This window comes from Pipra filicauda, unplaced genomic scaffold (assembly GCF_003945595.2).
Source record: "Pipra filicauda isolate LSUMZ 115617 unplaced genomic scaffold, ASM394559v2 scaffold99_size2403431_pilon, whole genome shotgun sequence".
NCBI lineage: Eukaryota > Metazoa > Chordata > Aves > Passeriformes > Pipridae > Pipra > Pipra filicauda.
The window spans coordinates 1,394,607-1,538,785 of record NW_024105197.1 but is presented as its reverse complement, the minus strand read 5'-3'; positions in this window follow the sequence as shown (position 1 = coordinate 1,538,785).

Genomic DNA, 144,179 nt, shown 5'->3' with positions numbered 1-144,179 from the left:
GAATAAAAACTACCGAACAAATAAACAAACAAAAAAACCTCCAACCAGATATATAAATCTTTAGACCAGTGAAGTGTATGATTTCCATTTTTCCAGGTAGAAGTAGACTTTGTACTGACACTGGAATTTGGAGGTACTTTTGTAACAATATGAATTTCAGATACAGAAACTAACTCTGTCCAAGTGTGTTTGACATAAAATAGTTCATCATTGAAATACCTGTGTATTAGTTTTAATTGCACGTAATTCATTATTTAGAATACTTGCATTATAAAGTTTTTGGTGCTAACATTATCCTGTTTGCTGCTGTCAAATCTTAACTTCTCTCCCCCAAATTTTACAAATTTTGCTACTACACAACTTGCTGTTGAATTTCTTTATTCTATATGCAGATCTGGCAGCTGTAAGGACTTAAAGACCACAGTTCCCTGTCTCAAAACACTGCCAAGTCCACAGAAGGAACTTCAGATAAGCACAGAAGGGTGAAATTACAACAGGAAGGTGCTAATTACAGGCCTGGCAGATGTAAGGTCTGGTTAGCACATCTTGGTTGGTGCATCCAGACAAAAAAAATCCCACTGTGACAAACTGTGGGAAAGGAAGCAACTGCTCATGCACATACCACCCCAAGTTATGGGAACATCTGTGACCACCCTGTGGATACCTGGAACTTGGATCGTATAAAGGTGGTACACCCAGAAGAATGACTCCAGGACGCCTCCCATCAAGAAGCCCAGGGTGAAGAAGGACCAATGGGGCACCGCTGGATGCATGGGTGATGACTATCTTCTGCTTGATCTCTCTCTCTCTTTCTCTCTCTCTCTCCCTCTCTCTCTCTTTCTCTTCCTTCCCTCCCTCCCATTTTTTCTATTTCTTTCTATCTCTCTTCCTCACATTTACTACTAAATAAAATCCATATTATTGACTTCAGCATATGGTTTCATTTGCACCTGAATTTGGGCAGAGGCATCTCTCACTAATCAGAACATAGCAGTGGCAGAGACCCAAACTGTCAAATATCTCCCTGGTCTTCAGGATGCCAGGCAGCGTGAGAACATCAAATTTGCTGATGACATCAAATTGGGAGGGAGTGTCGACCTGCTGGAAGGCAGGAGGGCTCTGCAGAGGGATCTGGATAGACTTGAGAGATGGGCTGATTCCAATGGGATGAAGTTCAATAAAGCCAAGTGCCGGGTCCTGCACTTTGGCCACAACAACCCCCTGCAGCGCTACAGGCTGGGCACAGAGTGGCTGGAAAGCAGCCAGGCAGAAAGGGACCTGGGGGTACTAATTGACAGGAAGCTCAACATGAGCCAACAGTGTGCCCAGGTGGCCAAGAAGGCCAATGGGATCTTGTCCTGTATCAAAAATAGCGTGGCCAGCAGGAGCAGTGAAGTGATCCTTCCCCTGTACTCTGCGTTGGTGAGGCCACACCTTGAGTATTGTGTTCAGTTCTGGGCCCCTCAGTTCAGAAAGGATATTGAGGTGCTGGAGCGGGTCCAGAGAAGAGCAACAAGGCTGGTGAAGGGACTGGAGCATAAGTCCTATGGGGAGAGGCTGAGGGAGCTGGGGTTGTTTAGCCTGGCGAAGAGGAGGCTCAGAGGTGACCTCATCACCGTCTATAACTACCTGAAGGGAAGTTCTAGCCAGGTGGGGGTTGGTCTCTTCTCTCCAGGCACTCAGCAATAGGACAAGGGGGCACGGGCTTAAGCTCCGCCAGGGGAAATTTAAGTTGGATATCAGGAGAAAATTCTTTACAGAGAGAGTAATCAGGCATTGGAATGGGCTGCCCAGAGAGGTGGTGGATTCACCATCCCTGGAGATTTTTAAACGCAGATTGGACGTGGCACTGAGTGCCATGATCTAGTAAATGGACTGGATTTGGACCAAGGGTTGGACTCGATGATCTTGGAGGTCTTTTCCAACCCAATCGATTCTATAACATCATGAGTGGCAATATCTGACAAAAGAGAGGAATGGATAGTAGGAACTAGCTGCCACATCAGAAATGTGTGTATTTGGCATTGGTTTTGAGGTAGGTTGTTCATTGTTTTGAAGGACATTTTGGTTTGCAAAAACTTAAAGGGGGGGGCAGGGAGGGTGAGAGCAATAGGGAGGAGGAGATGTCTTGATCCAGAGAAATTACTGAAATTTTAACAGTTTATAGATGACTCTAAGAGTTTGAAGGCTGGTCAGTCATTCTTATCTAGGACAGTCGTTTACAACCACAAAGTGCAGAAAGTTATTCAAAAAGAAAATGAGTGCATGAATTAAAGAAGAAACAGTTGTTAAAAGCTTTTCTGTGATTTAAGAGGTGGAAGAATGTGTTTAAAAGTCTTTTGTAAGTAAAAGGGATATAGAAGTCATCATCTATTTCTAAACAACCAAAATTGTAGAGACTATTAAAACCACTGAATTCCTTAGTAAAATAGAAGGCAACAGAGTAAAGAGGAGTGTGGAACAGCTAGGGCGGTTATAAAGTGGGATTATTGTGAGAGTGTTGTGGGACCAGTCAGTGAAATAGAGCAAGAATAAAAAAATTAACATTTTTGCAGAAGAGACTGCGAAAGAGCAGGAAAGACATCTGCACCAGCAGTTTTGTCCACTAGGAGCAGTAGAAGCAGCAGTAGAACTCTAAAAATTAGCTATTATTCAGGAATTGAATCTTAGCCTTCTAATATTCTTCATTGTTTATTTGTTTTACTAATAGTTGTTTGTAAGTAGGGAGAATTATCTCAATGAGTACAACAAAGTTCAGATTAAGTTCACCATTATGTGGAGGGTCTAATCTACGTTTTATTAGTGACTCCTTTAATTTTACCCGACCTATATTCCCAAAAAACAGAAGTCCTTGCTCAAAGTTTGTATATAAATATGTATACGATGATATAGATTTCTTCCAGGTTCTCTTGTTGAAAAATATGGTAGCTCATCATAAAGTATAACAAAAGGAAAATAACTTTCATATTTGTGTGATATTGAACATAGTAAAGCTATTCTTGCATCCCCAAATCATTCATTACATTCTGGATGCAAATGCATGCATGTAGCTCTTTTCAATTTCACTGGAGCCTGACTCATTTAAGAAATGAGTATTATCCTGTGTACCAAATTTAGAGGCATTGGTGCAATGAACTGAATACTAAACAAGCATTGAATCCTGTGAATTTCTTCATGCAAAGTGCCTGTAAAAATATTTTTGTATATCTGAATAATGAAGACAAACTTTTAAAAGAAGAAAATTATCTCCTGTCTAAAAATCTTAATCTAATAAAGGGATTTGTAGAATATCTCAAATAATACAGTAAATCAGATATTAATCTTGGTATTTATACCCATAAAAACCTCTGTATGTTTTTTAATCTGGATAGTCTGAGCTGCTTCCATTTCCCTATTTTCCTGCACTGTCATTAACACATTCTCTGATATTCCAGACTTCTGGCCTGCATCCGTTATCCTATTCATATTCCCCTTTGTAATGAACTACTTTCAGAGGCCAGCATTGCTCACATTCAGTCTGCACAGCACTTTGGCTCACCATTGGCTGCAGAATAGATCCTGTGTGGCTGTTCATCATTCTAGAAAAATATAGTTGCTTCCCATTCAGTTGTAGATAGCAAATGTCTGACTTTACTGAAGATTTGTACATTTTCTGTGTAGCTTTTCTGGTTTTGGTTAGTTGTTTTTTGGGAGGATATTTTCCTCAGAGGTTTTACTCAAAGCCTACCAGAGGTTTTGGATTTTTTATGAGCTCACAAAAATAGTTTTGTTGTTCTGAGTTAGCACTTGGGTTTTCCTAATTTCACTTCAACCTGAATGTTCTATGTTTGTCCAAATTATCCACCCTTAGGAATTATAGCAGCCCAGTTGGGTAATTTTTAGTGGTGATGCAAATTATAGCTATTCATTTTTATGTAAAGACAGGAAAAGACAGGTTTATAAGCTTAGTGTAATTATTTAACACCCAAATTTTATTAATGAATTAGTTTCTTTTTAATATGTTTTCATCTGCTTCTTTGAGGCACCTGTGTGTAAATGCCCATTACTCGTGCTCACATTCACAGTTTTTCCTCTCTAGGACATTACATAAATCTGCATTCTGATCAGTAGTTTTTAATTTCTATTACAATTTTTTTTTTTTTTGCTTATGAACTTTGGATTAATTCAGTTTTTGAGAGGTCACATCAGTAATTTTGAAGTAATAAACGCCAAAGGATGAAAACACAGGACAGTTGAACTTCAATACATTATGCCATTAAAAGAATGTGGTTTAGTGAGGCTTTCTTTGGCAATGGAGGTGGTTTAAACATCAAGAAAGCTCTGTATTTCCTTCTGCCACCTTGCCTACAGTTCTCAGTTCCGAACACAGAAAAGTTTCTGCAGATATTTCTACAGAAATAGGAATTATTACCATCAGCATTTTTGAGAACATCACTACCTGAAGGACAGCGAAGTTTCTGTGTGAGAAACAGGTCCCTCTTCACACATTCAGCAATGACCTAGTCCAAAAGTACTTGATGTCAGAACTGACGGACCATCTCAAAGCAAGTGGAAAACAGAGGATTTAAAAGGAAGGAAAGGAAATTAATCCCCCTGTCTTCTCACTTCTAAAATGCTTGAGATGTTCAGCTGCCAGTACCATGTAAATATGGCTTATATTATATGACTAATATGATTATCAAAATCATTTTGATATTTAAAAATTCTCATCAACTGCAGTGTGAAATATATGCAATAGGTCCAACATTGCATTTCTAGCACCACAAATGTCCATATTTATTAATTTACTTTTTAAACACAGTTGAAGTTTTGATTCTTGTCTTCCACCAAGATTCAATGGAACATGAAACAAGTGCAAGGTGTAAGATGATTTAAAAATTATGGGTATATGCAATCCTCTACATCTATTATATCCAATTCAATATCAAATTGATTGAATAACAGGCCAACAGTGCATATTTCAAATGTGTAGTCTCTTCTGTTCCTAGATTTAGGATTAAGTAGATGACTTGTTGCATTCTTTTGTCCAATCTTATTGTAGAATTACAATGAAATAAACAAGCAGTATTAACAAGAGTTAATCCCAAAATTTGAGCTCTGCAAAGCCAAGTTTTTGTCTAGCAGCTTAGTAATCATACATTTTCTGTCCTTTATAACTACAGCAATTGAATTGCAGTTAGAGAGAATCAATCCATGGTTTTAGGAAGAAAACCTATTAGGGAAACAAAAGAGTATGGAAATTGAAGAGTAGGGTGTGTGCAATGAAACAATACCATCTAACAAGTTTGAATCATTATATTCATTGCATTCTGCAGAGAATCTCTATGAAACCCACAGTGAAAACTAATTCCTTTAAATTCTACCAGCAAAGATCAGAATATCAAAGCTCATGGCTGTTCCTGAAATATTTAGACTAACATGATGAACTTTAATTTTGGACTCATCTATGTGATAATAAGAGTGATCTAATAGTAGACCATTTTTTTCCACATTTAATTGTTGGTCATTATTCATTTCCTTGTTCTTTGCATTTCTAAAATACCAAGCATGGCAAGCCTGATAATCTTCCTGTACCTTTTTACCACAGAATGTTAAATTCCAAAATACGTGACAATACAAATTCAATACATGACAATACAGATTCCTTTCAAAATTTATATGGATGCCAAAGCTCTTTGCAATTTTTTAGCCTCCTTTACTGCCTCAGTAAAGAAAGAGTAGAGGCACTCCAGAATTCAGAAGAGGTTTCTTGTCTGATTTATTGTTGTAATTATGAACATGGAAAAATACATTTCTGTCAATTATACTTACTTGAAAATCATGAAACATTCCTAAAACAGAACTTCACCTCACATTTTTCCCCACTTCAAAATAAAATAAAAAATAATCACTGCAATAATTAATGTTCTAAGAGACACTGGCATTAAAAAGAAGTAACCCTGATGCTGCAACCAGCTTCATTGGTCTTGGTAGAATAGCTATATTTACACCAGTTTAAACTGCAACTGAATCTGACTGTATGTTCATTGTTCATAAAACCTCCTTTTATGAAGATAAAACTATCCCATGCATAAATATATGAAATAGTGCTGAAATGTATTTTCAAATTGGGCCTGCCTTTCAGTGTATATCCATTTTATATTCAGATATGATTGGTTTAAAAAAAGTACACAATACTAAGGAATGAAAGAATGGTTGTGCTTCATTGAAGAAAAGGTTTTTGGTAAATGCCAAAACCTTTCTAGTAATACTGGGTAACATTAATATCTCCTAATGAAAATTGATTTTGTTTATGTACAGTCATAATGGATGTGGCCACATAATTACTATGTGTTGACTGCTACTTATTAATTAATTATTATATTTTCTTCTATAATTTATTTTCCAGAAAAAAAAATCAAATCTGAAGCAGCATCTGCTTTCCAGTGAAGTCTTGCTTTGACTTAATTTTACAGCTGAGCAGGAAGGCGAACAAAGAGCTTGAGTAACTTGCCCAAGGTCACTGAGACTGCAATCAGCCTTGATTACAGCCAAGAGCAAATTATTTTTCATTCTTGTGTTCTAGTCACTGAAGCTGATGTGGTTTCAGTTTTCAACAGCTGTTGCTGAAGTCACCAAGAGAGGACACAATCTTTGATTACATTGACCACTTTCTATGCATGGCAGTAAGGCAGGCACAATTTCTTCCCTGATAATTTTAGTGTAAAAGAAGAGCAGTTTGAATGTATGGAGAAAAAGAGAAAAGGAACTCCACATTTTCACAGGCACTTTTTTCCCCCCTGTGTATACAGATGTTTGGGATAACAGCAATGCATGTAACTGAGTTGCCATGATAGACTAAAATCCATCAGGTGCTTGCAGTTTAGTATTGGTACCATTCATCCTGTTTCTGAGATGCATGTCCTTGCTATTTAGGCGGACATAGCTTCTGTACTACTGGATCAGTTTCTGCAGCAGCATAGTTTTTAGCCAGGCATATTAAAATAAAATAATTTGGTCTGCCACGATGTGTCAAGCTGATCACCCAGGTTTATCAAGCTATCCATTAGCTAATCAAGTGTCCTACATATGTACCTTAATCTGGAAGATTGCTTGTGTGGTTCAAGTGGATCTTGAAGACACCTCCTGACTCATCTTTCTAAACAGACATTTGCCAGATTCTTTATGTGCAAAATACGCTCCAAGTGCCGCTTGTATTTGCCTGTGGAAGTTGGAGTGCATGGATCCCTCTGTTCCTCTACACTCTATCTGTAAAGGGCCAGGTATGATGGCTGCACAGGTTCCAATGGGATAGATTGTGCAGACATCATTTGAGTACACTATTTTAAACCCAGACTTCCCTTCCAGCCTAGTCTTTCCTTTGATCCTGTTATCCCTCCTTCATCCGTCGTTCTGAAGACTGCCAGTATGCAAAAAAAAAACAACCAAAAAAAAAAAACCAAAAAACCCCTCAAACAAACAAACAAACAAAAAACCAACAAAAACCACCCACCACCACCAACAAAAAAAACCCACAAAAAAACAGAGGATTCTTGGGATCAAATAATCATGAAATAATCTGTCTCTCTAGCCCTGTGAGACAGTAATATCATTACAAAGGGAAGATGGCTTTTGCAACCCAAAATGTGCGTGAAATCCTCAACTAAATTATGAGTCTGTAGAGTGACATGATTGAGAGTGAATGGTCAGACCTTTTCTCAATGATTTAAATTTTATATGTCTACCTAAGCAGGGATTTCTATTGTGGCTTTACTTCAAGGCACAGTATATTTATGTAATAAAGAACACCGTGACATGATACCTGTATTATCTCTTCCTACCTGTTTGCCGAATAGAGATTTTCTTTTTTCTCTTACTGATAAAGGAAAACATATTGTAGCACATGCTTTCTGGCTGCTAAAAGAGCAGTGTGTCTCTTCCTTCCTTTGAAGTACTGGAAAGCTACAGCTGATGTCACTTCTACTATTTGTTTTTATAGTCTTTTTCATAGCACTAGGCAATCATGTAGGTAATGATTTGGATTCCGTTATGAATGCTCATATTTACAGGGTACTTTATTAAAGACAATTTAAAAAATGCAAAATGTTGCAAAACAAGTAGATTCTTAAATAACTTCAAGACACCATAATGACCCACTGAAAAAGACCTCAATCTAAAATTAATCTTAGAACCATTTATAGTTACAGAAATTTATTTGGGATATACGGATAATATGCATACCTTGAAGAGATAATTGCAAAGATTTTTGATTTGGAAAACTTAGCCTATTAAAAAAAATTAAATGTATGTTTACAGCAGTACTAAGGTAATAGATATTAGGAGTGTGCCTCAAAATGTAGTGAAAGAGACCAATAAAAGTGGGCAGTATCAGGAATTATAGTAAACAGACATTTTATGTGGGTTCATGAGGCTCGAAATTCTCTAAAAACCAACTGAGAATAATTTTAAAACCTATTTTCCTCTATAGAAGGAAGACAACCACAGTAACAATGGGAGTATGACTGGAGTGCTCCCTGGGAGTATGACTGCATAAACAAAACAAAACATTTTTCTTTTTAGGATGATGACTCCAGCTTCCAGCTAAAGCTGCCACAGGGTAATAACTGAAGTGTTACTTGAAAAGTTCATGTACTGCTGTGCCTAAGACTACTTCATATGGGAGGAAAGCTAAAAGATATTTCTGAGCAAGCAAAAGCATCGTACTTCCAGAGGAATCAGGATTAAGTTCCATTTTATTTAACATATTTCTTGAGCATTTTGATGATAAAAGATTTGGCACAAAAGTAAGTTTCATAATACTAAAACAGGGCAGTCCCATATACTGGCTATGATGAAAAAATAATGCAAATATAAAGACAGAAAATAGAAGTTAAAATAGAAATTCATGGTATCACAGTGGCTGAAATGACAGGGATTGGAACCACTAGTCAAGGAACTGAAAGATGTTCCTATGAACAACCTGAGCTGAAATTCGATTGACCATTTAATTACACAAAGAGGTAAAGGTAGTTAACTTTCACTTTTTTTTTTTAAGCACCTGCTTCAAAACATCAACAACCTCCCATATGGGAGGCCTGAAATATATTTGAATACAGACAGACCTTGGAAAATACTAATGGCCAAAAAGTCCCTGCTGAAAGAGTATATGTAAAAGTAAAAATATGATTTTTTTGTATGATATGGGATAAAAAAGTAATCTAGTCTTCATAAGTATCACGTACTCTATAAAAATCATTAAACATAAAAAAAATCATTAAAAGAGCACCTAGGCTTTGTACAAGCTGATATAGCCCAATGAGAAATAATATAACAGGCACCACATTTTCCTAAATCTGTCAGAATATTCAAGCCAGTCAAAAAAAAATTAAAATACTATTAGAGAGTTGGGCGAGTGGCTTATGTTGGAACATTCTGCAAGAGGATTGCATGTGTATGTAATAGCTGAAAGAAAGCATAACATATTGGCCTCAACAAAGTGTTAACTCCAAGTAATAAGAAATATTATTTGGTGTAAGATCTAGAGAAAGAGGTAAGTGTGGTAAAATTAAGTCAGATAATGAGGAAATATAAGATGCTGTGAGAAAAAATTGTCTCAGCAGTGGGATTTTCTGAGTAGTTTCCAAAGGCATGGAGTGTAGCTTTCAAATAAAAGAACTTAGAACTACTAAAAAAACATACTTTTGAGAATCATATATACTTTTGCAGCAATTATTTATCTAAAAAATTTTCCAGTCATAACCCATCATACAGGTTCATACAGGTGTACTGGCACAAATCAGGAGCAACAGGAAAACCATAGTAATAAATCCTTTCTGACAACTATCGCATTCCATTATTTACATTTGCCACTTAAATAAATTCATGAGGGTCAGACTGTTTGTCTCTTGTTGGTGAAGGGTGAGGAAAAGATTTTGTGAAAAAGTAGGTGGAGCTTTTTTAGACTGAGATTTTACAGCTTTCTTCCTCTGCAATCTGGTCCTTCAGTTACTGGACTTCCATTCTCGGAATGTAGGAGGATACATTTAAAGGGCCTCAATAAAATAACTAAATTAACTTCCCAAGATTGCAGGATAGCTTTAAGGTCCATCATCTAAACCCCACGGAATTTATCCAAATATTGAATTGTGGACTCCAGGCAACAGTTTTTCCAGATTTCATGTTTAAAGTTGTCCTCCTAAATACGTATTTAAGGATCAAGAGTAAGTTGCACTTTTTTCTCACCAAAACTTAAGAAAAAAAAATCCAATATTTTGATCCAAAGACAAATGCTGTACTTCTGATATTCTTACTGTTACTTACGTAGTAGCCTGATGTCAGGAATGTGCAGCCCCATCCACAGCTAACAGCTGTGGTGCAATGTTGCTGTACTTACTAGAGCTGGGCCTCTGTTCCCTACTACTGAAATATGTTTCTTGGCAGCTCATCATTAGTATAAAACTTGGGGATACTTTTGTTTGGGTTTTTTTTTCTTCTTCTTCTGATGGCAAAACTGTCACTGAATGAATGCTAAACAAAGCAAGCCCCAGAGCTAAAGCAATTTATTTTTCCTTTAACTTGTTTGGTTACAGAGTTTAGTATCCAAGGGTTGAATCACTTAACCTGTTGGGTAGATGCATAGAAGGGACATGCAGTCCAATATCTGAATTGTTTTTAAGCTGCTACTGCCAAGCAGATTATCATTTAAATCCAAGCAGTCATCTGCTGCTACCAACTACTGTCATTAATACCATGGCTTTGAGCACTGTTTCACTGTTGCAAATGTTTCTTAAACTGGCTTTTCTTCCTTCTGCTATGTTCCTTTAAAAACATCAACAGTGGGTCTTATTGGGAGTTTTGAAAGCAACTGGCCTCCATGGCATTTATTAGTGGCAGGAAGCAACAGACTTCTGTGGGCTCCCACAGAGAAGATAAATAGCTTCAAACATTTTCTATCAGCTTAAAGCAGTGTGCTTGATGGTGCAAGCACACTTTGCTTCCTTTGCCTTACAATCGCCCTGGGACATCCCTTCTGAAAGCAGATTTGAATGAACTTGAAAATTCAAGATAGGCTTGATTGCCAATCTGTCAACAGACTCTAAAAATAATAATTAAAAAAAATTAAAAAAAAATCAAGTGACAACTCTGAAAAGCAAACTGCCTGGCATACTCCATGCCCTGCTCTGTGTCTTCTGACTTGTTAACTATCAATATTTACGTTCAGCAGGTAAAACCTGGCCAAATTAAAGGATGTAAGAGGGCACAGCTGAAATCATAACTGTCACAACTCACAGTTGGGCTTGACTTTTGTTTCATTAAAAATTTAATTGGAACCAAACTGTGCAGTCACAAAGTTCATCAGTGTGTGCTCAACAATGCTTCCTGTTCACAATGCTAAAGAATCAGATGTTCAAACACAGCAAATTAGTGAAGAGCATGTTTACACTCTGCTCCCTTATTACTGAAAATGATTATTTGATAAACAAAGAGGCACAGCCAGGAAGAAACGCCAGCATTTGATGACAGATTTAGCATGCCTTGATGACTGCACCTTATACCTCTGGGTGGATCAAGAATGGTGCTTCAATAAGTACTCTTGAAGAACTGATAAATAAAAGAGAGCAGCCAGCTGCCTCTGCGGTCTAAATTAACCTCAGGGCAAAAATGGCACGGGATGACTCCATGCAGTCCTGGCAGTGCTGCTGGAAACCAGTGAGTTTACGTATGTGCATAAAAGGGAAGCTCATCTGCAACACGCAGAAGGAGCTCAAAGGACAACACACCTTTGTAGACAGGATCTTTACTATGTTCAGGGTATGTGATTTCTCACACTGTGAATCACTCACAGGTAGACAACACAAGTTCTGCTCTCGTGTTGGTGGAAGCTAATGAAACCACTGTACTGTTGTAGTGGGTTTACTTGGCTGGATGCGAGGCACCCACCAAGTCTGCTCTATCTCTCCTCTCTGCAAATGAGACGGGAGAAAAAGTATAACGAAGGTTCATGAGTCAAGGACACAAAGAGATCACTCACTGAATAACATCACAGGCAAAATAGACTCAACTTGGGGATATTATTGGATTTATTACCAACTGTGGGATGATGGATAAGGGTTAAATTTAGAGGAGATTCTGAATTCTAGGGTATAAAGCAGCTGCAACTCCCTAGATGGACTGAGGTCAACATGCTCCCCAATATGATGATAAACATCTGTTCAGAGAAACAGAATGGAGTGTGGAACAAAGTGGAGACTACATGGCCCCCCTCCATTCAAATCCCAGCAGAATTGGAGAACATTGTGGTACTAAGACTGTACATATCTGTCTGCCAAGGGAGAATCCAGATGTTCTGCTGCTGAAGCAGAACATCTCTCCTCAGCTGCCAAGCCATGACCACTACCACTCCCCATTAAGTACAGTGAGATAACTTTACACCAATCAGAAAAAAAGGTATTTTTCTGGTAAACTCCACCTAAACATAAAGAAAATAGTACAAAAGTAAGTTGTGGTTAGGGGGAAAGTGGGAGAAGACCTCCAGTAAAACTGCTGGGACCAGTCAATAGGCTGAGTCCACCTTCTCCTCCCCAGAGGGACACCTTGGGTGAGAAATACACTCTACGTGTGTAAAATGCTGCTTTTAGGACTAGAGCTTGTGTTCGTGCTTATCCCACAGCATATTAGTAAATTCCTCTGTATCAGAGCTTCTGTTTGCCTAATATATGTATCAGTAGATTGCTTTAAAACATAATTTTGCAGTAGGCACTATCACCGACAACCATCAAGACTTATTAACCTGTCACAATTTGTATTAATAAAAGTGTTAGTTTGTAACCTGTTTAAGTGAGTCCTTGCAGTTGCCAGCAGCGGATGACACCTTGGCAGGACCCACTGAGGGGTCTTTGCTCTATTGAGCACCCCTCAGTGGGTGGTCAAAGTACCCTTCAACCTTGTGAATTTGTTGGTGAAGGGTCTCATTACAAGACACTGACAGACTGACAGACACCAGGGTCTCAACTTTCCCTGGGGGGGTACTGACAGGCAAAAATCTAAACTCGCACCTTTCACATGACACCAATCAAAAGCTGAACAAGGTAATGGGAAGTAAAATAAATCTTAAAAACACCTTTCCCCCACCCCTCCCGCCTTCCCGAGCCCTACCTCCTCTCCCCCAGTGGCACAGGTAAACAGGGAGTGGGGGTTACACTCAGTTCATCACAGGTCATTTCTACAGCTACTCAGGGAGAAGTGTCTTTCCCCTGCTTCAGCGTGGGGTCTCTCCCACAGGAGACACTCCTTCACAAACTTCTAAAATATGAGTCCATCCCACAGGCAACAGTTCTCCATGAACTGCTGCAATGTGGGTCACTCTTCCATGAGGTGCAGTCCTTCGGGCACAGGCTGCTTCAGCATGGGTACCCCACAGGGTCACAAGCCTTACCAGGAAACCTGCTTCAGCATGGGCTCCTCTTCCCATGGGCCCACAGATCCCTGTCAGGAGCCTGCTCACGTTTTCCATGAGTTCACAGCCCTCTTTTCAGCATCCACCTGCTCTGGTATGGGTCTCCTCCATGGGCTACAGGTGGATCTCTGCACCTCTCTTGGCTTCCATGGGCTGCAGGATGACAGCTTGGCTCACCATGGTGTGCACTATGGACTGCAAGGGATTCTCTGCTCTGGTGTGCGGAGCACCATCTTCCCCTGCTTCTCCACTGACCTTGGTGTCTGCAGAGCTGTTCCACTCACATATTCTCACTCCTCTCTTCTCAGAGTGTCATGGGTTTACTTGTTCTAAAATACCAAAGGGGAATTTTCTTTCCCTTGCTGTAATGTGGGGGAGAGATGTTGAATGGGGAGGACAGTTTTCTGCCTTGGGTGATTGACTTACACAAAGGAGCTGGCTGGTAGAACTATGTTGCAGGCTAATAGCCCTCTCTAAGGCTGGGGGCAGGGGTGAGGAGTTTTTCTCCTCTTCTCTCCTTGGATAGGGCACTTCACTTTTTGCCTTAACGGGGGTAAGGTGTGTGTTGGAAAAGCTCTGAGGCTGTTTTGCTCTCGACCTGGTCATCTGGCTGTTCTCCGGCCTCGGCTTGCCTACGGTCTGCTCTGTCGCCAGCCAGACCTGCTCAGATTTCATCGGAGAGTTTGTGCTCGTTGGGGGGGGAAGGGGAAGTCCCGACCACAGCCAGCTGCAGACAGGGTGAGTTTTGTGGGAAAGAAACAGCCCTTCTTTCCCCCTTTCCCTCTTCCCCTCCTTGGTGGGAGGGGGGGAAATCTCCATTGTCGGCTTCTCCCGCGCACCGGGGCCTCGCGTGGTGACTGCCAGAGCCCAACAGCGCCCCCTGCTGAGTAACAGAGGGTACTGCAGGCTCTGCTCCTCCAGTGATCCAACAGCGCCCCCTGCTGGCTGCGATTAGAATCACGCTAGAGGACAGAGAAGTATCAAACTGTTCCCTTTTTGAAGGGGACTTTTGGGTACAGGATTATTGTTTAGTTGTTTCTGTGTTCTTTTGCTGTGTTTGTCAATATACATATATCTTTTAATAAAGGGTTGTTATTTTTTCCTTTTTTTCCATACTTCGTTGATTGGAACCTCTTCATTTCAGATTTACAATTGCTGCGAGAGAGGAGTTTTGGTCTACTTCATAACTCATCCTCCTTAGCTAAACATTTCAATCTCCTTAAACTGAGACACAGAGCAATTAGATCTGCCGAATTTTTTTTTTCCTTCTTAACTATGTTATGGCAGATGTATTACCACCATTTCTGATTAGTTCTGCCTTGGCCAGTGGCAAATCCATCTTGGAGCCAGTTGGCATAGAGTCTATCAGATACAGGGGAAGCTTCTAGCAGGATTGTCACAGGAACCACCCCTTTAACCCCTCCACTACCAAAACCTGGCCACACAAACCCAATACAATTGATAAAACTGTAACCTTCCCATTCCAAAGCTTACCCAGTCCAGCCATTCTGTGTGGCTATCCAGTGAAAATTAAACTGAGAAAAACAGTTTTCTTCTTTCTGAGGCTTTAGAGGGTCAGGATTTGCCTCAGGAATAAAGGTATTGCTGTGAGTCAGAACATGGTTTAATTTTAAACAGCTTGCAGATGGAAGACAGAATAATAAAAATCTCTTATAAAGGTAACAAATACCAACAGTTCAAGAACAACAGAACAAATTTACCTTTCTGTAAAATAGCTTCTTAGCTGAGATTAGGACCTATACATGAAATTGCAACAGGCAAAACTTAAACATGCACAGCTAAATAAAGAGAAGAATAACAGAAAAGTTACAGTTGTCTGTGGAATTACTAACTGGGAATTAATTATGTATTTTTAATAGGAAAATGTTAATTTAGGGATTAAAATTAATTACTGGCCCTCCCAGTTTTGTTACCAGTGGGATTGCTATGAAATTCTTGTACACTAAAAATTATTATACTTAAAGGTACTTGGGAAGTCTTCTGTATTTAATTGAGAAGTCCTTAAATCTGCTTAATAGAGTCTGCTGAATCACACAGGGAATAGATTTAAACCTAGAGATAGTGTGAACAATTGCAATTTTTGTGGCTATTTCCTCTTAAATGGGATTCAAATTATTTTAATAATCCCTGCCTGCAAGTTGCATGTTGACTACCCCTGCATTAGAGCACCCACAGACCACTGGATGGGAAGCCTAGTCGGAGCCACAGGTGTGTCCTCCTGGCTACTTGGCATAGATGTCGTCATACTGAAGTGTTTCCAGTCTTCAGCTCTGTCCCCTTACCCTCACTGCTTGGTCCAACTTGGACTGGATACTCTTCAGCTCTCCTTTATCACTCTGAAAGTCTCTGGAACATCATACTACTAACCTGTGATTTTTTTTTTAAATAAGTTATTCAAGTAAAGTTATTAAAACATTCCATTGAGTCAACTCACACTTAGTCAGCCAGCTTTTAACAATTTTACAGCTTTTATATTTTCCTGTTTTAGGAATCAGTATTTTTATTGTCATTTAATTACTGATGACTTCAATAACACCTGCATTCACAAGATTACTTTGTTACTCAATGCGTGGCCTAAAATATTTACTTTTCTTTTTCTTTAGAGATTCCAGACAGAAGTGACCTGAGACTGGTCATGCAGAGTACTTCTCTATTAAAATAAACCAGAGGGACTGGACCTGCCTTTATCCTGATGCAAATAGGAGGCGACTACATTGGAGAAGTATCATGTCTGCTTTCTCACCATGAACCAGCTTCAGTTTTAACCCCTTAATGTACTTCCCAGCCTATCATGATTGTGTGTGTGTGAAATATATTCTAAAAGATGGTTTAGAAGCACATCTACATTTCATTGCACAATGTACAGTAATCTAGATTTAGCCTTTGAATCCACAAAAAATTCTTGCATTCACAGAACAAAAACGAAGGTCTGTACAACTAAAGCATTATGCAACCAGGTTATTTCCCAAAATGCTAATTACATGTTTCACACTCAGCTCATCTGTATATATGTGTGATGTTACTGCTGCTGGAGCTAGAGCGAACAAAACTGAATTACAATTTTGAAAAGCAAATATGGCCCTGTAACACCTTTATATTCTACTTCATCAACAAATTACAGTTGTGTGCATTGGGGCACAGGTGTCCTGGTGGTGGCGGCAGCACTGGGGGTTGTGCCAGGATGTTCCTGTGTGGGGTGGCCGGGGCTGCCTCACCCAGATACCGCCGGTTCCAGTGGCTCCAGTGCAGGGCAGGGCTGAGCCCCTCAGCCACAGGCGGGCAGGCGAGAGCCCCAGGGAAAGCCTGGGCAAGGGAGGGCAAAACTCTGCCAGGGCTGATGGAGGGGAACTGGGTGAGAAACAGCCCTACAAGCCCCGAGGGTAGAGCAGGAGGAGGGCAGGAGGGGAGGGGAGACCCTGGCAGGGATGGCCCTGTGGCCTGGGAGAGACCTCAATGGGGCAGGTGTCTCCCTGAGGCCAGTGGGAAGGCCCGACGCTGGAACAGGATTATCCTGAAGGACTATAGTCTTTGGGAAGGCCACAGGCTGGAGCATGGAAAATTGTGAGAATGAAAGAGCAGCAGAGAGGAGCTGGACTGCCACAACCCCTCATTTTCCCATCCCCCTGAGCCACCCAGTGGAGAAAGTGTTTTAGTATTTTACTTTTTTTTTCTCACCATCCAACTCTACTTTAATTGGCAATAAATTAAATTAAAACTCTCCAAGTTGACTCTGTTTAGCCCATGATGGTAATTGGTAAAGGATCTCCCTGTCTTTACCTCAACCCATGAGCTTTTCCATGTTATTTTCTCCTTGTGACCTGTTGAGGAGAAAGACCAGGAGGGCAGCTGGATGGATGTGTAGCAGCCAGTCAAGGTCCACCCACGATTTCAACTTTAGAAAATTAATTCTCCATTTTTCTTTTACACTACTTACTTAAAAAAAAAAGCAACAAAAAAAAACCAAACCAAAACAAACAAACAAACAAAAAAAACCCCCAAAAAACCAAAACAAACAAACAAACAAAAAAAACCCCCAAAAAACCCACATCATACTACATCTTATTATTGTGGGTATGACAAATCTTGAGGTGGTGTCAGTTTGTGTAGATCCACATCTGTCAAAAAAGTGATAAAATTATCTGGAGAGTCTAAGGAACCAAACTTAAGCAGTGTTTTTATCAAACAAGAGAAAAATATATGAAATATATACCAGTGAATATTAGAGAAACTGAATCCTGATTTCATATGTTGCTACTGGTGTGGTAAATGGCTGCAGAACTGATCAGTCTGTAACCAAACCAAACTAATGTGCAGTATGGTTTTATGCAGAGTAAATTCCCTGATCTATCACCTCATAAGGATGCCTACTACCAGCAGCTCAAAACACCATTCATTACAGAATTTCCCAGCAGAAGTTGATGTGGCCCCTTGCTGTCTCTCTCATGGAGAATGGAGATGAAGAATGCAGATGAAATTAAAGTGAAATAGTGATAATTATTCTCCTTCTTCCCCTCTTTCAAGATGCTATGTCTACAGAAAAAGGGAGAGAGGAAGCCAAATTCAGTATTTGCAAAAATGGTAATTTTTTGTTTAATTTCTTAATAAGTGGCACATTATTTTCTTTGAAATCATTCTTCTTTGAAGAACTGATTCCTTCCTTCGGTCTTCTCAAGTCTCTTTAAACAGAAGAAGTAAATGGTCCTTACTCTACTGAGGATATAATCCAAGTCTTATAAATGAAGGATTCCAAAGCCATAATGTATAATGAGCTTAGCCTAACTAGAATTTGGATGTCTTAAAGGACAGTATATTCACTATTATAAATGAAAACTCTAAATTATTTTCTCACTGTCTTTATTCACTTAGGTGAGCTATCATCAGCTGAGAACTCAACATTTTTCAAAAACAGTATGGTGCTTAAGTTGTAAAGTTATGATTTGAAAATTTTTTAACTTTCCATTCAGAAAATTGCATTAAGTCCAGGTTTACAGGGTTTGTTTATTTCCACACAGTTTTATAATGATCGCACTCCTTGAATAACGGATGTTTTATTGCCATTTCAAATGAAAAGGGAATTGTTCCTTGTTTTAGTTAATTACATTGCTATAGCAGAAACCTGGTTTACTATTCTTTTACTCCAATCAGCTTAATAGAATATTAAATAGTTATTGACTTTGGAAGAGGTGAACCATCATGATTTATTGAGCTGAGAGGTAAATATTCATCAAGCAACTACAATTAAGCTTCTGCTCATGCTCTTCATTTGCAGAAAGTGTAGGTGGTAAAAAGAGTTTTGTGAAATGTGAAAATAACTATATCATTAAAGCCCAATTACAAGCTGATCTGAAGAGGATTTGAAGAACTATAGCTTATAATTCAAGACAACAAAACTGGCTTTTAACAAAAATAATTACAAAAAACAAAAAATATTTTTCCGCCTTTGTATCTCTGATCACATACTTGTAATTCCTGCCAGGTCTAAGGATTATAAGGAAAATGGTGAAAAGATTAATAAAGTTTCCTCATAAAACATTAAGCTACTGTTTAACGCTGTTCAGTGGAAACAATGAATTATTGCAAAGTTGACATCTTAAACTTACTAGTTTTGTTGTCTGGCATTTTTCTATCACCCCTAATTCATTAAATGAGAATCTGCCAACATCTGTTTCTGTTTTACAAGTCCATAAATGTACAGAAATAATATATTTCACTGTATTTTCCTCCTCCCTGTGTATATATTCAGAAATGTACAGTGCTGTTGAAGAGTTTGGAGGCAAGAGAGATAACTCTCTTCCTTAGGAGAGACTGTTAAAAAAATATACTAATTTAGATTTAAACTAAAAGTGAAACATTATTGCAACCACTACCATTTCTGATGACATCTGTCAACACATCTACAGAGCTAATGGTAAGAGTGATTTGAACTGAAAAAGATTGATTTAAGTCTTGCTGGAAGTCCTTTACATAATTATCAGCCTAATGAAAAAATGAGTGTAAAGGAAACAACATTTACAAGAAATTTGGGACTTATTTTCCTGCTTATTGTATTGTTACAACATGCAGAAAGTAATTTCATGTATACTAAAAAAAAAACCAAACAACCAAAACTAATAAATGAAACTGGTGGGAGAATGACTTTGGCTATGCTAGAGGGTATTATATGTATCAGTATGCCCTAATCTATGTCCTGATCCCCCAAAAATGTGAAATGTACTGGACTACACAATAGCTTCCTCCCTGCCTCTGCATAATTTTTCATCCTAAGGTTGGGAGCTGCACTGACTTAGCCCAATTCCAGCATTTAGCTGAAAAAAATCCAGGCACTAGGAGGTACTCTTGAGTCCTATTCTGAAGCAACCAGTGCTTTCTCAGGTTAGGATGTTCTGTTACCTCACAAAAGAGTGGCAACAACTGTTTCTTCTGTAGTAAAAATTATTACTCCCATGGACAACCTTTACCACTGAGCAAAGTGGCAAAGGTTTTGAGCTTCAAATCAGGTAAATCACCTGCTGGTTTTCTTGCTGCTGAAATTCCGTTGAATCACAACTTTGAATATATTAGGCAGAAGCACACAACAAGCATGAATTCATTATTGTATTTCCTCTGTTGCTTCATTTTAATTATCTGATTCTGCATGTTTCATTGAATGTGTAGAAATGTTGTTGATATTCCTATGGCAGTAATGACTTTATGGCACATTAATGCTAGACTGTAATACAATTCCTGATACAGAAAATATATATGTCAAACACTTATATACTAAAATGATTTCATTTTGGGGGTAATAACCATACATTTTTAATATAATTAGAATGGACAGATTCATAATGTAAAAATTTTATAGCCCTTGTGTGAATGCTCCCTACCATGTTTAGAGATTCATGCAGAGTATGTGAAAAATCTTGCTTTAATGAGAACAAATATTTGTAGAATTTTTTGAGCTAGATAGATAAGAAGGTGTACACCCTGTCCAAAGACCAGGTTGTTTTCTTTCTTCTATTTAGAGAGAGCCAGAAAAGAAGTCAGATTTTTAGAGTATTTTCTTTGAAGATGTAGTTAAACTACTAAACCTTTCCTAAAGTTGTCCTTTTTCACTTCAAGGAATGTTTTCCACTTCTGGTTGTATACAAAGTTCTAGGCCAGTGTGTAATTTTTTTGTCTTAGACATACAGGGCTGGAGGCGGTGGTGGTGAGGGGAGAAGAAAAAAAAAAACCAAAAAACCCACAAACAAACAAACAAACAAAAAAAGAAAACCAAAACCAAAACAACCAAAACCAAACCTCCCTTAGTGGTGAATATTGATATTTTGTTGTACTCTGGCCACTGTACTCACATAAGTCTCCTGTTAGTGCCAGTGGGAGTTACTCACACATGACATACATTAAAAAGCTTTCTGAGAAAAAAACCTCAGACATTATTAACTACAGCTGCTTGAATACTCCACAGGAGTAATTCAATTTTAGTACCAGCCAATTCTACCTTCCCTGAACTCGACATTTTCAGCAACTGTAGAAGAAATGAATTTATTTAGATAAATAAGGAGGATATTATTTAGATAAATGCAAGAGAAAATAACTCCTCTTGTACTCCTTTGCTGCAGTGTTTATGCTGCTGTCAACGATTAAGATTAATTAAGTGTCCCTTTGTGACATCTGTATACTCAGGCTTTATTGAAAGAAATCTGGAAGTGTAGTAAGGCAATTCTTCTGCTGATCCATTGCAACAGTCTTAAGATATGATAGGCACCTCTCCACTGCTAGTTGGTTCTATGGGCTGTGAAGGGACATCCATACATTTAATACTTGCGATTTCCACATGATTAAATAAATAGCACCTCTAGGTCAACTACAAAGCACCATTAAATAGTGGAACTGAACAGTAAGCCTTTCAATGGAATTCCACTAAATTTATTACAGTGTAAAGGAAATTGTCTTTACTCCCCCTCGAGTCACAAAGAACAGAACCATTTGCATAGAAATTTCTCTGCTACAGCTTTTGCATAATGAAAAAAATGCACCCATTCAAGGCTTGTTCAAAATATACAGTGCAGATGCCTAAAGAAGCAGACTCTGTATTTAATTATATATACCAGATATGGCATTTTATCTTGGGTAGTATGAAACAGAAAATTGTATATCCCTAAATTTACTATGATTTTTTGTGACCTATGACTCATAGGTTTGTATCCCCCCCCTTCTTTTTTTTGAATTAAGATAGAGCCTTTTGTTACAGTCTAAGCACGGTAGTCTCTTTTCCATCTTCTGAATGATAAGAAATTCTTCACTAACCCTCACGCATTTAAAAATCAATATTGTTTTTTGATGTGCCCTGATTTATGGTGATTCAAAATATGATATTAATAAATTGTAGGACTTAAAAAATTAAAACCACAAAACAGTCTTAGCTGCTCTAAGAAATCCATTGTAGACTTTGTGAGAAATTTACTAGAATACAAATTGAACAGAACAAATGTTGATGGAAACTACATGATAAATGAAAAAAAAACATCTTTTTTTGTTCTATTTACCTTGGATCAGACTGTTTTCAGGACTTTTTTCCCCTGAAAATTATTATGAATTGTAAATTATTGTATTCATATTTTGCTACATTTTTTCCTTTTGTTGTTCTTACAAATAACATATGGGAGAAGTACTTGTGGCTATATATCTTTATCAATATTACAGTGACAGACAAAATCAAGTACCTTAATAGGCATAATAATACATAACTATTAAATATGCACATATTAAATATTAAATAAATATATTTATTGAGATTTTCAATTTCCCTGCACTACTTCAAAATTGAGTGGGCACATTTTTCTGAAGACATCATTACTATGCTTTAATAGACAGGATATTTTAGGGACAAGTCCTTAATAAGGTTATAAGAATTGGCAGGTGTTAAGCTTTCCATGGAAATCTGTTGTAACTCATGTTACTCTTTTAATTGTATCTGTACATGTTCCTACATACAGAACAGATATTGCTTTTTTTTTTGCTTATCTCTTCTTTTGATGGCCAAAGCTGGAAATTAGCTGGGGAAAAAAAAAAAAAGGAAACAGAATTTATTAGAATTTGTGATGGTGTCACATGTTCTGCTTGGTTGGCGTACTTCTCTGCCTTTGGTACTACAAGTACCAAAATTCTTTATTACAGCTACTGTGTCAGAATCCTGTCTGCTCTATAAGCACAGGTATAAACAATGGCAAATTCTGATCACTGCATCTTCCAGCATCCTGCAAGCATTTTCTTTCAAAACTTTATTTTTTAAGATTCTGTGTTGATTCTTTAGTTTTACATATGTCAAAATCCTTTTTGTTTGTTTTTTTTTTGTTTTGTTTTGTTTTGTTTTGTTATATCTGAGAAGTCATAGAACCATACAGAACCCCCTCTCATCAGGCCTTGAACACTTTCAGGGATGGGGCATCCACAGGTTCCCTGGGTAACTTGTTCCAGTGCCTCATCAGATCTCCATAGTAAAGAATTTCTTCCTAATACCTAATCTACACCTGCTTGTTTTCAGTTTGCAATCATTTCCCCTTGGCCTATCACTATATGTCCTTGTAAAAAGTCTCTCCAACTTTCCCGTAGGCTCCCTTTAGGTACTAGAAAGCTGCAATGAGGTCTCCCTGGAGCCTTCTCTTCTCCAGGCTGAACAACTCCAGTTGTCTCAGCCTCTCTTCATAGGAGAGGTGCTCTAGCCCTCTCGTCATCTTCTGGGCTCTCCTTCCTCCTGCATTACATTTCTTGTATAATCTCAAATACTTACTCTCATTTCTACCGTACAGTTTTCCAGTTTGCTTCCTAAGCCTTATTGCTGAGAATTTTTTACAGCTATTGTAAATTCTGGAGCTTTTCTGGGGTGCTGTTCAAAATTAAGCTGTCATCTGAAAGCCTTCCTTTTTGTTCACACTTGCTACCAACAGGTACAGGTGCTTCTGTCTCAGAACCTGAGCAGTTTCATTATATGTTTTTAGACAGCTTCAGCTCCAGTGGTGCTTTCAGCTGTCCAGTTCTTCAATACAAGGTATTTTTCTCTTTTTTCTTCCTTGTACATGTGTTCATTCCATCTGAAGCCGAGTCTGCCACTAGTCTGTTTTATTTAGTGTTCAAATTCCTATAGTGTAAGATCAGTCTTTTCCTTTTACCACTGCTTTCAAACAGCTTATGACAAAATATTTCATGTGTTAGGGAATTGTTGTCATTAATACCCGCCTTTGTAACTTTCATATTTTCCTCTTTTCCCTTAAAAAAAGTCTAAAGACCTATGCTTCCTCTGTCCTCACATAGTTCAACCACTTACTAGTGTCCTCTGAATGGACGGAAAATTTTTTTCAGTATTCGGTCTTGGTCCTTCTTCAGATCTGCTTTTTTTTATTACCCAGCCTAGCAGTAGTACTCTGGTTCCAAGACTCAGAGCCTCACTGCTATTGTGGAAGGATGAGTAGCTGCATCTCCTTGGTGCAGATTGTGCTTCTGATGGCATGTTTTGTATTTAAGAGTTCAGTTAAGTGAATAAGTGCTAAATAGTCAGATAGATCCTGAGGCAGTGTTTGGTGAGAAAACCTGTTGCTTTTTAAAAGCAGTTGAAAACCTAAGGGATGTAGATACTCTAATTAAAGCTCAGGAGAATTTTGAAGTCAGGAAGACACAGCACAGCAATAAAAGGCTACTGAAGTTTGTGGTCATAAAGTCTAACATTAACTATATCATGCTGAAGTGGAGCATAAAATGAGAAATGTCAATGTCTGATTTTAACAATGTCTGATTCTCAGGAGAGAAGTGAAGCAGCAGACATTGAGGCATCTAAGAAATCTTTCTTGTATAGCAGACTGTTCATTTTTGTTAGTTCTACTAATAAATTACAAAGTTTAAGCTTTGTAACTCTTCGAAGAACTTCAGTTTAACTGCTTAAAAGAGATGCTAAATCAATTTGTGAAACAGTTTTTTAAGTAACATAGTGGCAAGAATAAGCACATAAATCAATTGCTCTGAAGCAGTATTCGCATACCCATGGGTCGAGTGAAAGAGCCCAGAAGGAGGCATTATTGATGGATCAGATATGCAAGATAGTTTTATTAACTCATGGTCCAAATTCAGATTTCTGGCACACTGCTTTTTACAGGTGTAGCTCTAGGGGAGTTTAAGAATGGCTGGTAGGGTGCCATGTGTAAAGCAGCTAACAAATACTTGCTCTACAACACTGTATGATGAGCTAATAGGTTGTGAAAGTCATCATATTCACCTCTAAACAGCCTTTAAGAAAAGACCCTCAAACTAGTATTCTCATTACAGAAGAAACTGAAGTAGGGATGTCTGAAGTACATTGGCATAGACTAGATAATCTCTATTTTCCTGTGATCATTTAGTGAAATAATAGTGACGTGTTAACTGTCCAACAGTGGTAAATAGATATCATCTATGGTTTCTTATGTCAATGTACCTATCAGGTTGTTCTACGTTATTGTTACATACATCACAGGAGATTTTTTCGTCTGAATGAAAATAGCTGCTAGCCCTCATGTTTCTTCTCATTTTATTTAATATTTCTTTTATACAATCTTATGTTAAATTATAAGTATACTATTTCTCAAAATCTCCCATGTTTCCAGTTGATTGTAACATGCTAATGAGACTGTCATTCATTCAAAATCAGCTTTTTACATTAAATAGCAAGAGTCATACTGAGATGCTAAAATGAATATATTATAATAATTGAGCTTTCAATTTACTTGGAGCAAACAGCATGAGTGTGGGCCACCAACTAGATCATCAGAAGTTTTCTCTTGATGCCTTATGTATTTGATAATTTTTTTCACAGCTTTGGCACAATTTTCTCTACTCTGAACTGATTGACTTATTGACTTCTGTGGTCTCCTTCCTCTATGCTCAATCTTTTTCCCGTAGCTACACGCCTGCATTTTTTGTGCTCTGTATTTTTCTTCTTCTAACCTGCTTTATCCCATTGAAGTCTTTTAGGTTCATGGCAATGTTTCTGAAAACAATATCATGAAGTCACAAGCAAACAACTGCCTAAATGTGTATGCAATCAGGTACATGTCTATGACAAGCTTTTTCAGAAGGTGACAAAATATTCTGGAAGCTGAAATTGTGAGCTCACTGACAGCTTGGTGTTTTAAACTCATGTTCGGGATTTCTTTTCCCTCATCTTCTTTCTAATCTCCTGCATCGAGATGTCAGATCATTAAGGGAAAGTAATAATAAAGAAGATAAAGATAAATTTGACTCTAAAGGTTCACTAGAGTGAAACTTTACCAAAGGAAAAAAATAAATTTAGGCACCTGTGCGTGAAAGCATTATGTGTAATGATCAATATCTAATTATACCATAATTATGCTTTCAAATGAATATAGATAAACCTAAAATACAATTAGAGAACTAGATGTGGAGATGTTTTTAGCATGTCCCAGTATAGCCATTACTTTAGTATTATTTTTCCTGTAAATGGGCCTGGCTTTGTGCCCCAGTTACATGATAGATATATGGTTCTAATATTATAGTAGTAAATGTTAAATTGCAGCTAGAGGTAGTATTTTAATCTATTTGCTTTTGCATACTCAAACTATTGCCTCCACATCTGTGATCATTATATGTTTGCATCCTATTATTTCAAAAGCAGTGAACTGTGGTCTGGTGGCAATATGGACAATTTGTGTTAAAGAGAGAAATGTACAACATAGGCTGCTTTCTCTATTCCCTTAATTAGACTGTAAGTACTATGTTATTGATAATCTGTGACGAGGGATGTCAAACGATTTTCTACATTATTTGTGCTTCCTGATCCAGAATATTCATTAGAAATTCTAAGGGAATTTCAAACGTGATTTTCTTAGAGTTTTTATTACCATGCTGTAGCTTTAGCATTTAGCATAATTACAGCTGAAGTTAGGCACTTCAGGAACTGCGTAGGTTGGACAGCAACTGGATGTAGCTTCTCCTCCTTCTGCAATAAAAAGACACAGAAATAGAAGACAAAGGTCACTGAAAAGCAGATCAATAATTACACATGTAAACATACAGAATGGAATTTTTCTTTACCACATGAATATTCACATGCTTGCATATTCCAGTTCTTTCAGGTTATTTCTCCCTAAGGGTTTTTTATTTGCTGTTAAGAGGCACAGGAAAAGGCCTATGCATTGTCACCTAAACCTTTTACATTTTACACCAAGGATAAATGTGGAATTTTCCAATTTCAACACCTTTTGAATCTCACTGTATAGCTAGGTGGGGAAACTTGAATAACATATGAACAGGAAGGCAATTATTCTGTAGTTGTATACACCCATACATATCTGACTTCTGGATTGGGAGCAAAATGCTGAGCGCTTCTTTTCTGGAGGAATAGAATTGCATTGGTCTGTTCACACAGTAACATTAGGAAAAATACCATCACATACATTAAAACAACATTTGTGTGAAAAAGCACAAGACACTAGCTTCCTAAATACTGGGTTTATTTTGCTCTGATACAGTGAAGCTGTTTAAGACCAGCTGGTACTCTGATCCTTTGAAGTATTCTTTCTCTCTACTGCTTGATTCACTTCTTACAGAAGAAAGAAACCCAAGAGAGCATCCATTTAAAACAAACTGCAGAAACAAATAAAACAAATGGAGGAGGGAACTCAAGTTTGTTTGCTGCCAAATGCTCTCTGCTTCTATATATCAATTAGTAATAGACGAAACTGGTAATGTACCTCTATGACTAAAGGTCTTATACCACAGGCAGATGACACTAAAAGCTCCACAGTGAAAAAGGGCTTAGATAAATAAAAAATAATTTTCAAAGCATTGAATAGCACTTGGCAGTATTTTCATAATACTTTGATAAACCTTCTTATTCAAGTCAGCTCATTGTTTTCCAAAGGTAAACATTCATCTTTTCAGAAGTAGCTTCACAAATCAAGAAGAAAAATTACAGTTGACAAGGATAGCTTGCAGTGTCCAGAAATGGTATACCATGCATTACCAGAGGCAAGAAAGCCACTATTCCTTCCTTGCTTAATTCAAGTATTGCTTGTTAATACAGTTAACCATTCCTTCTATACAGTAAAACTGTTGAATTCAGCAGGATATTTAACTCTTGTCCCTTGGAAAGATTAACTTCTTCATATTTATTTTGCTATCCCTAGAGAAATTAGATGACTATGGGGTTTTTTTCTGAATTATTGCTGCTATTCTTTTTTTTTTTTATAAGATCCTGTGAAATAGGACTTGTATAAAACTCTCTTGACTCTGATGGAACTTGAACAAAACCCCAAAATAAATTCTAGCTGCTGCCTGACAGTATCGACATAATAAACAGAATTTTTCTTAGCACACAAACAAATATTCGGTATTGTAAGTATTTATTTACTGCATGTCTGCTTCTATTCTAGGTTTTAAGCACAGACAGTAGCACTAGCCTATGAATCTGTATAACAATCTGGAGATTACTCTCCTCTATCTTGTTTCATTCATGATTCTCTGTTCTTGAGACAGGCATCCCACCTGTGCAGATACTCACAAGGGAGGGTGTTATTCTGAAAACTGTCAGAGGGATGTGATCATCTACATGGAGCAAGGCAAATTGCACTGGGGAGATGAACTTTGCATTCTTACTCCCCGATAAAGTGCCTGCAAGACTTCTTCTGATGTTGCTGTTTGATGGAGTTGTTAAAAATAGTAGGGAAGCACGATGTGACAAAGCGGCAGCATTTTTGCTCACAGTTATTATGTTTGTTGACTGCTTTCTTGTGCTGGACAAGTATGCTATTTGAGATTTCCAAGAATCTGAAAACATACAGGACTTCATAGAGTTTGCTGTTAGAGTATTTGTAAACTTCCAGAGTGTTTACATTCATATGAAAATAGCCTAATCTGGAAACTCACAGTACTTTCTTGTATTTTTATAGATTTTGACAGAGAAGATGAAAGTGACTGGAAATGTTCAGATTATCATATTTTTATTTTTTTTTACTGTCAAACCTGTTGTTGTGCCAACCTTGTATCAATGACCTAGTTTGTTAACATCAGCATAAAATTACTGCTGTACTGCCTCTATGGTAGTTTGTGTGAGGAGAAAGCACAAAGACAAGAAGCATTCAGTTTAAGATAAGAAGTGAAAGCAAAGGCAAGTTCATCCCATGAACAGTTAGTCTGTAAGTCCCTGCACTGTCCCCCAAAACAGAAAACATGGAGTGGAGGGCAGAGGCGCTTAAACTGATTTTACACAGACCCATTCTTACCCTGTATTTCTCCATGTTTTAAACAGCACTCAAGACTTAAGTCAAATACTCCACAAAATTATGTTATTTCAGGCTAACAAGAGCCCTCAAAATCCAGAGCACAGTGTAAATACAACCAAATTAGGGCAAGAAATGGCAGTCATCACTCTGCCCAGATTTTTCTGTTATCCGTAGTAGGCTAACCCTCATGATATCATATCAGAGATTGTTGAATTCTTTAAAACTGCAGAAGTCAAACTGGAAAGTTAGGTTCATATCAAACTTAAGCAACCTATTGGACTGAATGAAAACAATGGAAGTGATATATTGTGCTTCCATTTCTTTGACAGTAGCTCTGAGACCCACAACTCTCCGTTACAGGCTAGTACCACCACTTGGCCTGTAGCATGCAGGAATATAGTTTCGAAAAAAAGGATTAGTCTGAGGCTAGTTTTCTGATACAGCAGAGAAGAAAAGGAGGAACAGCAACTCGTATCCTAGTGATGGTTTGCTGGGTCATTTCTACTAATGAGAAAGTCTTGATAAGAAATAGGAAACTGAAAATCTGTAAATGTGAAGCTTTAGGCATAGATGACTTGTCCAAAATCTTTCACAGTGTATAGTCCATCATCAGCATAGATGTTATTTTATCCATGCCTTTAGTTTGGCTGTGACACTATTCTTAACTCTCTCTGTAACTTTTTTTGCCAATTAAACATGTTGATTTGGTGAGTTACTGACTTAATAAAATTGATTAAAGAAACTTAATGAAATACACACCTGGAAATCTTTAATTTATCTGAAAGTACTTATAAGTAATTAGGACCAAATCAACACACTTAGCTAAAAATAGCCAACAATAAAGAGCAGGCACTGGAATTTCTCTTCCAGTATGAGGCAGTGAAGCAGGCAAAGTGACCACCAGAACAATGTTGTTGATTTCATGAAAGTGTTGGGAGAGCAGATGATGAAAAATTGCAGGTACAAAAAGCTGTTACGGTGTGCAATTCTTGCACCACTGTGTCTGGATTTTGTGCCTTAGACTGAAGCCTTAGATGGAATTACAAAATCATATGTTCTAAATACTGCTTATCATTTCAACAGACCCTTCTGAAAGGGAACAAATGATGGCAGCAACACCTTTCCTTGACCTTCCTTGACCTTCCCTCCTTCTTTTTTATGCCATTTTTTTGCATTTCCTCAGTATTGACACATGTTTTGCGCTTGGCATTCCATAAATATCCCCTTTCCTGTAATCTTATGTCTTCTGGTCTCTCGACCTTCCTCATTATTACTTTTATCCCTTCCAGTTTTGACCTTAGTTATGTCCTTTTCCTTCTCTCTGGTTCCTTTCCCTCAATCTCCTTTGGCCTTTTTCTCATCAGGCAGTTTTTCCTCATTTTGAAACAAAGAAAAATCCAGTGCAAGTTTCATTATCTTATGTTTTAACAAGAGCTTCATCCTGCAGAGTTGAAAAAGCCATCTTGTCCCATCCAAGTAACTTGACAGTACTTTTGCAGAGCTGATGTTCATATGCTCTCTTCTAGGTTATGTCACTTTTCTTCTTTATCCCTCTTCAGGGATTCACCAGTTCATCGAGCCTACATGATAGCCCTTTACATCAGCTCTCCTGAATAGAGTTTTATACAATAGTAAGTCCCTGTCCCAAAACTCATAAGGACACAGAAAATTTCCGTGTGGATATCACATGTGAAAATGGAGTAGATAAGCAGGAAAAGTCCTTTTTTTCTGTGCGTGCATATATGGTTCTCCCATCTCAACTTAGGCATATTTATAAAATCTTTGGAGCTATGTAAAATACAGGTTCATGACCCCAGTCCACTTGCAGACCGTGTGAAAATTTAATTTTTGAGTTTTGAGAATTTAATCTTTGAGTTAAAGAGGAATAATTTCATTTCTTCTGTCATGTTCTTTTAATGGGATCTCTCTCCTGCATAGGTGTCATGATCAACACAGTAAACTAAATGAAGTTTCACACTAGTGAGTAGAAATAAAGCATTTTGAAAAGACGAAACTTTAAAAATTGAATCAGAGATAACAAAAATCTCCTGAGATCTGAAATTACATGATGTAATTTGAAGATAAACTGATTTAGCAGTGTAGATTAAACATATTAGATTTTATCTGGCAATTTATGCTCACAGCTAGGGACTTATAAAGCAAAATATTCTAATTTGATTACATACCTCAATCGAGTTTAATCCTTTGGCAGTCTTCATAAAAACTCGTGTGAAGGTTTTATAGAACTATGATTTTTGTGGTTAATTGTGCCAAAAATTTTTTAAATTAACTACGCCCTGACTGTGTACAGTTCAGAGAAACTCCCTATTCTTTCTTCAAAAAGCTAAAACTTGAGACACATGTCAGTGACTTTACCTCAGTGAATAAAACCTGTTTCATTGCATAGTACTGAATAGTTAGTGTTACAAAGGAACAATAGGGAAATAAAAATAAGGAAATAAAGAGGAAGGAGAAAAAGAAATGTGCAAAAAGGTGAAACATATTTTCATATATCAGGGCACAGTCAGCATTTTACTAAGGTAAATTAGAAGGGCTCTAGAATTTGGTTTAACTTTTCACAGAAGTAAGGATTAAGAGATTACTGTTTTCATAGAAAGTTTGACAATATAGTAAAAACATGTAAAGGCAATTGCATTAACCAGAATAGTGACAGGATGCTTTCTGAAGTGCCTGGAGATTTGTTTAATTTGAAGACTATACTGAGCTTCCGGTTTGCTAGAAGCAACACTGAGACTTCCCAGTTTTACATGAGATTTCCTACCTAGTGCAATAATGTGATATCTCAGCAAAAGTGAATTAATTTTTGCTACTTATATTTGTAATCTCAGCAGCCTGTAAGTGCTGACAGTTCCTCAGTTTGTGAGAACGTGGGAGGACTCCCTGGAGAACAGCTTTTATGTGTAAGACACTGATATTTGCACTTTCTTCTGTAGGTTCAGGTTTCATGATAGGAACACTTAGCACAGGGTTGTTCCATGTGATTGTAGTGATATGAGATGTTCAGCACTGATACTAGAGTATAGATCTGAGGAAAATCTTTGCAGCAATGAACATGAAGCATGAGAGAAACTCTCATCAGGAAAGGGACTCTGTCACTTCAGAAATGAGTTGCAATTGGGATGTGGGAAGCTCCAACTTTACAGTCCCACAGGTACCTGTCTAACAAATTAAGTATTTGCAAGTGAGTGAAAAGAGGTGCAGGAATCAACTTTGAGACAAGTTTTGATGCTGTTTATTCAAATTAGATGCTTCTGATTAGAGACTTGTGTGAAGTCAGAAAATTTGTCTCTCATGAACTCCTAAGTTCAACCCAGGGAGACAGTCAGCTTACATTATTTTCTTGATCTTTCTTCAAAGCAAGAGTTGGTGCAACAGCAGTGCATTGTTACCATTGAATAGTGCCATGCAACTAAAGTGAAGTCTCCTGTCTGAACAAGATATGTTCTTATTCTTTTTGTTATTTTATGACCTACTCTCAGTGCTCTGACTTATAGAAAAAAAATGTAAAATTAAAGCAGCTCACAGAACAAATTGTAAATGCTGCACTGTCAGGATTGACAGGTAGAGTAGGACAGAAAGTATCTACACTTAGACGTCAATAACTAATTCCATCCATATTATCACAGCAGATTTCCCCTGATAAATGCCAGTAGGTAGAGGCATTTCCACTTCCTCGGTAGAAACCAAAGAAATTCATCTGCCTTTTGCTTCTGTCAGAATCCCAAGTGGGTTGCCCCCCACCAGTCTCACTTGGTGTTGGGATGCCTGGGCTAAGGGCCATATTGCAGCTCTCCACCCTTGAGACATCTCAGCAGGGGCCTCCCTGGCACTCAGGAGCCTCCTCAGAGCCCTGACCATTAACCTTTTCCCTTCCCCAGCTACAGACATCACTCCCTTGATACACTACTCCAAACAAGTGGCCTGCTGTGCTAAAAAGGTTTGTGGTGGCATGTTAAGAAAATCTAAAGTGTTACAGAACACAGTTCTGTGCTGAGTTTGTCAACCTCAAAACTAAGTGTGAAGAGATTGCCTACTGAAGGCATATTAAGCTTAGATGTAATATGTAACTCAGAAAGTTCACTGATTTTTGAAAGCTGCAGGAGTATATTGAGAAAAAAATTTACAATGTTTGACCTGTTATTATACCTATAAAATGGGATGGATCTTACAGTTTGACCCAGTATCGGCATTTCTGTCTACCCCCTTTATGTGTGACATTTTAAAAACAGGATGCTTAAAGAAAGGTATAATAACAGGTCAAACATTGTATTGTTTATATTTGTACATACACCTCTTGTTTAAAATCATAAACAGTGAATGATGGCTGATTTTGTAAACCTGTGTTGGCTCAGTATTCTTTATTTCATGTTTATTTTGATTCAGGAAGGTAAGAATTTCAGATGCAAACAGTGACCTCAGAACTCCTCTCCCACAAGTCATTATGAAGAAGAGAAAGTGAGAAAAGAAATGCCTTGTTAGCAAAATTTCTGATAAAATCAACATGTATAAATCTTTCCCAGAATTAAATAATGTATCAGAATGTTCTCTGCAAAAAAATGGCCTCATTCTAAGGCAAATTTGCATCCTTTTTGCATGAGGACTTTTTGTAATGCACTGACTGACTGATATTGTATTCCTTTATACTCAAAGAATAGAAAGGTTTTGTATGCTGTAAGGATTGGTTTTGAAACTTTTTTCTCTCTAAGAATGTCATTGTTATGATAAATTTATTCTCTTCCTTATCCTTGTCTTGTTTCACAGGTAGCAAAGGTGGGAAAGAAACCCCACAAAAGTAAATTGTGATCTCAGGCTTAGACCTACACCAACAAAATGCAATGTTTCCGAAAGAAAGAATTTTGTTAACATCAGACGTGAGGTATGACTCATACTTCTTATGCAGTTTTATTCATAAGAACAGTGCTAGAGACATAATTCATTATGGTAGTTATTCATTCTGCTTCAATACCATTGTTTATTTTTTTTGCCAGATTAGCAACATGTAAAAGAACATACAGATTTATAACACAATTTCATATTGTGACACTGCCTGACCTCCGTCAGTTCTAGTACTGTTTTCTGTCCTGCAGTTTGGGCCTGTACTTCCACACCTTTATCTCAGGGTTCTCTTTGTCTCTCCCTCACCTCCTTTACCTTTAGTTTCTAAAGCTGAAATACCAATCATTTTTAGTCAGAAATTCTTGAACATTTTATTATAACATTTCAGTGGGACATCTGTACTAGCCAGATATTGGTCTACAGACACAGAGTTTATATTCTTCTCCCCAAGCCATACTCTCTGTCATACATGTCAGCATAACCAAAATATGAGGTAATTCTTCATTCTTTATCAGGTCAGGTTGAAATGACATATTTTAGAGCTCTTTGGCTAAACAAAGTTTGGTATCATAGAAACAGGTTGGTGAAGAAAGGGTTAAATGAAAGAGAGTTGCACACCAAACAAAAGCTTCCACTACATGGAAGGTAGCTGAAAAATGAGTGTCTGGAAAAGCTGGACAAAGCAAGAGGATTATCAAAATTTATGATTTACACAAGTAAGCTTTTAAAACATCCTCACTACAATCTGCCTTTATAGAATAAAAACTAACAAACAAAAAAGAAAACAGAATTCTCTTAGTGTGAACAAGCACACACTGTTTCAAAGTAAGGAAGCATAAGATTTAAGACTTCTTTTTCAAAAAAATGTGTAAAGCTGGGCTAAGAGTCAGGTTAAAACTGAAGGTAAATTTTTAGTTGTGACATGCTTTAAGTGACACATGGCTCTACATCTTGTTTTCAGGACCAATTTCGGCATATTCTAATGTGCTTATGTCAGATTACAATGAATGAGATTTAGACTTCTTCCGCATTAAACACCCATAGAGGACTGCCAGGAACTCATTAAGCAATCTACTTGGCTAGCACTCTGGCCATGTCTGTGTGTAGTATAGATTATTTCAACTTGCTAGTTCCTGCTCTCAGTAGCTGTGCAACTCAAACATTCTGTGAACAAAGATGATAGGCCAATGCGAGCACTAGATAAAAATAAAAGACAAAGATTTGTGCAAAACATAAACCATCATCTTTGTAAATGTGAGAAAACTTGTGCATTCTGGAGATAATTCCAAATGCTTTTCATTCAGTCTATGAGATTCATGCTGCTTTCCTCAGTGGTCTTGAAGCAAAGCCAAACTATTTGTCTTGAGGTAACCTAGGATCTGACTTCTTCTTCAACATATGAACATATTAATTATGACATTTGTTTTTGGCAATCCAGGATTATAATGCATAAACTTCTGTGATTAGTTACACTGTTAATTTTTTTTTTTTTTCAGTAACAACTCACCTGTCTCATTTCATGTCTCAGTGGCAGTACTCTGGCGTGGACACAGGACTGTAACATGATGAATAAAGGAGCATTTTAGATGGTAAAATTCTGCAAGAACCCTTTGATTCCTACCCACAAAATACAATACTTGAAACCATTATATAACCATTATATTAGCCATTTAATTTAATAGTTGACACTATTAAATATCATCTGTTTTAACTCTTATCTGGAGTCAATATTATTTTAATTTTTAAAGGTGTGCAAGCAGTTAAACCATTTCAAAATGACTGTGTTATTTTTTTGAAACGAAGTTTTATTTTCCAGTTTGCTGCAATAACCTTTCTAAGACAATCAGAAGGAACACTGACTTATCAAAAAGAAAATACCTGAATTGATTCAACCCAAAATTATAAGACAAAAATTGTCGTGGGAGTTTTGCTTTGATTCAGAAAAATATTTTCTTATAATGGACATATGAACTCAACTGGAAAACTGTAACTGTCCCAATGATGTCTTCCATTGTTATTTTAGTGGTAAATTATTTCATTAGGATGAGACAAATACCTAAGTTCCCTGCTTGAGCAAGGTGTTGGACCAGATGATCTAGAGAGGTTTCTTTTAACCTCAACTAGTAGTTTTAACAAATGGTTTATGGCCTCATGTCTGGTACTGTGTACAAACTCCCATTAAAATTAATCCCATTGTCCAAAAAGTGGGCGTTATTAGATGCAAAATCTTGTGATTTCGTAGGGCAGACAACCTGCTTCTGGTAATGTGCATCAACATTTCCTAGCTATTTAGTTTTATCTTATTTGATCTATAGTCTAAGCTCAGAGATTGCAGCTGGTCAATCAGCTTTTATCAATATCTGCTCAGCAGGAGACTTCTGGTAGATTCTTTTTTTGAGAAGTAAGACAGATGCTTCACTTTTTTTCCCATGGTTATGATTGGTGGTGATAAAATGCATGTGTTCATTGGCAAACTCAGAGAATAATGAGGAATATGGAATCTTCTGCAAATGTGGAAGACACCGTATTTTTAGGACCTTAATGTCTGCTGGGCAAAACTTTCTTTCAATTCATATTTGAACCAATGCCCATTACTTGAATTATTTTTTCTTAGAACTATAACTTTGTCAAACCTCTCAAAATCTTGATTGCAGCAGGTTTAGTACTAATTCTACCTTCAGAGGTGTCTGGAATCTAAACAGAGTTTTATATAGTGTCAGAGATATCATTCTGCAGAGATTGCATTCAGTTCTACCACAGCAGAGTGATATTCATACTCCAGCAGGCTTGCAGTTTATAGGTGCATGTATATGTGAATCTCTCAGGTAGCAGAGTCATAGAATCACAGAACATCCTGAGTTGAAAGGAATCCACAATGATCATTGAAGTCCAACTCTTAGCCCTGCACAGGACTAACCTAAGAGTCACATAATGTGCCTGAAAGCGGTGTCCAAGCGCTCCTTGAACTCTGTCAGGCCTGGAGCTGTGACCACCTCCCTGGGGAGCCTGTTCCAGTGCCCAGCCACTCTCTAGGTGAATGAAGAACCTTTCACTAATATCCGGTTTAATGGCCCCTGACACAGCTTAATGCTCTTCCCTCCTGTCACTGGTCACCACTGAGAAGAGATCAGTGCCTGTCCCTCCTTTTTCTCTCACAAGGAAGTTGAAGACTGCAATGAGGTCTCCCCTCAGTCTCCTCCATGCTGAACAGAGCAAGTGACCTCAGCCACTCCTCATGCAGCTTCCCCTCAAGGCCCTTCACCATCTTTGTGGCCCACCTTTGGAAGATCTCTAATAGCTTCATATCTTTCTTATATTGTGGCATCCAAATCTTCACACAGCACTCAAGGTGAGGCTGCCCCAGCGCAGAATTGGACAATCACAAGTGAGGATCTACAAGGTCACCTCTTCAAAGTTACTGTCTGTTCTCTTGCTCTTAGTAATGAAAACCTTTTTGTTATGCAATGTTAGCTTGCATTTCTATTTATCTATGCTATTGTGCATCTTTACTTGTTTGTTTTTTAATCTCCCCTGCAGGCATTTTCTTTTGCCTCTAGGTGTTTCCTGGATAAGTCCATTTTACCACTCTGGTGGCATATCTGATCTTTTGCATCCTCAAATTCTTGACACGTGAGTTTGGAAGTGTCAATCATTTTGTACATTTTCATGGGTGTATTCAGCATCTGAGAGTCCTCATCTTCCCCTGCTTTTGCCTTCTTACACACACACCAAAAAAAAAAAAAAAAGGAAGTAGAAATAAGAATCATTTCCACTATCTCATTTGATGGTTCACAGTGATCTTCATATTAAACACATTTTCAGTGGTCAATAAGATGTTTTAGGGCAACCTTAAGTTATGAACACACTTTTCTTTTTTAGGTCATATGAGAGTCATGTAGAAGTTGGGCCCAAGGGAAGGAACTACTCACAGATTTTCATTAAAACTAGTGAATGAATATTCTTGTTTAAAGTTTTCCTTTTTTTGAGGACATATTTTTCTCATTAAAAGGCTGTCCTTTCCATACAAAACAAATGAAAAAACTTAAGAGTAATAAAATTCCTCTCTTTATTCACTTTACTCATGGGAGCCATGCCATAATTTTCAGTTTATCCTACTACAGTAAATTGTTTGCACTAAACATAAAGCAGAAATACAGGTCTTCTTAAGCAAGGTTCCTTAAGCAAAAATGTTTTTGTAGGAAGACATTTGTACTAAAAAGGGTCCCTAAGCAAAAATTAAACAGATAATCTTCAGATATAATTTAAGTGATCCTCTGTTCATCCACTATTATAATGTATCTTCATGTTCCTTAGCATAAGCACAGTTCTACTATATGTAAAGTTTACTTAACCCATTAAGCTGTTTAGATGGATGTTTATTAGCAGATTGTGAAGAGTGCTTCTATGGTATTCTGTCCTAGCCTCCAGCAATCTGCAACTCAAGGTCAAGCTGAACCAGAGGTAGTATTTGAATTTAATAATCTTTGTCAGATTATTTCTTTAAAAGATTTCCCAATCATTCTTATTTTGAAAAATAGTTCCCTGGTTTTGTATCTTTGTATGTTCTTATTTTTTTCTGTTTAGATGTTTAAAAATTAATGATTAAAAAACCAAGCAACCCCTCTGAGATGTATAAATTTAAGAACAAAAAACTGTGATGTCAGTTTTTTAAACATTTAAATACTATATTCTTTTTACCTTTTTTACCCTGTTCTTCCTTCAGTAAAATTATAAGTAGCAGAAAGGCTGCTATGTTTGCCAAGTCCTAGCAAATAACTACTCATGTAGATGAAGCTTAACAGCAATTAAATAGCATAGTTGCATTTGTAACTACAGGTGCTCAAATTACATCTGTCCTGGAAAATACAAGGCAAATCAACGTACTTTAATATGCAATGTGTGCCTTCATTATGGACTTAGCTAATCCATCACCCTCTCTACTTGTATTTCTATCCTTTTTCTTGGTATCAAGAGCTTTATATACTTGGGTTTGGTTTTACTTTAAACTACAGTTCAGAGGTCAGCTTTCACTTCAGGTGAAACAGGTCATCTGTTTATTTTTCAACTAGAGATTACCAAACATAGGTACCTTCACGTATTAGGTGCAGATAACACAGATAACCAAGAGAAGCAGCAGTTTGTGAGGCACTTCACACAGAAGGGTGCACAGATGGGCCTGCAGCTTCACAGAACAGCACATACATCGTCAGCAAAGTGGCCCGGGGCACAGTCCCATAATTCAAGTCACTTTTCCTGTAACATCAGAGGCCTTGACCAATAGTGAGCTCCTAAAGGATGATGCAGCCCTGAAGTTCTTGGGCTATAAGTGTGCCTGGCACCTCCTACTGATGTTATGACAGAAGGAGATATCTCCTATCCTGAATAAGAGATATAGGTTGAGGTTGTGTCAGCGGCTGAAGGAAATGGGAAGGAGGTCAGCAAACTGTGCGGCATCAGAGCTGATAAGAGCTTCACTGGATTTCCTCAGAGATCGTGTGGTTTCAAGAGACCAAATTCCCAACTAGAGAAGCAGGCAGGGTCAGTACATATTAATTTGGAAAATGGGGATTCCTGTGGTAGCAAAAGGCTGGAAATTTTTACTTTTTGGCACCAGCAGGAGGACTCCTGCCCCATCTGAAGATTTGCAGGTGCGGAAGAGTTTCAGTGCTCTTCCAGGAGATGAGTTATTGAGAGTTGCATCGATTGAATCATTCAAGCTGAGCCTGACTCATGCATGAGAATCAGGAGGAAGCAGTGAGTGATAGCAGATGAAGATTGTACTCCTGAGTGCAGAGGCTTCCACCTGTCAATCTGTCATCTGGAGATGATGCTGCTTACTTGAGGGCCTGGTGTAGGATGCTGTTGAAAGATTGCCAAGGCAATGTTTTACAGATGTCTATTACAGATTGATCAGGAAGGAGTTGTTAGTGCCTTCTTCAGACAACCAGAAGCACCATGTTCATAGGCCCTGGTCCCTATGGGTTTATATTCTACAAGAAAGGCCAGTTGGGAAGAAAACTGTACATATGGAAAGGATTAAAAGTTTGCTCTTGTATATATCAACTTACAAATTTTGATCATGCCAAAAAGGAAGTAAAATGCAGAGTGCTTCTCTTGCTAAGACCATTCCAAGTTGTCACAGCACCAAACCTGCAAGAATTCAAGAAGTGTTTGGACAACTCCCTCAGGCACATAGTGTGATTCTTGGGGTGTCCCATGCAGGGCCAGGATTTGAACTCAATGATCCTGGTGGGTCTCTTCCAACTCAGCACATTCTACAATTCTGTGATTTTCCATAATCAAGAAAATGAAAAAAAATAAGACTAAATTTAAGCAATTTTACTTTTCTGTGTTGCACTTCTGGTTTCAAAATGAGAATGATTTAGTGAAATTAGGTTAAAAGATCACCATGACCACTAACTTTTTCATGTCAATATGAACATATTTATGTGTATAATTTTTTTTTAATATGACAGAAATTTACAGTTAAAATTCCACAGGACGGAAATATAGATTAATATATTTGAGGAAGACAATGTATAAAATGTCATTTTGTAGATTACAATGATCATTAGTCGAATCCATGTCTGTCCTAGACTGTAGTCTTATACTCAGTCAACTGTGTCCAATTTTTCAACTATTTGCATTCCTAAATATAATTTTATATTGTAAAATGAAAGATAAATATGCCAAAAGAAAAATTTGAATTTTAAAAATAATAATTTAAGGTACAGCGGTGTAAAGTTCACAGTTTTCAGTCCAAAATCATTATCATCTGATCACCAAATATATATTTCTATGTACGTTAATTTTTGTCTCAACCATTTTCTTTTGCTAGCACTGGAAAAAAATACAGTTGACCATAAAGATACAAGAACAAAAAAAAATCACTGTGAAACTCCACAATATGCTAAGTTATGCTGTTTTATTTTTCCTTGCACTAACATAATAGAGGTTAGACTTCATAGCTAAATTCTGTATTAAAGTATAGATTGTATTGAGGTTAAAGGAAATATTGTTTGTATCTAATAATAAATCTTGTCCCCTCACAAACACTTTGGATCTCCTACTTTGAAAGTAGTAAGACTGCTGTGTATACATCAGAGGAAAGACTGTTGTATTTTGCTACTGTAATAGAAATATTTCTTTTCCAAATGATAGATCTAAAGATTACAAATTAAAAAGAACCAAAATACCAAACCCTTACATTCTTTATTTATATGCTTGGGTTCCTGAACTTATGGTTGTGCTATCTTCTATTACTTTCTTCTAGGGAATCCTAGAAACTTTTTTTCTTTTTCAACTATTGCTTGTAATAGAAATCACTAAACTTCAATAGCAAATATGACAGGATACATGGGGTAACTGCTCCTCATATGATGGAACATGATCCAGTTTGAAGTACCACAGCCGTCATCTTAGTGCAAATTGAAAGAAATTCCACACTGGGGTTAAAAGCAGCTACGATCAGACAATTGCCCATGAAATGTGTGCACTTCCTATCTTCAGTGAACTGATGAGGAAAAAGAATACCTTGAATCTACCAAAACACCTTTATTATTAGACTTATGGGATATAAAAAGGCTTTATGGAGAAGAGGCCTATTTGAATATTTAGCTCCAGATGAAAGCAAATGTTTTTAAATGAATGAACTGATTATGTTAGGGGCTGCCACCAGTTTTATTCTCTGCAATTAAGAGTTAACATTCCTGATCATTGCTTCAGTTTGCAGACAAATCATCCTTGGTATCAAGGGTTTTGTCAGTACTACTTTTAAGGAAAAAGAATATTCTTAATTTATTTCTCTGTTGTAGTCTGTAATAAATATACCCAAGAGCTTGCAACAGTTTCCTTTTCCCTAGAGTAATTCTCTTCAATTTTTTTTTCCTGTCTAAGTATTTCTATGCCAAGTTAGTGGAAAACTCACAAGAAAAAGTATTTTTTCAATTTTTGGGAGAAATAATTACCATTTAACAGGAATATCTAACTGCATTTTTTCTTTAAGACAGATGCTTTAAAATATTCCAGGTTAGTTATATAAATTCAAATATTTTATCTGCACCTGTGCATAGAATCATCAAAAAGGTAAGGACTTTTCCTTGTTTAATGTTTGATCACATTGCCCTTGATGAAAACTTTATTTTCTCCATTCTACTTTTTTGTGTTTGCTTGCTTGATAAATTGATGGGTACGTTAATTAGCACTGTCAGATTTAAAGGATTATTTTAGCATTGCAGAGCTTTGCTGGGACCAAGTTGATGATGACAAGTTTTGCTTCTGTTTTGCTAGTTATCACAGTAAAGGGAAAATAAATCTGATATTCAGCTATAACCAAACCTACTCAAATTATAATACCCATAGTCTAAAGTAAAAATTATACTCTCTCATAATCCTTCAAAGGAGGCTGGCAGATAACCCATTTTTGTTTCTTTGAATGCAATAAAATTTGGAATAGATAAAGGCATGGCATAGGAGGAAAAGCAGCTGGAAATGGAGTTAAGAGTTCAGTTACCTCAAAGCAGGATATACTATGTATCTGTAATATTAAAAGTTTTTGATAATACATATTCAAGATCTCTATTGCAACATATGCTAGTGCTTACTGATCACTAGAAATAACGTTACAAGTAATTATGTCAATAAAGAAGTGTGAAGGATTTATACTGTTACTAGAGACAGAATAAGAGCAGTTAATTTCCTCTCTTTGAAGCAGTAGATATTTATGAATTATTATCTCTCTCATCATGATTTCACTAGAAATTACTCCAGTTGTTTCCATCTTTTCTCATTAGCAAAAGTCCCTAAATCTGTGATCCCTTAGTGCTATATCCTTCAGTCTCTCTATCGACAATTTGTGACAAAGTCTCCACTGAAAGATCTTATGTTTTTTGTTTGGTGCTTCATATCTCTCTCCTTTCTCTTTGTCATTCTTCTTAAAGCTTCTAATATGTAGATAATTAGCCAATGTTGCATTTTCTCCAACTTTTTTTAGTTCTCTTTTTTGACTCCATGTGTCCTAGAGGTAAACAGAGCATTTCAGTCCCTGTGAGGCAGCATCACATTTATTTAAATAATCCTCAAGACTGCAGATTAAAAAAAAAGTCAAGACTAGTCAATAAAAGAAATAAAAGTTTCCAAGATGACAACCTAATAAAAGTAGAGAAAACCAAAAAATGTTCGGTTTCTGTTGTTGGTAAAGAAGTTTTCTTTTTTCACTCTGTGTAAACTTGCTTCCTCAGAAGATACACCTTGACATGTATGTAAAGAAAGGATATGCCAACACCTAAGGAGCGGTCAGAGAGATAGTGGTTGTGGATTCATAGATGTACATTGTTGAAAAGGAAAAAAAAAGTTAAAGGGTCTGCAAAAACTTACAAACTTTTATTAATAAATTATACACTTGGCATGGAAATTGATACAAATTAGTCCCTTATCTTCAAGCATAAACACTAGGTAGTGGATTCTACGTAAGGAGTACAGTGAAAGAGAAGAGAGAAAGAGAGATTAGAGAGAGGAGAAAGGAAGGAAGGAAGGAAGGAAGGAAGAAAGAAAGAGAAAAAAGAAAGAAAGAAAAAGAAAGAGAAAAAATAAAGAAAAAGAAAGAAAGAAAGGGGAAAAAAGAAAGGAAAAAAGAAAGAAAGAAAGAAAGAAAGAAAGAAAGAAAGAAAGAAAGAAAGAAAGAAAGAAAAAGCTGTTACCTTTTCATAGACAAGTTTTCCCTTCCCTAGAGCTAAGTTTCTCACTTTCTATGAAATTAGTTATCATGTGCAGTCCATTCTTCTAGACCTTTCTGGAAATGGGTCAGAGGGCTTTGGGGGTCTTTACCAGTCTTGATCCCCCCTACTGGATTGGTCTTTGGTTGACAGTCTGTAGTGGTTTGAACCTTGTTTTCCCCAGAGACTAAGAGAAGTGGTAGACCCCAAGGGGTGGAAACCCCTGGAAGTTTTGAAGTTCTGCCCAATGGGCGCTCCTGCAGAAATGTAAACATATCACAACCAGACCGGAAAAGAAGAGTTGTAGTTTTGGTTGTAGGAGAGGTGGCCATGTTGTAGAGCCACGAGGTAGGGGCTCTGAGCCCCTTGGGGCCTCTGGCCCCCTCCCAGCCCCTGGCTGGGGGCTGCAGGGACCTGGAACAGCATAAAGCTGGGCTAGGTGCCTGTAGTTATGCCAGGAGATGTTTTTCTCCATGGGCACAGAGCAGCAGCCGACGCTGACCAGAGAAACAGTGGCAGAGAGCCAGAGATAAGAACCTGAACTGAAGAAGCAGCAGAAGCAACATGCAGCACTGCAGAGGAGACTCCTGGAAGGAGAGTCGAGGAAAGGAGAGCCAGCAGCTGAGAGCTACAGAGTTCTTGGGGGTAAGACTGATACCAGATCCCCAAAACTCCTTTGAGACCTCCTGGAAGGAGGAAGATGATGGACTCTTACTTGAAAGAGCCTTGAAGTGCGACATGCACTGTAGAAAGGAGCTAGAGAGCTCCGAGAGGAATGCAGGGGGAGTTGACCTTGGCTTCCCCCCCCCTCGCACTGCTGCCACGGTGGCAGCCTGAGAGACAGGGCACAGAGGCCCTGCAAGAGATACCAGACCGTCACGAAGACTCCCCTGTGTCTTCGTGATATGACATGGTGAAACGACCTTGTCTGGGGTCACGAAGCCCACGGAAGACCCCTCGGTTGTGAGGCGATGGGGCCGGGGGAGCTTGAATACCTCCCTCGTGGACGCTGGCAGAAACCCAGCTATCAGCTGCTGCATGAGATGAGAAGAAACCTGCTGCCTCAGAAGATGCTGCTGTTCAGAGACTGGAAGGGATCTGTCCTTCTTTCCCTCCTGGACTTTTATTTGGAGGGGAGAAGAGATCTGATCCATTGTAAATACTACATGTCATGGTAGAGATAGTTATGATCATGTGTATAATGTGATATGGTATTTATTTGTACAGTCATTGTAATATATTTCCCTTTCCCCCACTTTGGAGTCTGGTGTGTTTTGTCTGGAAAAACCTCTCTCACATTAGGTTGAGATGTGGGAGGGGGGATGGAGCTAGGGAATTGGATTTTGGAACTATCTCAAACCATGACACAGTCCATGCCCACTTCTTGACCTCACTCCTGCACTTGCACTGTACTATGTCGTGATTATCTTCAAGAGCCAGAACAAGGACATTTGTCTCAGGAAAGTGCTACCCTACCTCTGCATGGTCCCTTCTCCAGTCACATCCTGTTCTTTCTCAGAGCATGTTTTAACCAACAGTCCTTGGCTGGCTCCATGGCTGTCTGTTTATCAGCATTTGAAACATACACACTAGCCCCTCATCTTCTAGGCTTTTACAGTAGTTAAAAGGTCCCTCTTTCATCCCAAAATATGGCTAGAACTCCCTGTCCTCCTTGCAGCAATTTCTTTGGCATTTGATAAGGTAATTCCTGTCCCTGTCCTACATGTTGGGACTGGTGCAGCTGCCTATAAAAGCAATGCCTCCCCCATATCTTCCCTAAGATAAAAGGTCAAAAGGACATGTGATGTAGTTCGAGACAAGGCTCATCACTGGAGGTACAGCTGCTCTGGCATGTCAGGGAGCACAGGAGTGGAAGAAGGTAAGTTTGGAGAAAACCTAGGAGACAAAGATCAAACAGATAAGCAAGAGAAGGAGATCTAGATATAAAATACTCCTGAATTTAGACAGACTGGAAGATATTGTAAGTTAGAGTCTCCCTTTGCACACCCAAATCTCACTGAAACCTGCCATAGACCATTAAAACCACGTTAATCACAGCCAGCTCTCCCTGCCCTTCCCTTCATAGCTAGTCTGACACTGCTGTAAGGTGTCCTAGTTAGAACAACTGGGACCGATTCATCACTGGATGGGTGTAGCCCAAAACTGTATTCTATGGCCCTCCATGCCATTTTCCCAGAAACTGTTGTCGAGGGGGGGGGGAGCTGCGAGGTGGGGGAGGGGTGTTCCTGTCCTCATACCCTTTTATGGAATTCCCCGCTCTGAGGGAACGACTACCCATTCCTGCCTGAACTGGAGAATATATAAACCTGGAGTTTCAGAACCTTTCCACCACTCGTGGGATCCAGAGGAAGACTACAGCTCGCTGCTCTCAACCAGACTGAGACCACCACCCTCAACTGGACTGCAATCACCACTTTTGACCAGACTGCAACAGCTCTCCCACCAGCAGGTTTTTCCCCTCTCCCTTTACTGTGGACTCAAGGAGGGGGGGGGCAAGGAACACCACTTTGTTCATGTCCCAGGGTGCTGGGTTATACATTTGGGTTTTGTGGGTTAAAACCAATTGTTTGTTTGTATAATTGTACTTACTGTATTATTTTAATAAATTGTTATTCTGACTTATAATCTCTCCTTTGAGTCGAGTTCATTTCCCCTGCTGGTTAACTCTTAAACCAGCACACAAGGTTAAAGACTGATGTTGTAGGTCTGGTAAAATTCAGTTTCATCTATGCTTTCCAAAAATGCTACGCTGGCTCTGTATGTTAAGATCATCTATTTAAGTGTGACAGACAACTGATTACAGTTGTTTTTCTTATATCTTGACCTCCTGATAAGGCTACATCACTTAAAACTCTCTTTGATCCCTTAGATATGTAAAACATTTTTCTTAATTCCCTCAACTTTCTATCATAATCTACACAGACTGTGATCGGATATGTTGATTACAGAGAATGTGCGTTACTTATAGAAATGTCATACTGCTCTGACACTCGGTTCTTAATTCCTTAATTAGGATGTCAGTTCCAAGACCTGAACTTTTTATGAAGAAAACCTCTTCATTTTTGTGTTAACCTTTAAATGGGGTACTACTCTATGTTTTAAAGACAATTGCAGCTGTTTACTTGCATTTTATCCTCAAAGAAATAATCCTTTCACTGCAGTTCCATTTCAGAGTCTTTAGTTTTCCACATTTTAATCACCTTTACTGAGTTTTAGTGGTGACTATGAGGTGAATAATTTATCATACTCTAAATAGAGGAAAAGAAGCAGAATAAATGGTCCTTCACAATTAGATTTAGAAGGTGACTTTAAAATCTTAGGGGATTGCCCAATATATTAAGAGTAGTCAATTTAAAATTTAATTAGAGATAGAACCTGGTTTTGTGTGATATATGTGTACTTTAGGTTCACCCTGAAGAAGGTTTTATTAATATTTTCTCATTTCTACGCGTTTGTATTTTTAAGATTCTCTTCTTTATAATAGGCTTGCCGCTTCCCTTTTTAGATAGAGGTAAGACTAAATATACTCAGGTAAAACAAATACAAAGCCATTAGTGAAAGGGCACATTTTTTGGGCAGTCAATTAGGATAGTCTGGTCTATTAAAATTCTAGACAACTTATTTTCCTTACACACTTAATTCATTAAAACAAGTTAGAGAAGTTGAGGACTCTTCATAACGGTCTTCTGAGTCTTTTTCCTTACAGAGATAATCTTACAGAAATGACCTAAAATCATGCACTGTGGTATACAAACATATTTCTATTATATTTGAAAGAAAAGCATTTAAGATACTCTACTCTAACCTTGGATATTTGGTATTATTTTTAAAGGTATCATGTCTCCTTTGATATTAAAAAAAAAAAAGCCTAATGCAAATATTCCCTCTGCAATTTTTTTTTCTTACATGAAGTTGAAAGCATGACAGTAGTTCAATGCTGGTTTTGATGGTAAATATTAAGTGGTTTAATAAGTTGTTCATACTTCAGAGCTGTACCCAGGTAGATAGAATCACAGAATCTTGAAACTAAACAACCCCAGCTCCTTCAGCCGCTCCTCATCAGATTTGTGCTTTAGACACTTCACCAGCTTTGTTGTCCTTCTCAGGACGTGCTCTAGCACTTTAATGTCTTTCTGGTAGTGAGGGACACATAACTGAACACAAGATTTGAGGTGCAGGCTCACCAGGGTTGAGTACAGAGGGATGATCCCTGCCCTGGTCCTGATGGCACAATATTACTTCTTGGCCACATGGACACACTGCTGGCTCATGTTTAGCTGGCTGTTGACCACCACCCCCAGATCCTTTTCTAGAAAGCAGTTTTCAGCCACTCTTCCCCCAGCCTGTAGCATGGGCTTGTTGTGACCTGGCATTTCACCATGTTGAAACTTAGTCCATGAATTCAGTCTATTCAGAACCCTCTGCAGAGCCTTCTTACCCTCCAAAAGATCAACATTCCTACCCCAGCTTCATGTCATCTGCAAAGTGACTGAGAGTGTACTCAATCCCCTCATTCAGGTCATTGATGAAGACTTTAAATAGAACTGTTCTCAGTACTGAGCCCTGGGGAACAGCACTAGTGACTGGCTCCAGCTGGATGTAACCCTGTTCACCACCATTCATTGGCTCAGCCATCCAGATAGACAGTTTCCTATCCAGCCAACAGTACACTCATCCAACCCACAAGCAGACAGTGTTTCCAGGAAAATGCTGTGGGAAATGGTATCAAAGGCTTTATTACAGTCTAGGTAGACAACATCCACAGCCTTTCCCTCATTCTGTAAGATGGTCACCTTGTCACAGAAGGCAATCTCATCAGTCAAGCAGGACCTGCCTTTCAGAAACCTAGGCTGGGCCTGATCCCCTCCACCATGCTGTGTGATGGTACTCAAGGTGATCTACTCCATGACCTTCCCGAACACTGAGGTCAGATTGACAGGCCTGGAGTTCCCTGGATCCTTCTTCTGGTCCTTCTTGTAGATGAGTGTCACATTTGCTAATCTCCATTCAACTGGGACCTCCCCTATTAATCAGGACTCCTGATAAACAATGGGAAATGGCTCAGCAAGCTCTACCATCAGTTACCTCAATATCCTTGGTTGGATCCCATCTGGCCTATAGACTTGTGTGTGTCTAAGTGGTGTAGCAGGTTGTTGATCTTTTTCCCATGGATTATGGAGGCTTCATTCTGCTCCGCATCCCTGTCTTCCACCTCAGGGGCAAGGGTACCCCAATAACAATTGGGTTTACTTTTAAAGACTGAGATAAAGAAGGCATTAAGTACTTCAGCCTTTTCCTTATCCTTTGTTATTATGTTTCTCCCTACATACAGTAAAGGATGGAGATTCTCCTTAGCCCTCCTTTTGTCACTGATGTATTTATAGAAACATTTTTATCACCTTTTACAGCTGTAGCCAGATTAAGTTCTAGTTTGGCTTTTCTAATTTTTTCCCTGCACAACGTCACAACATCCTTGTAGTCCTTCAGAGTTGCCTGGCCCTTATTCTAGCTTAAGTTTCTGGTGTAATATCTGTGGAGAAACATTCCATCGCTTCACCTAGAATGTGATTATTCAACCTGTTTTCAATCTGAATTGAAATATTTTTATCTTGAATAACACAGAAAGGGTCAGAGTTTCCTTCCACAGCTGTAAATAGCCTTTGAATTTTACCTTTTGAAGATGACATTAGGCTTATCAATTTTTTCCTAACTATCTTTGGAACTAGGAGAAAATTGATTCCTTCAATGTCAGGCATCATACTTAAGTTGACAGTTCTGGTGAGTTGCAATATTAACTAGAATTTCTTTAGAAATAATATACACACCTTCACAGTGCTCCTAAAATTAGATTTTTTACTTATTTAGAAGGAATAAGTGAGACCATTTATACATTCTTCTCAGTATCACTACCAGTAAAGATGACTTCTGTTTGAGAGAAAACCTTATTTTTAGAAGCTAAACTCCATCAAATTTGTTTTATAAGCCAGCTTGCCCTAGAATTCAATAATAATTCAAACTAATAGTAACAATAATAAATACTTTTACCAGGAATCTATATGTTTTTCTTTCAGGAAGAAAAGCAAAATACCTGTTTGCTTAAAAAATTAATTAATTGCAGATCCATAGGAAATTATTTTCATGCTTTTTAGCTCAAGGTTGGAAGTTTCCATTTGGGGAAGGGTATGCTTCATTACCATTTATTAATAGTGTTTATTACATCTTATTCGACTGAAACTTAGGACTAAGAGTGAAATATTGGAATCTTTCGAAAATTATATAAAAATTTTCATTGACTTCTGCTAGATCTAAAATTTCATACAAAATCTAACCCACCATTTATCCCCAGTTGAGTAAGTTGTATTGAAACCTGTGACAGAAACTTTACTGCAGGAGTCCTGTGGGAAGATGTCCACATACTCTGGAACCTTAATGAAATTCCATAAGGATCCACAGGTTCATGTGCTTATATATTTTTTAATATCTCTATGAGCCAGGAAAATAACACTGATCTTTTCATTTTGCCATTAGATAATTTTGAGACAAAAAAATCATGCGGTACTAAATGACTTTTAAAACCTCAGAATAGTTTCTCAAGATGGCTTGTATGTTTTCTCATGACAAAACTAGTCAAAAAAGAGAAAGTAAATGGAGTTACACCAGTATATGTCAAGTGTTTTAATATTCTGTGTTCATGTGGTTTTAAGAGTGTGAAAGACTACACAAACACAAAATCAATCGTAAGTTCTGAGCAACCGAGATAAAAAGAGAAATAATAAATTTGTTAGAAGTTCAGCTGATAAAAACAATTCATGGCATGTTATAGAACTTGAAAAGGATTACCTACCATGTGAATGTGCAATGTTTACTTTGTCTTCTAAAACTGCAACTGAATTGAAACTAGGAAACATGATGAATGTATGAGTCAACTTGCTAAAGCATCCAAAATCTTCTCAACATTTCAGTATTCTCTTTGTGGGATCTCAGTGGACACAATACAATGGTTTCTTTCCCTAACTTGTTGTTGCTTGTTATTTTGGGTTTACGGGTTATTTTTCAATGTGAAGGAGTAAGGATACATGAAAGAAAATATGCAGGCCAAAAGAATATATGATTGCAACACCTGGAATAAATTATGATCAGTCAAGATGGCATGGAGTTTTGAGACATCTATTTCAAGGCCACAATAGATTTTTGAGGATAGAACATGAAGCCAGGCAAGACCTAGAAAGCAAATGTAATATAGCAATACGAAAAGTAGAGAGTTAAATTCAGAATATAGATTTTAAGCAAAAGCACAGAGAACTTGGTCTTAGAAACAGCAGAGGCAATAATTCATTAAGGTATGCAGAACACACTGACACAGGAGAACAGAAGCATATGTACTCAGGAAAACAGAAGGAACTGAGAGGCTAAATAAAGTATATAAAAGGAAAACAAGGACTGATAGAGGAGAAAAGTGAGTCAAAACATAGGATGTCAGGAACTTCTGTCAAATACGCTAGAAAGGTAGCCAAAGTAGGAAAGTTCACAAAGTTCATGAAGAGGATGATAGAGTGGCAGGGGGCCTATGAGGCTGAAGAACAGGAACAACCCTCCTAGATTCTCCCCAAATTGAAGACCACACCTCTAACTCCACCTAAACTACACCTGTTAGGAATATTAAAAATGTATGTTGCAATATCATGAATATTCATACTGTATTATGTAATTACTTACCAAAAATTGTATAAAAAGACCAGCTGTGAGTTGTTGGATCGAAGCAGTTTTGTCCAGGATGACCTGGCTGCTTCCCAGCGCTGTAATTAATAAAATACCTCCTGCTTAAAGGCTACAAACTTTGTCTTTGAGCAGTTTCTCCGTCCGTGCCTTTTTGGGGGCATAAAATTGGCATCAAGCAGCTGGAACCTTTCCCATCGCAGAAACCATTTTAATATATTTGAATTAGGGTTTGAATTTTCTGTATTCAGTGCAGTAAACAGATTAATTAACCTTTCTTATCTGTGAAATTAAAACTTTCATAAAACCAGAGGAAAACAGAGTCAGTATCTGTAGTAGTCCCGACTTACTCAAGACATAGAATTATTGCAGCAGAAGAGACTGCTTTTAATGTGCCAGTTATACTGCTCAGCTAAAACTAGTGGGATAATTTATTATTTTGACTTAAAAAAATTACTGGGGACATATGCCAGTTCTGTGCTACCTCACTATAACAAACTAGCCAAATAATGCTCTGGTACTTGGCAATAGGTATAATGATTTCATCATCACTGAAATCAACTGCCATGGTTGTTTTTTAATGTAGAATACAAGTTTACTGATGTCCAGCTAGCAGTCCAACCCTAAATTTGCAAAACACTGCATGCTCATTATTAGCATAGGTTTTCTTGCTATCTGTGGAAAAAATGCTGGGCTTGCTGTGGAGATTTGATGAGCCTGGTTGAGCAAGAATGTGAGCCAAGCCCCTGGCTGATCTTGCACCTGCTCTAGCAAGGGCTGACAACTGAATGGTGCCTGGGGTGAAGCCGAGGCCTGTGGCCCAACGCTGTCTCAGTGAGACACAGAAGAGCACCTGCATCTCTGTACTAGCCACCAGCCTCACTCCCCCTTCACTGGGCATAACAGGCCTTGTTAGAAGCAAAAATCTGGTCCTTTGTGGAGATGTGCAGTTTTAACATGCTGATGGGAGTACAGACTGTCAGGCAAAGGTCAGTCAGCCTTAAGTGTAGCCTTAGCTTCATGGAGTAGCAAGTGATACTGAACTATTCTGTTCTGCCTTTGCTTCAGTCATACATCCTATAATTCAGGCTGACCAAACATAACCCAAACCCTCATTATCTCTCATTTACATATGAAAAAATACACCCACCAATATGAAAATTAGAAAGTGACAGTCCCCCCACCATCTATGATGGTAGCAACAGGTAAGCAATTGCATTTGATGGTGTCAGAGCATACTCAGGTAAAACTAAGCCTAATTAATAGTGAAGTTAAGCTTAGTGAAAAGCTGAATTTGTCTATTTAGCTTGAGTTTCTAACTAAGCCCAGTTGCACCCCGTCCCTCTGAGGACAAGCTGAAATGCAAAGCATTTAATTTCCTGCCATATTTGTATACCCTTAACACAACAATATTAGGGGAAATAAAACCATACCACCTTCATACTTATGAAAATATGCTTCAGGAATAGCACTGAAAATTTTGCATTTTAATATTTACAAAATAGGGAAAAATATACTAATACTCCCCAGGACACTAAGAAACAGAAAACCTGTTTTCAGAGGCTGAAGTTATATTGGCATCTGCAGTTCAGGTAAATAACATTTTTTCAGTTCATAGGCAAAGACTTCATTTTCATCTGTATTTCCCAGCATAGTAAATACTGAATTTAATATGAAGCTACCATTATGACAAGACAAAGATGCTTAGAGCAAAATTAGATTGTAACACAGGCTGTGATTCAAACCCAGATTTGTGCTCACTTTGGTGAAATTCAGTGATACTAGAAGTCTGCATGGGGTCTGAAATTGTAACCCCAGATATCGGCCTTGAGTATTTTATAATACAAATCTTGTCCTTAGGACCATGTAAGGGTGCAAATAACTTCTACAGATATCCTACATTTCTTTATACCTGCCTGCTTAGAATATAATCTTGGGGGACTAGTATTTTATTTATAACTTTGGAGCCTTTTCTTTTTTTTTTTTTTTTTTTACTTGTACAGACTTCAAAGCATAGAGGAAATTGTAGTGACTAAGAAGTTATTTCTAATACTTCAGCTTTTTCTCCTGCTTTACATTTAAACTATGATAAAGACTTGCCTTAGGAGTAAACCAGTGCATTCTGCTGAATAATGTGAAAATATGGCTATTTCATGTAAAAGGTATCATGAGTACATTTTCTGTTAAACTGTGGCTAGAACTGTTATAGGAGTTTTAATTTGGATACGATTATGTATTTCAATATAAAGTCTGGAGATTAATTGAGGAAGGGGATACCAATTCTGTGAAATAAAGTATATTTTTAGTAAAAATATGCTTTAAAATAATAAATAATAAAATGATGAGATTTTTTTTCTTGATTTTTTATGGTCATGTTTTTGCAATTGATGATGTACTTGATGAAATAATGATGAATAAAATAATTTAATATTACCATTAATGCCAGAACTTAGCAGCATGAATCCTGGTCCTTGGGGCAGTGAAACCCTAATTACACAAGCAGATATGTTAGTCAGGGGATTTACCTTAAACCATGCTAAGAGAGGGAAATGTGTTATTATAGATAAACCTAGGTTACTTAATCTGTTCACATACTTTTTAAAAGCCATTTGTATAAATTACTGCTATTTTAGTAAGGGTATGTACTGCCTCTTGGCTATTACTTATGTCTGTATTGAGAAGACACCAAAAGGACTGAGTTATGATCGATCTCAATGCACATCTCTCTCGAAAGAATGACCTCCCAAGCCATGAACAACACACAGCCCTACTTATTAGCCTGTACATTTGTTTTGTCTGGAAATAGAGGAATATTTTTCTTAAATGGGTTTATGTGAGAAAGTACACATACAGCATAGAGTAAACCTTAGCAAGAAACAAGGTATAAATTAACTTGTTTTGCTTTTTCACGTGACATCTCATTTATTTATTACCTTGTCTTTTACTCTCTCTTACTAATTAAAAAAGTGCCTATAATAATATCTTGAACTCCTTCAGTCAGGAAGCAGCTTTAAACAAAAAGTAACTTTAAAACAGCAACAGAATTGATCTGCCCAGCTGACAGTTTCTCAAAGATATTAAGACAGTTACAAATTATCTTGAAAGCAAGTAATTCTCTACTCGATAATGATTGTATGTTCATATTTTTAAGAGTGGTTGTTTCAGAGATGGTCAACTTCATAGTCTCTTCATTCTAATATGCAGAGTGAGTAGAGATTTCCTTCAGCTGTCAAATATGAGAAAAATTGATTTGACGGATTGTTGAACATGGATTTTAGTAGAATATTCGATATTGTCCTTGTACTTTCTCAAGACAACTGCATAACGCTGGTTAGAATTAAAAACACAAGGGCTGAAGTTCTCTAAGTAGATTTTCTTTAGTAACTTGGTCATCATGAAAAAGCTTCTAAGCCATCTTAATTTTAGTCTTCTGCCAGTAGCTGACATTCAGAATACCCCAGGCATCATGACTTTCTGCCTCCATACCTCCACAAAAAAATTTGCTCTTATCAGGTTCTTCACTCATCTGCTTATCCAGGGGTACTCAATAAAGGGAGATATGGGAAGTCATGATGCTCTTTTCCCTGTCTCACAGACATTAAAGGTGAACTAAACCATGACAACTATGCCTGCTTCTTCCTTTACTAAGAATTGGCACATTTCAATAGAAAACATGATTCAAAATACAGATGCCTTGGATGTACTATTCCTGCTTTAATGGGCAGCGTTAAAAAAAATAACAATATAAATTGATATAATTAGCTTTTTGTAAACATTGAAATAAAAAAATTTATTTGCCACTATTGTAGGTGTTTTCTAAATAAAAATAGTCAGTGGTCCTACATAGAAAAATATATCCCAATTTGCTTTACTCTAGGAAAATAAAGAAAAATATTACATGACCAGCAATTTCATCTCAATAAGTGTTTACCCTTGGATTAAAAAGGACTGATGGTGAAGAGGTAGTTTGGGGTATTTGCTTGTATTAGCCATATAGAATATGTGTATTTTAAATTACACTATTTTTCCAGTTAAGATGTTGTGTTTGTATCAAGGTTGGATGTACTTTTAACTTGTTCTAAGACTTAAGAAATTCTCCAGCCCTTAGCAAACAGGAGGAATTGGGAACAAACAACATGGACTTCCTAGGTAAATAGTAGCTATGACTACTGTGGTACTAAATTTCAGACTGAACTGGAATATATAATTTTATACTGAATCTATTGCTAATGCCAAAATCACTGTGTAGATATCTATGACATACCATTGTAGCGTATCAAAACTCAGACTAAGTTCTGTACATTTTTGTGAAAATTTCTAGTAACAAAGCAAAGTCCACAGTGAGTCACGAAGACAAACATTTAAGCCTTAAGTGACTAAAGATATATTAGAATATTTATTTGGTATCTGACTTGTGATAAAACATCCAGTATTCAGGAAGAGATCAGCGACTTAAAAATATTAGCTTATTAAATGCTGTAACAGATTGTTCATTGTGTTATGTTCATTGTTATAACCTTTCGTCTTCTTAATGCTTTCATTGGTTTTTTTTGTAAGATAGACCTAGTTTAATTACAGTTACTACTCCTTCAAGTCAGCCAAAGTTTCTCCTTTATTTCTGTTTCATGATTTAGTTACCAACCTACACTTTAATGAAATTCAATTATTTATTAAGGTGTCATCTGAAATCTTGAATTTACAAGATAGGAGAAGAAAAATCCTGGCAGTAACACAGTATCTTGTCTACCATAACTAGTTTGCTGTTGTAGGTTTATAGGACAAGAAATTATGGCAACAACAGTTTTCACTATGATGGCAGATTGAGTACAGAAGCCAGACTTGCTTGAAATTAAAATACACCAAATGAGAAATACTCTTTATAAAACAGTGTAAAATTTAGTTAAGACACTTATATTGCATAGGAACTGTGGAACGCTAATAAGTCAGGATCTATGTAATTGCCCATTAAAATAAGCCCAGGACATAGTTTAGTGTAAGTAACATAAAGCGATTCTTTATCCTAAGAGAACTTCTGCCAACATACTTGCCTATGGACTGACTATATATATATATAATGGCCAGTCTTCGCGAGCGAAGATTTGGGAAAGGTCATTAACCCTTCCAGCCTGCGCAGTGGATTTTTAGGTGAGACACAGCGTGCGCTGAACTGAGCCCACCCTTTAGTCCTGAGGTTCATCTGCCAGGGCCGAGCAAAGCTTGGACAGTGGCAGTGAGGTCCCCAGGATGTAGGTTTGTTTAGAGTGACCTTCTCTTAGGTGGATTGCCTTCCACGGCTGATGAGCTCCACCTGCCCAGGGGGCCGGGAATCGAACCCGGGTCGCAGCGGTGAGAGTCAGACACTCTAACCACTAGACCACCAGAGGCCCCACATGGACTGACTAGATAGAGGCTATCTTACCAAAAAACCAAAAAACATATATAGCTACTAAATTTTTAGATACAAATTTCATATAATATTACTCTTTAGATTCCTGTGGAAAAATATGTATGTAATTAGAAGACTGGTAAACAAAATTCTGATATATTAATAGTGGGCATGAGTAAAGGAGAGCAGAAAGAGGAATTTTTAGAACATCAGCTCATTTTACTAAAAGAGAAGAAAAAAGAAATGTCAAACCTTGCTATTCAGTAGGAGGTCCTTCTATTTTAGTCAAGTATATTTTACAACATTTTGAAGATTTGATAGTTAAAACCAATCAAAATATTATGTCAGTAATTATACACTATTAACTTTTCCCTTTGCTTCTGTAAGAATACAAATGACATCAAACAAAGCCCAAGCCAAACACCATACAGTGGTAAGTAACCATTATTTCCAGTTTCCATTCAGTTTTATTTGAAATATCTAGTGCCCAGTTTCACAATTCTGACAATTCTGAAATAAGTTCTGAAATATGAAGCTGCACACTGATCTGAGCCTTCATTTGGAAGATGGGGAAAAGATTGTTTTTTAGCTTTTTATCTGACAAGGTTGGCTATTAAGGTACCATACTGCTCTTTGTACTGTAGTCAAATATTTTCTGTCAGGGAGTACAGAAGAAATATATATTGGATTCGCACATACAATATGTCCTTATGAAAATTATTTTGGGAATTCTAGTTTGTCAAAGCAGAAGCCAAATGAAAGGAATTACTGCAAATGATCTGAACTTATTGCCTATCATTTTCGTTTTAAAATCTCAGTTTTCATTTTGGAATCCAATCAATATTTGTGTATTTTTGAGTTACAAGAACAACTGTTCTTCTTTGGGTACATGCTCAGTGTCAGTGCCCACAGTGAAACCTTTGGGATTATTAACAGAGAATTACCAGCAGCTGGACTCTAAAAAGACCAGAGTTAGTGCAAACTAAGTGTTTACACTGTGCAGCGTAAGCTCTCAGGGCATCAAGATCAGTGAAGATGAAACAATAAAAATACAATAATTTTACTAAAAATGGCAGAGAAAAAAGAGAAATCCTAATGCCAGACTTTGTAATTTTCATGCTAGGCACGATGTGAGAGAGACATCCAAACCTCTTTTGGGTTGATGGAATAAATAACTTAAAACAAACAAACAAACAAAAAAAAATGAAACAACAACAACAAAACCCCATAACTGAAAACACCAGTAACAATTGAGAACAAGCCCAGTAAAGCTACTCTACTGTATATCTATTAAGCCAAAGAGAAGAGACTTTCAAGTGTCATAAAAGAAGTAGTCTTTAGGAAATAAAATAGTGAAAAGAAGGTAACATCTTCTTACTAGGATTCTTCTGTGAGCCTTCATTTATGTGAGCTTTATCATTAAGTCTAGATGTGTAAAATCAGCTTCTCATTGATGAGACAGGACATTCTATGTCATAAACCTGCCAAACCTCCCACCCTCAAATGGTTGCTATGGGTGCTAATTTAACTGCAAGATCACTGGCAAAAAATAGAGATGGTCCCACTCTATTGCTACTACTGTCTCAGCTTTTGGGCTCAAGTTTTCAAGTTTTCTTTTTTCTGTTTTTACCTTGTTATGCTAAAGTTAATTAAATGTTAATTTAATGGTAATTAAAATTCCCACCCAAGGTTTTCAAAAGGAGTTAAGGGAACAGTGAAGAGCTGATATAATAATTCTAATCAAGCATATATCTTGAGTGCCAGAAGTAGTGGAAGTGAGGTCTAGCATGAAAGTAAAACTATATTAGGTAGCTGACAAATATTACAGCCAGAGGATCTACTCTTTACTCAGATAATACAGGTACCTATATGTAAGTAGGAATAATAAGACAAGTAGTGGTAGACTGCCAAAAGCTAGAATTTTAAGAGACTGTGGAAACTTTGTTGCAGCTCAAAACAGTGCTAAACAAAGTTTGGCCTTCTGTTCAAAGCAACAACAAACAACTACTTAAACATATGCCAGAAAACCTTTAAGGCTTATCTCCGAGTATCAGCAACAACCAATTTGTATAATGGTAGGAAATAATCCTGCAATAAGCAGTTATGGAAGAACTTTCACTAGAGAAGTCGCTCTTCTGAACCCCAACATTTTGTTCATCTACCACATTTATATTGTTCCCTGTTGAACCATTTTCAGTAGACATATTTTTTTCTTAAATACAGCAGTGTATATAAGTCATAGCATACCAAGACAGAAGCAGGAGTGAAATATCTGCATGTAGAAGCAGTTGTCCATCATCTCCCCATTTAAGTGTTGCCTGTGTATTTTGGTGCTGAAAAAAATCTCCGGAGCAGTTAATTAGGGGTGAGATAAGAAAGGGTTTATTTGCCAAGGCAGTAGGTAATATAAGACACGCGCCGGCCGTGCCTGAGAGGTTACATTTTATAACATTATCCATCCAATCCCAGATGTGTCCACCCTTTGGTCCTTCCTCTGGTCCGCCCCGGGCCCTCCCCCTGAGAATTGGGTCTGGGGTCTTTTTGGGACCACTTACTTCATCATCTTCAACTTCATCAGAGCACAAAGGGTACATATTTACCTAATTTTTGACCGTACTCTGTGGTTTAGGCCCTGATACGCTGTTCTCCAAACAGTCTAGGCCTTTGCCTTGACAAAAGACTAAACACTGCTACTGAATTCAGGGGTAGGTTTGATATAGAAGGCATAGAATGGGGTAAAAGGGTTAGGGAATGTGTAAACAAGGGAAAGGAACAAGGGACAAAGGGGTTTCTGCTTTTTAAAACCTACCTATAAAATTTACAAGTCTTACAAATATTAGAAAAATAAAAAACCATTAGGGGCTTAAGGCATCAAAAGTATTAAAATTATTAATGCATTACTCTTTGTAACTAATATTTACTGATTTAATACATCCCGTCTCCCCAGAATTGCTGAACAAATGCATGCTGTATTAATGATAGGTGTAGAACAGCAGGCCCTGACTGCTCCTGGAGAGTTGCTAGTGTGCTTATGTATTTTGCTTGGAAGGCAATGAGGAACACCATGGCAAAAAGCATAGAAAGGGAAAAATTGTTCACAAGTGTGTTACAGTGCATGTGACCAGAGGTAGTTATGTGATGGATGAAGTAAGTGTTGTGGAAGTATTAAAGAATTTTAACTTTTTTCTTTTAATTTTTTTTTTTTTGGGTACACCTTTGGAGGTATGTGTATATGCCTTTGTCTTTTGATCTTTGTGTGACTGCATTTGTAGAAGATGTCGATACAGGGCTTTGCAAATGTGGGTAAGGCCTTCGAGCCTGTGCAATGGATTTTTCAGGTGAGACACAGTGTGCGCTGAACTGAGCCCACCCTTTAATCCTGAGGTTCATCTGCCAGGGCTGAGCGAGCTTGAACGGCGGCAGCGAGGTCCTCAGGACATAGGTTTAATTAGAGTGACCTTCCTTTAGATGGATGACCTTACAGGGCTGATCGAGCTCCATCTGCCCGGGTTTAGAGTTGTCCTTCTCTTCTGTGTGTTCCGGGTTCCCCTTCTCACGTCCCACGATGGCACTGTCTGCACTGGCGAAGCTCTCACTCTCTCACTCCTTTCCGCACCCGGGGCCAGGCTGGGGCTGCGGTGCCGCAAAGCACGTGTTCCGGGGCTGGGCCGGGGCTGCGGCACCTAGAGAATTTTAATAGTCCATAATTAATATAGTTGGCTGTTTGATAACATGAGAAAAAAAAAGCAGAAAGAGTAACATCTGAGAATTATTTGGGGTGAAAAGTTAAATCTACACTGAGTTGTAAGGCAAGAAAACACATTGTATAGAAATAAAAGCATTTATTTCATTGGTACCTATTGCTTTCTACAGATATTGGAATATAGATTGCCTGTCTAACTGTGTGTGTTTGGTTGAAGATTTAATGTCAACAACTAGGCGGGATCCCATTTTTATCAAAAAATGAGTATGTTGGCTTCTTATAAAAATATCTTTTTATGGTTATAAACAACTTTCTCCTCCAGTTTACAAGTCAAGGGAACTAGGTCATCTGTTGCTAAGAACAAAACCATGTTTTGAATGACTTGAGAGGCTTAGCAGCTTTTCTCTGCCAAAACCCAGGTAGAAGATCTTGCTCTGGTTTAGAATCAGACAATAGACATACCATTGCACTTAACTGGCTAAAGAGTAGTGTACCTTTACAAATGCCTTGATGAAGACTCAGGTAATTTCTTTTGGGAGCACACAAAAATGAGCTTGAGCTGTGTTTGTACTTTCCCCCAAAAAAACCACTGAGAATTCAATATGTGATCACGCGGATTTTCTGCCTCTAAAGTACTCAAACTACAAAAACTGAAGACCAATTTAAATGTAAATGTAACACATATTGTGGTGATCGGTACAGAAGCTCTGTGGGAATATAGATCCACTATAGGTGTCAACCAAAAATACAGTAGAAATGCAGTTTCTTGAATGATAAATAATTCAGATATTAAATATAGGACCCTACTATCAGTTTTTCTGAACTTGAATGTCACAACTGTGGACTGTTGTCCACTTGAAAAAAATGTCAAAGAAAAGTTTACCTGTGACTTTCTTATTACAGAATCACAGAATCAATCAGGTTGGAAAAGACCTCTGAGATAATTGAGTCCGACCCATGACCTAATACCACTTTGTCTACTAGACCATGGCACTAAGTGCCACATCCAGTCTCTTCTTAAATACATCCAGGGATGGTGACTTCACAATCTCCCTGGGCAGCCCATTCCAATGTCTAATCATTCTCTCTATAAAGAATTTCTTCCTAATGTCTAACTTAAACCTCCACTGGCACAGCTTAAGATTGTGCTCTCTTGTCTTACTGCTGGTTGCCTGGGAGAAGAGACCAACCCCCACTTGGCTACAACCTCCTTTCAGGTAGTTGGAGAGAGTGATGAGGTCTCCCCTGAGCCTCCTCTTCTCCAAGCTGAACAGCCCCAGCTCCCTTGGCCGCTCCTCACAGGGCCTGTGCTCCAGTCCCTTCACCAACCTCGTTGCCCTTCTTTGAACCTGCTCCAGCACCTCAATATCCTTCCTGAACTGAGAGGCCCAGAACTCGACACAGTACTCCAGGTGTGGCCTCACCAGTGCTGAGTCAGGGGAAGAATCACTTCCCTGGTCCTGTTGACCACACTGCTCCTGATCCGGGCCCGGATGCCATTGGCCTTCTTGGCCACCTGGGCACACTGTTGGCTCATGTTCAGCTTATTGTTGTATTGTTATACTACCTGGTATACCAAGTGATGAGCCTGTATTCTCTATTGTTTCCTATGTGTTTTGTGTAGAGTCTTTCAGAAGTCTTTCAGTCTTTCAGTCTTTCAGAAACAGCTGTTGTAGCAGCTCCCATCTTTTTTGTGCACTTTATTGCATGCCCTTCTAAAGGGGAACCCCTACCCAAGTATTCTTCCTCTAAACATTAATGATTTTCTCTTACATGTTTGTGTTCCCAGAATGGTTTTTCAGGTGTGACCAGTTGTAATCACATATGTCTGTAATGCTAATTACTGTACATACAACAATGTAGCAGTTCTACTTATATTGCTTCAAATATTATTTGGTATATACTGTTCATTTAAAACTTATTTATCTCAGTTAGGTATGTCCAATTACATAATTAGTGTATGCGTCCTTGAAAACACTTAAATGGTAAAGGATTAACTTGACATTTTACCTATTAAACACCGGGAAAGTCTAAACTCAAGCAGTTTAACTGTACAGTTAAAAAGAGCATGTTAATGGTGATAAAAGACAGTCTGAGGTGATAGACTGATTTAAGGCTACAAGCTAATTAGTGAGGCCTTGGTTAGGACCAGAGAACATAATGATTTTATAAAGCTGTCTTGTGAAGCATCGATCTCTAACTTTTTCTCAAAAGTTTACAAATAGTTCTCATTAAGTGCTAGTGGCGTGTCTGAAATTAAACATGTAGATCCATGGACTGCAGTCAGACCTCCCACTAAGAAAAGCAACAATTTTGCTGATCACTGAAGTTGTTGGTAACTTGAAACAAGGGCGAAAAATGATGCTTAGTTATATCCTCACACATCAAGAGTGTACAGAGTACTTTTCAGGAGAACAGAATTCTCTAGAACACTAGTTAAATGATAATTATGGATGGTTTGCCACTGTTACCCTGTTATTGATTTATCATTGATCCTGTTTTGCGGTTTGAATGGAGGTTCTTATTTTTTGTTTGCTCCTTTTTGCCTGTTTCTGAGACAAATAATTGAATGTGTAGGTCAGAATTCTCTTGTGTTTTCTATAGTACATTTAGTTTTCTCTAGTTCCAGGACCAATATATAATATAAATACCTTGCCAAAAGTGTAAACTCAGAATTATTCTGGGATGGAGTAAACACTTGTGCACATATATAAAAGGAACACGACTTTCTTAAAAGGCTCATTTATTTCTTTTTATGGTATGTTTCAGTTTTCTCTATATATCATTGTAAAAAATTGAACAGTACCAAACGAAGGACAGAGTTGCTGTCAATACTTCTCTTCCTACAGTATAGTCAAATGGATGGAAAAAACAGGAGAAATACTAGTTCAAAATGAAATTAACTTTTCTCTCCAGTGAAGTTCCTTTGAACCAATGAGACATTACTTGATTCTTTATGGAGAGTGACCTAACTGATAAGCTGAAAGAATGCTATTGCTGATTCATAAAATAATGAAATAAATGTACAAAACAGAAAAGACCTAAAGTTCCTACTCTGACATGCCCCCAACTACTGAGTGACCCAGAGCCATGGATAACCATGCTGCATAATAACCCCCAGCTCAAATACTTGAGGTGAGCAGAAATGAGGATATAACCTTTCCTCTTTCTGAACTGGAGTATTTTTATGGAGTCATATGTCCAGAGGTGATGATGGCTTTATTGTGGATTGTCTATGGCACTTTAATTTTCTTAAAAAAAAATAATCTCCCTGTTTTTACTGAAAAAAAGTTTATTATGGTTCTTTTAGGAAGATTAAAATACTCTGCTCACAAATGTTTTCTTTTTTTTAAAGTAGCATGAAACAGTCTTGAAATTTTGTGGGATTTTTTTGTTTGTTTGACTTTTGTTTTGTTTGGTTTTTTTTGTTTTGTTTTGTTTTGCTTTTTGTTTTTGGTTTTGGTTTTGTTTGTTTGTTTGTTTTTGGTGGTGTGGGGTTTTTTTCTTTTTTAGTCTCTAAATTTAAAAAAAAAGAAAAACATAATTTTGAATATAATGATATTAGTATAACTCCTCTGTTTTGACTCACTGACTGTATGACTAATACATAGCACCACTGACAAATGCAATGACCTCTCTGAGAGCAGAAGTGGCAGTCTGATCTGCCAGCTCTTGCCGCGATACCTGTGGTAGGGGTTGTTGTCTGACCTCAGAATGAACTGATTACATTTTCAGTTGGGACCTTTTTCTTTATACTGGAGCCATGGTCTGTGAGATACAACTGGTTTGTGAGCATCCAATTGGTCTATGATGCTCTCACCACACAGTACAAACTGAGAAGACACTGGCACATAGGCAGGAGTTTCTGTGCTGCAAAGCTTCACTTTGAGCTGCCTGTAGAGATACTTCGGGTATCTCCAACTAAACCAATACATCTTTGTGTCTTTATGCTGTATAATGCAGAAAAACTGAGATAGGGAAAGGAGTATAAAAACAAAGCACAGCATTACTTTGTTCCTGAGATATTTCTATCTGGGATTATACCCCATAAAAATATTATATAGGTGAAGTTTTATTCTGAAATTTGAGCTCATTGGGAAACAGTTTGAAAAGTCTTTATAATTTGCACAATACAGACTGCTTAGGTAATGTACATATATCATAAAATTGTTATATCTGGAGCATTTGTCCTTTAAGACAAGAAAGACCCATGAATCTAAGCAATCTAAGCAAGCTTGTTTAAAAGCACAACATTTGACATCAAAACAGTCATATCTTCTTTGTCTATTTTGATCACAGTTAATGATCTATTCCTTTGTCTTAAGTATGTTCTTATAACAAAAGGCCCACGACTGTTGATTTAATTCACTGAATAGCATAGACTTTGAAGGAAAACAAATATAATTCTGGGTTTCTTTGAATGTTTTGTTTTGTTTTTTTTTCAGAGAAAGACTAAATGAAGTCTTTCGGAATACTATTAGGGAAACGTCAACATGCAGTAGGAAATACTAAGGAGTTTGACATTCTTATTTGAAGTGCTAGGTCTAGATGTGTAATTTGTCTTTAAATTCGCCCTACTTTGATATAAATCAAAGCAAAGGGCAACTAGAAAGGATCAGAAACTCTAGGAAGCTATATGCAAAATATATATTGAGGCAAACCCCAAATTGTCTAAGGAATCATTTTTTTAAAACATAAAATGCAGTCATAAATCTTTTCCAAAGACATCAGATTGAGAAGAGCTGGCAAAGAGTGTGTAAAGGTAATTAATAATGAAGGCATAAAAAGAGGACTGAAAGGTTGAAACCATAGCAGAGAAATTATGTGGGCATTTTTTTTCTTTTCATTGCTGTTTATCTCTGAGAAGACTGGGGACTTCCTGCAGAGAAATTCTGGTTTTAGTCTGCCAGGGAATCTGTAAATTGTTTATTAGAAAAGGTATGGAACATGTAGAGAAAATGAACAAATAGAAATTGTGATGATCAGATGATATTTGCCACAGAGGACTAAAATAACTCAAATGACACTGCTTATCACATTTCATAGTTCAGCTATCTCCGTCTTAAAGCTACTGTTGTATTACAGTCCAGAAAGTGGCAGAAGTGGCACCAGCGGGGTTTTGTTAAGGTTTCAAAGGTGATCTAGGTGACTACAGAATAGTGATTCTGCTGTCTCTGCAGGGTTAATTACTGGAAACTCTACCAAACAGTAAAATTAGTAAACATAGATTAATAATATATATTAAAGTTAATATGATTTTATAAAGTGAAATTTCCTGCCTCAAGGGTTTAAAAATTATTAGGAAAATAAAAAATGGAAACTTGTAGATATCCCTTTTATCCTTGAAGTCTGAACCACAAATTACTGGAAACTACAGAGTATTCTGGGGAATTATTTTTAAATGTGTGTGTGCTCATTGCTTCCTATTCGTCCTCTGTTGGACATGGTAGGAGGGAAAAGGCTGAACTATGCAAATATTTCATCAGACTTCTTACGATCATGTTCTTTGTGGTGAAATTTGCTAATGGCAAAGGATGGTGTGTTGAGCTGGAGTTTTCAATTTAGTCAGAACAGATGTATAATGCTGATTAGTATCCTGATTTCTCATGTCTGTGCTGTAGCCCATACAAAAGATGAATATCTTCTAGAATGAGAAACAAGTTAAAAATGTACAGATGGCATACAGAGCAAATGTATGAAACTTTCACTGCCATACATTAATCCAATTTTAATATGGCAAAGATTTCTGAGATTGTATCAAGTATGATAGGTCAGAATTTATCACTTCTCTGTGGGCCTTGAGAAACCTTTTTGTATGTGATTTAAACTGTATTTCAAAATAAATTGACTCACTGTATATTAGTAACAACTAATAGTCTGTCCTCAAAACTGCGGAGTTAAACATTGCTATGGAAATGGATTACAAAAATTGGCAAATAGTTTGATACTGTTAGAAATAAGCTACTGTGCATGGTATGTTGTATGGTGAACCTCATCAGTAATGGCAGCTACACAACTGCTGGTATTACACAAATAGGTCTGCGAAGATATATAGAGTATATAGTGAACATTCACCATGACTAGCAAAATGTAAATTGTAGCTCCTGAAGTACATTTGAATAGTGTATTGTGAGTTATTTGGAAAGTTGTATGCTATACAGACACATACCTGTATCTTTCAAATCTTATCAAGTGAATCCTAAGCAAATTTCCTAAAAGATTATTTGTTTGTCCTGGTCTCAGGGAATGGGACTCTTCTGATAGCAATATTTCTGTGCATTCCAGCTCTAGTCAGACTTGTTTCCAACTGTCCTTTACACTGCATTGTGAGACTGTTGATATGTGGCACACACTACAACACTGTATGACTTTATAGTTGGTTATGTGGAAAAGTAATGCAAAGATGGAAGTCAGACAATGGGACTCAGTCAGAAGAGTTCAATCTAGAACTACAACCTAATCTTTGTGCCTAAGAACTCCGAACATGATTATGGTAATATATTTTGGTTTTGTTTTTTATTCACTTTTGTATTCACTTATACTTCATATTTCAAACTTTTAAGTGGATAGATTGTCCAGACTGACAGTGAACAGACACTGTGGCTTTGTTATGCTTGGTATTTGAGAATAAGGGATTTTTACGCAAACATAAATCATTCATGAAGGCATAATCCACAATCTGGTAGCTATGGACATTCAGCTGTTCTGTACAACATCAGTCAATAGAATACAAGGCTGAAAGTGCATTGGGAGTAAAAGCTAAATCACATAGGCAACTCAAAGCAGTAAAGCAAATTTCTTCTTTGGATTAATCATAAATCTCGAAGAAATGTTCTTCAATTACTGTAATTTGTACAACCTTACTCTTAGCTATGCTAAGTATGCTTAGAATGATTAGCTATTCATTTTGCTAGCTTATGGCTAATTTATCAGTGAGCCCAGATCACTTTGGATTACTGATCTTTCCTCTTCATTAGATTAATTTCCCTATTTCTTGTGTCATTTATAAATGTTATCAGGAATTAACTTGTATTTCATTTCAGGTCTTTGATAAAATGTTAAATAATAGTGGGTTTAGGACTGTTCACTGAAATTCTGCTAGCAACACACCCTCTTTGATTATTAATCCATGCTAAAGAAAGCTCAAAGAAATATTTATCAGCTTTTTAATCTACTTTTCATGTGTGAATTTCCTTTTTTTTTTGCATGAGTCTTTTTAATTGAAATATTATGCAACAATGAGTTGACAAGCAAGGCTCTAAGTAAATAACAGGAAACAGATCCTGTTGAACTTGCCAAGTATATCTTTGTCAAAAGTAATATTTTGGTTTTCTCTTCTTGACTGGCATTAATTACATTTTAATCCTTTAACTCTTTAGCACTTGAATTAATTATTTATTAATAGTCTTACGTCAGACATTTAATATTTCACCCAGGATCAATATCAGGCTGACAATCTGTTACCACACAGATTCCCTCATTTACCTTTTAATATGTATGCAAAACTTCAGCTATCTTCCATTTGAAACTTTGTTACTGTGCCAAATTCTGTTGAACCTTGATATTTCTACTCCAACCTCCCTCTGGAAGCAGGCTATTTAGATGCAAGGAATATGGAAGCAATTTCACAACATCTGAATTGGAGTTGCATATCCCTCCTCTTATATGACATCACCTCTCTTTCCAACTTACAAAAAAACCCTCAAACAACAACAACAACAAAAAACCCCAAACCAAACAAAAAACACCCACTAACCCCCCCCCCCCAAAAAAAACACAACAAAAACCAACCAAGCAAAACAAAACAGAACCCAGAAACCCCCCCAACCACTGAAAATGAATCTATCATTTGCTTGAAATGCATCTATCATTTCTATCTAGAATGGCACCTGGAGTATGTTGATTAACTTTATTTCTAACTCCTTAAATAAACACAAGACACTATGACCCCCTATCCTATTTATTAACTTTGATAATCATTTATTTCTATAGTGTTGTTGCCTAAAAGACTGAGGAGAAAAAGACGCCAGGCCAAATTAGGTAGGAGATAAGATAAGGGAGCAGAAGTTTTAATGAGCCTCCAGGCACCAGGAATACAAACCACTGCTCACACCTTCCGACACAGGTGCTACGATTTTATAATGATGTCCATCCAATCCCCGCTCGTCCACACCCCCCACCCCGTTCTGCCCCGTTCCGCCCCGGGACACCCCTTCGAGAATTGAGGTGGGGGAGTTTGGGACCCCTCTTTCATCATCTTCGTCCTCCCTTCCGCATGTTGAATCCTTGGAGGCCCTCTAGAGTTCTGGGCTTGAAGGTCATTGTGCCTATGTTTGCATCTCCTGGGGTGCAGACTTCACGATGTTTTCTGCAATTCCACATTGAAAAGAAGACTAAACAGCTAACGGAATTTTGAGGGATTGATATGGGATGGGTTTGGTATGTGCAACTGTTAAGCTACTGCCATTACTTTTACTGGAAAATACTGGTAAAAGATATAATACCGTAAGAAATATAATACACCTACATTTAAAATCTACAGTCACTACATATCTACTTCTAAAGTCTATAAAAATTAAAAAATCAAAAATTCTAAGACATCAGTGTCTTTTGCTTCCTTTAGTGATTTCACCCCCAGCCCCTCACCTCCTCAGTTTATAATTTCATTCACACTGCACTCACATTATGTGTGTGTACTAGGTTTTTATTAGAGTGCTTATTTTCCCTGTGAGCAACATAATGATTTTTCTTAAATTCACACAACTTTATTCAGTCATAGGATTCTGATTTCTAGAGTATCTAGTCAAGTGATGCTAAATAACTTCCAATTATTCAACATCATTAATATTTTATCAATTGCTTTCAACCATTCATCTTCAGATTCATGAACATAGTTTGAACGTCTTTCAATTTGAAAATATAGAATGATGTATTTGCAAAACATAAATGCATTGCTTTTAAAAAAGTGAAAGAACATGGCTAAAAAAAAATTCTTAATTTATTTTTCATCACTTCTCCTCCCTAAATAGAAAATGTAATTATGATGGATACTTCTTATAAATTCTGCAGTATTTGAGCCTTCCGGATTTCAATTCATGACAAAACTCCAAACTACAGATAAAGTTGCAGAGTCATCCAGAGAAGAAAATCTTTTGGTTGGAAGAGACTCCTATTTGCCTCCTAAATATTTCAAGAAGAATCTATATAAAATTCTTCCTCACAGTTGCAAATGGTTAAGTATACGAAGTTTCCTGGTAAATGAGATGTACTGTGTTCCTAGTCCCCTGTTCCTTACTGTGGTTGCAGGGAAACAGACCTTTGGAAGCTTTGTGTGGTTGTATTTGGAATAAAATGGAAGCTGTTGACCTGGTATTTTGTTAGTGTCTGCTTCTCTACTGCATGTAGGTGCTGGCTCTTGAGTAAATGATTTTAGCCTATGGTATGTGGACATAATGTTGTTCAGAATTTTCAATAGAATATTCCTGGGCAGTAGTTGTGTCTCAGCATCATCACTCTAAGAGGCTGAGGCAAAGTAAAAGTTCCCAAGTATAAGGCAATACTTGTCACAGCTGGTATGTACAGCGATAGCAGCAGAAAACTGCATGGCACAGCATTTTCTTCAGAATTAAAAATGTGCCTATATTCCAAAAGAACCTGCAAGGCAATATGTAACAGCATCATACACAATGTAATGATTTAGTCATGTGAAACTATTAATCAAACTCCTTTCACCAGTTGCTCCTCCATTAATCCATTCCTGTCAGAAATTTAACATTACAAATTCTTCAGACATTTCATACACCTACCACTGTTTAAATTAATGTTCAGCTTCCTCAAGTCTTATTTCCCCTCAAACTATCTGTTTTTCCCAAGGAATGAGACAGTAAAAATCCCATAGGAAGTTGGTTGTTCTAAATACTATGAGAATTGGTTCTGGAATTATAAACTTAGAATTATTTCATGCTTAGCAATGCACGACTACAATAGTTAAGCTTTGTAAAGTTTTTTATTAACTGCAAAATAAAAAAAAAAGGAAGAAACCAAGGTTTCTTTATTTTATGGATGAGTGACATCCTCAGTACTTTAGAAGAATCTGAATATGAGTCGGGAAATAAGTATCTGTGTAAGAATAACACCGGGTGATATCTAAAATATCACCTGGTATTATTCTTATATATTTGTTGACATTTGGAGAAATGGAATATAAACCTGGCTGAGGTTGCTGTTGATATGATCTACCTATTTTAAGAACTGATGAGAGGTTATTTTAGGAAAACATTTAAATCTCAAGAGGATGGAATTGAAACACCAGAAAACAGACTCCAGGATCTGATGCCTCTAGAAGGTGATTTGGGTTTTACTAGTGTGACTGATGTTTTGGGGTTAGGTTTTTTTGGCAGTTCTTGGTATGGGAAAACAGAAGCAATTTTAGAAATTGAATTTGGTAATAGAGTTATAGGATCATTTGGGTTGGAAGGGAACCTCAGGAGGTCTTTAATCCAACTTGCTATGTAAAACAGGTCAGTGACATCAGACCTGGGCTTAACACTTCCAAGTACAGAGACTCACCAGCCTCTCTGGGCAGCCTGCTTCACTGCTTCACTGTCCTCAGGGTAAACTTGTCTCCTTATATCCAACCTGAACCTCCCAGTTTCAATTCATCACTGAATCTTTCTATAAATCCAGCCAAGGGAGCTCTCCACTGAATCCCAGCTCACTCATGTCCTTCCTCTACCAGGGGTGTCCAAGACTGGATACAGTATCTAGAATGAAGTGCAAGTGCTGAGTGAAGGAGCATTAGTGCCCCCCACTACTGTCCTGGCTGTGCCCCTGTGAATAGCATATCCCTGCCGTCCCTGCAGCCAGCAAACACTGCTGGCTCATGCTCAGTTGTGTCTGACAAGGCCTCCAGTCCCTTCCCACAGAACTACCCTTAATCAGACGTGCCTAGCCTGTGTCCTTGCACTGGTGCTTCCTGCCCAGGGGCAGCATTTGGCTCTGTCCTTGTTAAATTTCATAAGTTTCCTGTTGACCTGCTGCTCTGGCCTGTCCAGGTTTCTCTGGATGACAGTTGTGCCCTCAGGTGTATTGACTGACTTCACCAACTTGTCTTGTGTAAATGTGACTAGTATGTACTGTCTAACCTCATCATCAATAAAGTTGGTAAACAGGACCTGTCCCAGGATGGACCCTGCGGTACTGGCTACTTGTTACTGGTGTATGATCCATTCACCACTACCCTCTGAAACCAGTAATTCAAACAGGTTTTTACCCATCTGTTTTTTCACTGTTTGAGGCTATAATGTCTTAATTAGTTCCCAAGAATATTTTGAGTGACTGCTCAGGGAAATTACTGTAACTGACACATCCTTCATCCGCAAATACACTCATTTAATCACTTTTTATATCTAATGAATTAAAGGGTATAAACAAAGACTGAAGTCTTTCTATTTGGTAGAAATTTCTGGAAATACATACAAAGATTATCAGAGTAACATTTGCAACTGTCTGCAAATATTGATGAAGAGAGCAGGTGGAACTGATGCATGGAAAACAGGATAAGAATGTATTTAGGTAGCAAAACACCCTCAAAAAACCACCACTGGTGCTGTGTTTCCATGCTCCTTGGAGAAATAAGAAATGGGGAAAAGAGCCTATGAATTGGAAAAAGTAGTTTACAGTGGTTTCATTACAATGAATGTTTTTACTGAAGGGATTAGCATTAAATCTGATGTAAAAACAAACCAACAAGTGAATTGTTGTTTCTTAAGATAAAAATTACTGTTAATGTACTTAACTCAGCTAAAGTACCTCTAGCAGCTAATTTTTCTGAGCTTCCTTTTTAGCTAATAGGCACGAGGCAGCATTTTTAGGACAGTTACTGTCCTGTTTTAGGCAGCTGATCTTCGATGAAATTATGATTCAGATAAAATAGGCCATATTGATCTCTGAAGTCTATAAAACAGTTTGGCTTGAGTAGTTGCCTACATCATTGTCAGATAGGGGGATTTGTTTTGCTTTGAAACATCACTCAGTGAGACACTCTGGTGAGTTCTGCAGATTTAAGTATGTGTGACTGCTGTCATTTCACCACAGCTGTTCACATTTTGGTTTGACTCCTAATGCAAATTTTAAAACTTTGGTTTCATACATTCCAGTATGCCACCAATCTGACTATTAGTAAAAGCTTTTAGTGCCATACGCTCTAAGAGGAGAGCATGAGAGACAGCTACCACAAACTGACATACAACATAACAGTAATAAGAATAGATTGGCATACTCAGGCAAACTCAGCAGTGATAAAATACTGAAAACATTGGAAAATACATGCTTTTAGTGTCCTCTCATTCTACATTTGTCTAACTCATGATTTTAAAATGTGGCTGTTTGGTACAGAAACCTCCCAGGATGTGTCTTATACTTCTAGGAAAAATAAATCCCCACCATAACTGGGTTTTGAACTGTAGTTTTGTATGGACATTAATCATCAGTAGTGGGACATCATGCTAATGAGACCTAATTGTGCCCTCCCCTCAATCCCTCCCCATCAAGAGTTGACTTCTATAAAGAACAATATAGAAGCATAGCGTTTTGTAAATTCTAATGGTCTGAAAGGACTCAAAGAAACAATGTAGCTGATAATTGTTTTTAAATTCACTAAGTAAATTAGAAGTTGAATTGACTTCATGATGCACAATTGATTTATCTAAATAGTTAACTTAAAACTGGAAGTAGTAAAATTAATAGAATGTTCTGCAGTAATTATGGCAGACTCATTCATCTCCAAAGTTCGTTCTTTGTTTTTACTGCTTATTCCCTAAATATTCCTTATTTTTCTGCTTATGAAATATTCCTATACTTAAAGCATATATCATAACTTTCCTTACTACCACAAAATGATATTCTGTTCAGTAGTTAAGCCAGAGGTAGGGGAATACTGTACATATCCATTACTGTGAAAATTTTCATACATATGGGTAATCCCTTATTTTATTTCACAATCATTTGTTCTATGAAACTGCTCAGCACAACATAATAAAAAATGATAGGTGTGGGGTAGGAAGTAAGTTAGTTTGCAGATGATATAAAATTGTGAGGAGCTGTTGACTCTCTCAAAGGCAGGGAGGCCCTTAAGAGAAACCTTGACAAATCAGAGGACTGGGCAATCACCAACTATACAAAGTTCTACAACAGGAAGTGCTGGATTTTGCACCTGGGATGGGGTAACACTGGATGCACGGATGGACTAGGGAACAAGAGACTGGAGAGCAGTGTCATGGAAAGGGATCTATGCGTTCTGGTCAATGGCAAGTTGAATATGAGTCAGCAGTGCCCTGGCAGCCAGGAGGGCCAACAGTGTCCTGAGGGCATCAGGCAAAGCATCGCCAGCTGGTCGAGGGAGGGGATTGTCCTGCTCTGCTCTGCACTGGTGTGGCCTCACCTTGAATATTGCGTGCAGTTTTGGGTACCACAATATAGGAAATATATTAAGCTATTGGAGAGTGTCCAAAGGAGGGCAAAGAAGATGGTGACGGGCCTTGAGGAGTATGAGGAGTATGAGCGGTTGAGGTCACTTGGCCTGTTCAGCCTAGAGAAGAGGAGACTGAGGAGAGACCTCATTGCAGTCTACAACATTCTCATGAGGGGAAGGGGAGGGGCAGGAACCGATCTCTTCTCTGGTGACCAGTGACAGGGAATGGCATGAAGCCTTGTCAGGGTAGGTTTAGGTTGGATATTAGAAAAATGTTCTTCACACAGAGTGTAGTTGAGCACTGGAACAGGTTCCCAGGGAAGTGGTCACAGCCCCAAGTCTGCCAGAATTCAAGACGTGTTTGGGTAATACTCTCAAATACATACTGTGATTCTTGGGTTAGTCCTGTGCAGGGCAAGGAGTTGGACTTTGATACAATTGTGAGTCTTTTGCAGCTCAGAATATTCTGTGATTACATGATTCTTTGCACTTCGTGGTTTGTCTTCCTTTCTCTGTCATTTATTTTTATTCAAAAAAACAAGTAACTCTACAGTTGCTTAATGCTGAGTAGTAATTTCTTACATCTAAGAGTAATTACTTTGAAAAGTTGGAAATTCCTGCAGTAAGTCAGTCCTGAGAATTACGTTTCCACTATTTATAATTTTTTTTATTGCATATTCATGTGAGTTTTCACAATAGCTAGAATAATATGCTAACTTGTAGTCCTTAGACTGTACTGGAGACAGATTATATGAGCCATCCTCAGATATTGAAATCACTCTGCCTTCTAAGTGGCAGAACATTTTATTTGCAAAGCATCTAGGAATATTGCAGAAACCATTCCAGAAGCAATATGAGTTTAAGTACATAAGAGTTTTGTGTTTTGTTTTGGAATTACATGTTTGTAGTAACAGCATTTCAATAGCTTTATGGTGATTGAGAAATAGAAACTTGAGAGCTGTGACCTTATCTTTGGGTCCTCTGGTTCCTCTACTGAGATTAGCATACATTTATATTGCTCTCCAAACCTTATAGTTAAAGTCTACATCTATAAAATAGAACACTTTAAGCAAAATATTTGGATAATTATACATTTAAAGAAAGTATTTCTATACACAATATATAACCTCACTTGCAGTATCATTATAAGTGATTGACAAATTAATTTGCAAAATATTCGGTAGTTTAACTTTGGGGTTTATCCCATGGAAGTACATGAAATATCCAAGTGGAACATCTTGTTGTTTAGCACCATAAATTGTCAATGTGTTGACAACTTGAAACAGTTGAGAAAGCGTTGTGGGTTTGTTTTTTCTTTTCCTGTCCATTAGCCAATCTATCTGAAAGAACTTATCTTCGTTGAAGTAATTTTCACTTTTTGTGTATGTGTGTGTAATACCTTCTTTTTGATTAAACTTTCACATATTTCTTCTTTGTATGTGTTGTCTTCTACCAGAATATGTAGGGGAGATGTGACTTCTACACCAATTTATTCGACTTTAAGATGACCTTATTTTGCTTTCAATCAAGTATTTTCAAGCTAATTTTTTAGAATCTTTATGGCAATGGTTGGGGCTTTTTTATATTTTTCTAGGAGTTTGGATTATCTTCCAATCTCTTGATGCAAGATTTTTTTTAAAAGATGCATTTTCTTCAACTTTCAATCTTCAATTATAACTTTATTTTCCTTTCTAATCATCTCTGTTAAGACTTTTAGTCGTGTATCTCAATTTTATTCAAATATAATAGATGTTACATATTCTCTTTGGAAAAAAAGTGAAATAAAGAGTGAAACAAAAATAAGGTGGTAAAGAAAAACAGAAATCTGGATGATTGTGGTGAAAGGGAAAAGGTAGAGCTAAGGGTGAGAATCTGTTGATCCCAAACTGAATGCCTTCTGCAATGTAGTAGCTATTGTTTCACATATGAATTGTCTAAAATCTCTTCAATCCCAAAGGCCAGATCATAATGCAATACATGCTCTAAAAGGTGTTGTCCTACCTGAATGGTACCATTCCAGCTACAGAGCTCTCTCAAGTAGGACAGTGTGAATTGCTTTCAAAAGGGTTGTAATACAATTTATGATTTTAAGTAATGACAGCATATTCAGATATCAAATTCAATTATAAGCTGAAAGATGTCTGAATAATACACTAGAATTGCATGGTAGCATTTTATGGCAATGAGTCTCTACAACACATATGGCTGACAAGCTAAGAGACCTGTGGTAAGGTTTGCTGTTGCCCCAGCCCCAATTGCTATGCAAGCTCATCCATGGACTGGGAAGTCCAACTGTTTTCTTTCTCATTCTTCCACCATCAGCAGTTGGCATTTTAATTCTTTCTTGCTCAAGGAGAGTTTACCTTATACCTCTTGACCTAGTGCTATGTTTTTTGAATGTAAAGCAAGGAAAAACAAACAAACAAACAAAGCCCACAATTCAAAAGGAGCTCATCTCTAGGGTTTTGAAGTCAAACTTGGTACAGACCTAATAATACCAGTAAGCTTTCATTTACATGGAGCGTGGTCAGACTGTCCAGACCTGTAACCTTCTGCTTGCTTTGTTATAAAAGCATTCCTGTGTTCTAGCTTGTATTGGAACAGTTTTTATGAGAAAGGATGTGCTTTATTAAAAATGTAAATACAGGTAATATCATAGCCATGTTGAAATTGCTTGATTTACTTACAGTGTTTAAGTACTTGGGTGGGGAAGAAGAAACTATGTGGGACATGGAACCCACAATTGCATTCAGGTAAGAAAAGGTCAAAATTGATGGTGATGCAAATGATACCTTTAAATTCATAAGCAAATTGTATTTATCTGAAGAAAGTATCCAGCAATATCATGTAGTCTAAAGTGCTCTTGATATAAGATGCTGTTTGAGTTTTCTTTCTTTCTCTGTGAAATTACTTTCTTTAAGCCTGTGTGTCTGAAGAATTATAGCACATTATTTTAAATGTAATCTTAGAGTTGAAGTCTGTAGTCTTCATGTTTTACAAACTGTTTTCTTATAAAAATCCTCTTATCTAGAGGTTTGTTTCATAGGTCCAAGGGTATATACAGGTTATTACAATACAAATGGATACCAGAGTCTGCAAATTAAAAATACAAAGCCTTTTTTAAAGCTCTTGGATCTTTTTTAAGCATCAGCACAAGAGTAGTCAATTCCCTTGTGTGCTCCAGTTAACCGAATGTTATTGCTTAGATAAACAGTACACCTATTCTGATTAGGTTCATGTTTATTCATTGAGTCAAAGAAATAAGGGATGGAAAGACCTCTGAGGTCATCTTGTCCAATTTCTTGTATGTGTAGGATTGTTCCCAACAGGATTTGTACACTCCAGCTTTAGCCAATTCAAGTAATGTTATTTCTCTCACTTGCAGTGAGAATTACTAAGCATTTTAATGATTTAACAGGCAAACATTTTTAACGCTTAAACACTTTTAAAATAGTTTGATGATACTCAGTTTGCATTTGATTTTGAGTTTTCGGCTGTTACATGCAGTATGGTTCAAGCAGTGATCCATCTTCCATATAAATTGTTTCCAAGTAATGCTAGACGTTTATGAAAGTCTTATTTCTTAGCAGATCAAAAAAAAGACTATATATAGCTCTCTCCTAGTGGTTTTGATGTGTCTGAGTTTTTTGCTCTGTCATATATTTTTATCATTCTGAAATTTTTATTTTAATAAAGTTTCATCTTAAAATTAACTTAAAATTGCTGAAAACTAATGGTAGCCTAGAGGGTTTTTTTAGGTGGTGCGAGCCTATTTTTTTGTGTAGGAGGCAGGGGCAGGGGTGGAGCTATCTTGTTTACCTTGTTTAAAATATCCACACGATTATCCTTTTTTCTTCTTAATAAATTTGTTATAAGAAGCCTTTCTGAGACTTCTCAAAACTTGTCCCTGGTTGTTGACTCTGCTTTGCTTTCATTGCAAAGAATATATTTTTAAAAGGGTAGAAAAATATTCCACAAATTCGACAAACAAGTTTATGTTCATTTGAATAAGTTCCATTTGAAATATGGGTTTGCAAAAGATACTCAGGTTGACTTTGTAGCTGAAATTTTATGTATCAATAGTTAGAGATGGCTACAGGCTTTGTCAGATGAAAAATGGTACTTGAGGGACTGCTTAAAAATCCACTGCATCAGCAGTTTTCTGAGGCCTTATTCTACAGCAGCCTGGGTTTTGAACATATAATATTCTTGTCTTAGAAACTGTGTGACTCTTTACCCTAACAGTCTTCTACATCAACCCCTACATGACCTCTACTTGTGAAGCAATTAGGAATGCTACAGAAACCTAATTCCTCACATAAACTTACAGGGAGGGGCAGAAAAATGAAATCACCAAACAACGTGCTATATTTTGAAGCTTGTCCATATCCACAGAACTTAATCATGTAAGCCTGGAATTTTCTTCTACTGCCTCATGATCCAAATTTCTGCCCATTCTCAGTCAATACTGGGGAACCATCATTTATTGAAATAGACACCTGAGAGACTAGTTTGGGCTTCTATCTTGTTTAATGTGTAGAGCTTTGGAACTAAAACAATAGGGAGTGCCTGAATACATTAACACTTGTGCCACTGTATAGAAGCCAAATGCACAATCATATTAGTATTTAAGTTTCTTTGCAGCAATCACCTTGATAAATATTTATCAAAAGATATGATATCGCACCTTTTGTTACTTCTACATATACCATGATTTTTCTAAAACAACTTTCCCTTCTTACTGGAGTGGATCTGTATGTTAAACCTCATCCTATGTGATTCAAAAATAGGTCTATGAAGGGTGAATTTTGATATAAAATCTTATGAGCTCAATGTCTTTTACCGAGGTGACTTAGCATTAAGCTAAGTGCATTTAGCGCTATAAATAAATGAAGTTCATAGATACAAATGAGAAATGAAAAAAAAGTCCAACTGTTTGCCTTTAAAAGAATAGCATAATCCCTTGCTCCTAAAAATCAATTTTTATGGGGTTTTCATTTTGATACAATAAGGTCAGTTGGACATAATAATCTTTAGCTTCCAACTCGCTAGTATCTGCAGCAATGAAATAAAACCTGTGAACTCTCATTTTATGCAGGAAGTGAAACTGAATTACCATAATGGTGCCTCAAGGTCTAAATGCTTTGAATTGTGCACAGAAAACTACATTGGTGGAACAACTGACAGGATTTCTTAGGAGTGCCTCTTTTATGGTGGCAGTCTTTATGTTTTCGGATGGTGGGGGAGGAGCTGGCTGCTCTGCAGGATGCAGCCAGATTTCCAGCAGTGTCCTCAACCAGAGTTTGTGCAGCATGAATGTAACTCAAGAATGCTTTCCAGGGCATAGGGGGAATAAAGGTAAGGAGAGGAAGGCCCCGTTTGAGTGATCATCTGTGTTACTAGCTGAATATTTGCCTAACCAAGTGATGGTGATTACTTGAAGCTATGAACTGCTCTTAAATAGTTCTCCACAGACAGGCTAGTGGTGGGGAAGGGAGTAAAAAGATAAGAATGATGTAACCACCCAACAACCAACAGCTCCTGGTCTCCTAGCCTGTGTTCTGCATGAGAATGTGTCTAGTCACAGACTGCAGTAAAAGCTAGATTTATTGGAAGAGAGTAAGGGTCATTATCAACGTCAACCTTCCTATCCCATACTTCTTTCTCCTTGTTTTAGGATAATCCAAATGTCCCATGTTACACAGAAAGGACAGACAGTTAAATAATGCACATATTTCTCCTGTCTAATCAGAGAACCTGTGCTCCTGGTAGCCAAAGAGACAGAAAGACATCTCCACAGAGATTTTTCCATCAAAGCTTTGGTCCTGGCCCATTAGTGCTGGAATATGGTGATGCATAAAGGCCCAGTGCTCTTGACCCTGACTACTCCATGCTGAGTACTACCTCCTGGAAAGAAGTCTCAAGCAGTAAAACATGGTTGGATGCTTTTAAAAAGCAAACTGCATTTAGGTTTACCATTACCTGAGTTCTTATACAATAAAGGAAAGAAAAAACCTGCAGTACATTATTAAAATGTAGTTAAAAATAACTGAGGATGAAGACTAAACCCTGAATCAACTACTCTCTAGCTGGAGTTGCATCACTCCATTTTAGTTCCTTAGTGGTAGGCATTTTGAAAGAATCCAGAAAATAGAATCTATTCATTTTGCTTTTGACACTTACTGTGTTCTTAGTCTTCTTACACTGGTTACATCCATTTTTCTCTATGTACTTCAATAATGTGAGATCAAATAGAATAGGATGTGTGCATCCATATTGAATTTTGGAGAAAAATAATTTTTGCCTAATGTAACCTACAGAGAAATCAAGTGGAAAAAAAATAAAATAAATTGTCAAAAGACATGAAAAGCTGGAGAAACAATGACTACTCTTGCTTAGAGTCTGTAACTTTTATTCAGCTGAGAATATATGTTGCCTAGTATAAACAGATTCTTCAATGTGGATAAGGGCTCCAAAACTAATATTAACATGAACAGAGAAAAATTAATAAGTCCTATGAAACCCAGATATTTACTTTGAGAAAGGAAAACTAATATAATAATAATAACAAACATATAATAATGGAATGCATTAACAAGAGCAAATACAGTTGTGACCAGGAAACAGATTATACGCAGTTATAAATAAGCAATAGACAAGATGAAATGGGACAATCAGTAATATATTTTCCTAGAAGAAAAGGCAAATTAACTTGCATTAAATTTCTCCCAAATGCACGGCTTTGTAAGGAAAAAAAAATCCTTTTAATAGAGTTGAACGGTACCACACTAAGAAAAATGGGGAGGCAATTGTTATAATCCAGTTATTAAAAGTATTAGAAATGCCTCTGCCTGAATTAAGGGACAAACAAGACCAAATGCCAAAGTCAATAGTATGGGTTTTATTTAATGGTAAATGTGAGATACAGAGAGATAGAAAGAAATAGGGAGAAGGAGGATGGGGTAGAAGAAAGAAAGTGACAGAGAGAGATCAAAATAGGAAAAGTATCATCACACTTTTTAAGCCAGTGGCATCCTCTCAGTCCGGTTCTTCTGGTCTTCTTGATGGTGAGGGTTTCCCAAAAAACATAGAGTCCACTGGATTAATATACGTTCAGGAGATGCCAGGCACCTCCCCTTGTGGAGGGAAACTTGGCAGTCTGCTGTAACAGATTTGTTGCCTCACTTGGATCACATACAGTCTTCTGGTGGTAGGAGACCTCAAGAATGAATTAGGGAGGCGCTTTGGGGGTCTTTGGTGATTTATGACCCCTTCTCAGCTGCCTCTCACATGAATGTGCCATGTGTACATGGTCTGCTTGGTCTTCTCGTGGGGGGAAAGGAGGTTCCTCCTTTGGGTTGATACGGAAATATTTCACCATCACACACACAAAACCCTCCTCCACCACCACCCCCTGAGCCCAGCTAGGCCTGATTCTTAACACAGATACATTCTTCTTTCCTAAGCCTTGTTTACTTCTCCTCAGACTTGAGATGATTGGACTATAGTCTTATCTCAAATCCCCAGTCACAGTCCAAATTCCAGTGGGAAGGCACTGGGAGGAAGGGAGTGCTTCGATGGACACAGACAGACTGTTTCTTCCTCGCAGTTTGACAGAAAGTCTTTCTATGATTTTGACAATGTTTAAAATATTACCAACATTTCAGTCCATCACAACAAATTATTTTGGCCCTATCTGCCATGAGGCAAGAACAGGATATCTATGGATTAAACATGACAGTGTGAATGCAGAAAATAAGGAGTGCAGAAACCAACTAGAGTGGAATGTACTCCTCCAGTTTCCAAGGGGGGAAAAAAAAAGCTTCACGCTGTTTCTGTCAGAATTTGAGCATTTAAATACAATGCAAAAGCACTTACAGTAACAATAAATTGGCAATGCAAATGAGGAAAAGATGAATATGCTGCTGTACTATAAAAATTTCCTTTTTATTTTTTAAAATGTGAGGCATCGTAGGCTTATGTACATAGGCTGATAATAAACTGAAAGGTAATAAATGAGTTATGAGAGGAAAGAAAAAGAGCAAAAAGCCTTGGACTGACAGTGAAATAAGTGGTTGTTTTAAGGCGGCTGTATGAGAAGTTAATAACACTTCTCCTAACTAACACTAACATTATAACCAACTAAGGAAATTTTTGCTGGTGAAAGCAGATCCTGGCACATTTAGTGTCTACTTTTTTCTTGTGATTTTTGTCACTTTGGGGATTTTCTGATGAGTGTAAGGAAATAACTAAGGAAATCCATTCCTACTCATGGTACTTCTAGATGTAGTACGTCAAGAACTGGACAAATGGAGCAGTAATCTTCTGTAGGTTACATTTATTACTGCAAAAATGAAAAATGCTATTAACATAATGTAATTGACCTTCTTAAGGCTTGTATTGCTTATCACTGTAGTGGTCAGTACTAATACAATATCTGAATACTCAATCCAAAATGTTCTGATGTTCATTTTGGCATTTATTTTTTTAATTATTTACTTATTTACGTCTACATATTTATTCTCACTTAGATTTACTAAGATAACTACCATTTTTCTTCAGTTCATATCCTAGTAATCCCTGATGCTAAGATCAGAGTATCATTGAACTGAGTTCCTGGAACCCCAGTCATCTTAGTAGATAGGAATAATGATCCAGTCCATCAGCCAATACTCTTTTAAGATGCCCTATTGGCATCTTATTGTCATATTGGAGGAGCAATATTATTATTGTCCGTTTACTGATTAAGCACTGAAACTGTCGTGGTATCCTGTAACTTTCTACACCTAAATAGAAGTGATAATAGTTCCTAAAGCTGAAATCCAGCTGTGCTACGGTCCTCCAAAATGGGTATTTTCATGATCATCTTTCCAAATTGCATTGTTCTCTTGAACTGTGCAGAGCCTCTAACCAGCAAATCTGTCCAGTGGGAGCAGGAGTCTGACTCATGTTACTGAATTTAAATCCAAATGCTGATCAACTTCTAAATTTGGCCTCTTATGTCAGTTTCAAAACTGGTATTTTATTTCAGTTGTATTAACTTTTAAGTGGTGTAACACTGAAAATATGAAAGAAACAGCCCTTCCTTTACACCAGTAGGAGGGAAGAGAATACTACCATCTACTCTTGCTTTTTAGAGTATGTGATTTGCTTTTTTAAAACCATGTACTTAGTCTATATTTCTAACTACAATGTTTTATTCTTTACTAAGCAATTTGAAGTGTTAACATTGGTAATATGCTTTAAACATAAAGGCACATTTAACAAAGCTCAGTGTGACATTCCCCTGGCATGAAGTTAATTTTTCATCACTTGGAAGTATATCTTCTCACATAATAAAAGCAGAAAATGCATTGATGTTTAAGGATATTCTTGAAGAGCTAGAATAGAGTATTTTGAAGTAGTTTCATTGCTTTGAAATGTCTGTGGTTTAGGTGATTTCCAAGGCACTTCAGAGCAAAAAAGTATGTGAAGTCTATTCCTGAATCATTCAGTCTGAATCCAAACTTCTTTGAAAAATAGACATGAAGTGATACTCATCTTAATGATTTACAGCAGTTGACTGAAATAGGCACTATTTATCACAGAACAGAGGAAGCAACTAAACCTGTGAGGTGGGATGACACAAGAGACTCCCAATCTGCTTTTGAGGGTTTCCATTTATGTCAGCTCTCTGAGACGTGGAGTCCTACCTGTTCCTAGCTTGTTCCCTGCTTTGGTTTCTCCTCCCAGCCCTTTTTGTTGTACTAGGGATTGCAAAAGATCTGCAGACCCTCCTTAGTGAGTTTTCCTGTCCTCCTAGACACTTCAGAGATGTGCTTACAAACTCAGAGCCATTATGGAAGATGCAGTCAGTACCAGCAGACCCTGCAGCCAGCACCTACCTGGAGACTGTATACTGTGCTCAACCCAGCTGGGCACCATGGTAGGACCTAGGCTGTGAATGCCAGTGGGGTGGTGAGCAGGGGGGAGCAGGGAGAGGCAGGAGCTTCCCCTCATGCTTGTGAACCACCAGAATCTTGGGCCCCTGTGCCTTGACCTCTCAGTCCATCCCAGTACCCATCCCAACCCTTATCTCCGTTCCCTCACTAGGAAGAGGAGAACACAATCCCACCAGCCTGCAGGCACCTGCTGGCCCTGTCAGGTGTTTTGAAACATGTAAAACAGTCCTAAAACAACTTTAAGAGCTGCCTTGTGTATAAGACTGGTTTATAGAACTTACGGCTTTCTTCTACGCATAAAGTAGTAACCAATCAAATGTCTTCAGTAATGGAAATTTTTTTTCCTACAAGTGCTTTGACTAAAGTTATCACTGCTATTTTCTTTATAGCTTTTAATTTGCTTGTTTTTTGATCTGTGGAGCTAACTTTAAATGCTGTTATCATTTAGTCCATAATTTCTGCAGTTTAAATGACATGTTATACATCTCAATACAAGCTGTAATAGAGTCATTCAGTCTATCTGTTTTCTTAGTTGATTAATCAGCTCAAAGTGACCTTTCAAAGGTATCCTGGAATCCCAAAAATTAAATTCCCTGAAAGGTAAAAATAGCTTCTATATCCTGGTGATATGATCTCCTTATAGCAGTCATGTAGGCTATTGGGATTACTCACTTTTCTTATAATTAAGCTTATGCTTAAATGTTTTGTTGGTACATGTGCAGAATATGCTTTTAACATTCATTTATCTAGCTTACTTTTCTGTTGTAATTAATGATTCCTACTTTTACTAATAAACTCTTTCTTTGACAGTTTTTAGAAAAATAAATCTTTTCTGTGGAAAATCCTTACCTTAGATCTTTTTGTTGAAGTAAACAGCTTTTTCTAGCTCATTTCTGGCAGGAAAGATCATAGCTACTTCTTTAAGAATATTCAAGGATGAAAGACTAAAGAGAAATATAAGGGGAGCCAACACAGGTTCATAGTTCAGAATATGGTGTAATCCTGCTTTATGAAATAGAAAACAAATCTCATAAGAATATGAAATCTTCAAGCATCATTTTGTCACCAGTGCTCTTCAAACAGCAACCAAGGAATAGAAAACTGCTGTGCTGTTACTTGAGAATGCTTTCTATTTAAATGTACAATAGCTTGCTTAGTAACTATGCCATAGTTAGAAGATTGCAGACGAATAGAGTTGAATGAAACAAAATCACTCAGCAAATACTCTTTTTAATAAAGAAGTATCTAGCAACAGCTGAGAGACGTGCCAGGAACCCTCTAGGATCCTGCAGCCCAAGTGAGCAAGGCTGATGTGAGGGCATTACCAGAGCAAGGGCGGCAGATTTAAATGGCTCTAGGGAGCGCAAGGCACCTGGAGCATGACAAACAGGGAGGAAAAACGGGACATGGCACAACAATGTACCAGGAATGGCACACAGAGAGGGCATAGGAGAGGCTCCTCTCTGTAGGAGGGCCAACACAGTAGCAGAACCAGAGAACAGTGGATAGGGGCACTGAAGGGAATGAGGAGGCCCCTTCTCCCCAGTCTGAGCTCCCAACACTATGGTTACGATGAGCCATAGGGCTTGTTCCCCAGTGACTGTTGAAGTTGCTACACCAATGATGTCAGAGCCTTCCACCCAAACAGACCTTCTGACATTAGAAGTAGCTCTGCAGGCCTCTGGCTGTTCAGAGTGCCTAGTGCTTGTCCATGAAGATGGGACTGAAAGTCATCTCCCCTGCAGGAGGTGTGTCCATGTCAAGGAGCATGTGCAAGTTTCGAGCTGGCTTCCCGCCAAGTCCCCAAAACTCGACAACAAGGACCTGCTTCCCAGAGAGGGAAGAGAAAAATAATGACTTAAGCAGCCAAAGCTATAGCAAAAATATATATATTTTACATATGAGACAGATATATACAATGAGAATACTATACACCACAACTCCAGAAATCCCAAACAGCTCCCCAAAAAGGGAAGAGGGGGAGGGAGAAGGGAAAAGGACAAAAAGGGACAAAGACCAAACAAGTCAACCAGTCAGCTGAAGGTAAATTCGCAAAATCTCACCACTTCCCTTTGAACAGGTAGGATGGCTACACACGGCCCAGCGCTCTCCCCTCACGTGTGTCAGACAACAGCAGTCACTGTAGGCCTCAGCTCCAGATAAACCAGACCGAGACAGGGACCCACCATTCTCGAACCTCGCCGGAAAGGAAGAGAGCGAGGTCCCTCCTGCTGGCTTTATTTATACCTCAAGTTATGTAAAGGAATAGCATGGAATAGTTCTGTGGTCACCTTCCTAGTTACAAGCTGGTCTCCAGGAAGGCCTAGAGTGAAACCATTACACCAGATCAAGAAGCTGCACGAGGAAGTAAGTACGCTGCATAGTATTCATGTGGATCAGAAAGAAACAGGATATTCTCAGAACCCTTATAGACACTGGAGTCTCAACCCCTCTCTACATCAGAGATGCATGTGAGTTCTGCACTGCATCTTACAAGAAGTCAGAAGTCAATAAAAGCAGAAGAGTGGAAACTGCTCACTCTCCATACAAGGAGTAATATTGTTCCTCCTGAAGACTTGACATTAACAAACAGGTTTAGCGCCCTCCAAGCCAAGGAGGAGATGTGTAAACTTTTCAAGTAAAGCAACTGAGTCACCAGACCCTGAGCCAGAAGAACCTGTAAGAGATTGTAGTGGGTAGCTCCCTACTGCAGAGGACAGAGGCACCCATCTGTTGACCCAAATTATTCTTCAGAGAAGTTTGTTCCTTCCAAGGGCTTGAATCAGATATCATGGAAAAATAGCATGGATGAATAAAGAATTCTTGTCATTACTCAGGTGTCGGTAGGAAATACACAGGAGATGGAAGCAGGGTAAGCCTACTTGGAATGAATATATAGAGGTGGTCAGAGTAAGCAGAAATGAGATAAGGAAGGCCAAGGCCCACCTGGAATTAAATCTGGCCAAGGATATCAAGGACAACAAGAAGGGCCTCTTCAAACATATCAATACAAAAGAAAAACAAAAGATAACATGGACTACTACTAAATCGAGGGTGGACGCTGGTAATGGAGGATGCAGAGAAGGCAAAGCTACTGAACACCTTCTTTGCATCAGTCTTCACTGACAAGACTAACCCTCAGGAATCTCTGACCCAGGAGGCCAGGGTCAAGGAATGTTGGAAGGATGACTTTCCCTTGGACTCGGAGGACTGGATTAGAGAATACCTGGGCAACCTTGACATCTACACGTCCATGGGCCTTGATGGGATGCATCCGTGAGAGCTGAGAGGGCTGGCTGACACTATAGCAAGGCCAGTGATGATCACCTTTGAAAAGTTGTGCCCAAGGAGAGGAAGAAAGCAAACATCGCCTTGTTTTTTCAAAAAGAGCAAGAAGAAGGATGTAGGGAGCTTCAGTACCATCAGCTTCACCTCAGTTCCTGGAATGGTGGAGGCCATCTCTAACCATAGGGATGACAAAGAGGTGATCAGGAGTAGTCAACATGGATTCACCGAAGTGTATTTATGCTTGACCAACCTGATTGCCTTCTACAATGAAACAACTACCTGGATGGATGAGGGGAGAGAAGTGGACGTTGACGTCAGCAACGTCCTTGACGTCAGCAAGGCTTTTGATGCTGTCTCTCACAACGTCCTCATAAGCAAATTCAAGAAGTGTGGACTGAATATGTGGACAGGAGATGTTTTGAGTACTGGCTGAACAGCAGATCCCAGAGGGTCATAATCTGTCACTAGTAGTGCTCCCAAAGATACAATACTGAGCCCAATATTGTTTAGCTTATTCATCAATGACTTATGGAGTGCTTCCTCAGCAAGTTCACTGATGACACAAAGCTGGGAGGAGTGGCTAATACCCCAGGGTGCTGTGCTGCCCTTCAGAAGGAACTGGTCAGGCTGCAGAGATGGGCAGGGAAGAACTGTCTGAAATTCAACAAGGGCAATGCAGGATCCTGCACCTGGGGAATAATAACCCAAGCATCAGTACAGGCTGGGAGCTGACCTGCTGCAAAGCAACTCTGCAGAGAAGAATCTGGGGATCCTGGTGGACAACAAGCTGTGCATGACCCAGAAGTGTGCCCTGGTGGCCCGAGGAGACCAATGGTATTCTGGGGTGTATTAAGAAAAGCATTGCCAGAAGGTCGAGAGAGGTGATGCTGCTCCTCTACTCAGCCCTAGTGAGGTCACATCTGGAATGCTGTGTCCAGTTCTTGGCTCCTCAGTACAAGAGAGACATGGAGCTCCCAGAGCAAGTCCAGCAGAGGGCTATGAAGATGATTAAATGTACTGCAGCATTTGTATTGTGAGGAAAGGCTGAGAGAGTTGGGCCTGTTTAGTCTTGAGAAGAGGCAACTGAAAGGGGACCTCATTAGCATCTGTAAGTATATGAAGGGAGGATGTCAAAAGGACAGAGCCAGGCTCTTCTTGGTGGTGCCAAGCAATAGGACAAGAAACAAAGGGCAGAAACTGTTGCACAGGAAGTTCCATATGAATATGAGGAAGAACTTCTTTACTGTGTGGGTGACCACACACAGGAACAGATTTCCTGGAGAGGTTGTGGAATCCCACCCAATAGAGATATTCAAGAATCATTTCGATGCAATCCTGTACAATCTGCTCTAGGATGACCCTGCTTGAGCAGGGAGGTTGGACCAGATGGCCCACTGTGGTCCCTTCCAACCTGATTCATTCTCTGATTCTGTAATGTATTTCTGTACTTTTCTCCAATTCAGACTTAACAGTCAGGCAAAACAATTTATCTTAATTTGTCTCTCAGTGCCACAATATGTTTGAATTTCCATTAGGCTTTGGCAACCTGTTCTTAAACATAGCACATACTTTGCTCAGTGATTATGATGATAAATTCTTTGTGGTGTAAATCTGCAGGATTTCCATAATGTGAGACTGCTTATGAATCTCCTGGCAAATAGGCAGGACTCTTGCGTGTTTCTCACTGAGCTGTCAAAGAAACAATTTATATGTAAGTGTGATCTTACAGTGTAACAAGTCTTATGCTTCTGGCAGCAATGATATGCCCCAACTGAGTAATTTTGAGAATGAGATATCAGATAGATTGTAGCCAGTGAAATCAATAGCTTCTTATGCGTCTAAAAGGCCACTTTCTTAAGTTTTCCCTCTTCTGTGGAGAATAGTCATCAGAGTAGATGAAATATGTCTGCAATAAATGCATTCATCCTGTAGATTTGGTGCGGCCACTTGCCTTATGCTTTGCTAGAAGACAGCAGGTCTACTTTTCCATTCCTGTTCTACCAGATTTCTCTTACCTTATACTTCCTGAGAGGAAGTATAACCTCTCAGCAAACATGGTTGATATATGAAACTTGAGAGCCATTATAACATATTCAAAGACAGAATAACCATACTGATGCTAACTATTCATGACATCACTCCTGTATTCTACATGCTAGCAAGACAGCACTGCAAAATGTTTGAAGTAAACCCACATATTACTTCATACTTCTCTGGAGAAAGGAAGGATAATTTTGTTGTGAAATTTACTGATCAGATCATATACTAAGTTTTTCTGTGCACTCCAAACTGCATACGTAGTTAAAAATGTTTCTTAAATTCTGAATTAAAATTAAAAATAAAATGCACGTGATATGGGAATTGCTGGTAGACTTAAAGTATTGAGTAATTTCAAAGACATGATGCTTGATGAGAAATTTTGATGAGCAGTTCTGCAGCCGTTGTCTCCAGTGAGCTTGGTCAGGTGATGGGGGACGTGTTAGAGTAACTTAAGATATTGTAGTGCTTGTGCTTGCAAATATGACAATAGTAGTAATGTCGTGACAAAACCTGAGAAACTGTGATGACTGGAGATAGCTTGGAGTCATCTAGCTCTGATAGAACTAAAATTTTACTCTGGCATTTGACGATAATTAAGTTTAAAGATATGACTTTTTTATATTACTCTGATATCAGAATACTGAAACATTTATAGAATAAATTGAATATCGAATGGACTCATGTTACAAGGCATGACAAGAAAGGCACCAGAGGTCTTTGGGTTAATCCCTTGACATTGCAAATTAATCATGCTCTGTGTCTAAATCCTCTCTAAATTATTAATTTTTGTATCTATATCTTTCTACTACTGTTCAGAGTTTTGAACAGCAAGAGAGTTCAAATTCCTTCTTCTAAATACAATTCTATTCCCAGAAATGTTTTTTGAAGCCTGCCATTCAGTTCCAGCCCTCTTCTACTTGAATGTAATGAGACTGATACAATTTCACTAACTATATTTGGCAGTCATATTTCCCCACAGTAATTTTGGAACACACTGGTTAATTTTGAACATTGTTTAAAAAGGGTATAGTTTTCAAAGTTTTATTTTCAAAGATTTCTACATATTTTCTGAGAAGGATAGCTGAGTACAGCAGAGATGCAAATCAGTGACCTCTACTGACAGGAAAAAGAGACAGAAGTTAGTCCCAATATACCTGGAGAGGCTAATCAGTGTGTGCATGTCTTTGGTCTACCCATGTGCGTATATCTTTGGTCTACTCATAATGTTTATCTTTTTTTTCCTGCTTGACTTATCTTGAAGAATGGACTTGTTTCAGTTACAAAGTGTAGAGGGAAGTTGAAGTATTGAGCAAGACAACTAAGGACAGAAATCCTTACTTCTGATTGCTCATGGTACAAAAATATATTGTTTCTATAAAAGCATTAATTCAAGCATTAATTTTGCCTTTCCTGTGAATCCTTACCTAAATGGTCAGATAAAAAGATAGCGCATCACTGGCAATGTTCACTTTTGTTATTTTCTTTTTTATAATAAAGATGAGTTACAATGAACAGTCTTCTGCTGTTCCTGAAACTATGCTTAATTTGTCTTCTGAGGCTTGTGACTAATGGCTTAAACATGACAACATTCACAAGCATTTATTTCCATTTTGCAGATTTATAAGGGAACTAAATCTGTTCTATGTAAACAGAGCAAGATGAAATCCATGTTTATGATCTATGTATAAAAAATGTAAGAAGAAGAAAAAGAAGGAAAGAAAGGTAATAAAATTGTCTTAGGGCCATAGCATTTTCACTCTGAAAGCAGGCATAAAGTCTGAAACTTAAAAGTTCCCTCTGGGCATAGTGCAGAATAACATGAAGCAAATCCAGAATTTGGAAGCCTCGATCCTTGGTCTTTTCTTAAGTGGTGGCAGTCTAATATGGCAGCAGCGTCTTCTTTCCCAACAAACTTGTATTGAACAAAAGATAACTGAAAATGGCATCTATTTTCATGCATCTTGAGGTTTCCTAAGGTGGCAATGAAAACTTATATAAAGAAGGAAGTTCAGAATAACAACACTAGCAGCAGAATATAAACTGAGGAAAACCAGTCACTGCTCGTCACTGTTTCAACTGCTTTTTTCCTTAAGTCTAAAGAAAAAATTAAATGAAATAAAGAAGATATTTTTGAAACAACAACTAGAACACAGATGTCCCCGAATAATTTTGAAATAAGGATGAAGGTGTAATTTTACACTGCATGAATGTCATCCTCACTTTAACGATCACAGAAGTAATGATGATCTCTATGGCTTAGGTTTAGCTTAATACAAACTAATTGCACAGTATAAAACGTACTATATCAACACCTTCGTTTCAGTTTTCCACCACTGTTTGAAGCTTTTTTTTGGTGTCCATTTCCTAAACTGTAACACAAATTAATAAAAGTATCTTTTACCTTGAATATAAATTAACTTTGGTTATTTCGTAATTAAACAAGAGAATAACAAACATGCCTTATCTCTTCAAAATATAAACCAGCTATCTCTTTTCTATAAAATGAGTGTCTCCCATTCCCTGCTACAAATACAAATTTTACACCGTAACATACTGTAAATTTCAAATTAATATGTGTTTTGGAAAGTAATAAAATTTTTGCTCTGAATACAGGAGTAAGAAGTGCTCTTTCCTTGAAATAGCAGTACTAGTCATTAGAGCATGTGAAATAAGAGATTGAAATACTGTAAGGTTTGATTCATTTTTCCTCTGCACAGTCACTATATTGAAATCAAATAAATTAATCAATCATGATGATTAAAAGTAAATATTTGATCAATCTAAACTGATTGATCCCCTGAAGTATGGAAGTAGTTCAAAGCAGAATACAGAAAATGTTTCATTTTGCAAAGCTAACACACTGGGTAGTCCTTTCTTAATACATCCTGGGGAGTTAACAACATATTTGATCCGTTTTATTTTTGGAAAGGCAGTTAATCATATCAAGGGAGACAGGAGGGCAGTGAAAGCATCAGGTCACTTCTACAGCACCTTAAAAAACTTTAATGTAAAATAAAATCTGCATTACAAACTTTATTCTAACAGTTCTTGAGCAGAAAAATAATATCAGTGATTTAACCCTTATGTAAGTTGTGAAGCTCCACAAGAAGGTAACGTGTCTTCTCCACGGAGGAAACCTCTGCACATTAACTCCAGTTGTGATTTTTCTCCTAAAGTGCAATATAATTAATTCCACAACTGTTTTCTTCATCCTGTTAATAACAGTACAGATAATTGGTATGTTTATTCTTGTTTATAAAGACCAAAAATGCATCTACTATCCTTATGAAAGAAAGGTAGTGTTATAACAAATGATGTGGGTTTTTTTCTTTTAAAGTAGTGGGAGTAAATAATGACTTTTGTTACTGTTCTTGGCTAAAGGCATCGTGGTTAAAAGCATTTTGTGTTTGTTTGCTATAGAATTCATTATCAGAGCTTCACAATCTTAAATTAATCTCCATAAGCCTGCTGATAATTACTGTGGCAGTTCTGTGAGTGTATCGAGAATGAAGAAGAGCACTTGATCCAGCTTCCGTGGTTGCCGGGGCAAGAGTCTCAGTGTCCCCAGAATCTAAGTCTGTGAAAGTAAAACTGTGCATAATTGCATTTTAATGGCAATACAAACCAGCAGTTCACCTGAAGATACCAGGAGGAAGGGTTGCTGCTGTCCATGCTCTACATCATGCAGCACCTCCCAACAAAGGTCAGCCTGCTCCAGCAGTGTGCTGCAATTATTGCTGAACAGTCTCTACATTCTGATGGCTGTACCTACTAATGCTTAAAAAAACCCCAAACCCAAGAAAACAAAACCAAACAAAACCCAAAGCAAACAAACAAACAGAACCACAACACCCCCCAAAAAAACAACAAAAAAGCCCTTATACATATTCCCTGATGAACACTGTTGGAAAAGAGTTTGAAAGATCTCAGTGGGTACACCAGCGTAACTGCAGCAGCAGTATTTATGTGTAGTTTGGGCTTTGAGTGAATAAATATCAATTTGCACGCCCATTATGAGGTTTTGCAAGCATAATGTGTGCGAAAGCATTTATGTCAGGCACAGTGAGTATGCCTATAAATCTTGAAAGTAAATGATAAGAACAAAGACACGTTTGAAGTTCTGAGTATATGGAGAAGCAGGTTGCTTAATGAGCAGCACAGGGCTTGAATGCTTGCAATGTTATTTTCTTTCAGTTTTTGTACTGCTGTTGTCACGGTGTTTGAACTTTTCAAACAGTATCCTAAGTGAAATAGTTGCCATTTTCAACAGAAGGTCTGTTTTCCCTTTCTTTCATCTCCCTCTTGGAAGGAAGATGGGGAATTAGCTGTGCATTTTAACATTTTTTTTTATCTATAACTGAACATGAGCAAGCCAGTTCCTCCATGATACAGAGTTTGTGGTTATTCAATTAACCTTCCTTCCCAGGTGATCATTCCTGTCCTCATGCCCTGCCCTCCATTCCCAAGGCAGAGAGAGCTGTTTGTGGAGTTGTAATATGATCTGGAGGAGAGAACAAGTATAGGTTAAAAAGAAAAAATACAGTTTAAATATGGATTAGCTCCTATATTGCATAATGGTGACTTCTTCTCTCACTATACAGATACATGGATATAATTGAAGGGCAAGAAACTATGTGACAAAGTACATGTTTCTGTCAGAAGTGGTTTCACTGTTAAATGGTTTTGCACTGTAAGACTGTCATCTTGCAGAAGAATTCACATGAGGGTTCTGCATATCCGATCACTGTGGCTACTATGACTGTGCACAAACAAGGGGATCTAATTACCACTTTTTCAATAAATAGATTTCTTGTAACAAGTGTGAATGGAGAGAAAAATAATCTTCTATTTACCTAAATGTTTAATGAGGTTTTGCAGCCATTGAACTTATATGAAAAAAATGCATGAATGTAACCACATATAAATACTGTGCAGCTTGTGTTAAAAAAAATAATTCTGGCAGCTGAACTCATTGCTGCCATTTTTATCACACTGAATTTGGCAGACCAACTGAGAGGAAATTACAGTGACCAATATGTATTATAATGAAAGTATGGGTAAGGATTATTGTAATACTCTAATTAAAAATATATGACAGCATTTCAACATTTCTAGAATAAAAGGCTACTGTAAAATGGAAAACATGGCAAAAGTCTTTAGACTACACGTAGTAGAGTCTTTTTTTCTAACAGATTTGCCTAGAGCATTATAGGGGGTTCAATTAAATTAAATTCTGTAGCATATATCACCATAACTATTTGAAGCCAAGCAACAAACTTATGAATTATAAATCATTCAAACAACTTGATACGTTTAGAATGTGAAATTACAGCATATTCCTAAAGAGAATGAAATCACATTATAATAGTTTTAAATGACTAAATATCGTACCAAGTAGTAGGAGCTGTTGTGACTTAAATCAGAATTTTTAGCACTTTGAAAGAAATTAAAGTACTAAGCACTTAGAAAGTACTAAGGTAAGATAATGTAAGCATGCAAGGATCTTAAATGCATTGTGGTGTATTTCCCAAATGAACAATGTAGCATTCAGAATTCTTAACATTAAACCTCCCACAAATATAAGAATTAATGAAAAAATAAAATGACCATAACTGAATTTTCTTATAAGCAGCAATTTTGGCTAAGAATTTTCAGGTTAAAGCAGATAAAGATGTGCAATAAGATGCCGGAACATCATTGCAGGTCCTGGAACTGTTTTATAGAGCAACAGTAGAAAATTCTGAGAAATCTGGTGCAGTCGTTGGGCTGTACTTCCTTGTCTGGTGGGATACAATGGAGAAAACAGACAACTGATATGTAAACCATTTCAGCTTATATTCTTGCTAGATAACACACTTGGTTGTAGAATTCTCCATTGATATATTATTCCTTTTTCTATATATTTTCAGTCATCACAGAAAACGACAGACCGAATTCAGGATATTATCTCTCATAAGTGGTCAAAGAAGTTAGTGTTTATTAAATACCTATTAAATACCACTGACTGCTAATTTTTGTCAGGCCCTAGATATCACCTTTAAACTGATATTAGGTATTTTAAAGTTTTCATCTTAACATTAGCCATCCCTCAGCTCTTTTCTTCTTTTTTAACTCTCATTTTGTATCAGATAAACTGTGTAAAATACTGCAGAAGCTACAAGAAAGCACAAGTTAGTATATGACACTTGACCTGAAGACATGCAACTATTTTTAAAAAGTCCATGCTGTGATGTGACTGTTCCATTGTGTTATCTACAGTTCGCTTGGCCTCATGACACGCTCAAAGAGAGCAAACCGTTCCTAAAGTGCCGTTCTTACTCCCTTGAAATCTCAGGCAGCAAAGCTTATACCAGTTAGTATCTCCCTTCACATCTCAAAAATTGATAACAGGGGTTAGAGGTAAGGAGCTTCCAGGAATAAGCTCCATATCATCCCAATATCAGGCCTCAGCTGGTCAGGCAACTCGGAGTATGGCATAGTGGGGAGTAGATGTGTTCTCTCCATTATGGGAAACAGAACAAAGGCAGGTGGGTGGTTCTCTCTCCCACGACTTTCGAAGTTTTTTAAGGTGCTGTAGAAGTGACCTGATGCCTTCACTGCCCTCCTGTCTCCCTTAATGTGATTAACTGCCTTTCCAAAGTTCTGTGAATCTCATGAACTCCTTATTTTCAGGACTTGAAAGATATTTATTTTTTTCCTATTGGAGCTGATTTTAATACTTTCTAGTAAAGCAATACTTGTACTATTGGTTTCTATGTTCTATTCTTTTCAAGTAAATGAAAAATAATCCAGTCTCAGAGGTATCTGAGACAGAGCTGGGGAACTCCACAGCTTTCAAGAGGAGATTTGGTAGTGGCAAAAGCATACAGACCTCATCCAACCTCTGGGGAAAAAGCCAGAGAAAATCTGCCCTGCAGCACTGATTACAAAGCAAAAGCTCTGTAGTTCCTCTCTGGATTCAGTAAATTGTCTGGTATCTGAGAAGACAAAGTGTGTGGCCAGTCCCCATTGCTGAGCTAAGAAAAGTATTCAAACTTCCTTCCATTAATTTTTTATTTCTAGGTATCTGATCAATGGAAGCAAGACTGTGACGTGAAAAAATCCATTTCTAATATCCAGCGCTGCATGTGAGCTATTGCTGAGTTCATAACAGCTGTCTGTCACGCTGCCCACGCAGTCCCACTCATTATTAAGTCAACAGTTTTCAAAGCATTCTGTGGCTATCACATGAAGAACAGAATGATCTCATATAAAAGACAGTGTTACTTTCAAGTGAAGCTGACACCCTTAGCACTTGGAATTATTAAAGATCTATTACTTAATGCTGGATTAGAAATACTGGTTATAGATCTGGAGTTGGGACAGATCCTATAGGGACTAGTAAAAGTCTGAATTGATCTGTAGCATTGCAGCACTCAGCTAAACAGTGCATATTCACACAAATTTTTTCACAAAGGAATCACATATGCTTGCGAAACTATCACGTTAAAGGGCCTCAAGAAGTTTCGAGGGACCATACGTGCTTTCAAGGGACCATACGTGCATATGTGATCTCAAATAATGCAGGTAGGTACATCTCAAAACAAAAATCTAACAAACAAAAACAAAACAAACAAAAAACCCCCACCAAACACAATTTTAGATGTATTTAAGTTTACGAATCTAACTAAAATCATGTTTCTTGTTTCTATTACATTATGTTAAAGCATCTTGTTAAATTGTTTTTAACATTTCTTTTCTGTTTATGTTTTGAACTTGCACATATTGCAAAATCCCCGTGTCTAAATGGTTATTTGTAAATTTCCTCTTAATATCTCCCTCATTTTAAACATCAATATTTGTATTTCTAAGAGTATGACTGCTATTAAGAAAACTCTACTGCTTAGGGTAATGATAGGTTCCTGTTTTTTTCCAAATTGCTTTTCCCATGACAAAAGCATTACTGTAGAATTTGTATTGCTGCTTTTTGTATAGCAACAAAATGTACTCGTGTCAGGAATATGAATAAGCGGCTTTTTTTCTTTGTATATGAAATGAGTAGTTTTCTCATTTTCTATTTATCATCCCTAAAAGAAAAATCACTCTCATGTTAGGGCCTTGATGCAGCAAGATAACCAGTAGCAAACTTTGCATATCAGGATTTTCCAAATACCCACGTGATTTCGGACCTTTAGATCTGGAAAACCTTCCCCGAGGGGAGATGAAAGTTATCCTGTGTTTTCCACCGGTCTTGCTGTTGAAGTTTAATGGTTTTGTTCAGTCTCTATGCAGAGAAAAGGAAATGAAAATTAAGTATAAGTATTAAAATCACTTTGTAAATCAACAAAAGATCCACATCTGACTTGTATTCATGCCTTTTAAAAATTGCTCCCCAATCTTGAAAAGCGCAAAGGTCCTCCTGAGTGAGACATTGCACTCACCGAATTCCACAGGAACTTAACCTAAACTGTGATTTGACATCATAGTTACATAATTCATGTTTTCAGTGACTTCAATATAGAATTAAATGTAATCTCAAAACTTGAGAAAGTTAAGGCTTTAAATCATTAATATAATGTTTCTCTAAACCCTCTAAAAAATCAAAGTAAATAAATTTCCTAAGCCACAGAAATGGCTTAAAACACAGATGTCAACAACTGTTGACTGATCTGAATTTTGAAAGGAAACATAACCCGTTTCTGAAAAATGCAGGTTTTGACAGCTGCTTAGTAGCTTTCCAGTGCAATAAGTTGGGAGATCTCTGTGGCAATCAGTTTGCAAAGATCAGTGATATTTGGGGTGGCTCTTGGGGGATGTTTAAAGGACTTTCTCTCTCCAGTTCCTCACAGACTCCAAGGAAATTAAACTCGATGGGCTCTGCAACATGTTTACTTAGAGGTTCAGCATAGGCAGGTGTGAGAATTCCCTGTTTTTTGTAGGATCTAAAAAACAGTACAAAACAGTATTAGGGTGCAGAAATTAGGATTGTGTTTGCACACACTGATGAAACACACCATAATAATGAGCTGGAAAGGGAGGATGAGGAGAATTTTGGGTTAAGGAAGGAAAAGAGGAGAAGATGAGACATGACATAACGAGAATTGGCTGAGTGGTACAACCAGAGGACAGTAGTCAATGGCTTTATGGTCAGATGATCAGTGACAAGTAGTACTCTGCAGGGGTCCATATTGGGATCACTACTGATTAATATATTCATCAGTGGCATAGAGAGTTGGATTGAACACACCTTCAGCAAATTTGCAGATGTTGTGAAGATGAGTGGTGTGGCAGACACACCTGAAGGATGGGACACTCTTCAGAGGGACCCAGACAAGCTCTAGAATTGGCACACATGAACCTCATGGGGTTCAACAAGGCCAAGTACAAGGTGCTGCACCTGGGTTGGGGCAACTCCAGATGCCAACAAAGGCTGAGGGATGAAGTGATTGAGAGCAGCTCTGTCAAGAAGAACTTTGGGGAGCTGGTGGATGACAGGTTGGGCATGACCTGGCAATGTGAACTTGCAGCCCAGAAAGCTGAACCTAACCTCGGCTGCATCAAAAACAGTGTGACCAGCGGGTAAAGAGAGGTGATTCTGCCCCTGGTGAGACCCCACCTGCAGTGCTGCATCCAGCTCTGGGGTCCCCAGGACAAGAAGGACCTGTTGGATTGAGTCCAGAGGAGAGCCCTGAAGATGATCAGAGGGATGGAACACTTCTCCTATGAAGACAGGCTGAGAGAATTGGGTTGCTGAGCCTGGAGAAGGCTCCAGGGATACTTATAGCAGCATGCTAGTACTTAAAGGGGGCTTATAAGAAAGATGGGCAAAGACTTTTTAGCGGGGCCTGTTCTGATAGGGCAAGGGGTAATGGTTTTAAATTAAAAGAGAGTAGATTCAGACTGCATAGAATTAAGAAATTTTTTACAATGAGGGTGGTGAAACGCTGCTCAGAGAGGTGGTGGATGCCCCAAGAAATATTCAAGGTCAGGTAGAATGGGGTTTTGAGCAACCTGATCTAGTTGAAGATGTCCCTGCTCATTGCAGAGGGATTGGACTAAATGACCTTTAGAGGTCCCTTTTAACCCAAACTATTCTTTGACTAATCTTTGATGGCCTGCAGGAGGGGGAAATCCACTGAACATCTCTCTTCCTTACCTCTTTCTTGCCTATACTGAACATCATCCCTGAAGATACCTTTATAATAAGGTGGTATTTCCAGTGTTACTGAAATTCATGTCTGAAGTCGGAAACAAATTTTATATCTGAAACTCCACTGTCATCAGACTGAGTGAAAAGTTGGGCCAGTATGTTAACATTACAAAAAATTAAGGTGAGGGAAATCAGTATACCGAGACAAGTAAGTTATATCTCTGGCCATGCTTTCTTTGACATTTGTCTATGATAAAAGGCAAATTTACTTTCTAACTGCTTTGCATACCGTACACTTTTTCATCTTTTTAATTATTTTTTTTTTTTTTTAAATACAGGAGTACTTAGAGAACATAGGATTTACTGCTACTCTGAAAGGCTGATTACATAGTCATGAAGTGACTTCTGACACTGAGAATTAAAGGTTAAATAGGAACTCAGTGGACCAAGCATTGTCAGAAAGCTGGGAGTGTATGATTGCTGGGTTAAACTTAAAGAAATTCCTTTTTTTTTCTTAAAGAAAATTCTTACTGTAAATAAGGTGCACTAAACCAATAATACTTCTGTAATATTGTGGTTTTTGAATGAAGAAAATAAAGAGATGATCAGAGTAAAGTCACATAGAGTTAGAAGCTGAATAAAAAAATACATTAGAAACAGCATTTTTTTCTCATTATGATGTAAAGGTCTATCTAATCCCATGTAAAAACTATGATTTAATTGTGACCTCAAGGTCAAGTTCTGTAAGCCTTACCTTTAAAGGACTGGTCAAGCAGTCAGGATTGTCACTACTGTATAACAATGGTTTTTGCTGCTAAGATATTTCTGCTGTCTAAAATGATTATGCATCTGGCTTATTTAGGGCTACTATATGTAGAAAGCTATTTTCCATTATATTATGAGATTTTTAAATTACAGGCCTTCTTCTGTGTGATGCCTTGTCACAATTTAAAAAGAACTAGTTTTGACAGAAAACAGTTTTCCCCAAAGATTGTTTTTTCAAAAAATGTTTCCCAAAGATTATTTTTTCACAAAAAATGTTTTCTTTCTGTAAGAAAAGGTTGCTTCTGGAAAAAAAAAAATCCAAACCTGAAAACAGTTTTTTTCATTTTCACATCCACAGATCCATAAACACCCATGACAGAAAAACTTTGCGGCTTAATAATGCCCACATGGGATGCTATTTCATTCCTTCTCCTTAGCCCAACTTTCCCAATATCTGTAAAACATACATCTCCTTGCCTTACACCATGAAATAACTGCCAGTGCAGTGTTGAAATGTCTGTCTATACGCACATACATAGAAAATCCACAGTCTGTTATTGCCTTGTAAATATAACTAAAGAGGAAAATTAAAAAAGATGTCCACCAATCCCTGTTTAAAAAAACAAATCTAATATGTTAGGTTTTTTAGCCTTCTCCGTGTGGAGAAAGTGAGAGGAAATGGAAGAAGAAAATGTGCATTTATATGAACCATGCAATGAATGTGAAACCTCTAGAAACTTAAAGAAATGGTTGGGTTTATTTTCCTGGTGAATTATGTGGTTTTACTTCAGGAATTACTCACATCTCATTGGTAAACCTGAGAGCAGATGAGTTTGACTTAGTCTACTGTCAGTTCAATGACTTTAGTAATACTTTAAAAGGCTTCAAAGTGACTGCACTGAACTGCACAGACTTTAATAGCAGCTTTCAAAAGCAGTGATGGGTTTGGTCTCAAGCCTGACTTGTCACTTAGGACTGGAGTTCTTGTAAACAAGTTTAGCAAATGTCTGTGTAATCACTTCATTCATATAATTCACTCTGCAGAAGTACTTGTTTCTCCTCAGGAAGGCTGAAAACAGATTATTTGTTTGTGTGTTGCCATGCAGTCATGTGGTAATTCCCCATGGAGGACCTCAACATTTGACTCAGCATTTGAAACGCAAATTGTATTATCTTGATGACAATACAATTATAAGAAGTTTAAGATATAACTTATGTTTTTAAAATTAATTATATACTTTCTCTCTTCCACACGTTAGTAAACACCTTTGGCAATTCATGGTATTGGTTCTCATTCAATTACTTTTAAGTTCACCAGCCGTGTCTTAATCAGCCAAGATCAGAGACCAATTAAGACTTAGAACAAGTGTCTTTTGATTAGTTTTGTATTTATACCAAAAGTAGTTTTAAATGCTGCCAAATCAGTGGTTTGGAAAAAGAGAGAAGAGAAATAAAATAAATAAGAACAACCTAGTGTTGCAGTGATTTTAAGATCTTAATGGGTCACATATTCGTCTTCTTTTGTACTACAAGTCCTTCCCAAGAAGAAAGTATTAAAGTAATGTAGTAAATCAGGATATTAGAGAGCTCTTTGTAAACTTGTATTGGAATATTCGTCTTCATGCCATCTTCCAGTGCTATGAAGGACAGACTGTGATATTTTCCCCATCTATCTTCTGACTGCCTTATTGGTCTTCAGCTCCTACATACACTGGCCTGCTCATCAGCACTAGGGTAGAATTTTACACAGCAGGAGACAGTTACTCTAAGGTGTGTAGGGGAATGGAAGGAATCACCCAAAACACCTACCTTGATTGTACAGTATTCTGGGAATTATGTGCCCTTGTGAGCAGTAGGCAGTTAACAAAGACCTCCAAAAATGATGCTTCTTCTGCCTCCACTGCAGAAGATAGATATTCCCCCTTCAGGAACACTGCCATCTCACTTGAGAACCCTCATCAACGGGTTAGTGCTGCTGCCGCTGGTCTTTCAGGGATCAAAGTGTGTCTTTGTTAAAGAGGCAAGAGAAGAGCCAAGTGTAGGATCAATGTGTTGGCTGTACAATTGCAGCATTCTGTAACCCAGGCAGATCACCTCCAAATGCAAATCATAATTTTACTGTTTCACTGGAGAAGTGAATGTTGTTAACACACCTCTGCTCCAGGTTGTATGTGACCTTGGCCACCCAATTACTGCTGTTGTCCTTAGAGTAATCGAATTGTCTGGGGGTGAGCTGGAAAGGCAGCAACTTAGTATGATAAAAGGTGACATGAGACTCCTATTTTGAAAATACTTTTCCATCTGACAGACTACTTCCAGGACATCTGAAACAAAACATATTTTGCCAGTAATGAGCTGGATATACAACTGGACAACTTGTACTGGTTGATCCTTTCTCATCCCAAGGGATGGACACTATTTAAAATTCCTTTTGAAGTTCTCCTTCCTCATTTCACAAAAGTTACACATTTAATACTGGGTAAAGAGGAGTTCCACAAGAAATTATGACCTGGAAATTCTAAGGTGGAGGGTTGGGGTTTTTTAGGGTTGAGGGGGAAGAATTATATGACAATGAAATCTGCTTCATTAAAATGCCTGCAAGTTTTTTGGGATTTCACAGACTGGTTTGACAGCTTGACAGTTGTATAACATGGAGCGTTGAAGACTCATATACACAAAGATGTACTAGCAGGGTCTGTACCTGACATGATAGGACTGCTGGGCTTTGCGGATGCAAAGCATGAGACTTACTGGACCACAACAGCTGCAGTAAGGGAAAATAATGCTGTGGGGACATTAGGAGGCACTGCCAGCACAGCTTGGGTGGAAAAGTGGGCCCCTAATAGGCCCTAGCAATGCTAAGGCTGAGGTACCAAGGTATCTACCACAGCCATCTAAAGTCTTTTCTGGCACAGAGACATTACTGGATAATAGAACATTTGGGGCAGGACAGGATGTGGCCATGGCAGTCTGACCTCTCCTGCTGCTTAGTGCCAGTGGTCTTAAGCAAACTGAATATATGTGTAAAGGATTCACTAGAAGAGCTTTAAGATAGAGGAGACTTCAATCTGTTTCCTTCAGTACTTTCTGAGGGTTATGTCCTATCTGATTCTGAGTTAGCATTTTTGTCTTGCCAACACTTCATTAAAATGGAAAACTAGTATTTAGGAGAACTCTCTTTAAGAAGAAAATGATAATTGATTGGATAAATCAGTCTCCCTCCCTGTTTGAATTTGGCTTGTACCCTATATCTTCCAAAACTTACAAGACTCAGATGCCTCTGCAATAGTTTCTTGTTTATCCTATTCCCATTTGCACTGCATTTGAATCTGTCTTATCTGAGTTCCACATAAGTACTTTATGACAGTGCTCTTGGGAAAGAGGGGCTCCTTTGAAGTACAGAACATGAAAAAGAAACTTGTCTGAAAATTTCAGGGATGAGGTTATGTTATTACCTCAACCTCTGCTGGAAGACAGAAAAGTGAACCTTTCACTGAACTTTTTCATTGTATGGTGCAGGGAGGGTCAGGATAATATAAAGTGGACAACAAATTTTTATCTGAGACAGTTGGAATAACCAGCCCTGAGTTTTTTCCGTGTTTAAAAATACATTTTTTACTCCCTTACACTCTTGTGAGACATAATGAAACAAATTATGCTCACACACAAAAATCACACATAAAGTACTGCTGCTTTTGTAATTTTGGTTGGTTTTCTTTGGGGCTTTTGTGAGGTGGTGGGGTTTTTTGGGTTTTTTTGTTTGTTTGTTTGTTTTTTGAGGTTCTTTTTGAGAGGGAAGGGGAAGTTTTTTGTTTTGGTCCTGGAGTCTCACTCCTAACTAAAACTGAAAAAAAAAAAAAATTCTACAAGAAAAGGAAACATTTGAAAATAGACCAGGTTGGTGGGGGTTTTTTTTGTTGTTGTTCTCAGAATATGCTCTCAGACCTTCATTTTTTTAATCTGCATCATGATGTCTAAAAGAAGAGAAAGAGTTTTGGCTGTGTTTTTTTGGGACTTAACTCCTTTCTTCTCTCACTTCCTGTCAGTTGTTCTGATGCGCGAGTTTTGGATCACTCCTTGAAACAAGGGAGAAAATCTCATTACAGAAAATATAAAAGAGATACAGTGATCTGGGTATGATGGTTTCAACAGTTTTCACTTTTACTGCAATGTTTTTATTATTATTTTTAACTCAGTGAAGGTTAGTGCATTGTGCCAGAATTTGCAAGATGTGTTGTGACTGATGTAAGACTGGTGCTGAGGTTTTTCTGCTCTTAAGGAGAAGATAAAGATCCTATGTGTACTCTGTAAAGAGTACAGCCCCTTCAGCTCTTGGAAACTCAGCTTTTTCACCTCACAACCAGGACAGCATGACAGCGGCAGAGAAGTCACTGCATTTTGTGTTTCACTCTCTAGCCAGCAGGGAACACTGCAGTGTTCAGAAGCCTGTGCATCTCCTCATCTCCTCAGTCCTGCTGTCTGAAGCACCATTTGTCACTGCTTCTGTTACAACCCTTGTAAAGGGCTGAATATTTTTAATTGTCTCTGAATTCACTCAGTAGCTCTTGGGAGATATCCATGACTTGCTAATTCCTTTTCATCATTACCTGCTCTTTTTCCATGAACTGTAAAGATTACAGGTGATACCAGCTTTTGCTCATTGAATCCAGTCACCACACATACTGTCAATGTAAAGGTGAAAACTCTGTATCCTACAGTCAACAGTCTTGAGTCTGAGTCCCCTGAGCTTTTCTGTGTTTAGACTGTTGTGGGAAGAATATCATAATTAAAATTGTGTGAATAAGGTATGATGAATAATTTATCACACAAATTCCTCTATTTTGTCTCCTAGGAATATCTCAAAGTAAATTTACTTCTGTTTGTTTTTTGAGTGGTTCATTGTCCAAAGAAACATTTCTCTTTCATGATTAATAGTTAATGCTACCTTTCATCTGGTTCTGTTTTGACTGTTGCTTAGTCTTGATTGGCCAAAAAAGTCCCATTGGGGTTTACCTTTATTCTAGAATAAATTAAAAAAACCTTGCCATAAATGTTATAAAATGCTGTTGCAAAATCTGTGAGTAAAGTAATTAATTAATAAAGTGAGTGACTGAGGTATCTTTTTACATAAAAACCCCCAAATGACTAACCCACTAAAGATGCAAAATGTAGCTGGTGTCATGACTGGGTTTACCAGAATACAGATCTAGACTATGATCTCAGCTATCCAGGTTGTTTAAAATGTGTCACATATGCAAACATACACATACAAAAGTGTATATGAAAATTTTTAATTCATCCTTAATGTAAGAAGAAACTTGGATAAAAATATTGTAACATTAATTGGGAGATTTTTGGTCAAGCTTTAAGTAAAATTTCAGTTTAAATTATTTGTTACCTGGAAAGTTTGGTGTGCTGCCAGATTTGACCCTACTTCCTTCTTCAAAATCAACTTCTTAGATTATAAAATCAGTATGCAACTACTATGTGCAATGCAAGTGTCTGGTACAATGACAGGAGTAGAAATTTATATGCTCAACCTTCATAAATTAGAAAATTAAGTATAGCAATATTAGAAAATTAGAATAAGTATAACAATACTGGAGGGAGTTGCCTTAAAAAAAATCACCAAATCAGTTATATGAAGGAATATTATAGTGCATGCAGTACTATGACTACTGCACCTCTCTTGCCATGCCTGTAATAATGTAGCTGTCTTAAGTTCCTGATCCACCTCTGTATATCAGGGTATAATTAGATCCACAGCTTTAACAACAGTTGTATAAAACAACATAGTTTAGTTGAAATCAAAGGATTTTCTGAGTTAGCTATTTTGCTTATAGCACTCTTTTTAATTTTCTTCTTCTTATACAGTGTTAATATATAAATAAGACCCAGTAACTTCACAGTTCCAGTCCAGTCATTTACCTTACAGAGAAAACTAGTGCATGACATCTATTAATTTCCTATAAAGAAATAATCCCAAAATGAGCCTGAAAATGTCTTCCAAATACCTTTAAAAAACAATCATCTTCCCTCCTCTCATCATAGACACAGTCTAATATGTTATTATGGTAATTTAATACCTTTCGTCAGAGAAAACTACTTCAAAACACAATGGCAACATCTGAAGGTGCATTTTTTGATTCATTTTTTGTTCCCGTTGTTATTTAAGTCTAACTTTCATGTGAGTTCTCAGCAGGATCCTAAGAAATATCTTTAGAGGGAGTGGAAGGACTGAAAAGGTTTTGAGTTAAAGCCAGAGAAACTATAAAGAAACTTCTGAAGTGGTAAACACTGCTATTTGTAGCATATTTTAATTTCTGTGGATGAGCATGGAGATATGTGTATGTCTCTTTCTCCTTCCCATTGCCTTAAAACCTAGGTAACCTCTGTTTTTATATTGTTTTGAGTAATACGTGATAAGAGAGAAGGAAACTATAAAAACACAGAAGAATTATAAGTGCAGACTGGAGCAGATGTTTCAAATATGGCAAATGTTATTTTAGGATCGTTATATCTTCCTTTTCTGCTTTTTGAGATGGTAAGACTTGAAATGTCAAAAAACCAGTTTTTTTCAGATCTTTATGTAGGATTTTTATTACTATAATTAAATTGATGAATTTGTTACTGTCTTCCATGTCTCTCTTATACTTGCACATATATGAAGATGTTTAAAATCATACTACAGCAAATGTTTTATGACATTTATATTTTCTATTTTTAAAAGGCATATTGCTTGTGACTACTTGCTATTCTTCATACATGAGTTCATTCCCCACATACATATAACTTAAAAATATTTTCATGAGAGCACTGTGCTATTATATGGATGAGTCATTCATTGAAACGTGATACTGCTAGATCTAAAAGCAGTGGTTAAGGATATTCGGTCGGAGTACCTTGAAGCACAAAGGCTATATTTAAATTGGCCCTGGAGGTGGCTCCAAAGGGCAACCTGGGTAGTTTCTTATGGACAGGGTCAGTGAAATAGCTTATCCCCATGCTAATGTAAAGGAAATGTAGTTTTGTAGTTTATAAGTAAGTTTTCAGAAAAGTCTTTATGTGTTGTAGAAATTGTACCTTGTACGGGTATAAAAGTTTTTGTAGTATTTATGGCAGTCAGTAGATAGACTTTACAGTGAGTTTACTATAATGCACAACAATCTATATGGTTTTGTTGGATGAAAACAGTTTAGTTTACTGCTAGAAAAAAAATTAGCTACAATAAGAAAAAAAGATGTGCCTAATGTTTCATCACTGATGTCTCATTCAGCACAGATTGAAACTTCCAATCAAGATGGGAAAGAAAACAAGATGTTTTTATCTTCTGGATGATAGTACGTGTGCCCAGTGCTTGGACTCCTAGTCCTTCCCCTGTAGGGATTTGAAGCCATTCTAAAACAGGTTTGGCAGCTCTCCTCTGTAAGACATATATGAGCTTCGCCCCATCAGTCGTCTCTAAGCTATCTGAATTCATTTGAGTCAAGGAAGAAAGGAGGTTATACTTAGCTTTTTTTAGAGCTAAGGATATTTCTTGAAACAAAAAATTTCCTGCTCCCTCTAGTCGTGCATGGAATAACACAAGTCAGTGATGAATGGACAGAAGTGTGTCTGACTGTATGTCTTACCAGTGTAATAGCACAGTGATGTTGAATCTACAGCATTCTGAGCTAGGGAGTTTGACATAGTGGTTCATAGCCAGTGACATTGCTACCCTAATTTTTTAGGTATTTTAACTTCCTTGCATTATGAAATCCATAACATCAACAGAATTTTGATACTTTGCAGATGTCAGGAATGCAAATTTGTGAGACAAACACCCTCATACATTGACCAGTTCATTTCTGTGAAGGACACGTATGCAGAATTGCTTGCAGGATTTCACTATCCTCACACCAAAGGCTGCTAAATGAGTCCTTCGCAGAAGCAAACAATGGATGTAGTGATTTAAGCAATGTTTGCCAAATCGCTAAATGGGATTCAGCCAAGCATTTTAGTTCCAATCGTACTGTGAAGTAGACAAAGATATTTTCAGAGGCAGATGTTTGAAGGTAGCAAGGGTTGTAAATTTTGTATGGCATATCCAGTGACAAGGTCGTGTCTTCTGCTGCTGTACAGCACCTGTGCCATCCCAGAATGACCCAGTCTACTCTGAACTCTGCTAATGTGTGCTAATCAGCTAGAAGGAAAATCTGGAAACATTCTTGCTCAGATCAGTCTTTGCAGCCTCATATCTTCTTGAGAACAGTGGCCACAAACAGATCCAAATAGAAAATAAAAAGGAAAACACATTAACATTTCCCCTGCATACACTCCCAATTTCCAAATTCTTTTCAGATCTGAGTGTGTCCTGCAGTCCATGGGCTTCTTTAATTTTCAAAAGCCTTCTCTTTGAAATACTTGTCTGATTTCCCTTTGAAATTGTATGAACTTGCAGCATTGTTAACATTATTTGTTAAGGAGTTCACAGGTCCATTATTAGGGTGAAAAACCCCGGCTGATTTGACAGTGGCTGCATATACTGGCACATCATTCTCATGCTGGAAAAACTGATGAATGACTGAGGTGCATCTGCATATATTTATGGTTTTTTAGACCTCCCAGCTTAGCAGCTTAGTCTCTTCTCAAATCATTGAATCCTAACCCATCCCATACTGTCTCTCTCACAGAACCTTTTCACGTAATTATTTTGAGTGCGTTTCTCTGAACATTTTCCATTTCTGTTTCAGCATGAGTTTTGTTTTGGTGGTTTTTGTTTGGGTTTGTGAGGGATGGAGCATATTTGGGGGGGGGTAAGGAAGGGATTGATTTATGTTTTTTCTTTTTTTTTTCCTTAAATGAGGGTACCAGAGTTCACTTAGTTTGAGATGTGGGCAAACCACAGATATATACTACCTAATTCACCGTAGCATAATTCACAGTAATGTCTGGCCTTGCAGTAAGTTTTTGAGCCACGCTGAGGACTGAGCTGCAGTTTTCACAGAGCAGGCTGTCATCAGCAGGACTACACCCGGTTTAGTCCCCGACCTTCTCTGCCTTTCCCTACCCCTACTGCCGTGTTGGGGTGTTGTGAGCACCCTGGCATACCCACAGAATGAGGGCCAGACAGGCGCAATAGGAACAACCAGGTTGTTCCCGGGCCACAGGGAGAACGGAGACAGGGAAAGGACTGGAACCTGAAGGTTGCAGGGCCTCAGTGGCCCTGCCTTGCATGTGCCCATGCAGAACAGCATGTGCCCCTGAGCAGGGGGACTGTGGGTGTCCAAGGGGGGGAAAAATAACTAGGCGAGGAGACATAGGAGGGAACAGGAACTAGAGGAGGCTTTGTGTCGGGACAAGTGGAGCACCCAGGTGCTGTGAGCACATCCCCAAGCTGGTGCTGCTGCTGCAGGCTGTGAACCTGCAGTGTCTGAAGCAAAGTGTGTGACTGGGACACAGCCACTGCTGTGGGATGTGACCTGCACTTACAAGGAGTTCTGCTTGTTTGTATCAGCTAAAATACAGTCCAGTATACGCGCATAAGAAATGGGTGAAGAACTGATAAACACTTAAGGCTCTGACTCCTTCTGTGTTTTTAAGGCATAGCAGATTGCATTTTCTCTGTTTTTTTTTTTTTTTAAAGCAGATTTATTGCTGTTCTCCTGCAATGAGAGCCATGTAACAAGGCTGTACCTGCAGAAGGTAGCGCTGCAGTTTCAGTACTGCTGGAGAAATGAAGCATGGCACATTTCTAACATGCCTTGTGTACCTTTTAATCAGAAAGGGCTTCTGTGCAGTGAAACGATGCCACTAGTTCTTGTCTAATACTGAGTCAACTGTCCCTGGAATCAGTGATATAAATAAAACCAATTCACCGTAGTAAAACCATGCCAGTGTGGGTGTGACCCCTTGAGGCAATAGTCCTTCCCATATGCTATAATACAACTCATAATGTAGCTGCAGAGTGTTTCAGCTAAGCTGGTTGGTTCTATGACAGCATTGTGCTAGAATAGATTCCCTGCTGCCTGACAACATGAAGAACGGGCAGAGCACATTCACTTCTGTATGGAATTTACCATTTAAACAAGTGCTATACCAGTGTTTCAATTTTTATGCCAGTGTGATTTGCATCACCTTAAGTGTGTATCATCGGAACTGCTGATTATGTGTACTCTTGTTGGATTGGATTATGCTGTATGAGCACTGTCTTGTTGATGCATTGTATTATTATGCTCTTTCTCTGAAGTTCATCTTTTAGTAACTGCAGACTTATGTGAGTTTGAAGTAGGCTTAGATTCTCTGCTTTTAACAGAACAAGTTGTTTATTTTTATAGCTTTTTTTATTGTAGGACCTTTTTTTCCTTGAGGTTATTTTTGGTAGGACTCCTATTTTGGTGCAGGAAGGCAGACTTCTCCTTCAACATACATAGCATCCAGCTGGAGAAAGTGATGGACCAGACTAGAGCTGCTTCATCTTGATGCTTCAGCTGTGCAGTCAACTTACATCTGTGCCTGCATGATACAGGCTTGGTGTAAAGGGGCATTAAGAATTCCAGCTATGCTGCATAGCTCCTTCATTCTTGCAAGTGTTGTGCTATTTCACAAGGTGTTATCTTCAAATATGAAATAGCATTTTTACCCAGAAAGATGAAGGGTGTTTGGGGAGACTGGCAGATTTATAAGAAATATAGACTCACCCATAAGAATCTAAGAGAGGTCTTGGCAACATTTACCCTACATCCGCACTAATATACTGAGTGCTCCATCACATTTATTTCTTTAAAGTCTTCACTGATATTTTGTTTTCAGAAATAAACAACTTTCCAGAAGCAGACTGGTAGAAACACTTAGTAAAACGAGACATGAGAGATGTCTGAATACAGAAAAAGAGAGACAATAAACTTCAATTTTGCTCTGCAAATATCAGTTATAGAAAAATGTGGCTGACTCTTTACAGCTTTCTGATGTTGAAGAAAACCAGTAAAGAAAAAATGAATTTTTTACTTTGCTTGAAACAGGTCAATAACTAGTTTGCCTTCAATATTCTCGAAAGTAACCTGAAGACTTTTAAATTACATCTGACTTCCCCTTAAAGGCCTGGAGCTGGGGATCTTTAAAGAATTATGGCAGCGTGGCTCCTTTTTATCCTCCCTGCTGTCCATTAGAAATGGAATACAATATAGATCCAAGGGCTTTATCTGTGCTAGTATCCCCCAGTGTTGGAGAAATAGGTACTTTGAAGAAGTTATTGCCTTTTATTTTTTTTTAATCACAGGAAAACGTCTGCATTTAGTAGAATAGTTTCTGAAGTATGTAAATACCAATAGATAATATGATATATACACCTACTTTGAAATTTTTCTTATAGCATTCAGTTCTTTAACAATTTCTTCTGTACATATAGTAGATTGATGAAAACAAGAGAGGTAGCTAGAGACCAAAACTTTGCTAAACTCAAATTTTTAAACCTTCTCCTTCAGAAAATCTTTTAAATCTTTTGTTGTTGGTTTTACTCTCTTTTTCCTTTGACATTATTGCAGAAATTATGTACACAAATGTTTTCAGAATGTATGAGTTTTATATTGCTCCAGCAATTATGCCATATTGCAGAGTAGTTATGCTAATGCTGTATTACTTTTGCATGCAAATAGTTGAAATGAGAGCACTGAAATGCAGCTACTTAAAACTAGATCTCCACAACTAGTTTTTCACTACACAAGGGGTCTTCCTCTTTTCATGTAAATGATTCTGCTTCTCTCGTATTTGCCTACCTCTCTTTAGTTGTCTGTGTGCTTGTGATTATGGTGTGAGTGCGTAAAGTGTCTGCATTTGTGCATTTTTATCTAAACATGGAGGCTTTTTTATGAGATTGTAAGGATTTACAGAAGCAGAAGCAATATGTGATATAAATGTAGATGCTTTGCTTTTTTTTGGTGCAAATTCCACACACTACCTGAAAAATACATCATTTATGTAGAAGTTATAAAGCAAGGAGAATCATAAGATATATGCTTGATACACAAAAGTAACCAAATATGCAGTACCTTGACGAAAGATTTTGAGTATAGTAAAAAAAATCCAAGAAGCTAACTTCCAGAAAGAATTAGTCTTAACCTCTACAAAGTACTAATATGCAAAAGACTTGATATAAATATTCTGTTGTAAAATATTATATAATACACTATTACCTTATCACGATACTGTGCATTATATAACAGCTCTCTTATAAAATTATGTGGCACTGGTCTTACAATAATAAAAGCTGCTTCCACATTCCCTGTCTTTTCTTTGAAGTTCAGTCATTTACCACTACTGTTTTCAATTCATTACTTTCAGTGAAGTAAAAGCACTCCAGTTTTATTTACAACACTGGACAAGGTTAACAACAGACTTGAAGACAAAAATAAAACAGAAAAAAAATACAAAACTGGCAAATATCTGGTATCACTCTCTTTAGTTAGGTTTTTCATAAGGTAATCCTGAGCTGTGGGAGCCAAACAACCACTTTAACATTGTTCTACTCTTATTGCTTTTCAGGTTGTGGCTGGGTACAAAGGAATCTAATTTAGGGAAACGCATTGTATTTTGAGTTTCATTAGTTCAGGGTGCTTTAGGAAAAGGAAATGAATCATCATCTAGGCTTGTCAAAGGCTTAATTTTCTTTATATGTTTTGTTTTGGTTTTTTTTCAGTTCCAGGTAGTGGGTTTGCAAGCTCTTGGAATTCAGGAAAAAGGAAAAAGGGCAGGGGGAGGGTATATCAATCTCTAAAACTTGAATAGTTTCACATATACTAGTATTGAACACCTAAGAATCTGCGATGTGTCAATAAGTGGCAAAAAAATCAGGACTAGAGGGGATTTTTTCTTGATCATATTTTTGATACCCTTTTGGATTATCTTCTCTCATTAATCAAACAGTTACCTAATAACATATGGAAATATGTACCTACATTGGAGTAGGCCTTTATTTAAACCAATGAATTTGAGAAGAGGCTGTTAGTGTTCCACCACCCCACTTGTACCCAGTCTGATTGCATCATGGCTAGGCTTTGTGAAGGAAGATTTGGGAAGGACTCTACCCACACTTGTTACAAGCACGTTGGTGGCTAAAAAGGCCAATATGAGATAGACAAGTCTAATTGCAAAAGGCACAGCAGAAGGACTCCTTAGGTGGTATATTCTGCAAGACACGATTCTTTCTGCGTTGTCTTTTCTCCTCAAGAGTGATCCTGCGTGCGTTCTCAAAGGAAGCAGCAGCGTTATAGATGGTGTGTCTCCAGACCTCCCGATTGGAGGCCAGAGTAGACCAGTTATGATGATTAATATGGCCGAGGCTGAGATGTTGTTTCAGGGGGTCCTTGAATCTTCTCTTCAGGGATCGTCTCTTGCAGCAGCCAGTGGCAAGTTCACCATAGAGCAAGATCTTAGGGAGGCGGTGGTCCTTCATCCTTGAGACGTACCCTGCCCAACTCAGCTGTGTTCTCAGTAACATGGCCTCAATACTTGTGACTGCTGCTTGTTCTAGAACAGACGTATTAGTCACGTAATCTGACCAGTGGATGTTTAGGATTGTATGGAGACAGCGTTGATGGAAGCATTCTAAGAGTCGCAGGTGGTGGCAGTAGATGACCCATAATTCGAATCCATATAAGAGCGTAGACAGCACAATGGCTTTGTAAACACTGATCTTTGTACTTTTCTTCAAGTGTTTTACGGAGTTTTTCAAAAGCACTATATGCCTTTGCTAACCTGTTGTCTATCTCTCCGTCAATCTTACCATCCGAGGAGATGAGGCTACCTAGGTAATTAAACTGCTGAACTGATTTGAGCTCTGATTCGCCAATGGTGATATGGGGATGATGGAAGACTTCCTGAGGTGCAGGTTGATGGAGAACTTCTGTCTTCTTTAATCTGACTTCCAGCCCAAAGAGCTCAGCAGCGTCTGCAAAGCAGGATGTTAAACGCTGCAGAGCTGCTTCTGTGGGGGCAACAAGGGCGGTGTCATCAGCATAAAGCAGGTCCCGGACAAGATGGTTTAAGATCTTAGTGTGGACCTTCAGTCACCTTATGTTGAATAGGCTTCCATCAGTACGATAACGAACGTAGATTCCACCTTGATCATCACAGGCCTTTTCTGCTCGCAGTATCAAAAGCCTTGGTGAGATCAACAAAGTTTACACAGAGACCTTTATTCTTTTCCCTAGATTTCTCTTGCAGTTGTTTGAGAACAAACACCATGTTAGTGCTGCTCCTGTTGGCTCTGGAACCACATTGGCTTTCAGGTAGAATTCCTTCTGCTAAAGCGGATATTAATCTGTTCAAAAGTATTCTTGCCAGGATTTTGCCAGCAATGGAGAGCAGAGTAACACCATGGTAATTTGAACAGTCTGATTTAACTCCTTTCTTCTTATACAAAGTGATGATGACTGCATCGCAAAGGTCTGATGGTAGTTCAACTAGTTCCCAACAGCGCACCACAAACTCGTGAAATTTAGCATGGAGTGTATGTGTATCGGGGAGGGGTTACTTTATCAGGGAAAAAGGTTCGAGATATACAGACACGAAAAATGGACACCGTTGCTAGCTCAACAAAAAAACCCCCAATATTTATTACAAAAAGGTGGCCAAGAAAATGAACAAACCCAAAAGGGAGGAACAAGGAGAGGAATAAGCCCCCAGCGCGACCTCCCCAGTTACCCAGCTGTTGCCTATAAAGTTATCTTACCGACCTAGCCTACCTATAATTACCCATAGCAGAAACGGCATCCTCAGAGAGTCAGTAAGTTAACAAGCTGGCAAGCGTCCCTGCCAAAAGGCAAGGTTGTCCTTGAAGTAAAGCTAGCTCCCCAACACGGAAAGCGTGTCTGCTTTTATACAGTTCATTGAGTACACCTGTCCAGGGAGGTGTGGCCAGTACCACCCCATCAGGGATTCTCAATCCCACCCCCTTGGTTATGTAAGTGCACCCCTTCTGCGCATGCGTGAGAACTTTGGAAAATCCCCTCACACACGCGCAGTGAGTCCTGGGGGTCTTTCCCAATTGAGTCTGGGGGCGAGCCTTCCTCATCTCATCATCACTTTCTCCTCCAAATGCCCTTGACAAGCCATTGGCCAATCACAGGAGACCAATTAAAACAGTTTATACAGAAGTTCTCCCTCCAAGGCCAAATTTACTGTTTTATCAGTGAACTTGGCAGGGAGAACAATAAACTACTGCAGGTGGCTAAGGCCAAACACAGACCAAAAATATCATCCCAGCTTCGTCTCAATACAGCATGACCCCCATGTTTCCAGACTTCAGGTGGAATTCCATCAACCCCAGCTGCCTTGCTGATTTTCACCTGCTGTATGGCCTTAAGAGTTTCTCCCAAAGTGGGGGCAATATCCAATTTATTCTTCACCGGTTTTTGTGTGATGGACTGAATTGCTGAGTCTTGAACTACACGGCTAGTACTGAAAGAGTCTGAAAGTGTTCAGACCATCGATTCAGAATGGAGGTTTTATCTGTCAGAAGCATTTGACCATCAGTGCTGAGTAGAGGGCTTTGGACTTGGTATGTAGGCCCATATGTTGTTTTCAGGGCCTCATAGAATCCTCTGTGATCACCTGTATCTGCACATAATTGAGTTTTTTCAGCTAGATTGATCCACCACTTATTCTGGATGTCACGGATTTTCTGTTGGAGCTTGCTGCATGCAAGCTGAAAGGCTGCTTTTCTTACATGACAGGATGGTAGTGCGAGGTGTGCTTGGTGAGCGGTTCTCTTCTTCCTCAACAATTCCTGGATCTCTTGATTGTTTTCATCAAACCAGTCCTTGTTCTTCCTGAAGGAGAACCCTAAGGATTCTTCAGAGGATTGCAGGATGCTGTTTTTAATATGGTGCCAAATTTTTTCAGGAGAGGGATCTATAGGATTTATAGAATGATTTTCAAGCCTAGTTTGAAGATTAGCCTGGAATCTGTCTCTCACTGTGGCTGATTGGAGATTGTTAACTTGTAGTCTTCTCCTTGGGATACTGCCTCTTTTAGGTTTGAACTTCAGACTGAAGTTAAGTTTACAGTGCATGAGTCGATGGTCTGTTTGGCATTCTGCACTAGGCATCTGGTTGCAGCACTTAGCAAAATAAACATCTGAGTTACAGAGTGATGTATTATTTATAAGCAATATTTTGCATTTTTTTATTAAGAACTTGTTATATCATAGTCTAAAATGTAGGACTCCTCCTGCCAGGTAAGTGATCTAGCTATTCAAAGCCATTGTCACTGTTCTTTTCTTTGTCCCAAGCAATACCTAATTATCTTAAAAAATAAACCAGCAGCAATGAGGTCATACACCATCTCCCATGGCAACTGTTAGGTTGGTGGCTAAGGCATTACTGTGGGGTAGGTAAAACAGTGTTTCAAATATTTTCTTGCAAAGGAGAGAAATTAACTGCATTCAAGGTGACTACACACGTACTGTTAGATGAAACTATGCCAGTATCTCCTCCTCCTTTGGCTGTCCTTTGATAGGAAAGACTAATCCTTCAATGTTTTTTAAAATGTGCCAAACTCTGGGTGATTATTCAGAGCTGTGATTCACAAGTGAAGGGCAACCAGTGTAAAGGATCCAATTGTTCATGAAAGGCAGAAGGTTTAAAAGCCCTGTCATGGATGCTTTGTGTTACCTTGGGTAGCTCTCTCTCTACACATCAGTTTTTGAAAATTGCATTCCTTCTTCTCTGTATTTTATATAAGGAACTAGGAAAGAAACTGTTACTTACATTGTGTCTGAAATCATATCACTTGAGTATATAAACTGAGACTACTTTTGGAATTAACTTGTTCATATAAATTCTGTGATTTATAAATGGGGGTAATACCAATGCCTTTATCAAGAATACATTAAAAGCCATAGCTTGCCTTCCCTTCAAGGTCTGAAATCTTTCATGGATTAAACCCATGGAAATTTAGTAAATTTTACTTTTTCCTTTGGCTTTTATGGTTGTCCTTTCTGCACAGGAAGTGGAAGCAAGGATATGTATCCTGTGAGGAATATTGAAGCAGTGCATGGATGTGTGGGGATGGGATTAGGAAATCTAAGGCACGGTTGGAGTTGAATTTGGCAAGGGATACTAAGAATAATAAGGCTTTTACAGATACACAGACCAGGAAAGACATGGACCTGTTAAAGTGGTTCCAGAGGAGGTCCATAAAAGTCATCACAGGGCTGGAATGCCTCTCCTCTAAAGAGAGTCTGGGAGAGTTGGACTTGTAGAGCCTGGAGAAGAGAAGGCTCCAGGGAGACCTTTCAGTACTTAAAGGGGTTGTATAAGACAGACACTATTTATCAATACCTGCTGTGTCAGGACAAGGGACAAGAGTTTTTAACTGAAAAAGTGTAGATTTAGATTGCAAGTAAGGAAGACATTTTTTCCAGTGAATGTAGTGAAACACTGAGAGAGGCTGTTCAAAGAAATTGTGGATGTCCCATCACTGGAAGCATTCAAAGCCAGGTTGGACAGGGCTTTGAGCAACCTGATCTAGAGAATTATGTCCCTGCCTATGGCAAGGGATTTGGAGAAGTTGATCTTCAAAGGATCCTTCCAACCTAAACCATCCCTTGAATTTGTGATTTTGATTGTAGGATCCTAAGCTACAATCAACGGAAGTTTTCTACAATAATATAATTCCTACAAACATCAGAAAAATTACTGTATTCTCATTTACATCAAATTTATTCTTGGCAGCAACTATTGTTCATGCATTCCCACTGTATTGCTGTAGTCTTCTCTAATTTTGTTGATACATATAGTGTTATGTGGGCACCAAAGGAAGGAAAATAATGGTGAGAAATCTCTATTCCCACAGAACAGGCACAATATTAGTCTAAGCCTTTCCCCGTTATGGTCCATCTTTATGATAATTTGATATTTGGGTTGTCAGCTCTCATACTGCAACCCGTTCTGTCCTATGCAGATGTGGGTGTGCAACACCCCACTGAAGGAGAGGGAAACCACAGTGGCCTTCCCTGGCCTTGGCCCTGAAATGCAGAGAGGGTAATTAAGAAGGCTGCAGTTGTTTAATATCTAAAGTGAATTCCTCCCCCAGAAGATTCCCAACTGTTTGCCAGCAAGAGTAGCAACTGAGCTAGGCATGCCACCTCTATGTCATTCCAATGCAAAAAGTATTTTCAGCTGCCCTCCCTGTGCCTTTTGGGCTGTTGGATTATGAAAAGTTTATCATTGTAGTCAGGAAACAAAATGGTAGATTTACACAATAGAGCACTGATAGCAGTGTTTCAAAGAGTAGAAAATCTTGCCTATAAAATAAATGGAAATTGTAATAATTTTTGATAAATAGGAATTTGACTAGTTCACCATGATCTCAGGTCTCTAGGTCTTGTTTGTATTTCTGTGTATGTACTGTATGTAATGAAATCTCATTTCACAATACATCCACAGTAATAATAGGAGTTTCTATATCATATTCAGCATGTCAGTTTTCATTTGTTTCTTTTACCTTTCATGATTTAAGACTAAAATATGTTATAATGGGGCAATGGTAGCAATAAATATTGTTCAAAATGCTGTCCAGAGATGTGATCAAAGTACAGAAAAAGGAATTGGGAACTCCAAACTTTTGTTCTTCACCTCTCTTTTTAGATAAGAAACTTCTCTCTGTTTCTCCCATGCTATCACCTGGGGAGGATGACTCTTACAAGCCTCTCCAGGTTGTTGTCAGCATTAATTATAATGTTTGCAAAGATCTTTGAAGATAAAAAGTGCTAGGTAAGTGCTAAGTAGTATTTTTATTCCTCTTGAGTCAGAGTAATGTCAAAGAGAACGTCAGCTTCAAAGACTTTGCTGTCAGATCTAGAGTGCTCACAGAATGGATGAAGGTCATTAAATTTTGTATACACCTACTGAAATAATAATGGTCAATACAATCTTTTCTTTAATTCAAGTAATACTAAGATGTTTTTATTTTATATAGCTATTTAATATAATGATAAATTTTTGGTTGTATGATTATTAAAAAATGGATGGTTTTCCAAAAATCTGCTAATTAGAGCCAGTAGAAAATAGTATGCAAGACACATGCTGGAGAGAAGGCAAATGCGGCTTAAGTTTTAAGGACATTGTTAGGAAAACATCCCAGTTTGATCATTCATGAGACTCTCTGTCAGTCACACTCCCAAGGCCTGAGTCTGCTGGGGCTGAAGCCCATTCACAGTAGGCGGCTCCAGTGAGCCAACAGGTGGCCCTCCGACTCCCTACACACCCTACTCACAGTCAGACCAGGTTTTCCTTACCAATTCAACACCAGGTTACCCATAGCAGTCTCATATGTCTAAATCTATAAGACAATTTATTCATGACACAGTAACACATTAACAGCCCAAGCTGCACACCCAACCAAGGAATGCCTCACAGTCTACCCTATTAAAGTACTGTAGTATTTTGATCTAATATACTTCACTTACAAATTTTAAGAATATGTCTTTCAATTTGACTTGGTTCAGTTTTAGCTTTCATTTTAGTTTCATTAGAGGCTTTTGTTTTAGTTTGACTTGTTTTAAAATTCATACAGGTTTGTTAAAAATAAGTCTTCTCTTAATCACCTTGAAACTTACTGAGAACTGAAAAGGTGTGGTAGAGGCTCATGGACTCTATATGTTCTGACATTTAAGTTCTTCACCCAGAAGGTGGCTGGGTACTGGAACAGACTCCCCAGGGATGTGGTCACAACACCAAGTCTGACAGAGTTCAAGAAGTGTTTGGATGATACTCTCAGGCACATGGGTGTGACTCTCGGGGATGGTGCTGTGCAGGTCCAGAAGTTGGACTCAGTGACCCTTGTCCCTTCCAACTTGGCATATTCTGTGATTCTGCGATTTGTACAAGCTTGAGCTTTCACACCTTGCTTCATGATCACTGGCAGGTTGACAACCAATTCTGAAACCTTAGTCCCCAAAACCATGATCCCTCAGCCTTTAAAAGCACCTCAACCTTTAAAGGCACTTGAATTTGGATTTGAATCCAATTATGTATTTTAAAAACTAAAAAGACACTTGTTTTTTCAAGTAAATTGCTTCATTCAGAGTTACAGCTTCACTGCTACTATATAACCCCATTCTGTGTTTTTATTTTTCTTTGTTTGTTTGTTTGTTTCTTTCTTTCTTTCTTTTTTTTTTTTCTCTCTTATGATTGCTATTCAGAAGTAAAGCAGTAAAAGTACTGGGTTTAGTATTTAAGTCTGAGTGGTATAGGACCCTTGTTTTCTTCACTGACTTTCCTTGGGGGTGGGAGGTCTCATCATTTCATGGGATTCAAGCATAACTATAAGAGGAAATGATGTAATTAGTAGTTGGTACAAGGTTGACCTTGCCTGGAGATTCAGATGCACAAACAGCCTCAGCCTCTAGTGAAGAACTGAGACTTGTTATTCAAAGGGAGAAAATCCTCAGTTTCAGAGTTCTACCTGTACCTGGTGTTCAGTGCTGTGTGGTACAAACAGAAGATTTTGTGTGTTCTCCAGTATGAGGATTTTGCAGCATGGCTTTTAGGGCTGGGAATGACTAACTTTAGTTAGTCTTTGTATTCACCTGTGGATTTTACCATCCCCATTCCTGATTATGGGGAAAAATATTTGCTTTCAACTCATAGAAGTTCTTCCTAACTAGTTCTCAGGATGTAAACTTTGTCTTAAATTTCAAGACAGTACAAAGGCAGTTTTAAGGTATATATTGAATAGAAATAGGTACATCAGTCATAAACTACCTTTGATCAATAATTTTCTGGTACAATCTGATGGAGTGTTAATGGAGAACTGGCAAGAAAATGCCTCCTGCTACAATTAACTCTTTCTGGTTTATACACAGAATGAAGTGCATTTGGGAGAGTGGTATCCCTGGTGGTCTAGTGGTTAGGTTGCAGCACTCTCACCACTGCGACCTGGGTTCGATTCCCGGCCAGCGTAAAACTCCCCCGGGCAGATGGAGCTCATCAGCCCTGTAAGGCCATCCATCTAAGAGAAGGTCACTCTAAACAAAACCTACGTCCTGAGGACCTCACTGCCACTGTCCAAGCTTGCTCGGCCCCAGCAGATGAACCTCAGGATTAAAGGGTGGGCTCAGTTCAGCGCACACTGTGTCTCACCTAAAAAATCCACTGTGCAGGCTCGAAGGGTTAATGACCTTTCCCAAATCTTCGCTTGCGAAGACTGGCCATACTGTATCAAATAATCCCTCTGTATAATCCTTAGTTTTAGTAATCTAAGTTTTACATTAAAAAAAAAGTATTTCCTATGACTAGTATGGCATCAGATACTCAGTAGAAGTTCTGTCTTGTGAAAACTACCCTCCTTCTATATAGTGAACTTAAATTACTAAGTCGTTCTTTGGTAGAGTTGGATATAGCTATTATTTTTTACCATAAAGGATTCACTGGGCTTAGGTTCTCTCATCTCACATTTGTAACCTTCATTTCCTTGGCTGTAGACGAATTCTGAAGAATTATCTTTCAGAAGTCATGTTCTGAGAAGTACCAGCTTCTCACCTGATCTCTTTTCATCCTGTCTGGAAGAAGTCCTTTCTCTACCTTATGCCAGCAGCAACTGGCAGATCTGTTCTACACCTTCCCTCTTTTCTCCCTCTTTATTGTATTCTGTCACCTTTGGTCAGAACTGTTCTTAAACAGCAGCAATTCACCTTTGAGGGTTACAAACTGGTTGCATTTGATAATATCCTGGACTTTTACGTACTTTGCCTTTAGCATGCTGTACTCAGAGTAGTCTCCTTTTGATATTCCATGTATTTACACTTTACATCCTTATATGCAATGCCATTTTCTAAAGAAACTTCTTTTTAAAATTGTTTTCACCTCCCTGTTCTTAATAACTTTATTTTGCATTTAAATGACTACTAAATTTACTACCCTAAGTTGGAAGGGACCTATGAAGATCATCAAGTCTAAATCCTGACTACACGCAGGACAACCTGAAAGTTAAATCATTTATCTAAGAGCATTGCCCAAATGCTTCTTTGACAATGACAGGCCTGTGGCCATGACTGCTTCCCTGAGAAGCTTGTTTCCAGTGTTTGAGCATCCTTTCAACGAAGAACTTTTTTCTAACTGCTTCCTAACCTGCTCTAGTAAGAGGAACTACATACTGTTTCTGAGTTAACCTCCTTATGTGTGTACTGTAAGGGGTTATAAAGTGAGACTTTCTTTCATTTCTCTATCTCAAATGGAGTTCTTAAGTTGGTAGCCTAGGTTCATGCATTTCACTGTTTGATTTTTCAGGCTTCTTGTAGCACACAGACCGGGCTTTGAGATATAATCCAAATGTTTGGTGAACTCGGAACATGATGGTGCCAGCAGATTCGGGGATTTTTTGTTTATGTCTGAATGTTGTCTGAATTTGTGTTATTTTCTTCGATGACCATGGAGCAGTTACGTTTGCAGTCACAGATGGACAGCATAATTGATTTAGTCCTTGAAAACTGACAGAAGAAATACATTTAGAATTGCGTCTTTGATAAAAATCTCTCCTTGCTTATACTTTCAACTTGCCTTACAAGTACCTTCAGCATCCCTCCTGGATTTCCAGCTAACAGAACAGAAGGTCCTACTCCCAGCACAGGCTCTGCTATGTGCATTTTCCGCAGTCAGTGGCAGTCACTAGTAAATCTTGTCCATGCTCAGAGCAAATACCAGCTGTCCTTGCTTGCACTCTGAACCAGCTGGATGCAAGCCAGCTCTAAACTGGAAGCTGTGTAGCTGTGTTAGCACGGCACTGAGCCTGAGTGCCACACAAGCCTGAAAGCCCTGTCTCCCAGTAAGGCTTATTAGCTCAAACTCAGTGCCACGTTAATTGCACCTCAGCATCTTCTGGTCTGCTGCTGGCTTACATCCAGCTAGCCTGGAATCCAGACAAATCCAGTCACAACTGCCTGTAAAATACCACACAGTTGCAACCCATGTTTCTTCTCACAGCAGTCGGTCTTCCTTTCCCTAAACCCTCTTTAAAATTAGACTGCAAATGTGTGGTAGAAGCTTTGTGCTTACAGGCTTATCCGTCTGAGGAAATGGCTCTTAAAATGTCTGGAACCAAGCTGGGAGTATGCTTTGATAAATACAATGTTGATAAGTAACCTCAGCTGTTTCTTCAAGAACTCTTATCTGTCATTGCCTTTCTTGTTTGATGCTGTAACTGTTTTTCTCTAGCCATTTGGATTCAGGTGAAAAAATGTATCCTTGCTATATATAACTTGAAAAATTAATATTAAAATTCAACCAAACTCCAAACTATATTTAAGCTTCTGTGCATTCCAGAGATATATTTTAAACTATATAAGTGCTGTAGAACATACTATGTCATACTGCATTTAATGGTTTAACATTTCTTAATTAACTTCTGAGTTGCAGAAGGTCTCATAACAGCAATTTTAGGTATTGTGTAGTTTATTGTAGCTATAAAATTTATTTTTGCCATACTGAAAGAAGGCAGGAAGCCTAACTAATAGCTGCTTTAAGGGGATCTTTTAACTGCGGTATTACAAAAATTGTTCAAGTAAAAAGTCTGTTCAGAACCTGAACTGTAATTTGCTTTGAAAACTCTCCTGCATACCGAGTGAACTCATAATTCTAAATGTTTGTTTCTGCATTTCAAACAGCATAGCTTACTATACTGATGAAGTAGCCACAAGCAATGGAGATCTTATCATATTATCCAAAAGGCACATACGCTTCTGCCATCTGCTTATTTTTTCTTATTAAACTGAATGTGAGCTCAAACTTTTTTAAAAGTACATTATTTAAAATATTTATCATCACTGAGTGTCTGTGCATGGTAAATACGAGTTTATTTTCAGCTTACAAAAAGTTTTTTCTCAAAAATATTTTTCATAATTATGTTTTATACTCATGTTCTTACACTTAAACACAATGTGTTTTGCTCTTTTTTGTTTTACAACTTTTCTTTTGTTTTTAATGTGGTTTATTTGCCAGAAACCAGCACATATTGTAAAGTGAGGGAAAAAACCCACTACAAATACCCCCAACTAAAGGTCAAGGAAAGAATTAATGAAGGCTTATGAGAAAGGGGAAAAAAATCTTGTAGAACCTAGGACAGAGTAACACCTTCATTTGTCATGGGACTTTTGCTGGTGGAAAAGGATGGATTGCATATTTACAAATGTGATGAGAGACAAAAAGACCAACAAATCTGACTGGTTTCAAATCATGTATGTGGAAATCAGTCCATCAGAACTTCTCCAGTGAACTGACATTTTATTTTGCAAACCTTCTAGCAGCATCTGAGGATTTTCTTGAGGACATACTATTTTTATTTGGTGTTTAATGAATACCTCAAAAAATGTGTTTTCTCCATCACTCCAAATGGATAGTTTCTACTTCACCTTTTTTCTTAGTACACAAAGTTATTTTAATCCTTATGAAAAGACAAATTTATGATTTACTGTCATGTCAACTCCTTGAACAAGAAATAGTTTTCTTTTGTCAGATAGCTAGTGACTCAGTGTAACATACAGAAAAGTATCTGTTCCCAAAAGTTTATTTTCTGACTTACCGCTGGAAAATATACTTTGATTTCATTACACAGCTTTGTGGTTTGTTCTGCCTTCTGTATAGCCGTCCCACAGTAAAAAAGAAAAATAACCCCAACATTGATAAGCCAGGTACCTGGCTGCACTTCAAAGTGAGGCCAGGGCCTTCAATTTCTGGGAAAGATTTGATTTTGGTACACAGTCAAAAAAGGAAATCTGTAATGGCACAGTTCAATATGTACACTCCACTGGTAAGACATATAAAGCATTCATAGATTTACTTCAGATTGTCTGTTGTGTTTTTGTGAGCAAATAGAACATCAATTCTAACTCTTTACAAGAAGGACATGGAGAATTATGTTAAAAACCTTGACATTGCTTCCAGAATGATAGAAGGTTCTTCTTCTTATAGATAGCATAATTTTTTTCAAATTCTGTTCCAGGTCAGATATTTTCCCATGCTGTGCTATTTGCATCTGCTGTTGCATAGGATGTCCTAGAATTTCTGCTCAGATCAAGCGAGACTTAGGACTCAAAAGAGACTATGGAAGAGTAGGTGGAGACAGGAGCCATACTTTCGCTTTTCTTGAGTGGCATTAAGTGCTAATGATAAGTTCTTAGCTGGTAATAAGAATGGTCAAAGTTGATTGTGAACACTGATTTCCAGGAATTAATAAAATAACCCTTCCTGCTTCCTCTGCCCTTTTTGACCTGTTTTAAAAAAAGAAAAAGCAAAACGAATCACACAAAGTTTGTCAAAAGCATCTGGTTCTGGCCAAATTCTGCCCTGACTTGTCCAAAAAGTTTAAAAGTTTTTTTGTAAAAGAGTAGCTATCTCTATTTCTCATGTCATAGTTGGAGTGAAATTTTCCTGTAATTTATATTTCTGAGTATGTTCATCTTTCAGTTAAAAAGGTTTTTACAAGGAAACAAGTTTATGCTGAGGCCTTGAAAACTCACTTTCTTGCTACATACCAGCAAATATGATAGTCTGCTTTTGTATAGTGGAAACCAGAAGAGTAGTAAATACCTGCCTCTCTGTTCTACCAATGCTGGCTATTCAAACAGATAAAACTGTCTCCTTCCTGGTCTTTCCAAGTCTTCAGTTTCCAAGTCTGAGTTTGGAATCACAAACTGTCATTACAAATTACTGTCACTCAAATGGATACTCGTATTAAAATCATGCACCTGTTTAAAAATTACTCTCCAGTGATTTCCAATGTTGAAAAGCTGATGTTATGTCCTTCATCACTGTCTTGATAAAGGAATTAGATTTTCTGTGTGGAAACGCTTGCGTTTTTCCATTGCATAAACCCCAAGAAATTTGTTCACAAGTACTAATTTTAGTCAAGAACAGATATTTTTAAACTTAGGAAACAGAGGTCATTCCTCCCTGTTTCTTCCCTCAGTCAGTTAAGCAGCTCTACCTTGCTATTCTTCCCTCCCTCAACTAATCAGTTTTATTACTTCTACTCTTACCAAGTCAGGGCTTTCTTATATAAATCTTGTCAAACTACAAGGGAGTAATTTGGCTCCAATTAGCAGCAACTAGAATACTTGTTTTACCGCCTTTCACTTTCAAATATTTTAACACTACTTTCCTCATTTCATCAGTTCATTGTTAAGTAAAGAGCAATTATGGCAGATGTTTGGAAGAATTACTAAGGTTCTTCGCTCATTAGGGTCTCCCTTCATGGACTTGTATGATTTCTTGGCTGTGAACAAGGTCCTAGATACTGTGGTCTAGAGATCTTCTGTCATAGGGGATCTTGTGTGTTTTCCAAACCTGTGTGCATTCCCTTAGATTCTATTATTCAGAGGAAATAATATCCTAATTCTGTAGCAGAGTTTCAGATCTTTTAGGGTCTTACTACTTTCAAAGTTATCTAAAAAGTCAAGAAATCTGCTTTCCTTAACCAGCCTTGAATGTGTCAACTCTTATAGCTTCTTCACCAATTAGCAGTCATTGTTTCTAATCAGTTCTGTTTCTAAATTCACAAGCTGATTCAACTGCTCTGTACACCAGTCATGAAGCACACAGTAAATAAAGAAGCACCCAGTAATGAAAGCTTTTAATTTGATTCCTTTTGGGGGTTTTTTTTGCAAGTATTCTTTGCATTCTTAATTCTTATATATTACATAATTGTGTTTCTGTAGAAGCAATATCCTCAGATTTTTAGGAAGCAGGTCGGCATTGGAGATGAAGAGATTGTATCTGAATAAACTCTCAAAGATTATAAAATATATTTACATTTATTTTTACACTATATACAAGTCTTGTGTATTCAAGTTCCCTCTCATTGTATATTAATTCAGTCTGTGAAAACACAACTTTTCAGCCTTTATTTTTTCCAGATCCCACTTTTATAAGCTTTTGAAAGAAACATGACCTGTAGGACTGAGAAGGTCTTTGTGATAATTTAGAATAATCTTCTGCATGGAGGAAGTTTGTGTATGAAAAAGCATCATTTAAATTTTTATGATTTATTGTCTTTTGTCAAAAAAATCTCCAATGAGAAATATTTTATGATACTGCTACAGTTCTTCAGTATTTTTTTTTCACCTTGTAGTTAAAAAGTATAGTTAGTTTGTAAGTAAAGCTGACTTCCTCCTGTTCCCTTACAGAGGGAAGGTTTAATGGAAAATATAACGAGTAATTTTGAATGTGGTTTTCTTTCTAATGACAGAACAGAGCTGAAAGGGATGACAGAGTTTGCTGTATTATATAGTTCTTCAAATGGTGCTCTATAACACACTTTCATTCAGTTTATACTAAAATCCAAAGCTTTATCAAAACCTCAAAATAGGAAATAAAATTGAAAAAAAATAGTGCCATTATAGGAAGATGTTAAATGTATAAAGAATGGGACAAGAGGTGGATTGCCACTGTGATGATCTTTTCTGCATGATGACCACAGTTTTCACTAATTATCACCAGACAGCTGGAACCTCTGGAGATTGCCTAGTCCAACCCCCCCTGCTCCATGACTGATGAGACCTCAAAATTAAAAGTGTCATTTGAAAAATCTGTATCACTGAGGACATGCAAAGTTATTATTGAGCCTCTAAGGAGGCTGTTTTATGCTGCTTTTTTTTACTCTTTGAATGTTATGATTTTAATGTCACCAGATATCCTGTGTCCTTCCAGGTGATCAACTTCAACAAAACACGGGGCCTTGAAAACTAGTGTGGAATGAAGGTACAGGGTGATACAGCCTGTAATCTGTCCCTTCCAGAGGCAGAAACTGGTCTCTTGAATCACTTGTATACAGTTTGCTAGCATTCATTATGTTAGCCATATCTATTGCAGGAGTATTAGCACAAAGAATTCAGCAGAGAGGACACTGCAAGCAGGTGATCCAGGTAGTTTGGCTGATCTTCCACGACAGGAAAAATTCTAACAGCCTTTTGCCCCTCTTGGATTATCAAAATAGCCCCATTTTTCTTTTGATAAAAGGGAAGAAAAATATATATTGGTGTAAGGGAAAGGTGAAGTTCTTACTGCAGAGAGGGTCAAGTGGGATAGTTGTGGAAATAGGAGGGAATTAGTCTGACCTTTCTTTTGGCAGTTCTCTAGCCTCTCTGGTAAACTCTTGCTACCATATTTTAATTAGCCATTAATCCTTTAAAAGCCACTAGCACATGAATAATCTCTCTGGAGCCTTAGGGGCTTACAGTAAGTTTGTTTTCATTGAGGTTTACTTTCTAGGCTTATTGGGTGGTCTGTTTTGTGGGTTGGTATCTGTTTTTTTGAGGGGGGTGGAGAGAAGGGGTGGAGTGAGCCGCATGCACATACATTGTTTGATTGGTTTTGTGCTCTTCCTTGTCACTGTAACCTAAGCTGTGTATTTAGCTAGATGCACTGACTCTTCCAGCCTGTCTGGTCAAGCAGTGTTCTTGCTTGCCCTTTCATCTCAGCAAACTCACTATGGAGTGGACTGATATATACCTTAATTCTTTGTTTTCCTGAGTTTTCAGGTTTTTGTAATGGCCTTTCTTCAAAGCCTTCTTCAACTCACATTGGAGTTAATATCTCTGAAGAGTCAACTGGGTGTGGGGGAAAAGCAGAGCAAGTCTCCTCTTTCACTTCCCCTCCAAGATGGCTAACGTTTTGCATCCCTCCAGAACCCATTAGTTTCATCAATAGTTTTACACACATTCTTCTTCCTGCTACTACAATCCACTCCAGTTTTCTTGCATAATCTGCCCTTAGTTAGCCTTCACCATAACATTATTTTTAAAAAGAGTTCACATTTTCTGAGTCAACTCATGATGCTCCTTTTTCCTGTTATCCTAATACAAAATAAAATCAAACACTTCAGTCATTTGTGGTATTAGTAGAATGCCTGTAGTCCATTCTTAGAATACTGGGAAAGATTTTTACTGAGAGGGCAGATAAACAACAAAGGCATATGTGTACAGACAAGTCAGATCATATGAAAATTGGACATTTTTAAGTAGTTTGTGTTTAAGTTTTGGAAACTGATGAATGAGAGTTTTAGCACTGAATAGTTTACCCAAACTAGCAATTCTGGAAAGTGAGACACACAGTTACATCTACATATGAGGGACATGTATTTAGATTTTATAATGTGATTTAAGTAGAGGTTATACTCTGGTAAGCCCTTGTTCAAAAGATCCATGTTTAGATCTCCAACCTGCGCAGCCAATTTCAAACTATTTCAAACTATCAGTCAGACCTAGATAATCAGAAGTTTGGTTCATGAGTACTTGGCATCTACTTTTCTTTTAGTTTTGTTCCATTAGAAGTGGTTTATCTTGATGAAGTTAATAGGAGGATAATCTGTGAAGGTGTATAGAGTTCCAGTCTATGATTCTATGTATATAGAACTTATGTATATGGTTCCGGGTATGATTTAGGAATTTCCTGAATCAGATATTTGGAACTGAGGAAGCTATAATTGGAAGGTATTGTTATATGATTATTATTTGTATATACCTCTTCCTGGATGTTTACTTTTGTTCACTCTTACAGATAAAATACTGGGCTAAACACTTTGTTCTGAACTAGTACAACAGGTCTTACTAAGCATGTGGGTTTTTAAGAATAGCCAATTTTTAAACAGTAAGGACTTCTCAACCTTAATTCTAACAAAACAGGCTTTTTGTCATAACATAGTTTGCATTCTGCTGAAATCCACAGGAAAGAAATTGTTTCACTGCTGTCCCCCACTTGGAATCCTAATAAATAAGCAATATGTTTGGCAGTGAGTGCTCTCTTAATCTCAGTGACTGGTGGTAAAATAAGAGATGGCCTGCAATCAGAAAAGTATTTTTAGTTAAAAGAACCGCTGCATGAAGTGTGATGTTCAGCGCTGTAGTGTCAAAAGCAAATCCTTATTGATTCTGACCTCTCTACATTATGCATCTTGCTGATCAACTCTCTGATAGTGCTTCTCTGTCAGACACTGGAGTTTGGGATTCAGAGTAAATAGACCTGCCAGAGCAGTTTTCCACCATGATTGGATCAGAGCCCGGGAGTCATTCTACAATTTCTTCACCATAAAATTCTTTTCAGTGTCTGTTCAGCTTTGCAAAAGGAAGCTAAACATATCCTACTATGAAGCAATATTACATTTTTACTTGTTGCTTAAAGTTTTCACTGATGCTTTCTTCATCATCCTCTGGGCACAACCATTTCAGTATTTTGAACCATCTGCTAAATTAACATACTTTTTAAGAAAAATACGCTTTCGTAGCTGCTGTTTAGCTTCTTTTACAAACTAAATTTGCAGTTTGTGTGGTATCTATGGTGGCTGCTCAGAAAGCCTCACCAATTAAGATTTGTGAATATTGAACAATTTGGTTTTTATGATTCTGTAGATATGAAATTAAGATTATATTCTTAAAACAGAGGTGGTGTCACTTTTTCTTTCAGCTTCAGAGAAATTTTGTATTTGAGCTAAAGGACCATTTTGCATTTAAAAGACATGTATGTGGAGGTTATTCATAATGCCATCTCTCTCAATAAAACAGTCTGAGTTAATTCATTTGGCGTCCAAGACAACACCGTGGATTTCTTATGCCAAACAAAGCTTCTAAGTAATTCCTAACATCTAGGAATCTGCAGATAACATTGCTATCTGTGGTCTTGTATCTGATTTATCTGAAAAATGTCTGTGTTCCATGTACAAAAGAAAGATATGTCCATGGTGTGAAAGTAAGTGAACAGATGAAAGGGAGAATAATTATAACATTAAAAAAAAAAAAGTGATTGTGATTTTTTTGGTCCTCTTCATTTTTCTGCTGATAAAGTGAAAATGGGTCCTTCACACTCCTGTCTATTGGTTACTGTTCTTCTGTATGCTGAATTACCATTACGCTTGATTTTCTGACTTTTCCTTTGAGAACCTCTGTTGCCTTGCTTAGCTTCTTCTGAAAGAGATTTGGTGCCAACATCTGCAGTGTATACCCGGAATATTTCCACTGTTTCCTTCCTAGTGTGCCACAGACAAATTGATGTTGTGGGGTTTTTTTTCCTATGATTGTTTTGTGGAACACTGTAGAGAATGTCCTAGAGGGTTTGGTGTTTGGTTTCTTTTATTTGTTTTGGTTGGTTGGATTTGGTTTGGTTTCTCAACACACTTTGATTGCCTGACAGTGTCGTTTGAATTTACTGCTTTCCCATCTTATTTGGATTGGCAAAGAAGTGTAATGTTTGCTTTTACCTGGCTTGTTGGATTTTTTTTGCTATCAGTTATTGTGTTGTTCTAATAGTTAAGTTCACTGTAGAAAAAGATAGTTCATCTGTTGTGATATTGTGGTACCATGTTTGGTTGGTGTAGGCACTCAAGAAGATAATTCAGTGGAGTATTGCTGTAGTTTACAATCTTAAGAGCACTCACTCATTCTAGGTCATAGCAGTCATGAATAGAGAGTATCACGCTTTGATTGTGTGAATTTTATCTCTCCTGAGTTATGTTTTCTGTACTGTGACTCAGCTTAGACCAGTGTGTTGCATTAAGAGTATAGAATTTGGCAGAAAATAAACCCCCCTGCCTTCCAGCTGGTCCTAATGGTTCAGAGGGGTTGGGCACAGCTGGGGTTAATTTCTGATTAGAACCAAGTCGGCACAATAAGTTCAACTGTGTCCAATAAGATCACAGATGCACAAATAGTGTGAGTTACACCATAAGTCTGGTCTCATTTGCGATGACAGATCCACAAATAGCGAGGACCAATTGAACACTAAAAGTGTGTTCAAGTTCAATAGAAACTTTCATGAACACAGACTCATTTATAGTGTGGTTTATTGGAGCAACAGATTAAAGGTTCTTTTTAATTGTTGGTGATAAATTCACGAGACATGCAAAATATAAGTGTATAGCACTATACACACAGTATTCCTGGGTATACTCCAAAGCAGTTGGAGGTACAAATCTTATCACAAAGGTGTCCCTGTTTTGGGGAGGAGAGAGGAACAAGTCCATCGACTTGTCTGCAAAATCACCATAATCTCATCCTCTACCACTGAGGATTTCAAATGCCAATTTATACTCTTGGGATAAGTGAAGGTGAGACTGTAGTCAGATATTCTATAACTGCCATCGTAAGTGGGGGAGGGGCCAATTTATATGTAAATGAGGGATATAAAGATTTCCAAAGGGAGATTACAAGGACTGTGGGTCTTCCGCAAGGGTGGAGCAGAACTGTGACACCTTAGTATCACTCCCTCTTCCACCTGTGTGCAGCAAAAAGGGTTATCCAGCCTCTCCCTGATAAAATGTCACCCTCTCACATGCCATCGGGCCCGTAGAAATCCCTTCACCACCTATCTCATGGCACATCACACGGCTGTAGGCCTCGTTCCTACACAGTGTCATAAAGCACACTTAAGGGCCTCTGAAAGATAGGTATTTACCAATCCCAAAATGTACAGCTTATTTGGACAATTGGTCTTTGAAGAGAGAAGATGAGGGAGAAACTACATATGGACATCAGCAGTCCAGCTCCTGGAGTAGAGGAAGGAATCTGAGAAAATTCCCAATAAATTGATTAATCCCTTTCTTCACACAAATATGAAATTTGAAGGCCACTTCAAGGCACAGTGATTATCATGATTCTGGAAGCCATAAAGTCATTTGAGACTGAGGAGATAAAGGAAGCAGCATAGCTCAGAATGTGATCGTAATTTGGCATAGCCAATAGTTTCCTAAGGCATAGGAAGTGTTGTAAGCTTTCACTTTTATTTACATATCTTGATGAGTGCAACGAACAAGCAGTTCACAATAGTACCCTGTACAAGCCATACAGAAAACCTCAATGTTTACTCCTGTGAATGTGTCTAAGTATGAAATTCTGTTAAAAATGGGTAAGAAAATGCTAGGGTTAATTTCTATTTCTGAAGGGTCTTTTTTTCTCATTGTGTTTGCTTACTTGCTTCTTTTTTGAGCAAAAATAGGATATTCTACTACTAGATGCTTTTAACTACTCTCCACTCAACCCACTTCAGTGAAGCCACTCGTTACCATACAGGAGGGCTTTGCTTTTTTATTACTTGCTCTGACATGAGCAGAAGCCCATGGAAAGGACTACAGTGAACCATATAACATCATTACTATTAATGGGTTCAGAAAGCACAGTCCATGAAAATACACTAGTTCAAGCCCAGGAAAAGAAAAAAAAGTAGAAGTTTTACCTCACCTCATTCAAATGATGAATGAAAATTCTGAACCATTTCTACAAGACAGATGAACACTCTGAATTGGAGAAGGTTGTTCTGGCAGACTGCATGTGTGAAACCTATAGTTATGAAAGATGACTGCAGTATCTTTCTGTATCAGTATTAATGATGCTTAAAATGCATTCCTGAACATACACACATGCTTACAGATATAGACAGATTTGAAGGCATGTCATACTTTGTGGCTTTTTTCTTTAACTAATAGATTATTGGAAGTGGTTGCCATAGTTCAGCTTCATAACTTCACTAATGTAAATTGAAAAAGTTTGGTTATCATTTGACAAATGTTCCTGTCTACATCAAATTCTCTGAACTCTATTAACTTTTATCTAGAGACGGGCCGAAATACTTAAGAATAATTTGGGCAGCTGGTGAACTGTTACCACTAGTTCACAGACAGAACTTCCACCTCTTCCTTTCTTTCCACTTTGGTGAACTTGGCTAGAAAAATTGTTAGCACAGCGGGGGAGACTGCTTCACTAAAATACTTTATTTTCCTTTTAACATGCTTTTTTACTATAGACACATATGGGCTGACATACTTATATGGTATGCTACTGAACTGTTGAGATGGTAATATAATACCATAAAATATACAATATCATTTTTAACTGATTAAACTGGTGATGAACTGATCTATGTGAGCTGTGCTTTTGTGTTCTAATGGTAGACCAGTTCTGGGTGACATTTTGGATTGTAGAGCTTCTTGACTAGCAGAAATACTATGAAAAGCTGTCAGCTTGGGAAGCAAACACAAGAGATGCAATGAAAAATTTTCCCATTCCATGTCCTATTGGCATTCCCAAACCTCAAACTGAAAGAACTATTGCTGTTGCCAAAACATGGTAACCTGAGAGTAAGGTGCATATAGATCCTCACGTGAGAAACGAGGGCTCCAAGGAGCAAAATTTGCAGTGAACATTAAATTCACAATGCTCTCAACTCTGAGCGTCAAGCTCTCTGCCTTGTGCTGCAATTTCTTGTGTAACAAGTACTAGAGTACTGCTTTTTAGGCATATATTTTATCATATTTAACATACTGCTGTCGCATTGGATACTGGCTGACGAAGATTTGATACATGCAAGTATTTATGGTAAACAGACCAAAGAAAAAATGTCTTCTGTCCAATTAGTTTGTATCAGGCTAGAATAGTTACATTGTGATTAACTTCCAGTTGAGTCACACCATATTCATACGGAAAAAAAAGCAAGAGCATATGTTCTAATTGTCGGTGATTTGGGTTTGACATCATTTGAGGTAAATTCTAACAGACGCATCTTGAGGAAACAATTTTTGAAACATCATATCAGCTTCAAACAATTAGGATTAAATTGAACAATTTTTATTAAATTAATTTTATGTTTTCAAAATAATATATAAATTAGAAAGGGATTTGCATAAAGAAATACCTAGAGTAAATGATGCTGGTACTGTCCACCTCTTCAGCAACATATGTCAGGCTCAAATAAACAGACAAAATGATCCAGCCTTACAACAGTTTGAAAGTGATTCTTCACAGACAGCAAACAGAAGCACCACAGATCCTTCCAAGTATAAAATTATATTGTGACTACATAGATGAAACTGCTGCATATGATGGGATTCTTTAAAAGGACACAGCTTCAAAATATCATATAACACAAAATACCACTTTGCTGAAAAATGCTAGGTGTAGGCTGTATTGACTGTCTGTCTATATATCAAGAGCAGTTTGAGACATTTTATGATGTCCAGGCATGAATAGTGCTAACAAAGGTTAAGTCTCTAAACAGAATCTGATGTACCCAGAAAGTAAAATGTAGAGCAAAGTCTATAAATTTCCCCATTAAACTGAGACAAACATCTAAAAAATCTAAATTTATTAAACAGAAAATTTTACCCAGTAAGACAATAGAAATACCTCCAAACTGTAAAAATAAATATATGAGAATTAAGTCATCATTAAAAAGTTGCAATATGAAACACACTATAAAAAAAAAATTACTAGTGTGAAATTTCAGGTGAATTAGGTAACAGAGAATAGCTCACTGTTTAGCAAGAATTCATTCTAATATATCTCTTAGATATATTGTACTTAGATATGTAAGTATTTAGATACATAACTACTACCTGTTAACTTCTTACCATATATAGACAAAAGAATAAAGAAAATATTAAATATAGTACTTGAAAATAACTTAAATGTCAGTGAATTAAATGAAAACTTCTATGCAACAGAATATCTTAGTCAGCTTAATCAAATTTGCCAAGCTTTAGTGCAATATTCTATGAACTCTAGGGCTAGAATGAACAAATGCCAGTCTAGTCCAGATTATGTACTTGGAACTTCTTTTATTATATACAGCCGTTTGTGGTCATATAACTTTATAAACATATCTAGTCTCAACTTAAAATGTAAAGTGATGGCAAAGACCCAATATTACATTGCAATTTTTTTCTTCAGTCAACTCATTTCTAAAACTATGTTTCTAATCCACTTTTGCTATTATATTCTGGCTAAAATGGATAGAAGATCCCTCTAAAGTTCATTTTACCTGATGGAGCAAGTCCAGAGGAGGGCCACCAGGTTGATCAGAGGGATGAAGCACCTTTCCTATGAGGAAAGGCTAAGAGGACTGGCTTTGTTCAAACTGGAAAAGAGAAGGCTTATGGGTGACCTAATTGCATACTTCCAGTAACTGAAGGGTGCCAACAAAGAATATGGAGGGAAACTATTTACAAGAGCATGCAGTGACAGGACAAGGGGGAATGGCTTCAAGCTGAAAGCAGGTTTATATTAGATATTAGAAAAAAATTCTTTATCTTGAGGATGGTGAGGCACTGGAACAGGCTGTCCAGAGAAGTTATAGATGTCCCATCCCTGGAAGTGTTTAAGGCCAGGCTGGATGGAGCTCCGAGCAACCTGGTCTAGTGGAAGGTGTCCCTGTCCACCTTGCAGGGGGATTGGAACTAGATGATCTTTATAGTTCCTTCCAAGCCAAAGCATTCTATGATCCTCTGCATCTCTTAGTGAAAATCAAGACACCATGTGGACAGACTGTTGATTTGAAATTAAGCTATTCAAACATATCTGAATTTTTTAGCGAGATATTTATTCTACTTTTGTACTTGTCCAAGTAAACAGAAGACACTGAGCTACTCTAGTCTCTATTTTGTGTCTCCATCCACTTTTCCTCATCTCCAGTAAAAACCAAAAGAAATAGCTAAAAGTTCTTACCTATTATATGCAAATTCATCTTAGGGATTGCTTGATGTTTATTCTTCAAGTCTATAAAAATGACAAACCTTTTTTTTTTTTTTAAGAGACATTTATTTTCAAAGGCTGTGGCTTGCACCTGCTTAATGGTTAGCATCAGCATGAGATCTGTGTGTGGAACAGCTTCAGCCACAGCCTGATTTTTTTCTTAATTTTTCATCCTAATTCTCTCATGTACACAGTGCTCATGTTATGTCTCTTCATGACACCTTATGGACCCCTATCACCACTTCACAGATTTACAAAGGATCAAATCTTTTTTTCAGGTCATCTTCTAAGGTTACTGCACTGTTAAGAGTATTAGGAAATGTTTTTTCTTAATACTATGAGGATGTGGTAGGTCAACATCAATTGTCTGCCAAACCCCTACCTGGCCACTCTCTCAATTCCTTTTGTCAACAGGACATCGGGAGAAATAAGATAGAAGAGCTCTTGGGTTAAGATAAGGACAGGGAGATAGCTGACAGTAATTAACACTGACAAAGTGGACCCAACTGGTTTAATTTATCGCCAATTAAAAAGAGTTGGATGGTGAGAAAAAAGGAATAAAACTAAACCATCCTCTCTTTCATTCCCCCTTATTTCCAGGTCCATCTTCACTTTTCATTTCCAACAATCTCCTCCTCCACTGAAGAGCACACAGGGATGGGAACGTGGTGCTGTGGTCAGTCCATAACAGCTCCTCTCTGCCACTCCTTCCTCCTGACACTTTTCCCTGCCCTCCTCCCTCTCTGCCCTCGGGGCTCGCAGGGCTGTTTCTCACCCGGTTCCCCTCCCTCAGCCCTGGCTGCCGGGTAGCGTTTTACCCTCCCTTGCCCAGGCTTTCCCCGGGGCTCTCGCCCACCTGCCCGTGGCTGAGGGGCTCAGCCGTGCCTGCGCTGGGGCCGCTGGAGCCGCTGGAACCGGCGGGGTCCGGGCGGGGCAGCCCCGGCCGCCCCACACAGGGACACCCCGGCACAGCCCCCAGTGCTGCTGCTGCTGGTGGTGCCAGCACCTGGGAAGGTAAAAGCCAGTTGAGAGGCACGAAATCATGACCGAACCCGCCTGCTGTTCTTTTCTTCCTCACCTCTGTGCTGTGTCACCTCTCCATTGAATGGCACACACAGGTATGGATTGGAAAGCAGAATGAGGTGTATTTTGGAGAATTTTAATTTTTGTCTTCTCATAAAAGAGGATTTGTTGATACATTTAACAGAGTGCTCTGGATGAGTCTAATTCAAAGTAGAATAAAAATAAGATTTAGATGGAATGAGTTGTATCGTTAACTGAAATGCTGAAATGTTTATAGACTACTGATAGTTTTAGAACAAGGTGTCCCTATCTTACCTTGACCGTACACTTTCAATCTCCTGGGTCTGTGTGTTAAGGAGTTGACAGCTGAAGAAATAGAATCATACAGCTTGATATTGTTGTTGTTATTGATACTGATAAAATATTTAAATTGCCTAAAGACAAAAAAGAACTTGAGGCCAAAAGCAAAGACAGTCATGGAAGCTTCAAGTTTGACTTTGCTTCATGGAGGTCTGAGATATTGTTTCCAGAAGGTGTAATCAGACAGTTACCTACTGCCATGGCATCTGGGAGTGAGAGTGAGTGCTGACAAGTCCAAGGATAAATTAACCTTGGTTGCTTTGGCTAATTATTTCTCCACAGAAAACTTTGTAAATTGTGAAAATATTCTGCACTGATAAAAGCATATACTTTGAGAAAGCTTTTATAACAAGACTAAAGTTTGAATGAGGATTAAGGATATATAATTGAATGTTTTTTGGATAGACTATGTAGCACTTAAATAAGAAGTATCAAACAGAGTCACAGGAGCAAATATCTGTGAGATAATTCTGCTGTCCTAAATAAAAGAAGTCATCCTGGAACACACTTTTGACACAACTAAGATTCATCAAATTAACTAGATCCACAGTCTTATTTCTATACACTATACTTTTGCAAGTATTTGATGATACCTGCTAAAAAGCTCCTAAGGTGGCCTGTCATTTGTGGCTTAAGCTGTCTGTGGCTTGTCCTAGAAATGTCTCCATTTATTTTTTAAAAGTACATTTGCTGCTTTTTGTAATACTTGTTATTTTGGAGTTTAGGTGATTTTTAAATGAAGTCAAAACTTTGAAGCCATTGTCTTTCTCTACAAAGGAGAGATGTGCTGCATGTTGCAGCACAATATGATGAAAATACGCAGTATGTGAATGAAACTTAATTTAAGCTTACTTAAATTTCATAGGTGAATTTTACATTGTGCCATCTCACCCATATTATAACCTGCTGCAGAAGAATTCTTCTCAGAAAAAACTTAGACTATATGAAAAACCATGCTACTTTTGACAAAATTGTCTATCATTTTTATTAGTTAACTTAGGAAGAACATCTCACAGAATGCTCATATATATAGCATAAAAGATTTCCATAATATTATTGCCATTATTCATGTTGCATTGCATATTGATTGTCATATATGTATCATTCTTAGGTGACATGTAGTGAGAAATGTTTGCCAAATTCTGTGACTGAATCCTTAAGAGAACATTAGCTAAAAAGGATGGAGGATTAAAGAGGGAAAAGTTGCATATTTTTCAGTAATTTCTCTGAATATAACTGTTTTCTTAGTTTACATCACTTACTCCTGACTCACGGGCATTACTCAACTCTCTGGTAAACCAAAACATTCTAAGGCTGCTGTGTTTCAGTTCAAGACTTGAAAAGAGTTATTCTTGTATGTTTCACTTCCAGGTGGAAAAATATGAAGTTAACTGCAATATACCAGTTTACAGCACTTGTGTGTCTATATGCTGATAAACAGAAAGGGTAAAAAGTGTTCCCTGATTCTAGAGTTGAGTAGCCCAGACTGGCTCATGTCTGTGCTGCCTGGGGCTTACTGTCCCTAGAATAGACTGGCCATGCCCACACTGTACAACACAAGGGTGTCAGGAAGTGGCCCTAGGTGTAACTGGTATTTTGATATGTTTTTTTCAGTTAATTGTGTCCGAATGAATGTGAGACTTCTGTTATTGTCCACCACAGCATGAATCTGAAAAATCCGGTCCGAAGAACTGCTCAGAGACTTTTGTATCTTTAAACGGCAAGGTATTTGTTTATTCAACTTTGGGAGCAAGCCAGCTCAAGCTGGACAAACTTGCTCGACTTGAAAGTGCGAAAGCAAGCTATTATATACACTTTAGATACATGGTTACATCATTTAACATATATATTAATAAGTAGGCTAGTCTCTGGGCAGGGTCTTTCCAGACACGCACAGTCTTCTACTGTAGGGATCTTCTCCTCAAGCCTTCATCCCTCTGGTGGTCACCATGGACGTCTTCCTCAATTTGACCTCTTCAATTAGGTTACCTGAATTCTGCAAGCTTGCAAGATTCTGGCTCTGGACCTTCTATATCTTATTCAAACATCTAGTTTACCTAATTTATTACTGTGTGTGTACTACTCCTATTCTTTCTATAATAAGGCCTTTGGTCCAGCGAGCAGAACAGAACATGATATTAACCAGTGCTCCTAAAATGTTCTTCTAGCAAAACAGGTATTGGGGTTTCCTAGCAGGCCAAGATATCTCAGTTAACTCTTTTAGGCCTGGCTCCTTTCTGCAAAACACATTGGAGGTGTGCTATAAACCCGAGATGTGGCATGAAAACATGCAGAAGGTTTGAAGGCAGAAACTGAGCAGAGCAGGAGGACTGTACACGTTGAGAAGAGTAAAACCTTATGTAGTCTCATTCATTCTGCTTATTGAATCCTGCCCAGACAGTCTCTGTGAGATTTAGAACCGAACTAGGGAGTAAGCTGCTAATTAAGGAACAGACAGTCAGGACCCTATGCTTGGTCTTGTTCTTTTGTCTTCAGGCAATCTCTGAAATGGCTTCCTTTACCTCATATATCTCTCAAACCTTTCGTGGATTAAGTTTAGTGTTGTTTTGCATGTTCTTTTCCACTTATCAGCTCAGCTTTTTCAGTGTCTGGAACTTAAAGTCTGAGTCTATAACTCTTTTCCCCTAGAATAAGTAGAAGGCTGAAGGCTTTCTCCTTAATTATCACTTGTAAAATGAACCTTGCAAGAAATATCTATCACAGGTGCCCATTTTCTATTATATGTGTGAGACTGTCTAATGGCTATAAATGTTTTTCATCTTTTAATGATCATAGGGTTTTTTTGGGTTTCGTTTTTATTTGTTTGGGGTTTGCTTTTTTTTATACATATAGGAGGGACTTAAAATAACCCTGTTTTAAATACTCTGTGTGTTCAAAATCATAAATTTTGGAAAACATTTGAACTTCTGACAATCTAATTACAAACCACTGTCTCTCAGTAGTGCAGCTCCTATGCTGTAGCAGTGCTATTTCTGGATAGCAGCTGTAATGATTAAGAATTAATATTTTCTGATAATTATTTGACTTAAGGTTTTAAAACTGTGACTACCAATTCAGTCTGTTTATATCAGAACTTTCTCATTTCATGTTCCCTGATCTCTCTATTATAAACTGTCCGCTACAGTGAATAGAATGTAGTTATTGCTATAATAAGTACTCTAATGTATCTGCTTCAACAATCCTTTCTTTAAAGTTTTAGAAAGGACCAGTGAGATTACCTTGAGTCCACCTTGACTGAAGTGGTGTCTATGTGAAAGTGTTTTCATAATTTTTTAGTGCATCAGAACCTGCATGAGTAATTCCAATTTTGACATTAAAAGGGATATTAATCAGTCCTGTAGTTTCTTTCCTTTTTCTTTTTTGTATCCTGTTTAATCAATCTAATTTTTCGTTACAATTTTTATTGCCAGCATTTTCTTGATGCCTCTGTGACAGTACAACTGAATTTTATATTCTGTTGTCAACTTTCTTGCGCTAATAAAGATATTCTGGAATCAATCCTTAGCATTTCACTACCTTTCTATATGAATGAGCCCAGAATTATATTTAATTTTTGACATGCTTTTGACCCACTGTAAACAATCCATTTCCTGCAAAAGCCACACATGCCAACAGTTTAGGTTTTAGCTTCACCTTTCATGTCTCACATACTCTGCAGTGCACCCATCAGATGAACTAAAGCTTTCCTGTGTATTTTGGAGAAAAAAACGCAATAGAACTTCAGCTATCATATTGACTTACAGTGACTGATTTACAATTACCCAGAGCTCAGTTCTGCTGAATATATTGAGAATGTACCTGTCTCTTGAAGATTTCTCATGAATGTTTTTCTGATTGTACACTGTATGGTGTCTGTATGACATGTTTCAAGTCTTTCAGTGCTTTTCCATGTGCTTTTCCAAAATTTTTTTAACCTTTGCAAACTATGGCCCTATTTCCATGGCAGAAAACTACTCAAATCCATTAAATTCTATACAAAGAGTATTTTTTTTCCTGAAAACATAGTTTGTCTGTATTATGAAGACTCTATGGAAATATTAATTAAATTCTTTTGCCCTTCTATTTTTACGTATCTTTGTTATTTCCATCTGATTCCAACTGACATTTTTGACTTCTTACCAAACTTATAATATGGCACAGCACTGCTGTGAAGCTTTTAAAATTTTAATTTCTTTATTTAAAATCTTCTGGTAGTTGCCTTCTTAGTCTGATGATCCCAGTTAGGACCTAAGCATAATTAGGATTTCAGAAGGCATCTATATACATCGGTGATTAGTTGATCTAAATGCTGATATAAATAGCTGTGAAGTTTTTCTTCATTTCAAAAAAATAGTATGTATCAAGTTTATTTTGTTCTTTACATCTCCACAGGACCGCCTGAAAATTGTGTCAAAAATTTTAACTTGTCTTTCGCTACTTTATTCAGGAAGAAGGAGGAAAGAATAAGATACTGTGTTTTCAAACAAGGCAGGCTGAAAGAGTTTTCTTAGAAAATCTGGAGAAGAAAAAATTCAAAATTTGAAATATGAAAAGATAAATAAGTTTTTTTCTTGAAATATTTAATTATGGGGTGTTGAATCTATGCCAGAAAACCAGTCATACACTTTTCCCCTCGTGATGATTTCTTGCTGGGTTTACTTTTTAGTGGCTCCAGTTCTCTATCTACATGAACAGATGTATGCTTGCTTAAAACATTTTTAGCAGTCTGTTTTATTCCTTCAGAGCTCCAGATGTAACTGAATGTTGCTCTTTGATTTTACTACATATAATTTTCACCTTTTGTTTCATAAAGCGCAGTTCTTTTTCTACATGAGCTTCTGATGTCATGGGTACAAGAAGTACATTCTTAGATGGTTTTTTAACAGGGAATTTGAGCTCATAACTACGATGAGCCTTTATCTTTCAAAACGAGGCAGCTTTAAAGAAACAGAAGAAACAGACAGAAAGCAAGAACTATGTGTCGCTCATAGCTTAATAACAAAATAACCAATAACCAACTTAATAACCCAAATTACCGTACTGAAAGTTTTCTGTGGCTTGCATTTTACCCTGTAGCATACAGTATTTATATGACAGCCTTAGCTGGCTCAAAGGAAACTACTATTTTGATTCAGTGTAGACGAAATTAAGTTTAAGAACATAAAACTGCAGACTTTTGATGTGCATATTTCAGTGAAAAGTAACATTAAACTATTGCTGAGAGCTAACACGGTCCCACAAAGACCAGCAACAGCAAGAAGTGTTTTTATGAATCAGCCTTTTTGTTAAAAACGCATTATAGCAGAATAGTGTTGACAAGATCCGCTTCAGCTGAGAGAAGATATCAGGTTGCTTTTACTGATTGATCAATGACCTATCATGATACAATAAATCCATGAGCAACAAGATGGCAGTGACTGACCCTACAGTATGTATACGAAAATACATAACTTATTTTCTGCATTATTACTTTGATTTGGGGAGAGCATAAGGAATGACACCAGATGGATCAGGAATCCTTTCTTAGCATTTATACGGAAATATAACTCGATGGAACATCTTGTGATAGGAGAGAGCAGGGAAAAATGATGTATGAATTTCAAAAGCTGGATCATAAACTGTCAGGCAGTGATAGCAGTGTGCAATATTAATATATGCATCTCGCATGGGAAGGTGATAAATGAGACAGCCCTGTGACAAATTGCAAAGATACGTAATAAATAAGTTTACCACATAACTCTGCAATTTATCGGATGCCTTTTGCCATTACCTGCTCAATAATCCATCTCTCAGGGATTTATTTTCACAATCCGGATTCCTCAGCAGCCTGAAACACCCTACTTCTTATAAAGTTCAACCTGTCAAAAAAAACACTCTTCTCCTGTTCTCCCTACAGTAAGTGTGCTAGAAACACATAATGGGCTGACCTGGGTTGTTGAACATTAACAGCTTTTCCGTCTGTAAAGATACTCTCATAATTCTAGCATGCATTAATTCTGAAAATTGGAGTTTCCCATACTTGGCAATGGGCCATGTAACTCTTTATTCTATTAAAATCTGTTGCATATATTTTTGAAACTATTTTACTTTTCTGTGTTTTTTTCTTCCTGGTGCAGTTAGCCATCTACTGCTTCAGCTGTATTTTTGTAGATTTAAAATAAATGCAATAATCCACTTCTTAAGGAATAGGACCAATTAGCTTTGCCTGCTAAATTAACCTCCGCAAGTTTATTAACACCCTATTCACATCCCAATTAGTCTAAAACACCAACTGTTTCTAATAATAAAATATGCTTCCATTTTTCACCCCTGTTTTCTTTTCAGTGAGGAATTGCTTCTAGAAAAGCTCAAAGCCAAAAGCCTGTGTGGATTACTGACTTCAAATGTTTTAGCTCATAATAATTACAACTGAATGTCATTTAACAGGTAAGGACACATTTGAACAGGAGCTGATTTAAAAATGCTTAGGCAAATTATATTTTTTTTTTTATTTTTAAGTGATGTGATTTTGTGGATGTGGTCTCTGTCAGAAAAGGGTAGGTCTTTTTCATATTGACCTTTCGGGGACTTTCTTTAGT